We start from the raw sequence: 144,179 nt of genomic DNA, 5'->3' as shown, positions 1-144,179 counted from the left end.
TACATATATGACAATGACCGTTCAAAAAAGGTCCCTTTTTCAAATCTTCCATTGCTTTCTTACAGCAACGCTCACGAGTTACTCGGAGAACGCCGAGCACGGAGGAAAACACAGCGAGGGCTCGCGGGGCAGCCTCAAACTCTGGCAGGCGCAGAAGTCAATGGGTACAGACTCCTTTCTTTATCGGGTGGATGAAAACATGGCCGCTTCCACTTACAGCCTCAACAAAATCCCAGAGAGGAGTCTGGAGCATTCGGTCTCTCACTCCGCCCACTCCATCCCCCTCTACCTCATGCCCCGCCCCAACTCTGTGGCCGGTAAGTTTCCATTCAGAATACTATATAAATATGTCAGAATACTGTACAGTATGTCTAAGTATTATATGAAATATCAGTGTGCAGCATGCATACTGTATTTATTAACAGATTGCATTCAACTTTTAGCAGTCGAGTCAATGAGTCAAGAAAGACACTAAAATTACTCTTGATAAAGTGCCCAGTTCATTGGTCTCATTGCAAACGGAGTCATTTCAGTTGTTATTTAACCCTAGATTAACTGTGAAATGGCAGAAACCTGCATATTATGCTGAGCTAGTCAAGATTCAGTCCAGCATTCAAATCCTGTTCGTCACAAACCGTCACATTCATCTTTGACCGCGGGTGAATATTTGGAGTCAGCTCTGTGTGAAACTCATTCAGCTGAGGCTCTTTGAACGCTTCTGTTCATGAATGGTGAGCTGCGGAGACAGGAAATATCCTGCATAATCCAGACCCTAAAAGTCAACAGACACATGTTTCCAATTCCCTTAAAATGTCAAGGTCAGTAAAAGCACATAGTGACTACTGTGAGAGCTATAGAAGTGGCCCTCTTCTCGGCTTTATGGGTCATTTGAGCTCTGGAGCGGCTCCGAGCTCCTGATGCTGCTCCAGTACTACAAAGCAAGGACGTCTGTGTGAATCTCAGGTTTTATGAAGGATTTGTGATTTGTTCTGCTGGTTTTGGATCCACATGTGAGAAAATAGTAGAAACTCACCAGCTCAGTTTAAAGTACTAGTTTTTTTTTAAAGGTTTGCTAGAAGAAATTTCCAATATAAAGTAAATTAAATGTTTATAAAATGAATATTTCTATTCTACCCTCAAAGTCTGACTGAACAAAGCAAGTTTTATTAAATTAATGTGACAATCAGTTGTTTAATTATTCAGCCTACAAACTTAGATTAACAAACTATATTGCTTAATTCTTATCATTCTTTATAAATACAGTAACAACAAATTTACATAACTATTTATTTTCATTTTTTAAAATTTGGTTTCATTATTATTAATTTAAGAATTATTGTTAATATTAACAATTCATCAAATTTTTTATCTATGTATCTTTGAGCATATGATTAGGAAGTTGTTTATTTTAATAAACTGACATGTCTCTCTGAATTTTCAAAGTTTAAAATTAGCATAATTTGGCATGCAAAAAAAGTGTAAAAAGCACCATAAAAATGAGTAAATGGTGACAAAATGAAATTAAAGAAGTAAATTAAATGTGACATGTAAATGAGAAGACACTATATTCCCAATTACTCCCAGCATGCACCTTAGTGAAGTGAAGGCCGTTCACTTCCTCTCGCATATACACACATTCACCCTTCACATGTGTACATAAAAACATAGATATGTAAAAGTAGATGCCTTATTGGTGGCCGTTTAATGGGAAAATCTTTTGCCCAAATCGTGTGTATTCCTTTTTAAAATGTCTGGATTTAGTTTGTGACCATTCAAACAAAGGTAAATGTGACCGCATCTTAAAGGGTCACTCAACCCCAAGAATATATATATTTTTTCATTAATCACTTAACCCCATGTTGTTTCAAATCCGTAAAATTTTTGTTCGTCGTTGGAACACAATTTAAGATATTTGGGATTAAAACCGTGAGGTTTGTGACTGTCCCATTGACTGCCAAGTAAAATACACTGTCAAGGTCCAGAAAAGTATGAAAGCCGTCGTCAGAATAGTCCATCTGCCATCAGTGATTCAACCGTAACGCTATGAAGCGACGAGAATGACTCAGAAGAGCGTGCGCAGCTTGCGTTCAGCTCATAATCTCCAAAATGGTGCTACAGTGATGTGCAGAGAAACCGAGGAGACGAATTGTTGAATAAAGTCATTATTTTTTTGTACGAACAATATTCTCGTCGCTTCATAGCGTTACGGTTGAACCACTGATGGCAGATGGACTATTCTGAAGATGCTTTTCATACTTTTCTGGACCTTGACAGTGTAAGTGCAGTCAATGGGACAGTCACAAGCCTCACAGTTTTCATCCAAAATATCTTAAATTGTGTTCCGAAGATGAACGAAGCTTTTACGGGTTTGGAACAACTTGGGTGTCAAAATTTTCATTTTGGGGTGGAGTAACCCTTCAAGCCTTTTTTTCTTTTAAGGTGGAGATTGCCATTCTGATCACTGGTAAAGAATTCATTATTACCGTGTTTTCCGCACTTTAAGGCACACCGGATTTTAAAGTGCACCTTCAATGAATGTCCTATTTTAGAACTGTTTTCATATATAGGACGCACCAGATTATAAGGCGCATAGAGTAGAAGATAATGCAGTCAAACGTTCGACTGGGTTTGTGATATGCATCCACAAGATGGAGCTGTGCTAAAGGGAATGTCAACATTTTAACAGAGCGCCTTGATCCATATATAAGGCGCTCTGGATTAGAAGTCTAATCCGTTTTTTGAGAAAATTAAAGGCTTTTAAGTGCGCCTTATAGTGTGGAAAATAAAGGTATATGTTTAACTTCCATATAGTATTTTGTAAGGGCACGAACAGAAACCAACTTTAGAGATAAGTAGATGCGCACATGTTCAGACGTTTGGTTTAAATGCATACGTGCTTTTTGGACCAGCGCCCCACGGTGGAACTGTAAAACACCAGTTCAGTTGATGGGAGCCCAAGTCATTGTGGAGCATTTCAAGCGGTTGTAAATCCAGCAACAGTCATTCCAGCCAGACCGTCTGCAGTGCAGATGGAGGTGGTGGGGCTGGGCAGGAGAAATGCTGGAGTCGGGGATATTTTCTTACATTTTACATGATAACCATAGTTTTTTGCCAATTTACAGCTGACAATGGCTCATAAGGCCTGTTCACAAAAGAACAAAAAGAACAATAACTATATAAGCGTCCACACCAATAGACAGTAATATTCTGTTTATTTTTAGCATGGAGTGCGGTTATGTAGTCTGCTTGGTCAATTGGGTGAATTCTGATTGATCGATGTTTTTATCGTTCATCAGCTAGAAAGCAATTGCTCTGGAAGTGATTCCAACATTATCATCCCTCTTTGTGGTTATCATTTTATCACTGCGAGGTGTGGACTATTCTGATTATTAAAACTTTATAATGGTCATCTTTTGTGTGGACAGGTGATGGAGTTTTTTCATGGATTTACAGTAGTAATATTAATTGTAACCTTTTTCATATCGGAAACTATAGCTGCCGAATTTTGAGATCTTTCTCAGCTTTTGCAAACTTTGTCATTGATAGAGTGCTGCATATAAATAAGAACTGTGGTTAGCATAGCATGACGATACTTTGACGTTTTTTCAATGTTCCTCTGTAGTTACCTATTAGAAACACACGTTTTATAAAATAAATGTAACTGCTTCAAAATTTAAAAGCTATGTGTAATTCAACTTGTAGAGCAAAACGTCAAAGTACTCTGAAACGTCATAGTTTTCCAGGTTTTGACGTCACTGCTGCAGTTCTCTCTCATGTTCCCACTCAAACGTGATGTTCTCTTAGGGGAGGTTTAAATTACTAAACTGTTGTTCCCCACTTTTAACCAACAGGAAGTTGTAATTTGTACACATGTACCATGGGGCAATGGATGGTTTTCTGAAATCTGTCTTTGATTAAACAGGCTTTCCTTAGCATGTGGCACCTTGCACCTTGCTTTGATGGTGGCCACTTGTCCATAGCACCAGTCCTTACACTGCCACCAGTCCAAACTACTGCTAAGTTGTTTCAAAAGCTTTCTCCAGCTGCTTTGAGGCGAGATCAGTTCAGTGGCCACCCACTGTGTTCTTAATATTCTTGTGAATCAAGCCGCCATGAACTTTCCTCCTCATTAGCAAAGAAAAAAGGGGCTCAAAATTCATGCACGCATTTTCATGAAAGCTAATAAGAACAAGCTAAGCAAACACAAGCTCTCATAGAGTTTGTCAAAGGGTTCGTCTCATCACTAACAACCTATAGAACCATGCTATTACCATGTTTTGGTAGTACTGATAATATCACTAATAATGCCTTGTACAATAGCTTGGAGTAGCATGTTGTATCACCATTTGGAAGTCATTTTTGAGTAAAAACTTGTACCCTTATGAAAATTAACCATGGTTTTACTATAAATAAAACCAAAATAAACATGGTTAATGCAGTTAAACCACAAATTAACTGTTATTTTCCAACACTGGACCATATTTAAACCATGGTATATGTAGTAAAACTGTGGTAACCAATCCACCAAAAAACATGGTGTTTACTTCTATAATCATTTACTAACATAGTGCATGTTCAGATATAATCTTATATAATTTTTTACCATGGTAAATGGTTTATTAAACAAAAATACTATGTTATATTTGCTTCATTAATTTCAGGCGAAGTTAATTTGAAAGCACACTTATTAATGCTGTTGGAAACTTCCTCTGATTTTGGAACAACATGCTTCTCCTGGAACCTGTTTGCTTATTTTTAATAGCCTCTCTACATTAGCTTGGCTGCTGAAATGAAGAAATGAATGTTGTTTCATTGTTATTGTTGTATATTCTCCCTCTGTTGAATATGTATGTGGGTGGCATGAGTTTAAATAGAGGTTTTCGATCTCTCTCTCTCTCTCTCTCACGCTATTTTGCATTTTTTTTAATTTAAATTCAGAATTTATTTGTGATTTATTTATTCATTTGTGAAAAGTACTTAATTGGCATTAATATTTTAAATATAATATCACCCAAGCATCAATGCACATCAAAAAACAAGTAATTTTAAAGAATATAAAAAAGTTAATATTGAAAAAATGTGAAACTATATTTTAAAAATATTAAAAGTAGCCTGATTTTCTCCCCTTTCTCTCACAGCCACTAGTTCAGCTCACCTGGAGGATCTTGCGTATCTGGATGAGCAGAGACAGGCTCCACTGCGCACATCTTTGCGTATGCCACGACAAAACTCCGGTTCCAGCCGCTCTGGACAAGCTGACATGAGAGGTGTGTATATTTTGCCTAGATTAATTAAATGTCCACTCTGCGATTCTTTCACTTCGCCACCACCTTGTGTATATCGCCAGTCACAAGTGTAGACAGACCTACACAGTCTATGTCAAGTCTAAGCGTCAAGTCACATTTATTTGTATAGCAATTTATACAATACGGATTGTCAAAGCGGATTTAAATAGCAGTATTGTTTAAATGCACTTCAGTTATGAAACCCATACAATTTTAGCTGTAAAGCAGCTCTAAAAATATAATAGTGTCATTAATCAGCTCTGTTTAGTTCAATAGCAGTGTAATTGCAAAGATCATTAGTTATGAAAGTGAACTACTGTATAAAGCAGCTCTGTAAGATAAGAACAAATTATCTTAACTTATCTTAATTTTCTATTATGAAAGAAAAATAAGTTATTTTTTTAATAAATTATTTAGTGAATCCAAACAAACTTATATTTGATTTTTATTTATTTATGTATTTTTTAAATAGCCTTTCTTTGTCTAGATTCCACATTTGAGGTATTTTAAAATAGTATTGAAGCTATTCAGATGTTCCTTCTATTAAATACATGTTGGCTGCTTTTCCCTCACTTCCTGCTCCAAACATTTGATTTATTTATTAAGAAGGACAATGTCATAAATTATGTGTTTTCATAACCCCAGAAGCTAATAGATCAACAGTCTTAACATGCAAAACCTGAATTCAGTCATATCAGCTGATCATAACAGCTGTCATTTACATACAGTATAAGGTGCTGTAGAAATATAGCCAGCTTAGTCTGAGAGAGGGTAGAAATATAGTCATTAATATCTCAATTATGACTGATTTTGTTGATTAACATTATAAGTGGACTCTAGTGGAAATAAAAACCAAATTCTACAAAATAATAGAATATGTCCCTTCTAAAATGAACCTTTGCAATGTAATGACGTCTGTTTGAGTGTGTGTCTTGCCTCTCGTACATCTGCCCTCCGCTACACACAGCATGTCCCTGTAAAACCCTCAACACCCTCCACATGCTCTTCCGCAGATATCTCCGCCCGTCCTGCTGTTCTCGCTTTCCCCTTTGGACAGCCGTGCCATAATCGGTCTCCTATCCAGATCGATGTATTGACTTCCTATTAGCGTTAGCTCTGGCTCATCTGTCAGAGCTCGGCCTGCTGTCTAACGCTCACAGTCTAGGCTCCACACATCCTAAATCATGCTGGCTGGGAGCGAGCCTCGGAGGTCTGGGTATCCTCTCAGATTCGGTCAGAACTCTAATAGCTTGAGTCACAATTCACCAAGTCACCTGTATATTTCAGGATGATCGCACGGGTGACAAAACAGTGGAGGTAGACTGTTATTTATACACCCTGTTCACATTCCTGGGGTTCTCAGAAGCAGATGTCATGACAGTTGGGTAAACTTCTGTAGTGGTGAACGAAAACTACAACAAAGATCAGTAACACTTTATTTTAAGCTGTCCTTGTTAAACATAATACATCTACTTTTATAATAACAATTAATTATGCATAATTACATACAAGTAACCCTAAGCCAAACCATGATCCTAACTTCATATAGTAAGCACAATAGTTTATTATTATTTAAATGTATGAGTACACTAAAACAGACACCTTAAAATAAAGTGTAACCCAAAAAAAAAAAAATTTGTGTTCCCATTTGCTCCAAAAGCCAAAGGACAAATCCACGATAGCGTTTCTATGCAAAGGAGGAAAAAATATCAGTGCCATTGTATTAGTAACCTTCATGCAGTAGCATTAACTAGTATTATGTCATGTAATGCTATAAAGCACAAAATGTAGCGTTATCAATACACATTTTTTCAGTGAAAATATAAAACAAAACACATTCTGTTACGATGAATGTGGAAATGCATTGTCATATTTTGATTAAAATGTTCATAGCGATGTGACACTCGAACGTACATCAGGCATGATACTATAGATATGGTATATAATGGTATATAATTGCATAATTTGAGCATAGTACTCTTTCAGAAGGCATTAAAAGCATTTTCCACTAGTGATAATCGCGCTTAATAGTGGAAAACATTTGGGGATCTGAACCCGTTTTTTATATATATGTATATATTTTACTAAAAAGCAATGAGTTAACTTTTTCACTTGTATTTATGACAACCTCTCTGTCTCTAGTTCTTTATATTCGTATTACGGCTGCCCTGGTTTATATCTCTCTCCTTCTTTGTCTCTGTTTCTTGCCCTTTTATGTGCTCGTAAAGGTCCCCTCGCCCTATATTTCTCCACCCACCACTTTATGCTAATGAACAGATAATTAATTCACATGTTATCAGGCTGATTAATAGTCCACATGCAAATGGAGGGATGAATAACCTCATAACATGCTCCATCACACTTGTTGCAGCATAATCCTATACAGTCAGGAAATTCTACATAATTTATACTAATTGCGCTGAAGATTTCCTCCCAATATCTCTGTCCTGCTTTGACATGACACTTGCCTTGAATATTATCAGTAATTGGGATTAATGATAATACGTATGAAACGTATAAGAATAATGAAGACTCTACGACTGGATATGAATATTAGATGAGGATTATTTTAATGAACGTTCAGGATCTCTAGTATGATTTATTGAAAAAGAATGTGGTGGATTAATATGGTGATTTTGCTTTGTGCATGGTGGCAATAAATTCGACAGACACGTCTGTTTTTTGATGCATGGAGGCTGATCTGTTATTTCAGATGTGTTTTCTGCCGTGCATTAATGGGTCGAGCACCCTGATGCTGTTTCACACTGCAGCTCCGGTTTGCGTAAGCTGCCAGTTCCAGCCTTTTCAGTACAACGCATCTCCCTCTGCTGGTTCAAAATAATTATTGCATTGTGAAAAGGTTTTCATTTGGAAATTGAATTGTAAAACTTTCTGTTTGATTGATAACATCTCTGTAAGAAGAAGAAAAGAGGCTTTGGAAGGATACAAATATTGTAGGTATGTGCATGTTTGTGTAAAACCTGTTTCATTGACAGCATTTCCTAATGTTTCCCATGATGCAGTGCGCTTTGCTCCATACCGGCCACCGGACATCACCCTGAAGCCGCTTCTCTTCGAGGTGCCCAGTCTGACCCCTGATGCAGTGTTCACCGGTCGAGAATGGCTGTTCCAGGAAGTGGAGGCGTGTCTGCGCAGCAGCGAGGCCTCAGCCAATCAAGGCGTGGTTATTGTTGGCAACGTTGGCTTCGGCAAAACGGCCATCATCTCTCGCTTGGTGGCTCTCAGCTGCCATGGCAATCGCATGAGACAGATCACCTCTGACAGCCCACATGCCTCACCAAAACGTGAGTGGATTCATTCAGACCAATGAATGTGTTAACTGTGAACAGGATCTAATAAACTTCTAACAGAAAAAATGTATACTAGCCAATTCAAATGATTTTGTCATTATTTATTAACCATTGTGTGTGGTGACTTCAAACCTGTACATTTTTAATTCTTTGAAACACAAAACGAGTTACTTCACAGCTCTTTCCCATCACACCACATCTTTCAAACTCAGAAAGGACAAAACAAACCAAAGACACCGTAAAGGTCGTCAATATGAGTCTTGCATTACAATCTAAGAAACAGACCTGAAAACTTTAGAACTTTCTGAAAGACCTTCATCAAAGAATTTGCTAACCCTAACCCTAACCCAACCCTAACCCAAGTTTCAACTCTTCAGAAAACTTAAATTCTAGTCTGCCTCGTACATAAAACTCTCATATGGCTTTAGAAAACTAGCTAGGTGTTTTTATGCATTGAAAAAAAAAAGTGTAATAGACGTTAACTATGCAAAAAGGAAAATGTTTTTATTATGATTTAAATTTATATATTTTTTCATAATCTAGAATGTATTTAATGTTTATATGTGTGTGTGTGTGTGTGTATAATTCATTATAAATTTACATGAATGAGCAAATTATGTATATATAATAATAATAATAATAATAAAAATAATAAAGACCTTTACAACTTCTTCCATCTCACAATTTTTTATACATATTTTATTAGGAAGTAATATGAAATTCTGAATATTAAAATACACCAAAACATTTCATGAGCTACAACTGATGAGAATTTGCAACTATGGATATAGTATTTATTATGATTTTAGAATCACAAGACTCCACACATTGGTCAGAGTGAATAAAATACATATCACATCACATACTGTCAGTAACATTTTATGGCCACGGATATAGAAACTCATAAAGAAAAAGAATCACACAATATAATGACTATATATTTGAATGACTTGAGGTTGAGCAAATAATTCCTAGGTGAACTGTGCTTTATTTAGGTTTTTTTTTTTTTTTTTTTTTTTTTAGAAGGGAACAAATATCTTAAAATGTCAAAACCATTTGGTCTCAGTTTATGAGAAGGTTCACATCACATGCATGCCATGTCTTCCTTTCAGATGGCGACACATTGCCCTTGAGCCAGCCTCAGTCCGCTCACGGCACTCTGGTCGGGGGGAGCAGCTGTCCTGGAACGCCTGAGATGCGGAGACGCCAGGAGGAGGCGCTCAGAAGACTGGCTTCTCAGGTGCCAACTAATACCAACATAATCAACAGGCGGGCATATAACCAGCCTCCCGCTCTCCTCTGCTCTTCTACTGATTTATAATCTCTCTGTCTCTCCATCTCTTCCTTTGTCTCCTTCTTCATTTATTCATTTGCTCCTTGTCTCGCTCTGTCTCTGTGCATTTCTATTCTCTCTATTCTTTTAAGCACAAAGGTTTATTGCGGCTCTGTTGCCTTATCAAATATTTATATGCGCAGAGTCTCCCAGCACAGCCATTAGATATACTCAGTCTGCATTGCTAATGATGACAAGCTTATGAACACTCACACACACACACACACACACACACACACACTGACACACACGTACTGCAGGATGAAGTGAATCCAGGGAAGCAGCAGTCTTAGAATATTGGAATAAGGCCATCGATGCACTCAAACTCCATAATGTTTTATGCATTAATAAAACCCCTTCATCACATCAAAACTCCTGAGCTTTGAATCTTTCTCTAGTTTTAATATTCATTGTGTTTTTGGAGCTGAAAGCAGTGCCTGTGCTTAATTCCTGAGACTGGAAATATTTATTTGCCTTTTCGGTCCATTTGTTTTGCCTAAACCTACATTTAGAAGGAGCATCTACTGTAGATGTACTGGGCACATTTACTTTGTGAAATGTGTGTCATAAAGATGAATCTCAATAAATTTGAATGTCGTGGAAAAGTTCATTTATTTCAGTAATTCAACTCAAATTGTGAAACTTGTGTATGAAATAAATTCAATGCACACAGACTGAAGTAGTCTGAAGTAGTAAGTCTTTGGTTCTTTTAATTGTGATGATTTCAGCTCACATTTAACAAAAACCTACCAATTCACTCTCTCAACAAATTAGAATACTTCATAAGACCAATAAAAAAAACATTTTTAGTGAATTGTTGGCCTTCTGGAAAGTAAGTTCAATTTGGCGTGGCATGGAGGTGATCAGTTTGTGCCACTGCTGAGGTCGTCTGAAGCCCAAGTTTCTTTGACAGTGGTCTTCAGCTCATCCGCATTGTTTGGTCTCTTGTTTCTCATCTTCCTCTTGACAATAACCCATAGATTCTCTCTGGGGTTCAGGTCTGGTGAGTTTACTGGCCAGTCAAGCACACCAACACCATGGTCCTTTAACCAACTTTTAGTGCTTTTAGCAGTGTGGGCAGGAGCCAAATCCTGCTGGAAAATGAAATCAGCATCTTCTAAAAGCTGGTCAGCAGAAGGAAGCATGAAGTGCTCCAAAAATTTATTGGTAAACGGGTGCAGTGATTTTGGTTTTCAAAAACATAATGGACCAACAACAGCAGATGACATTGCACCCCAAATCATCACAGACTGTGGAAACTTAACACTGGACTTCAAGCAATTTGGGCTATGAGCTTCTCCACCCTTCCTCCTGACTCTAGGACCTTGGTTTCCAAATGAAATACAAAACTTGCTCTCATCTGAAAAGAGGACTTTGGACCACTGGGCAACAGCCCGGTTCTTTTTCTCCTAAGCCCAGGTAAGACGCCTCAGGAGTGGCTTAACAAAAGGAATACGACAACTGTATACAAATTCCTCTACACAAATGCCTTGACTCCAGCCTCAGTCGATTCCTTGTAAAGTTCACTCAAATTCTTGAATTGATTTTGCTTGACAATCCTCATAAGGCTGTGGTTCTCTCGGTTGGTTGTGCATCTTTTTCTTCCACATTTTTTCCTTCCACTCAACTTTCTGTTAACATGCTTGGATACAGCACTCTGTGAAAACTCAGCTTCTTTGGCAATGAATGTTTGTGGCTTACCCTCCTTGTGAAGGTTGTCGATGATTGTCTTCTGGACATCTGTCAGATCAGCAGTCTTCCCAGTGATTGTGTAGCATAGTGAACCAAACTGAGAGACCATTTTGAAAGCTCAGGAAACCTTTGCAGGTGTTTTGAGTTGATAAGCTGATTGACATGTCACCATATTCTAATTTGTTGAGATAGTGAATTGGTGGGTTTTAGTTAAATCATCACAATTTAAAGAACCAACGACTTAAACTACAGAATTTGAGTTGAATTATAGAAATAAATGAACTTTCCCACAACATTCCAGTTTACTGAAATGCACCTGTACATGCCATGAGTAGTGCATGATTCTGTAATAATGAACAACCATAATCTATAATAAAATGGTTGAAATCTGTTTTGATTAGATTGTTACATTTGCTTTTACATAACTGTTTAATAAGCAAAAAAAATTAAGTACCTTATGCTACTGTGTCAAGATGTTTTTGAAAGAAGCCTCTTATGTTCACCAAGACTGAGTTTAATTAAAAAATACAGTAAAATAGAAAGTAAATGTTTCAATTATTACAAAATATATATAATTACCTTTGATCACTTCAGTGCATCTTTTCTGAATAAAAGTATTAATTTCTTGGGAAAAAAATCTGACTCTTTCTACTGAACATTTTGAATAGCAGTTTGTATTCTGTACACAATAGTGAGTTACTGTTCTTGCTTTACAAATTAACCACATTGTGTGTCTCTGAACAACACTGTAGTCGTGTTTTGTTTTTTAAATATATCTGTTTTCCAAATCATCATTGAGTGAAAAAGCAGCACCCTTGCAACAATATTTGATGTACCAATCAAATTCAGTAATTCAGTAACTGAATGTTAATAAGCCAAAGTAAAAATCAAGTTTTTCAATCCCAGCTGTGCTGTGAATGTAAATGTTTACCAGCTTTTATCTGCTCTCTCTCATGTGTAGGTGGTGGCGTACCATTACTGTCAGGCTGACAACGCGTACACATGCCTGGTCCCTGAGTTTGTGCATAATGTGGCAGCGTTGTTGTGCAGGGCGCCTCAGATGCAGGCCTACCGAGAGCTGCTGCTCCGCCAGCCACACCTGCAGAGCACCCTCAGCCTGCGCGCCTGCGTCCAGGACCCTTTCAGCGCTTTCCGCAGGGGCCTGCTGGAACCTCTGGACATCCTGTATCGAGGTGTGCAAACGTGTGCTCGTGCACACTCTTAATCTGTGCATACATGTGCTGACATTCATGTAATACTGAACACGTGCAATGTTTACAGAGAGAAAAATCGCATGTGAGGAGAACCTCATCATCCTGATTGACGGGTTGAATGAGGCGGAGTTCCATAAACCGGATTACGGAGAAACCATTGTTTCCTTCCTGTGCAAAACCATCGAGCGTTTCCCTCCCTGGCTTAAACTGGTGGTCACTGTCAGAACGACACTGCAGGTCTGTATACCATCCATCCATCTTATCTATCTGTCCATACATCTTCCCATCCTCTTCTTTTTTTATTAACTTCCTCTCTCCGTCTCAGGATATTACTCGTCCGTTGCCATTCCACCGAATCTCTCTGGATCGACTGGAGGAAAGTGATGCGATTGACTCGGACTTGCAGGGCTACATCCTGCACCGGCTTCACTGCAGCCAGGAGATCCAGAATAACGTGGCGCTCAACGGGAAGCTGGACAATGCAGCTTTCGCCAAACTCAGCGCTCATCTGAAAAGTCTGAGCCGGGGCTCCTATCTCTACCTGAAGCTCACGCTGGACCTCATTGAGAAGGGTTACCTGGTGCTCAAGAGCTCCAGCTTCAAGGTCAGGGGTCAATCAACACAAATGCCTTCCAATAAATTAAAATTAAAATAAAAATATATGCATGTGATGTTAATTATTTGTTGTTCATTTTGGTTCTGTATTTTAAGAAAAAATGAATAGTGAACCAAACCCTTTTAGATGTTTTTGAAAGAAATGTGAAAATTTAGAAGAATTTGAAAAGAAAATGTATGTATACAGTCGCACATTAATGTGACCAGATCATTTCCATAATGACCAGCGCAATCTACCAAGAGCAGTGCAAATTACCACCTGCTTTAAGAAATGCTTTTTTTGTGTGTTAAATACCGTATTTTTTGGACTATAAGTCGCATCAGTCCACAAATACGTCATGATGAGGAAAAAAACATATATAAGTCGCACTGGACTATAAGTCGCATTCATTTAGAACCAAGAGAAAACATTACCATCTACAGCCGCGAGAGGGCGCTCTATACTGCTCTGTGTAGATGAGCAGCATAGAGCGCACTCTCGCGGCTGTAGACGGTAATGTTTTCTCTTGGTTCATGTCTTTTAGTTCATTTCACTTGGTTAATGTCAAATTAATTTTGATAAGTCGCAGCACCAGCCAAACTATGAAAAAAGTGCGACTTATAGTCCGGAAAATACGGTAATAGCGCAAATGCAAGCAATTTGACCATGCAAACATTAGTAAATCGCATTGTGTTATTCATTTGAAAACTCTCCTCCCATTAATTTTGTGTCTAAAAGGGAAACTCCTACAAATGCATATTCAATAATATCATATGCAAAAAATGTCCATGCCTTTTCAGCGCTAATTCTACACTGCGCGTTTTAGTAAATCCTGACAGTACTCTTGCACTGGCAAGAGCTGTTAGTAAACGTGGCCCTAAAAGAATTCACATGTTTTATCTTATTGGCATGTATTAATTGTTTTTAAAAGCTGTAAGCGTGATGTTTGTGTGCAGGTGGTGCCGGTGAATCTGTCGGAGATTTACCTGTTGCAGCTAAACATGCGTTTCCCAACTCAGTCGTCATTCGAGCGTGTTCTTCCACTGCTTAACGTGGCCGTGGCTTCTCTACACCCATTAACTGATGAGCAGGCCTACGGTGCCGTGAATGCCAGCATGGTGCATGGAGCGGCCATGGACTGGGAGGATTTCCAGCAGAGGTCTGAACTCCTGTCGCCCTTCCTGGTGAAAAGACGTGATGGGACGCGCATGTTCATCCACCCCTCCTTCAGAGAGTGGCTCATCTGGAGAGAGGATGGAGAGAAGGCCAAGTTCCTCTGCGACCCCAGGTGAGAAGTATGAGGGCTCAAAATCTGTACACTTCATAGTAAAAGCATTTTTTTCTCAATATCCTAAAGTACAATCAGATGTGAACATTATGTCAATGCCTGAGAAATATAGCAAAATCTCTTGCCCCATCTTGTCTCTTTTCCCATGATTCTTTAGGAGTGGCCACACACTGCTTGCTTTCTGGTTTTCACGGCAAGACAGCAAACTTAATCGACAGCAGACCCTCGAACTTGGCCACCACATTCTCAAAGCTCACATCTTTAAGGTTAGGCTAACTATAACAACTATAGATGTTTTGATGTCGCTAAATTGATAGCATAAACTTGACTACAGCAGTATATAAATGCTTTCGAAACAGATTTCTGTTACAGTTCCATTGATGTTTTTAGTGAAGCACTTTGTCTCTTGGATGCAGGGCCTGAGTAAGAAGGTTGGGGTTTCCTCGTCAGTTCTGCAGGGGCTGTGGGTGTCCTACAGTACAGAAGGACTCTCGGCAGCTTTGGCTTCACTGAGAAACCTCTACACTCCAAACATCAAGGTATACAAATCAAATCTGAATTCCCACAGTCATAAAAAAATAAAAAAAATAAAAACTTTAATTTAAAGGGATTTCCAGGTCTGGAAAAGTAGTTTTTCTAAGGAAAATCTTGGAAAAATCATTCAGATGTTATTTCTGAAGTTAATGTACAGAATACTACCATTCAAAAGTTTGGAATACATTTTTTTAATTATCATAAAAAAGAAGACTCTTAAGTTTATTAAATGTAAAAAAAAAAAAAAAATTAAGTCTCTTAAACCTCTCAGTTTAAAATTGAGATAATTAATATAATTAAAAATACATAATTAAGTAAAAAAGCATAATTACATAATAATAAAACAGTTTAGAAAAAATTTCTTCAGACACACAACATTTCAAAACTGGGTTTGTCAGCCTTTTGGGGGGGAAAAGTATCTTATTATCACCAATGTTCCATTTATTTTGGCAAAAGAACTTAAAAAAACATTTATATTGTGAAATATTCTTACAATTTAAAATAACTTGTTTTTCTTTTCTTTTTTTTTAGTTATTTAAATTTTAGATTATTTACAAATTTAAAATGAATTTGCCTGCATTTATTTGAAATAGAAATGTTTTGCACTAAGTTTTAATACTTAAGTAAAATAATTATTTACTATTTATTCACTATTTATTTATTTGGATCAATTTAATGCATCTTTGTTGAATAAAAGTATCGATTTTATCGATAAAAAAAAAAAAAAGTGTCCCTGAACTTTTGAATGGTAGTATATTTTTTCTAGTTATTTTATCTTTATATATATATATTTTGTAGTAAATTATATATCTGTAATATTTATCAGCAGGAAATTGTTTATTTTAAGTGCAGTAAACTATTATATAAAGCATGATTGGACATTTCTTTATTTCTTAAATCTTTCACATTTTTTCTTAATTCCATCTACTTTCTTTATATCCCCTTCTTCCTCTCTTCCTCCAGGTATCTCGGCTGCTGATCATGGGCGGAGCTAATGTGAACTTTCGTACAGAGGTGTTGAATAACGCCCCCATCCTATGTGTCCATGCTCACCTGGGCTACCTGGAGACTGTGGCTCTGCTGTTGGAGTTTGGGGCGGATGTGGATGGCGTTTCAGAGAGCGGACTCACTCCCCTCAGCTACGCAGCTGCCGCGGGGCACCTACCTGTCATCACTACCCTCTGTGGCAAGAAAGCCAAGGTCAGCTCTGCCATGTTACGCTAGAGATGCATAATCCTTAATAATGCAGGATGGTGGCTGTTGATTTTAAATTATCAGTCAAAGTTTTATCACTGTGTCTCTCTCCTTCTGTTTGTGTTCAGGTGGATCACCTAGATAAGAACGGTCAGTGTGCGATGGTCCACGCAGGTCTGCGGGGTCATCTAGAGGTGGTCAAGTATCTGGTGCAGTGTGAGTGGGACACAGACGAACAGCAGGCTGGATCCTTCAGCAAGAGCCATGCAGTACAGCAGGCCCTCATTGCAGCCGCCAGCATGGGCTATACAGAGGTAAGAGCCTATTTTATTTTATTTTATTTTATTTTATTTTATTTTATTTTATTTTATTTTATTTTATTTTATTTTATTTTATTTTATTTTATTTTATTTTATTTTATTTTATTTTATTTTATTTTATTTTATTTTATTTTATTTTATTTTATTTTATTTTATTTTATTTTATTTTATTTCTAGATTTTTGCCATTGTACTGTATTATGTTTAATTGTTTTGACTTTAAATTTGTATTTTTTGATCACTGTATTAAATTGCCTTTATCCCTATGGTTATAATCTTTGATTATAATTCTGATTCATTCACAGATTGTATCCTACCTGCTTGACCTACCTGAGAAAGATGAGGAAGAGGAGGAACGAGCTCAGATAAATAACTTTGACACACTGTGGGGTGAAACAGGTACCAGGCAACCTGTACTCTTTGTTTCCATGTAAATATGAGTGCACAGTTTGCTCACTAAAGAGTCTCTCGCTCTGTATCTCAGCTCTGACAGCAGCAGCGGGGCGGGGGAAGCTGGATGTGTGTCGTCTTTTACTGGAGCAGGGAGCCGCTGTGGCTCAGCCCAACCGCAGGGGCATCGTGCCACTTTTCAGCGCCGTGCGGCAGGGACACTGGCAGGTGAGCGCCTCCAACATCTCAGAAGTCATTTTTACTTTGCACATGTGGTCACATTAGTCTGAGATGTCGGTGTTGGTTGTGCAGATAGTGGACTTGTTGCTGAATCACGGCGCTGATGTGAACATGGCGGATAAACAGGGACGAACTCCTCTAATGATGGCTGCGTCTGAGGGACACCTGGGTACGGCCGAGTTCCTGCTGGCTCAAGGTACTGCTGTACTGATCTCACACTAGATTTGTTGTTATAGTTTAATAAGTATAAAAATAGTACAGTAGGCAATAGGGCTGGGCGATATATCTAACGATATGATCATGCGCATCTGGTCAGTAAATCTAATTCCGTGATTACCACTAAACCGCCATCACCTGTTTTTAAATACAGCAGCATTTAATAGACAGAGCCGTAGATAACTGACAAGCTACGCAATATTGCATACATATTGCGTATTCATAGAAGGCGATAATGAAAGGGATATTGTGTAGCTTGTCAGTGATCTACGGCTGTGTCTATTAAATGCCGCTCCATTTGAAAGCAGGTGATGGTGATTTAGTGGTAATCACGGAACCAGATTTACTGACTAGATGCGCATGATCATATCGTTAGATATATCGGCCAGCCCTAGCAGGCATTATAAAGGAATATATTAGTCATTTAAATGAAAGGAAACTCCCAGTCAATCCTTTCTTACCTGCCTTTCTAACTTATTTCACAGGAGCCTCATTGTCTTTGATGGACAAGGAGGGGTTAACCGCACTGAGCTGGGCGTGTCTTAAAGGCCACCTCCCATTGGTCCGTGCTCTGGTTGAAAGAGGTGCGGCGACGGCCCATGCAGACAAGAGCGGACGCACTCCACTGGATCTTGCTGCTTTTTATGGCGACTCAGAAGTGGTTGGTTTTGTTATAGGAAACTAATGTAAAGTGGATTTAGATTGTTTAAAGGGGTCATCGGATGCAAAATTCACCATTCACTTCAACATAAATGTGTGTTGGCAGTGTGTGTACACATCCACTCTACAATGAAACAAATCCACCCAGTGCTTTTTTTTTAATCCCCAAAAATAATACACTATTTTCCGGACTATAAGTCACACTTTTTTTCATAGTTTGGCTGGTCCTGCGACTTATAGTCAGGTGCGACTTATCAAAATTAATTTGACATGAACCAATTGAAAACATTACCATCTACAGCCACGAGAGGGCGCTCTATGCTGCTAATTTTCCTGTAGTCTACACAGAGCAGTATAGAGCACCCTCTCGCGGCTGTAGACAGTAATGTTTTCTCTTGGTTCTAAATAAATGCGTCTTATAGTCCAGAGCGACTTATATATGTTTTTTTTCCTCTTCATGACGTATTTTTGGACTGATGCGACTCATGTGCGACTTATAGTCCGAAAAATACGGTAATCGCTTTAACAGTTCAAGCCATTCATAGATCCTGGCCTGATGTATGCTTCTTCGTTCAGCGGCAAGTTTCGGGGCTTTGAAATGTCGCCACAATAACAGACCGGTGTATAAAACTCTCGAACATATTATAAAGATTTGATGCCGCAAACATTAAATATTTCACATACTTTTGAGAATCCAGCATTTAGTTGATAAGCGCTCGTCGTCACAGTTGTAATCACGATGGCTTTCTTCTTTGGCACCACAGCATCTTTTTAACGTTAAAGAACACGACACACACATCAGACTTTCAGCCAGCGGTCAATGGGCATTACGTCTGAGGCTGAGACCACACAGGCCAAGGCTCCTCCCACAAATATTGACTGACACTGGCGTTTTAGCACAGACCCGCCCTGAGTGAGCTGTCATCAGTCCACCAGTGTTTCCAAAGCAATTGAGGTGTTTTGTTGCTGGATGTAATAATAAGCATAGCAGTCGTCATTTACTCTCGACATCTGAGCCGCTGAAGACACAGTGGATTAAAAAGGGTTTTTTTTTTTGTAAGGGAATGCACCCCTGATTTACCTAAAAGTGTTTTTGTTCATGCAAATCATTTCTAATCCAGCTTCACCTGCAGAAGAAGTGAGTAAAAGTTTTTATTTTTTATTTTTTATGAATCTTTGAAAATCGCCTTTCCTAATAATGCGCTAGATAGTAATAAGGCGTTAGTAAGTATTTTAAGAGACATGCACCGATATGGGACGCTGTGTAGAGAGCTGTTTTGTCAGGGTAAAAAGGGTGTTGTTTTACACTACCATTGAGAAATTTTAACCAAAGTATGTTATAGACTTTTCTAGAAGACCCTAAAGAATCATATCAAATTGTAGAAAATGAGCATCTGATGTCCCCTTAAACAAAAACAAAAATACCTCAAAGGGTTAGTTCACCCAAACATGAAAATTCTGTCATATTTACTCACCCTCATATCGTTCCGATCCCTTATGTATCCAAGTAGCCATTGACTTCCATTCTATTGAAAAAAATACTATGAAAGTCAGTGACTAACGTCAACTGTTTGGTTATCAGTATAACACATTTTTTTATCTTTTGTGTTCAACAGAAGAAAGAAACTCAGACGGGTTTGGAAAATATGAATGGTGAATAAATAAAGACAGAATATTGATTTTCGGATGATGACTTTAAATCTCCAAAATGGGGCGAGCATGCAAATACGAATGGGTTTTAAACAGATATACAGACAATAAAGCAGAGCTCTGGTGTTGGTGTGGTTGCAGGTGCAGTATCTGGTGGATCATGGTGCGATGATTGAGCATGTGGACTACAGCGGCATGCGTCCACTGGATCGTGCGGTGGGCTGCAGGAACACATCAGTGGTGGTGGCGCTGCTCAAGAAGGGCGCCAAGATAGGTAGGCTGTTCTTACAGAATCATTTTTGCTGAACTGTGTTCTTGTACTATAAGTATTTGTGGTAAAATGAGCTACTTAAAAAAAAAAAAAAGATGTATGTTTGTGTAATAATTAACTTGAGGTTGTAATGCTGCGCTCCATTCAACCTGGAAAGTCAGAATCACCAGCTTCTTACTTGGGAGAAAACACATCTGATAAAATACCATTTCCAAAGTTGGAAACTCTTACTGAATCATTTCTGAATTATTCTGGCTGAATATTTTGCTCAGGGAAGAAAAGTAAACATGGTTCTCTTGGTCATTGTGAAATTATGGAGCCAAAGCATTTTCTTGAACACTGATGCTCCTGGACATAAATATCTGTCACTGATCGCTAGCAACTATGAAGTTCATCAGAGTGTTTTGTCTGCAAGCTTTAATCTGCAAGTCATTCATTACATTTAAGATGTAAAAAAGAGCCGCAGCAGCTTTCTCAAGACTACAACTTCAATTTTTGTTCCTATTTTTTTATTCAGTTTTGTTCAGCACATGGAAAGCAAATACTGCTTTATTTCGCAAATAGTTTTTGTGAAATTTCTTTGCGTAAATTTGCAGCTTGGATGGAAGCAGAGAAGCAAGTTGGAACGTTTTTTTTTTTTGTGTATGTGTAATTATTTTTATTATTAATATATATCATTACTATTATTATTATTACTAATTCAAATTGACTATTTTCTCTTTCTAAATGTAATTTATTCCAGTGCTGTATTTCCAAAGCTAATTTCAGCACCATTACTCCAGTCTTCAGTGTCACATGATCCTTTAGAAATCATTCTAATATGCTGAAGTAACATTTGTAATATTACCGATGTTGAAACATTCCTCAAGGTCATTCCTAAATTATATATAATATTATGTTATTATTATTTATTTTTTTATGTACTGACACCAAACTTTCGAGTGTGTCTTGCATTCAATAGGACTTTCCCACATTGACATTTGAATGGAGCGCAGTATTTATTCCAATGCTTATACCTTGAAGAAGTGCATTAGCATCATAAAAAGCAGATGCATTTGGATATATCATGAAGATGACATGTAATTAGCTTCACATGTAGATGTCTTTCTCCTTCATACCCCTCGCTGTGAGCTCAGTCATCCGAGCCTAACCCTCCTTCTCGTGTGCTCTTCACCGACCTGCAGAACTCCACTGATCTGCAGCTGATCAGGATGGGCTTGTTGCTTTTGCTAATGTTGCTGCTTGCCACGGCTTCTCACGGCTGATCTTCCTTGTTCTTCCTTTCACCTCACTCTTTCACCCCTACTGATCCCCCTTATTCTCTTCTCTTGACTCTCTATCATATTCTCCCCGTTTCCTGTTTTCATAAACCTTTGCTCCCTGTCTCATACGGATACTTCACTCTTCCCCAATAACCTGTCACCCTTTCACTCGTGACCCTTTCCACCACTTCTCTCCTCGTAACCAGGATGTCAGACACTCCCCACCCGTGCCCGAGGTAAAACACAGACCTTTGTGCGTCCCATCTGCCATTTTTGACTGTGTCCCTCCATCTCATTACCTGTTTGGTCCCTTCTCCATTGACCGGGTCTGTCAGTGTTTTGGGTGCCCCGATGTGAAAGGCATTTAATCCTCATATCATTCTTGGCTATGATGAATAGAGCAGCTATCAGCCATAAACATGGGTGGATTTTGTGTACATTTATACTGCAAAATTCTGATGGTAGATGTTGATTTTTTTTTTTTTTTTGCTTGCATGGCTGCATGTAGGAAAACCAGTGTTGCATTTTTGCATGATGCTGCAGAATGTTTCTAAATGCTGAGTGTTCTGTGGTTTTGGGGAGCGTTAACACAGAATGCATTCTTGCACTGTTTTGCAACTGTTTTCTATGTAATCATGTGACAAAGAGTCATCTTTGACCATTGCAATGTCTCTAAAGTTGCAATTTAACATTTTGTATCAAGTTAAAATAAGTTAACACCTGCATTCGGTTCTATTCTGCTTTATTACAATGGACATCTTCGATTGCTGCAACACATCTTACTGTTTTTTAGTACCTTTTGCCATAGGCTCAGACTTTTAAGATGCCGTTTGAAGTTAAATACGTGTTTATGAATACTGTCTGGTTCTCTTGTTTATTCTGCATTGTATCTAGCTGGTTTTGATTGCAAGAATGCATCCTGTGTGAACAAATCCCCTCATTTTTTTCCCACAGTTGCTGTCAGTTTGGCTATTTCAGGCTGTTGGCCAGTTTGATACCTAATTCTGTGCTTATTAGTGTGTCCTCAACTGTGCCTTGCATGAATTGCACTAAATCACTGCCTGCCTGCATACTGCAACTGGCTGCCCATGGCCAAATCTACAGCTCTAACTGTATACCACTATCAATCTCTTATTCCCACCCTCCCTCCACTGTACGTACATTCAGTCCAAACCAGTAGAAACACATGACCTCTATTCAGGCTCTCCACAGAGAGCTCAAGCATGCTGACTGCAACTTCAGTAGCTGTTGGACTTAATGTTTGTATTGCCAGTATAAACAGATGTCAATTTCAGCAAGGTATAAACAGCCAAACTGCTCGTGATTTGTTTCTCGTTATTCTGTCTGGCGTGTTGCCATGGCTTTTTGTGATTATCCAAGAGTTGTTCATAGACTTTGCCTCCTTTTAAGCAAGATATTGTGGCAGCCTGCTCGCTCCTTTGTGTTCCTCGGAGATTAGCAAGCTAGTTTGTGCTCATACGGACTGTCAATCTGTGCTGAATCTGTGCTTTGCCCCTTTTTTTTTTGCACCCAGGTCCTGCAACATGGGCAATGGCCACATCAAAACCTGATATTATGATTGTTCTGCTGAGTAAACTGATAGAGGAAGGAGATGGATTCTACAAGGTGAGTTGCATTTGGAATATTCCGCCAAACCCATGCGTGTGCATGTCTCATAAATATATATTATATTATGAACCAATTCAAAAGTAAGAATGTCTTGCTGTTCCAGAAAGGAAAGGTAAAAGAAGCCGCCCAACGCTACCAGTACGCCCTGAAGAAGTTCCCACGAGAGGGTTTCACCGAGGACCTGAAGACCTTCCGTGAGCTCAAAGTTTCTCTGCTGCTCAACCTCTCCCGCTGCCGGAGGAAAATGAATGTGAGTCCAAAGCACTGGGTTTCATAATTTCATAAAACTGGTTTTGTAATTGTGTGTGCTATTTTAAAATTTAAATATTTATAATTATAATACAGTATATCATATTATACCAAATTTTTGGTATACCCTATTTAGGGTGGGCAGCATATATCCTGAAAATCAAAAATGTTATATGAAAAACATCCATATATAAAAAAAATAAAGTGAATTAAAGGAATAGTTCACCCAAAAATGAAAATGTTATATTTATTTACTCTCATGTCATTCCCAACCCGTAAGACCTTTGTTCACTTTCAGAACACAACTTCAGAACCCTTACTGTGTTTGTGCTTTAGGACCCTTGCTGTTTATGGAGGGTCAGAAAGCTCTTGGATTTCCTCCAAAATATCTTAATTTGTGTTCTGAAGATGATGAAGATCGTACAGGTTTAGAAACAACATGAGGGAGAGTAATAAATGATATATTTTCATTTTTGGGTGAAGTATCCTTAAACTACCCTTTAAGACATTGCAAGACACTGTACACATTATTGCGTTATATTAAATTTGTTGTCTACCCTAACTAAAGTCCATGATATCAGTATTACATTGGCCACTGGCCACTCTCCACTGTAAATACTGACACTGGTTTAAAAGCCCATATCTTTTGACCACTTAATACTGTAAATCTCCATGTTTACATGCCACCATGCAAATACAAGCACCTAACCAACAAACTGCACATATTAGTTTTGCATTTGGTCTGTATTCTTAATTGCTTTTGAAAACGCTTTAAGACGAAAGCAGTTGGAGATCAAGGATCATAAAGACATTAGTGATGTATAGAGATATTTTGATCTTCACTTTTTCTTTCTCCTTTATTGCTACATTATTTCTCATTTTAATCTCGCCCAAAGAACATTTTGCATTTGGATTTTCAAACCTCCATCCTCCGGATGGAGAAATCCTCCAGAAATCTTCAAATATACTCGGCTCATGCTGTAGTTTTTCTTGCCATCATGCTCTCATCCTTGTTTCCGTTTTTGTTGGATCATTGGGTTTTTCTGACATTTGTTGGATTTGTTAACTGTTAGGCTTAGTACAGGAAGAGGTTTGAGCTGTCACATCGCATCTTCCACTGTCTATATATTTGTATGTGTGTCAGTACATTTTATAAGTATCTACAAGCATTTCCATAATTATGTCTGTTTATCGTATTTGCACTAATGGTGCTCAAAATATATATTTTTTGTGTTTATTTTTGTAATAATCAGTGTTCACATCCTCATATAAATGTGACATGTTCATGTTCAACCTGCGTGTATCTGAATAAGTGATGAGTCTTTGTGGATGTGTGCGTGTCAGTGTTTGTGTGCATGTACACATGCACATATGTGTGTGTGTCTGTGTGTGTGTCTTCCCTCTGACCTCGTGTACAGCTCAGTGTATGACTGTTGGTCCTGTTGTTGCTTGCAGGACTTTGGGATGGCGGAGGAGTTTGCCTCCAAGGCACTAGAGTTGAAACCCAAAGCCTATGAAGCCTATTACGCACGAGCCCGTGCCAAGCGCAGCAGCAGGTAACCAGGACAGCCTTTAAAACACATTCTGTCTCTAGCACAGATAAAGTGCTGACAGATCATGACCCAAACTGTCCGAATACGTTTCGAATGGTTGACGTAGTGCTATGCTAGAGCTTCAAGATAGAAGTCAGTGTAAGCCCCTTGACTTCTGCATCATTAGATGTCACAGCAGGATTAGACCTGTTCTTCATACCTCATGTTTTGTTGACCAATCAGATTATTTTTCTTTAGAATGTCCATCATTCATATTTTATTCCTTTTCCTCTCCACAGTTTTGTTTACTTTGACTCTCTGTGCCCAGAGCACTTATATCAACTTGCTTGGTTTTGAGAACCAGAAGTTTTTTTGGGTCTGTAATTTTGATCAGTTGGTCAAATATCTAACAAATGTTCCGGGTTAAATTCAATTGAGTTGACTTTGACTTTTACTGTAAGTAAAAGTGAGCTTGACTTCTACTGTAAGTGCAAGAATGATTTTTGTTTTTACTAAACGTGGAATGAATCGTAGTTATTCTGTAGGGTAATTGACAATCGACTTGCATTGAACTCTGAATATATTCCTTGAGCAATAGTCATTTCTTAGTCTTTATCAGTCAATTCATTGGTTAACAAGCACATTTCTTCCTTTCTTTTTTCCTACTCCCATATTCCACCTGCCTGCTCTCTTTCATTCTTGGTATCCCTCACTGTAGGCAATTCCACGCAGCCCTGGAGGACCTGAGTGAAGCTATGCGTCTATGTCCCAATAATCGCGAGATCCAGCGCCTGCTGCAACGTGTAGAAGAAGAGTGTCATCAAGTTGAACAACAACAGGAGCTGGATCCACCTCCTTCCCCTCCCCGCGATCAAGCCCCATCCATGGGCCCGCCTCCTCCAATGGAGCCCCACATTTCAGACATGGAGCCTGTCCAGGACTTGTTTGAGGAGGACGATGATTACCTTGAGCGGGATTTGGACGGCCTACCACTTGGTTCTCCTGCTGAGCCCCACACTATAACATCGGGACTTCCTGTCATTCAAAACATGCCTCCATCTCCGAGCCATCATGATTCACCCTACTTGGGCCAATCATATGACCTTCGCCCCAGTCCCCCTTCAATGTCCTCTCCTACCAGGCAAGGCTACCAATCCCCCTCTCCGTCACTCTCACCAACGCACCAGAGCTCTCACTTCCGGCCCAGTCCCCCTCATCAGGGTTCCTACCACTTCAGCCCACCACCATCACCGTTACGCCGTGGACCTCAGTTTCGTGCCAGCCCCACCTCTGAGGGAGTTGCCATGTACCGTCCCCAGTCTGCCTCTGCAGGACGGTACCAGCAGGACCAGCTTGCAGGGCGACCCAAGTCCCCTCTGTCCAAGATGAGCAGCCAACGTTCTTTTCAATTTTCCCAACAGACTTCCCAGCCATCACAACAGACCCAGTGGTTGCAGCCAGCCAAGGCTCAGATCGTTCGCACCAACCAACCCAGCACCGCGGTGCACTCCAGTGCCGTACTGGGTAGTAGTGCATACAGTCAGATTGCACACTCGATGAGCGCCCGCTGCCCAGGAGACATGGATGAACTTGGGGATGGAGGATACTCCTCCTCACTTCAACCTCAGGGCAGTCTGAGTGCAGGGGCCTTGTATCAGCGTGCCATCAGCATGGATCCTGGCCTTGTGGAGGACGAGCTTCCTCAGAGGCCCCCCTCTGCATACAGACCCAATCCCGGAGGAATCCGTTATGCTCAGACACCGCAGATCAGCCGCAGTCAGTCTACTGCCTACTATCCAGTCTCGCCTCATGAAATGGAGCGACAGGTGACTCTGGGTTCACCAGAGAACCTTCAAGCCCGACGTCCAGTCAGCGCGAATAGTGCGGAACCCAAACAGCACCCATCAGCTCCACGCCCCCTTATTCACTCCCACAGTACGGGTCTACGCTTCTCTCCATCCAGCAACAGTTTGGTGGCAGGTTCTGCCGCTAACCTAGGCCCAGGGTTCAGGGTGTCAGCTTCTGCGCAGCAAATGGAGATCCCTCTAAAGCTTTCCTATGAAGGCGGCTACCATGATGACCTTTCACCGGTGTCACCCCCACAAGGCGCAGACTTCCGGATGGTGGGTGGAACATATCCAGGGGAAGCACTTCGCTCCCGCGCTACACCTTTCATGGGAATTATCGACAAGACTGCAAGGACTCAGCAGTACCTTCAGCAGCAGCCTTCGCTGGCATCGTCCTCTTCGGGTTCTCGACCCTGGACGGTTACTTCTCTGGATACAGTGGTGAACAGTCCAGCCTCTTCCCCTAGCAACATGGGCTATGGGCAACAAGCAGCACCCCATATCAGCCATATCGCCTACTACAACCGCACCAACAATGCTCACAATGGCCACCTCATGGATGAAGATTTCTACTCCAACTCCTCTGGTGTGACGAGGGACCGGGCAGACGCTATGGGCCGAGTTAGCCAGGTTCCCACATACCCGGATGTGAAAGTGGCACGGACTCTGCCAGTTTCCCAGGCCTACCAGGACAGTGAGTTTAGGCAGATGTCTCGAAATGAAAGGCAAGGCCCAACCTCGCCCATTAAACCAAAGAGACCCTTTGTGGAGTCTAACGTGTAAGAATAAAGATTCGGTGTGCAAGATTTATTAAAACATTCTCGAGGAATATCTAACATGTTGACCATCTTATCTCTTCGTTTTACGTCCCATATCTGGATAATGAAAATAAAGACCTCTCAAGGTGAATTTCAATGATGTGAAGTGAATCTAGCATGTTCAAATCAAATGCATCTATATTTGCTCTGGACAAAAAAAAAAATGGAAGTATCAGGACCCATTGGACTTATAGTAGGCCTGTGTAACTGCTGTACACAAACCAATTACTTTTCTGTAACTTTCTAAGAGGGTGTCTGCTCAATGCCAGTCATGGACACATTGCTGAGCATGGCCCCTTGACCAGATGTCCTCACCAATGTCCCCCACTCAAACCAGTAATATCCCTGACAGTCTTGCTGTGTCTCGAGTTGAAAATGTACCTAAAATATTCCAGATCAATATTGCTAAAGCAAAAAAAAAATATTTAAAATTAAGTTATGTTTGTATAAATATATATACACCTAAATTTCAATGCAGTTGTGTTTTCAGTTTGCCTCGAGTTGACATGCACTCAGCAATGTGAAATATTTTTTAGACTTTTCTGGGCATTTTTATTTTCTGTCAACAGGTTATAAAGGTCAACAGGATCGCTACCTTAAAGCAATGCAAAAATCTGTAGTGTTTGGTTAATAATTTCATATCTGTTCAAGGGAAGTAGCATTCAGGTGGTCAGCCATTAATTTACTCGCTCTAAAGTAGTCAAACCACTAAAATGGAAATGGTCTTTTCCAAAGAAACTTAGGAGTAGGCGACGTTTTTTTTTTTTGCAGCCTCCAAATTCACATGCTCTCATTCATTATGCTTTGAGTTTATTTGTGCACTGAAACATGCCTTCAGAACATTTTCCCTGTTTGTTTTATACTGTGAGTACTTGCTTTCAAAAATGGGAAACCTGACTTGATGTCAAAGCCTGTGTCATTTATTGCCATTAAACTAACACTAGTGGTAGGTCAGGCACTTTTTTACAGATGTCTTGGTGGGAAGACGGTGGCAACTCAAGATTCGCTCACTGGATCTGGCTTTACTTATCAATGTTCAACTGCTGTTGAAAAAGAGCAGGTCTTTTTGCAGTGTTTTAACTATTATTATTTCCTCTTTTTAAAGTTATATGAGGTGCACTCAGAGTTGACCTGGAATACTGCTTACTGTACAACAGTGTTTGTATTTAACTATTTGTTTTCCTTTTGTATGACCAAAATGTAAATGGCTGTAAATAATGTGCTGAACTAGAATGCATGCTCTCTGCTAATACACAACCATGAGTGTGTGTATGTGTGTGGTTTTATGTATGAGGGACAAGACTGTGGCACAATATATTTCCTCGTTTCCCTTAATAGACAAAAAAAGAACTGATGAAATTTACGTTTTGTATGTATTTTGCTTTAATATTTTGATTTGTTTGGAACTGGGTTTGCAAAGGAGGATTCTCTGTAAATTGTCTGTAAATGTGAGCTGTGATGTTTTCTGGGATGGAAAATCAGAAACGTGAATGAGGACTTTTTATCCAGTTACACGATTGTAAACTGTACAATCATCTGTATGTATGAGGGAAATAATGAACTTATTTAAAAAAGAATACCACTTCAAAGAAATCAAGCTGAGATAACTTTCCATGGAGTCATATTTCTCATGAATTTATTTAGCTTAAAATCACATTGAACATATGAAGCAAGCACTAGGAACATTACTTACTGATATAATAAACATGGTAAAAATATTGCCACTAGACAATACAAACATGCCAACACAAAATTACAGTACAAGGGCACCTACAGATCATTTATACATATTATTTCAGATGGAAAGACAGAATGAGTGTGTTTACAGTATACACACACTAAACAGTGTAAAACAGTATCTGTCTTCTTTAAACTGATTGTGACGGATAATGTTTGGATCAGAAATAAGACTTTTTTTCTTTTTCATTTAAATAATATACTTTTTTTATTTCAGATCATGGATACTAGAGATTTTGGTCTTAACAATCCAACATTATTTTCAAGTACTTTTCAGTCATTTGTGCAGGCAGAGCTGTAACATATTTTCGTTTAAATACAGCATAAATACAGCATACATATACTGTGATAAGAATAAGATTAGTCTGTAATATAAAATAAATGTTGAAAATGGCAAAGATGGAGAATAAACATTCACTGATGTAGTGCTGTGCCCTCTGACTTTAAACAATAATAGTGATCATTGTAGCGGATTTCACTTTTTCATTACGGTCTGGTACAAATGAATGTTAAGGCACAAGAAAGTGCATCCTGAATCTAATACATTTAAAGACACAGTATACACAACTCTTATTTTTTCATGTTAATTTGATTTGGCACAATTAGGAGTTACTTTAAAATATGTATATATATATATAACATTTAATTATTGTCTGTTGCTGAGTAACTTTAATTGTAAGTATGAGGGAATACAAAACGAGAAGACAGCAAAAGGAGGAAGTGGCTGACAGGTTTGCTAGGACACGGGTAGAAAGGCAGGAAGTTCAGAAAGGCCGTTTTTGGAGTGTATGAGGACATTAAGGAGAACTGGGGATTTCTCCTTCCGACAGGGTCTTAAAGTGCACAGATAGAGCCTCCTCCTCAGGATTCGGTGGTCGTCTAAAATCATCTCTCGTCACCACGTAACCCACCACGACCCCAAAGGACACCAGCAGCAAGCCTAAAATGTTTGCCAGGACCCCCTCACCAGTAAACCTGGAGTAAGTTTCCCTGAGAATAAGAAATGTGCCATACAATTGTCATTGATGAATAGAAAAGCACCGTAGTGGCTTGTGAATCTTAAATAACGAGCTTCAAAACCCACTTTGACTCAAACAACATTATTTCATAAAGATTTCTAAGTTAGGTCAATGTGTGGGACGTTTCCTATTTTCTTGCCATGGTATTATGGATTTGTTTACCTGCCAAAAGTCACCCACACATGAAAAGTGTTTATGTATAAAGTAATGAAGTAATGAAGTACAGTATTCATGATTTCTGCAGTAAATGGAAGGAGTACATAAAAGGAGTATTTGATGCCAAACAGTGAGAGATGCAGAAAAGAAGCCAAATATCATTAATATTCACTGAAAAGTGACTCATTGCTTTCCTCCCATTTGACATTTTTACCTCAGCTTTTAGTGCTTTTATTATTTTTTTAAGATATATATTTCAGATGCATTCACTGGCACTCACATGATATTGAAGAGCAGTTTCTCTGTGATTCCCAGCAGACAGGATCCCACGGCCATGACCAGCAGCAACAGGCCGAAGAAGACGTGCAGTGGGAGATACCAGCTCCTCAACTGAGCAGAGGCCCATGGGAAAAGGAAAAATCCCAGTCCCAGTAACCACTGGAGGAAATGAGAGAAGAAGCAGTCGCTCCAAAGATGACTTTACAGGCCTCTTAAAAATGTTTTTCAAATCAGCTCTTCTCAAATAATGAAAAAAAGACTATACAGAAGTGAAATTTGTATTTATTTGATATAATTTTACGAGGATGTTTCAAGGCTGGTTTTCCATTGCCAATAAAAACTAATGCAAACATGAATGGCAATGTTAGCAGTGTAATGGATGTGATCATCCACACGAGGGTTTCTAAAGCAGAGCAAAGTGCTTTCAAACCACATCCGCTCATAAGGAGGAAGAAGGAAGATGTTTTAATGCAAATGCTGGTCACAGTGAAATGACTGCAAATTACCTGAATGAAAAACAGCACAAACGTGAGCATGCCACACCAGCTGTGCAGAGAATACATATGAGGGATCTTAGCTGCCGAATGGAAGTCAAATACAGCCACCAGACCTGACAAGAGAAAAGAGGAGATATTAAACAGTACATATATTATAGTGTTTGAAATATTATTTTACTTTGAAGTAGCCATTTTCTATATTAATATATTTTAAAATATAATTTATTCCAGTGACGAAAAACACTGAATTTTCAGCATCATTACTCCAGTCTTCAGTGTCACATGATCCTTCAGAAATCATTCTAATTTAAAAAACATTTATTATCAATGCTGAAAACAGTTGTATGGCTTAATAGGATTACTTAACAAATAGAAAGTAAAAACCTAAGGATTTATTTAGAAATGGAGGCTGATCTCAAACTGCTGAATGCATACTGGTGTTTACCTGTGCCTTGCGATTATTCAAATACACGTGTTTATCTGAGGGAAATGTTAGTTTTCCCCTTATTTAACGGTTCAAATGGCACATTAGACATGGGAAATGATTGTGACCGCAGCAGTTGAGAATTACAGCTCGAATCTGTCTTGCTGAACAAATGCCCAGCAAAACAATAGTGCTGCCAAATGTCATTTACTGTTTCTTCTGACCTGTTTGCAAACTCGAGCTGGACTTACCCACAATACTGATGATAAGAGCCATCATATGCAGCAGAGCGTGGAGAATTTTCACCGAGCGTTTGCTCTCGTTTCTAAAGACACGATAAACCAGAACAGCTGCGGTAGAGAAGGAACAAGAACTAATCAAGTCATGGTTTCCCACGCAAAGTTACCCAAGCATAAAATCATTACAATTAGAAAGTAACAGAAGACGTTTTAAATTCTTAAGGGTACAGGACCAAAAACGGTCTGCGTCAGGTTTGAAATTCTCCAGATGCTGTGACCTGATGAATAACACGTGTTTTCTGGCCTTTCTACAAGCAGACAGATGTCCTCTGGGCTGTTTTTACTGCTGCTTTTTGGGACAGCTAAAGCTCTAACAGGCCAATGACATTTCAGGTATAATGTCCTAATTGAATTGCCATGACAAGGGCTTTGAATCAGACGAGCACTGCTAAAGATATTAGCTCAATTAGTATCTGTCTCTGTTGAGTGTTTTAAGTGTCCAGATGGAAGAACCTTGAATTGACTGTGATTATGCTTTAATGACATCTCTCTTACTTCTGTTCCTTTGTCCTGTGCCTATAGCAGTTACTGATTAATAGAAAAAAAGCACACAATAGCGACTCTCAGCAGGGCTTGATCTCTGTTTGAAAACCAACCTCGAAGTATCCCAGCCCATATTGATTCATTTATTTCAGGGAGCAAATCCGATATTAGCTCTAATAGCATTAGCTGACCCTTACTGCTCAGTATATTGTGTGTGTTTTATTGAAAGCAAAGAGTCACATACAAACCCCCTAAAGGCTGAGAGACAGAAGACACACAGATGTCTTATTAGACCATTACACTGAAGCGCTTGGTCTCCATAAGCAGCTAATTTCTAAATTACTGACATATTGTTTAATGAAACATTACTAAGTCACTTGTTTTTTTAAGAATAACCTCAATTGATGAATCATAAACAATAATAATAATATTACAAAATTACATCTAGTATATTATGATTTCATATTGATTTATTTTTTACTTCTAAACCTTTACAACATATATATATATATATATATATATTGTATGAAATACTTTTGATGTATTGAACATTTTAACCACAATTTAAACCCAATAATGTAGATTTAACTACAGTTGGAGTGAAATAATAAATGGGTTAATCGTCAAATAATGGCAACATTTGTTCATGTTACCAACTTGGCAGAGGAAAGCTAGGTTAATCACTAATTTCAAGGAATTAAAAAATCATTAAATGGAAAAAAAAGATTAGTTTTCTAGGTTGTTTTGGAAATGCAAGTTAAACTGCTCGGCTAGAGAAAATACATCTATTTAATATTCAGGGCTGAAAAACTACATTTCCTTAACTGTAGCTCGTCTTTTATTTTCTCTTTGCAAACTTCAAGTTAATAAGGATAAAACAATATATATGGTATCTTTATACTTAATTCTTACCATCTCCGTAGAGGAAGACCAGGCCGAGGACCATACAGAGAGGGTGGACGTTAAACTCTTGTGTGGAGCCGTCCCAGGCGTAGCCTCCGCGGTAATGTCCCATCCACACGCCTGTGATCACCACACTTGCCACCCCCAGCACCTGAGAGCCCGCCACGTACCACGGCAGCGTCCGCAAGCCGCCCATGCTCACCGGCATACCCTCCATCACCTTCCAGACAGGAGAGAAAAACCGGGAATACCTTCCAGTGATGCACAATACTCCACCTCTTATGCTAATTAAATAGTTCATGAGTTATAGTGATACCAGATGTGCTTTCTTCAAGTAAAATAGACAAATTTGACCCAAACACGTTCTAAATATAGACCATATTTTCAATACGTACATAATAGTTTTTACTTTTTATTCTATATTTGCAATATTATTTAACATCTGATTTTGATAATGGCAGTGAAGAAGCTGCAGGGTTATGTAATTAGTCTTCATATTGTGGTTTGGATAGTCACGTCACGTGATGCTTTATGAAACCTTTAGTAAACACATTATGCAGATAAAGACCTTCAGTCTTGTGTGTTTAAGTATCATGTGGTCTTACGAAAGCACAACATCAGCCACTGTAAAAACAATCTGTTATATGACTGCATGATGATTAAGAAGTTTAGATCCCCACTCAGCTGGCACAAACACATCATGTTTGGAGCTCCAGAACCACTAACATCGTGATAATAACACGCTATGAGATTAAACCTGTATAAGAGAGCGTGGGGAAACTGTAGACGTCATGCAAAACATAATCCAGAGATGATGCCATTTTAAATTGCATTTGTCACTAAATTCTGGTGCATCACGCGCTGTCAATAGTATGGAGAAAGTGTCACTCACCTGCGCCACGTCTCCAGACAGCCAGAGGAAAGGGCGTGTTTTTATGATTGCGTATTTTGGAAAATAATCACAAGATCCTTATTGCTTGAGGGGTTTTGTAACCTACTTTCAAAATTGGATCTAATGTTCACTCTCTGATGTAGACGCACGACTTTACTCGACTATAGCCTGTTACTCGTGTTTTAGCGCACGGCTTGACGCTCTTGGAAGTTGACGGGCAGATTCTGACCACGCCCCCGCGCTGTCACTATTGGCTGCTGCATTATGCAGAGGATGATGCCTGAATCGCAACTTGGGTTGCCTGGGTAACCACATCTTTGAGCGATTGCTGACGATGTGATCATCTTGTCTAAATCATAGGCTAGACAGACGCTTTTAGTTCCAGTAATTTATTTAGTAATTCTTCCAATCCAGTAATTCTTTCTAAAGCATTTTGTTTTAAGTGCACTATATGCTGTTCAAAAGTCTGGGGTCGGTAAGATTTTTAATGTTTTTAATGTTTTACAAAAGTTTCTCATGTTTACCAAGGGCGCATTTATCTTATTACAAATACAGTAAAAACAATAATATTGTTATAATTTGAAATAACTATTTCTATTAAAATGTAATTTATTCCTGATGGCAAATAATAATATAAAATAAATATTATTATTATCAGTGCTAAAAACAGTATTGCTGCTTTACTTTTTAATACAAAACTTAATACATTTATTTTATGAATAGAAAAGTTCAAAGGAATAAAATGTATTTAAAAATATATATTTTGTAACATAATAAATGTCTTTGCTTATACTTTTGATCAATTTAAATAAAACAATTTCTTAAAAATTGGTAAAAAAAAATGCTAAATAAAAGTAATAATTCCTTTAAAATGTTTGTAAAAATGTATGTATTATTGTTACTCATTTCATTTATTTATTTAATTAAACATTTTATTAAACATTTATTTAATTATATAAAAACTGTGTTCCTAGAATAATCAGTTTGGAATATGGATGGAGGGAAGTAAAAGAAAAGAATAATATAAAGAAAAGAGTAAATAAAATAAATTTTAAATAAATATATTTGCTTATTTACATAGGCTGTTACAACATAAACCTTGTTGGAGGGAAATTAATAATAATAATAATAAAAACTTGTCATAAAATTAAAAATATTCAAATATAAAATAAAATACATATGTTTTATGAATACATTTGTTTATTTACATAGGCTTTTAATGGAAAATTAATTTTAAAAAGTTAAAAAAAATGTATGTATGTGTATATACGTATGTGTGTGTGTGTGTGTGTGTGTGTATTATAATTATTTTATATTAATGTTGCCATTATTTGATGAATAACATTTATTTTTTCACTCAAACTGTATTTTAATCTACAATATTGGGTTTAAGTTGTGGTTAAAATGTTCAATATATAAAAAGTATTTCAGATATATATAATATTAAGATCAAATATTTTGATCCTCTTCAAATGTTGACAAGTTCTAAACTTAAAACCTTAAACCAAAATGGTTTCTTGTTTTAGGACAACATTGATGAACTTATTTCATCCACTTCAGATGTTGACTACTGTACATATAATATCTTATAATTGTCCAGAATTATTGTGGGCAGAATTATCTACTGAGCTGATTTACATAGACTTCATCATTCTTAACAACTGCACATTGAACACGATTCTTTCGCTCATGTCGCACACTGACCACGAGAGGGATGCAATGAGCTTTTGATCTAGCTGCAGTCCATCTGCAAAAACTCCCGTCTTCATTGGTCACAACAATATTAAAGCTAATGCTGACACAATGTGTATGCGTGTGTCACACTCATACTAGTCTCCAGCGCCGTCAATAACATCATTCTATCCCTCACTTCCCCTGTCCTTTCATTTCCGGCCGTCCTTTCTTCTGGGGGGTGGGAGTGAGTGACGGAACATGACATTTCCAGGATGACTTCACAAAGCAATGATTCACAATTGATTCACTGTTTTACAAATACAGAAACTTTCTAGCTCAAGACCGACCTGGTGAGGAGGTCCGACTTTAGTTCGCGATCTCACAGCATCGTTATTGAAACGCGTCCTCTGGGAAAGTTACCCCTCTGATAGTCGTCTTGCATAAGGATGCAGGGATTTCTCGCAGACTGTATTTTTATGGATGTCTGTCCTGTTTTGACCTTGTTTGACTGCCGCAGCTATGAATACGCATAGGATTTGCGCGGTCCCGCTCACCTCACCACGTCACGCTGGGGCTGGGAGATGTGCGCGTGTTTGTTAGGAGCTTAAAGTGGATGGGTTGTTTCAATTTGCTTCCAGAGCATGCTAACCTGGTAACTAGTAACCTACCGTAGCGACGTGTCGTATCGTCATGAACTCCACAGAGACAAGGAAGACAGGAAAACAGCTCAAAATAAAGTGCAAAAGAGCACATTCTAAAATAGACACAAGTGGAGTCCAAATAATGACTTCCTTATGTGAATTCCTTTTGTAATTTGAATTACACCACAAGAGTAGTTAGTCTTATTAAGTCAATTTTGACTAATTGATGACCTCTTTCTCTGGATGCTTTTAAACCCAAGACGAAAATAAATAAATAAATAAAAATCTAACATTATAGGCTATGTAACCTATCTGTAGGAGTGGATGCATGTAAATATCTTTATGGAGTTTATGTAAGTATGCTAAAGCATGTCAAAATATGAGGGAAAGGATTTGTTTGTGTGAAATAGTGCAGTAACCTCAGTATGTTTTTATTATAGTGAGAGAGGATGCTAAACAATGGATGTCCACGTCTCAGTGAGGAATAACGTCACAGATGCTTCTGGGAGGACTGACCCACCGCCGAGGTTTTCATGCTTTTATTCAGTGCGCTAATGGTGAGTCATAACTGTTAGGACTGAGATGGTTCTCCAGAGAGACGTGAGGCTGGAGCAGCCTCCTAAAGATTTGGATTGGCAATATTTTATTTTCAAGTAATTTATAGCTATATTTTATGCTTCATCTCAATATTATTAGTAGAGGTTGATTTGGGGTTTAGGCATGTTCATTTTGCAAATCAGTAAAAAAAAATAAATAAATAAATAAAACCTACATATATATTAAAAAGACAAAATAAAATCGTAAAATAAAATAGATAATTTTGAAGTTTTCCACAGTTCCCAAGGGTGCCATGCAAACTGCTGTAAATGTAAATGTCTTTAAAATATCTTCTTTTGTATTTCACAGAAGGACTAAAGTCACAATTACCATTTTATTATTTTATATTCTATTGCCAAAGCACCCCCTTGCCTCCCAATTAATAATTTATAACTGTGGGATATAAACTTTACATTTTTACATTTTACAATTTCTATACTACAGTTCTGAGTTTATATCTCACAGTTTGGTCTTTTTATCTGAATTTTGAGATGTATTTCTTGAAAAAAGTAGTCACAATTTCTCATTTTTATTTTTGCATGGCAAAAACGGGCTTCCAAATTGAGGGTGAGTAAATGATGATGGAATTTTCATTTTTGGGTAAACTACACCTTTAAGGCTGCATGGTGAAGCCTATTGTTTTTCAGCTCTAATATGGCAGTATTGTTATTGTTACACTGGACTGCCCATTAATGCCATTACCAGGCTCCGGATCAAGAAATCCCATAGGAATTCACTTAAGATTGCTATGCTCAAACAACTCCCATTTTCCCATTAAACTCTAAAGCAAATATGCTTTTAAATGTATGCAGTAACCTCATACCTGCAACTTGTAAACATACGCATTTACCCTCCTGCAGCGTGTTGTAAGTGTTACTGCTAAACAGAAAGGGCTGGTTTCTGTGACATTTCCTCAATCTTTGTTCTACGTTCATCCTCCGCTTATCCTGTTTTCTCTCTTGTTGTACCAGGAAGAGAACAAAAATGCATGTGTTTGTCCCTGCGGCTGTGAGGTGGTGGAGGCATTTTGCTGTGGATGGTTTATTTTTAGCTGCTTTTCTTATCTGTCAACATGTGCACATCGATCTCTCCACACCACCTTCACATGAATGAGCCTTTGACGTAAAAGAGCAAACTATCTGCTGCTCGCTGGGAGGAGAAACACGGAGATCTGTTTCCCGCTTTGCCTGGAATTCCAGTCTGCTCTGATGCACTGCTTCACTCTTGACCAGTCTGAAGTCTAAGGGCAACGACTGTGTTTATGTGTGTAAGCGCAGAGTGAATGCATGTGTATGTGCAGGCGTGCATAAGCGTATGTGTTTATGTTTAAGGCATGGCTCTGTAGTGACCTGTGGACTAGAATGAGGCATGCAAGCCAGATGCATCCATGGCAACCTGGTGAGTGTGCAGAGCAGAGTAAACAACCACTCTGTGACTGTGTGCATATGAGAGAGAGAGATAGAGAGTGAGACCACCAGGATAAGACGTGATCTTAGCGATATGTAGGGTAATTGCACACTGGAGAACACAACAGCGAACCACTTGAAATAAATTGTTAAGATGAACCGCCCACGAACAAAAAGCCATAGTTCCACCTCCTGACGGTAATAACAACGAAATGTCAAAAGCATTACCAATGTAAAAACTAATTCGAGAGCATTGCAGCATTTGAATGAAGAGAATATAAGCACAATGCAGGTGGGTGTGGGGTCGAGATGTCAAACCCTAGCAGGATGCAAAACCTACGCAAAGATTCACTACTCTCTATCCAGAAAGCTTTGGTTGAGTACAGACTAGAGGGTTACTCAGTTTGAAAGGAATCTCCCATGTTCGGAAAGCTTTGCTAATAAGTTGCATTGTGGTCATTTTTAGGTACCGTATTTAAAACTATATGTATACATACATATGTACACACACACACATATATTGTATATATATATATATATATATACACACATTTTATATAATTTTGTATTTAATATATTTTAAAAATTATATCCTTAAAGGGATAGTTCACCCAAAAATTAACATTCTGTCATTAATTACTCACCCTCATGTCATTCTAAACCCGTAAGACCTCCATTTCAGAACAAATTAAGATATTTTTGATGAAATCCGAGAGCTTTCTGACCCTCCATAGACAGCAACACTACTGACACGTTCATTACCAAACTGTGGTAAGGACATTGATAAAATAGGCCATGTGACATCAGTGCTTCAACTGTTATCTTATGAAGTTAGTAGAATACAAATGTGTGCAAAGAAAACAAAGTAATGACTTTATTATATGCTTATTTCTCTTCCGTGTCAGTCTTTGCCAATTGATGCTGCTGTCATAGAGCATGCCTTGTTTACAAACAGAGGAATGCACATGCATAATTTTCAGAACACAAATTAAGATATTTTTGATGAAATCTGAGAGCTTTCAGACCCTGCATAGACAGCAAAAGCAACTGACACGTTCAAGGTCCAGTACGGTAGTAAGGACATCATTAAAATAGTTCATGTGACATCAGATGATGCAGAAAAGAAGAAATTGTTGAATAAAATCATTATTTAGTTTTCTTTGCACTCAAAATGTATTCTCTTTGCTTCATAAATTTAAGGTTGAACCACTGATTTCACATAGACTATTTTAACAATGAAATCACTTGGATTTCATCAGAAATATCTTAATTTGTGTTCGAAGACAAACAAAGGTTTTACAGGTTCGTAATGACATGAGGGTGAGTAATGACTGAATTTTAATTTTTGGGTGAACTATCCCTTTAAACTATGACTCATCAGGAGTTAGCTAGTCAAATGGTTTTATAGTTTGTTCTTTAATTTCTCAAAAATTATATAAATATTTTATTTATAAGATAATAGTGGAATATGGAAGAGTGAAGAGAGCAGCCCACTTTTTTTTATCAACCATTCAGTTTTTCTAGAGGACTGTCTTCAGCTAATGTGTGTCTGCTTTATTTGAATCATATTACTCAGAAGTGATGTGTACGAATTCAATTAGTGAAAAATATCAAAACATTGACCAACATGACTAAGTCTGGCATAAGTCTGTGAAAACGGCAAAAAAATTGCACACAGCACCTTTAAGAAAATGTTACTAGTGAAACAGGCACACGCATCCTCTCTCGCCCACCACTTTCTCCCCACGCATCACACTCCTCCACAGCCTACCGAGAGGGGCGCCCTCTTCCCTAAAACCAGTTTAGTTCCTGTTCAAAAATACATGTAGAAAAAAGAAAAAAAGAAAACTCCCGGTAAACTGCAGCCATTCTATGTAGCAACCTCAGACACTCGAAAGACATACTCATTATTAACAGCTGTCTCCAGCTCGGCATCTTTGAGACCCACGAGACCCGCTCTGTGGGTTGTAATCTGTCGTGTCGCGCGCTATTTTTAGAACCCTCAGCCGTGGTCACGTGACCTTCGAGCGCACGTCATTAATGTTGTTGTTGGTGGAGAAGCTGCAAATATGGAGGAAAGAGAGTTGAGGCAGGAAAAATTGTACTTTTCATGAACAGAGGAGGAAAATAGCTTTGCAAAAGTGATAAAGTGGCAAACAGGCGCTGAAATAAAACGGACCGTGACGACGCGTCGGAACGACAACAAGTATCAGGTAAAGTAGAAAGAAACACTGATATCGTCTGATAGTGATGGTAAATGTTCTGTCTTTCCCCTTCTGGGCTTGACACCCACCGACAGCCAGTGGTCTCACCCGCAGGGAAACACGGTAGGTTGACAGCGGAATGGTTTTGTAGCGCATTTAGACAGCTTTACACCTCTTGCACACTGGCGTTTTCGCAGCCTGGATAGACAAACATCAAGAGTTTGTCAGATTTAGTCCGAGTTCCTGGCGTTAGTGCAAAACTATCGCCATTTCTTTCCCCGTGGGAATCGCCTGACGGTATGAGTTCTATGTTTTCATGACCATCAGCCTCCCGGTATCTTATCTGAGTGTTCTGGACAGTCATTTGAAGGTTGATCGGGTTGAACTCCAGTCTAGCGCAGATGTTGTGTTTCTGGAGCTGGAAAAGAAGCGATTGGATCATATTCATTATGATCTTCTTTCATTGCGCAACTATAAATGAAAATAATCAGAATATCGCGCGAGTGAGATTGTCATTTGGTTTTACAGCCAGGCCATGGTCACTTCCAGTGCACAGAAAATAAATGAAAGATTCATTTATATTTTTGTGTGTGTCTTGGTTGCAGCATACCTTCTAGATCATGATTGTAGGTAAAATGCTAAAATCTTTCTTTGACAAACTTTAACGCAAAGTATATATATATATATATATATATATATTTTTTTTTTATCAGAGAGAACATTATGTACTTTAGTATAAAAGGGTTATTATGTACTTTGGTATAATAGGTTGTTTTATTAAAATTACTCTATCTATCTATCTATCTATCTGGATGCAGTAACGTTAGTATATTTAAGCATTTTTTCTTCTCTTGTCTAGTAGGTTGACTGAGGACTTGGAGCAATCAAATCATTTCTCCGTTTTTTTCCTCCTGATTAACTCACCACATTGAGTCATGACTTCAGCAGTCCCAGGAATAGTCTGGTGTATCACTCATGCACTGAGATTGACATTTTTCTCTCGGCTGAAGCAGGATGTGGCTCATTCGTCAAGATTTGTGTGAATAGAAGGCGATGCTATTGGAGCATTATTATGTTGTGACTGTGAGTTCAGATGGGTGTAACAAATAACACTTCATTGTAGGTTAGTATTGCCAGGTCAGGTTCAATTATGTAACAGTTATTGTGCTAGTTGAACGGCATCATCAAATACCTTTGGTGGCACTTTATTTTAGTGCGTCTATATTCAGAGGATCTCAAGTAGTGACATGCATTTAGAACATTATTGACTTAATGGGTGGTTTAGAAAAACCATTAAAGTAGCGTAAAAACCTGTGTTTGCTCTAGGATGTGAGAGGGGTCAGCTGATGGTGGAAATGGCAATGCTCAAGGATACAAGCGCAATCTGCCTTAGTCACGTTTACTAGTGAGTTGACGCCATTCGTTATTTCCAGGAAACTACACCCTCTCTTCACTGCTTCTGGATCTGTGGAGGACCACCATCTGTTGTTGACAAAAAAAAAAAGTGTTCCTTAAAAAATCTGGTTTTAGCATTGGCGACGCAATAGGTCTAGGGATTGATTGGTACACTGATGGGCCTGTTTAGATTCAGAAAATTACGAAATGGTTATATCCTCAGGATTGAGTTGTTGTGCAAATCAGCTGGATTTCATATTTGACTCTTGGAATGTGCTTCTTTAATGTGGATGTAAACCTAAGCTGTGGATATTCGAGGAATAGTTCACCCAAAAATGAAAATTCGTTTCTACATCTGACGGCATCCATTCTGAGGATTTCAGCTATACATCACTTGCTCAACAGTGGATCCTCTGCAGTGAATGGGTGCCGTCACAATGAGACTTCAAACAGCTGATAAAAACCTCACAAAAATCCACCAGCTGTATATCTGTAAAATCTGTTGCTTTTAGGCTAAAATACAATTTCTTATTGATTATAATGCTTCATCCAAAACAGATATGTTAGTGGATTTTGATGTGAGAGATGGGGATTGACTTTTTCACTGGAGGAAGAGTTATTTTGGATTGTGGACTCATATTTTGGCCAGAATCTATTTAAGGAATTTTTTTTTTTTTTTTACAAACAAGACACCTTTCACTTCTGAAGATGTTAACTGATGGACTGGAGTGGCGTGGATTGGTTGTGGATTTCTGTGAGGTTTTTATCAGCTGTTTGAACTCTCATTCTGACGGCACCCATTCACTGCAGAGGATCCACTGTCGTGCAAGTGATGTAATGCTGAATCCCTCAGAATCTCTTCAGATGTAGAAACAACCCAATCTATATCTTACATGGCCTGAGGATCAATGCATTTTAAGCAAATTTTCACTGTGAGGAGAGCAGAAATGGAGAACAGAGTGGTTTCTGAAGTAAAGAATGTCCTTGTATTGTCTTAATCACATCACCTTTGCTTTGATAGTACAGATTAAAGCTAATGTGGATCGGATTAGATAAGAAGCAACTAAAGCAGACCTAATTTCCCCAAATCTGTTTAGATGAGAACCGAACTCCTCTATATCTTGGATGGTCTGAGGGCGAGTAAAATTGCGGATCGGATTAGATAGAAGCAAGAAAATTCACAATGTCCCGACCAACTAATGTGATTAGGCAGTCGATAAATATTTGCCCTAGGTGACCCGCAGTTGCATTAAGAAGTTGCACAACTGTGATATGTTGGAAGTTTGATTCGGTTGCGTTTGCTCTCATCTTAAAGTATGCACAGTTTTGTCATATTTTGTCTGTTTGTTCTGTGGTTTGTTCTGATTGGCTCACTCTGGTCTGACAGGCACTTGGACTTTGATCCTCTCTTCCAGAGAAGCTGAGTTACACATTGCTTGAAGTAAATGTAAGGGAATTGTACTTTATTATGGCATAGATACTCACAAGTGCTTTTTGTTTTCAGAACGGCTAAATAAAAGGCAGCTGAAACATTTTAAAATGCATTTTTGCACTGGACTTCAGTAGTTCTTTCAGGTGTGTGTGTGTGTGTGTATATATGGTAAAAACTTGTTCCACATCTTTGGTTGTCTTGTTCCTCACCTACACGTCCACATTCACACCCTCATCTTTATGATGTGGTTTGTCAGAATGGAATGCAGAATGCTGGTCTGTTTGGCGTTCTACATGAAGGGCAAGGTGAGTCCTATAATGAATAGTCTCTGGGTGTAGGATGATGGAGAAAAGATCCGAAGCTCTGCACCACCCACAGCCACACCAGCTCCTTCAGCCGCTTAACTCTAACCCCTCTGGGCCAGGAGGTGAGTGTGGAAATCCGAAACATTTTGATGTGTCGATAACAGATCTTGCCGTGGTTATGCCACACGGATGACCTGTACCCTCTTTCCTGATCCTGGCCGCCTCGAGGTGTCCAACAGCTCCCTGTCAGGATTTCAGCAGGCTGTTGAGTGTTTAAACTCTTATGGTAAGGGCTAAATTTGAAGCCAGATTGAGTGGTGGGAAATCCACTCTGCCATGATTGGTGATTTTTGTAATCGCTCTGGACATTACAAGCTCAGAAACAGTTGCGAGTGCTCAATGTATAGTCTAGTGACTGAGTAATCAAGGTGTGTTTCAGATGGTGTGTGTGTTCCAGTGCCTGGAAGAGTTTGTGTAATGAGCTTGCGAGCATGGCATGGATCAAACAGACAGGAAGCAGACAGTGATGTAGCCGTGCCTCCTGCAGACTCTGCACTGAAGGAAAACCCATTGCATTTGTGTTGAAAAACAAGACAAGAACAGTCATTGTGCTTTGGATTTATAGGAGAGTTTCAGTTCTCAGGCAACTAAGCTTATATTTAATATGGACAATGTTTATTTTGTTTGATTTCATTTGATTCATTGATCTAAAATATTTAAAATATCCTTTCAAAATTTCAAATTTTTTATTTATTTAGCAAGGGCACATTTAAATGAATAAAATGTCTCTGCATTATTAAAAAACCATTCTATTTCTTGTAAATGCTGTTTTGAACTTTCTATTAAAAAATCTTGAAGTAACTGTATCATAGTTTCCACAAAAATATTAAGCTGCACAAATGTTTTCAACATTGATACACAGGCAACAAATCAGTATAGAAATTCTAGTAATGTTTCACAGTAATTATTGGGTACTTACCAGCCATTTTTCTTCTTCTTTGCATCCAGTTTCTGTAGTTTGCATCCAACCTAGACTATAGCAATATTAAGTATATTTATAAAACTCATTTAAGGTCTTAAGGATGCACTATTATGTTTAGCTTATTTTATGGACACGTTTCTTGGGGGGGGGGGGGGGGGGGGGCATTCTTGCACTTAAAAAAAAAAGTAGATAGAACAACAGAACATCTAAGGTCACAGGTTATTTAAAAAAACACAACTGAATAAGTAGGCTTGTAGATTCTGTTATGCTCTTTGACAGTGTCTTGAATTTGTTTTGGGGGTGAACTAGAGCATGCTTTCATCCTTGGTGGTTCGAAAAATGCATAATTACATAATTTACATTATTACAATACCTTTCTCCCATCCTGGCACAAACGGCTCGATTACTTCCGGGTTTGATGAAAGCCCGCTTTCCGAAAAACGAAATGTTGTGATTGGTTAGCTGTCCCAGTGCGTCGTGATTGGCGAACAGCTTAGACAGTGTTTCAGTTACTGCCCTGCCGCTTGCCAAAGCAGCGAGTTCCTCTGTCTGCTCTGGTATTGTTAAGGATGGCATCAATATTACCATTTCAATTTGAGCCGGATTAAGACCCAGAGAATATTGAACACGAGGGTTGTGCAGAACCTTTGCACGCAAAGTTAACACAAGACATATTACAGTGGTAACGTTATTGTTGTTGGTTTTTGTTTTGGCTAAATCACCTTTTAGATACTGTAGGATGTCAATAACCACTTAAAAATAACTGCATTTACTATTTACAGATAAATGCATCTGTATTATTTTTTGTTATTTAATTCTGTCGTAACATGAATTGCAGTAAAACTGTTATACAGTTGAAGTTATTTATACCATAGTCCAGTGTTTCCCAGGCGGCATTTTTAATAATATTCTAATGGGCCGATGTAGTCCAAACGAGCCATTCATTGTAGTTCTTGAATAGGGATTTTTTTTTAAAAGAAATATCTCCCTTTGGAGTGGACTTTGAGATTTTGTTTTTTATGCCCAAACAAAATTCAAAAAGTGAAACCGCATAATAGGACCCCTTTAAATTTAGAGGATGACTGAATTCTGTCATTAATTCCTCACCCTCATGTCGATCCAAACCCGTAAGACCTTTGATCATCTTCAGTAATTTGTGTATATGAACAAAGGTCTTATGGGTTTGGAACGACACGAGGGTGAGTAATTAATGACAATTTTAGTTTTTGAGTGAACTAACCCTTCAACACACATACACACACAGTTCAGCCTCCCTCCAGACCTCTGTGTATGCAGTCATATCTTTTGTGTGTATTTGTCTGTGAGTGGTGCTGTTGGATTCTCTGATGTCTGGTTTGAACTTCACAGTAATTCTTAGTAATGCTCTGGATTGTGTAGTGTTGCTCAACAGAGCTCGGTTCAAGTCTGAATATCGTTCTTTGTCAAAATGTCGTGAAGTATTGAGTGGGGAATAGTGGTCTTTTGGCAAACTGTGTCACCCAGCTTATTTTAGACATTTATACTGGTCTATATTTCAGCAGGTTATTGAAAGGAACAGACAGAATTTCCCAACAGACATCTGGCAGTTTTCTGGGTTTTTATTTGTTATGGGTCTCTTATTCAAGGTTTTTGCTTGAATTTACTGTGAGATGGCTACGGGTTATCACGAGCATTATTGCCAGTTTTGGGGGACATAAAGCCAGACTCATTTTGAGAAATCCACTCTCCTCTCCACAAGATGCATTGATGCATTTGAGTGGTGATTTTTGTGATTGCTCTGGACATTACAGGTTCAAAAATAACTGAATAAAGTGCCATGTAAGTGGTGAGTAATAGTGACTACATCAAAGGTGTGTTTCAGAGATTTTGCTTGAAATAGCTGTTAGTAGGCTATACCATGACCCTTAATGGCACAATAGTGGTAACTACATTATGATACGATACATTGCAATGAATCACAACATTAATCTCCATTATTAATCCTTTTGATCTTTTATTAAAAAAAATCACATAAATGTATCCTTTCATTGGATAATAAAAATTTAAAATGGGGGAAATATCATTATGAAATAAAGGTTTTTCTCAAATACTCGATGGACACAATTATTGGCACCCATAAAATATCTCTGAAGTATATTCCCATTCATATTCACAATTTTGAGCACTCCAGTATGATTATAAACATGACATTATCCAGCCATTGCTTCCTGTTTCTCAGAAATATAAAGTGGAGGGACAACAAAGCCCAAATGCCCTTAATCATCCATCACAATCAGAAAAACCAAAGAATATATTTCTGATGTGCAGCAAAAGATGATTGAGCTTCACAAACTGGTGAAGTGGCTTTAAGAAAAGAGCTAGAGCAGTGACAATTCCCATTTCCACCATCAGGACAATAATTAAGAATTTCCAATCAACAGAAAATGATATGAATCTGCCTGGAAGAGGTCGTGTGTCTATATCGTCCTAATGCGTGGTGAGGAGGTCAGTTTGAGTGGCTAAAGACTCTCCAAGGATCACAGCTGGAGAATTGCAGAAAATAGTTGAGTCTCTGGTTCAGAAAACCTTTAAAAAATTTGTCAAACAGCACCTACATCAACACATGTTGTTTGGGAGGGATACAAGAAAAATTATCCTAGCTCATCCAAAAACAAACTAAAGCATATTCAGTTATCAGACACGACTGGAACTTCAAATGGGACTGGCTTCTATGATCAGATGAAACTAAAAAATGAGCTTTTTAGCAGTAAACACTCAAGATGGGTTTGGTGAACACAGAGATGTGTACAATGAAATATACAGCTGTATTTTTGATGTCTTGGGCCTATATTTCTGCTGGAGGTCCTGGACATCTTGTTTAGATACATGGTATCATGGTTTCTATCAAATACCAACAGATAAAAAATCAGTAAGTGACTGACTCTGTTAGAAGTCTTATAATGGGCCATGTTTGGATCTTCCAACCGTACAATAATTCAAACACAAACCTCAAAAACAACACAGAAATGAGTCACTGAGCACAAAACCAAGCTTCTGCAATAGCCATTCCAGTCCTCTGACCTGAACCCTACAGAACATGAGAGGAGTGAACTGAAGAGGAGAAGCTGGGAATCTGAATGAAGGAATTGTCTCTGATCTCTTGTCAGGTGTTCTCTAACCTCATCAGGCATTATAGGAGAAAATTTAGACCTGTTAAACTGACAAATGGAGGTTTCAAAAAGTATTGAATAATAGGGTGCCGTTAATTGTGGCCAGTGTGCATTAGAGAAAAAAACATTTATTTCATAGTGATGTCCCCCCCCCCCCATTTAAAATTCTTTATAGGATATAGGATACATTTTTTGTGAATTTTTTTAATATAAGATCAAAAGGATTAACAATGCAGATGAATTTTCACAGCCTTTCTTGATCATATTTACCAAGGGTGCTGATATTTTTGGCCATGACTGTGCGTCTATATATATATATATATATATATATATGTATATGTATATGTATATGTTTATCTCACTTAAATTTTATTGTTGCAGTGCAAAATGGGATTGTCAAGCAGACAAACTGACCTGTCATAACTGGCTTTTTTGGTATTATTGTCTAGTCTTGTCAACCTTAATTAAATGTAAACAGGTATGGACTGCTGTTCTACTACAGGTATTTTGAACAATGCAGCTTGAACTTTGAGACCCTTCAGCAATTGGGGCATTTGAAAGTAAATTACTGTTCATTTTAAAATAAATAAAGCATAGTCATTTCAATTAAACATAACATGTATTCTTAAAGTAAACAATGTGCTACAACAAGTATACTTGGTGTTCTCTTAGAGTAGTTCCAAGCCAATTTAATCACTGTTCTATATTAATACGCTGCTTTAATTGATGCGCGCGCACACACACCACTCACACATAAACAGCGTGAGAGGCAGAGAGGTCAGAGATTGCAGATACCACTGCGTACACACAAAAATTTATTTTCAGTGCTGCCCCGCAACCTTTAATAACAATCAAATAACATTGATAATAGATCGCAACATTATCTTCCCCTTTTGAAATGGGCAGAAAGCTAGAAAATAACCATATTTTTACCCTTCTGGTTAGCCTAAATATTGCGCTGCTAACATCATATACAGCTTTAAAAGTTGTCAATGCTGCCGGATGACCATGGAATAAGCGGGTTAATCAACGGCTTGCTGTGCATTTAAAGGGCTCCACCCCAAAATTAAAATTTGATCATTAATCACTTACCACCATGTCGTTCCAAAACCGTAAGAGCTTTGTTCTTCTTCATAACATAATTTAAGATATTTTGGATGTGAACTGGGAGGCTTGAGACTGCCAAGTAAAATCCACTATCAAGGTCCAGAAAAGTATGAAAGACGAAAGACATCATCAGAATAGTCCATCTGCCATCAGTGATTCAAACGTAAGGTTATGAAGTGACAGAAATACTTTTTGTACACACACACACACACACACACACAAAAAGGCAGCAATTCGTCTCCTGTGTGTCTCTCTGCATCTCATTTTGGAGAATATCTGCTGATTGCAAACTGTGTACACTATTCTTTGTCAGCCACGACTCAAGGATACGTTTTCTACATGTATTTAAGATTTGATTTGAACGAAAATCAGAAAAAGTTAAATACACAACACAATTTGTGCATCCGTGTGGTGCGGATAACACAGAAGAGTGTAAGCTGCTTGCGGACAATATGGGGGTAAGTGATTAATGACAAAAGTTTCATTTTGGGATGGTTACCCTTTAATGCATTGCAAGCGTACCACGATACAGGACTGCACTGAATTTCACATCAGCAGAATTTAGTAAAAAAATCTGTTTATTAAACTCTAGGGCCATTGCTAACTATTGACAGATCAGGCAGAGGCAAGGGCCTCCATAACTTAGGGCCATAGGAATTTCGTAAAAATTATACATTTTTTTTCCATTTGTAATTTTTCTGGATTCTGTTTTTTTTCCATTTTTAATTTTCTTTACTCCTTTTTAATAGTTAAATAACATTTTATTAATCAAAAAGCATTTCAAATAGGGCTGCATGATATATCGCACGCAATATTTAGTGCACATCTTGTCAGTAAAGCCGATTCTGTAATCAGTGGTAAATCTCCATCACCTGTGCGATTTCACATGAAGCAGCATTAACTACACAGAGCCGTTGTTCATGGACAAGCTGCACAAAAAAGTGATCATATTTTGCACATTTTGCGCAGCTTGTCAGTGAACAATGGCTTTGTGTAAATAATGCCGCTATGTGAAATCGCACAGGTGATGGAGATTTACCGCTGATTACAAACCACCTTTACTGACAAGATGCGCATTAAATAATGCGTGCGATTTATCGTGCAGACCTAATTTCTAATTAATCACCATAAACATCATGACACTTATACATTTTCACATCAGTTTATTAAAATTTTAAAAACAATTACATGTTTTGGGCCCTATGAAATATTTTATTTCTTCTCACCATATTTTTTATTGTTTCCAAATTCTGTGTTTTGGCATGCATGAAAAATAATTTATTTTCTTAAATTTTTTTTTCTTAAAGAAGCCTTATTTTGCACTTTTATTTTGATGGTTTTTATTTGATTGTTATATGACACCAGCTTTACTCCGATCAAACGGTCAAATGCTCATGAAATGACTCTCAGTTCTGGAGATGTTGTTCATGTGTTTGCCACACAGACATTCAGCAACACCAATACAATTTAGAACTGCCCTGCAATTTTATCAATAAAGTAGCTTAATTGCTCGTGAGCTACATTGTCTTTCTCAACAAGGCGCTGGTAACATAATTGTTTCTAAAGGAATTAAAGCCAAAGCTTCACTGTTTATAGAAAAACACGGCAAAATGGTGGTAATTAATACATACACAGCCTCTCTCTCTCTCTCTCTCTCTCTCTCTCTGTGTTTCTGTTTCGTGTAAATGAACACTCTCTCTCTCATATAAATGAACACTTGATGAATCACACTTTTCTGAGAACAGAATATTGAAGTGGAGATCGCCAAACTGCAAGCTTGCCGGTATTATCAGAAAGCAAGTGCGTTTATTCACAGTAAAGAGAGAGCGCGTGCACATGGTTGCCAGGTTGATAAAGATAAGTAGCACACTTAGAAGATATTTACGTAGGCTACTGCGCAAGTGGGAAGCTCTGTTTCTGTTACATCTCTTTATATCTGGCAACCCCGGTTATGTTCCTCTGCGTACAGATTAAACCTTGTTTTAGCCTGTATATAATGCTTTATTCATTATTTTTCACTGTTCTACTCTATTTGAAACTGTGTTCTTGTATTTAAATTAAGCACAGTCCACTGCTGAACATGTGCCACAATATCGTATCAAATCTCTTTGGTGAGACATCGATGTATCAAACACAACACAACTATATATATATTTTATTTCATGAAAAAGATCTTTATTTTTTGTAATTTAATAAAAAAAAAAAAAAAAAGAAGACTTTCTTGTATTCTAGGTTCATTGCACACAAACTGAAGTATTTCAAGAGTTTTTTTTGTTTAAATTCCGATGGTTACGACTATGAAATAAAGAAAAAGATTTCTGGCTCCTCCCAAGAGGAAAAATCTTATTTCGAGAAAACAGTCTTTTTCTGCAATAAAAATAAGCACGCAAAAGTCTATATTGCATGTTTTCTTGTCACAAGTCTAAAAAAACAAAATGTTATGAAAAGCCAAATAACCCAAAATATCAAATGTGTCCAGTGCGTGAAAAAACTATGCTTTTATTTGTAGTTTCGTACCTTAATAGAACGTTAATATTCATATTTTCCAAATAATTTTTACACATTTACGTATGCACTGTATGTACAGTATTATGGGCCTTAATAGATGCAAATAGCTTTTTTTTAATGCAAAGACAATTTGTGGATGAGCCACACAGGATCCTGGAGCACAGCAGGCAGAGCCTGAAGAGGTCTGATGGAGGACACCACCACTCTCTTGGGCAGGTGCCATACCTGACATGCTGCATGCTAATGACCAATTTCAGCTTTCCGTTTGACCGCTCTGCAGCAGCAAGGACTCTGTAACCTTACCTGACTATGTGCACCTGCTACTAAAGGTGTAAATATTATAGATCTTATACAGCATGTTGTAGTATGTTAATAACATGCTCGCTGCATGATGACACATTGCTGATTGTCTGAATTTGTTTAAAAGAATGTTTACTTTGGCTCTCAGCTTTGAATCTGAAGGGCCCCCTTTAAAATCAAATCAAACATACCTCTTGATCTCATCATGGGGGAGTGACGCAAGGACTTTCATCTCTGCCGTTTCCTAGGCGAGCTCTTCCTGGGTCACCAGGCAGCGCTCACCTGATTCTCATGGAACATCTCACCCATCGCCTTGCAATTGAATGGCCCGCTTATTCCCTGCTGCGTCTGTGCATCCGTCCCAGGGGTTGGAGAGCACACTAAATCTGTTGTACTATTTTAGTCTTCACACATCGCTTTAGATAATACATCTGCAGAGCTCCAGACAGCAATTAGAAGTGGTTAAAGGTTTTAAATACTAGAATTATTTCTGTGACCGTTTTCTGCCGTAACTCCTTATGGATTTTGTGTGACTAAGAAAATGGAACATTTAACGTTTATTATAAAACGCAGGAAATTGAGGCTGTAATGGATAGATGCAGAGTCAATTTAGTAGGCTGTGTGATTTTTAAAGGGTTAGTTCACCCAAAAACTGAAAATTCTGTAATTTAATTACACACCCTCATGTCGTTCCAAACCCACGGAAAACAAATTAAGATATTTTTGATGAATTTCGAGAAATGCTCATTTTCACTCAATCAATCTCCTGTTAATCTTGAGTACCTATAGAGTAGTACTGCATCCTTCATATCTCCAAAAAGTCTTTAGTTTTATTATATTTATAAGAGAAAGATAGTCTGTACCGTTTTTTTTTTTTATTTCTTTTGTGTCATTTCGCTCTCTCGTTCTGGTCAGTGAATGTCTCTGCTCTGCTCTATGGGCGCGCGCACTTCCGGGAGAAGTGCCATTAGGACCCATATAAGGAAATTCCGCTCCATCTTCAAATATGCCATGGAGAATCACAGAAAGTGACCAAATTAGGTTTTATTGTGAACTTTTTTTTTTTTGCGAAATTCGAATACCATTTTTACCTCTCGAATAATTAGAGCAGAACGAATATTTGAATGTCCGTGCACACCCCTAGTTTGAATCAGCCTGAAACATTTTCTGAGAGAAAATTCAGAGAGAAATTTATTTTACTTTTATTTTATTTCACCTGTATTTGACTTCAATAAGCCAATTCTTAGGCCAGTGAATGTACAGCACTCTATTAAACCTCAATACCCCCAACTGCTCCACGGGTGCCGCAGCATAAATGGCTACCCACTGCTTTGGGTGTGTGTTCACTGCTGTGTGTGTGCACTTTGGATGGGTTAAATGCAGAGCACGAATTCTGAGTATGAGTCATCATACTTGGCTGTATGTCACGTCACTTTAACTTTTGAATTTCATATCATCATGTAAAGCTAAGAATTAGAATCATTATAATGTGACAATCAAATATAGGTGCAGGTGGGTGGCAGGTGGATAATTTGAAGCAGCGGACTCGAGGGAAGTTTGAGCTCATACGCGCATCTCTACACTGACCAGGGTCACCAGTAGAACTCTGCTGGACAAACGAAGTAATTACACCATTCAGAAGCATTAAATCTGTGCTATATGTTCTGTAAAAAACTGGCATATTCGCAGATACCGATATATCGGTGACATATCAGCCGATAATATCGGCTAAACTACATATTGGTCAGGCACTAATTATTTTTATATACTGTAAGATTAGTGTGAATCCTACAGAATTATAAGACGTTTGTCTTGATGCCTCTCTGTAAAATCTGTAAAATTTTCTCTTGGGGTTTGTGTCACGATTTCGTGACAGATGGAGAGAGTTAGTGGACATGGTTGGTCTGGAAACCTTCATTCAGAGAGATGCACGAGGTGCAGGAGAGTTTAACGCTTGCGAGGGCTAATCAACACATCTCCACCCCCATGGTATTCACACCCTTGTTGAGTGACTGATGCCTTCTCATATTCTCCGTCTCAAAGAAACAGAGCTTAGCACCTAGGAAAGGATGATTCTCTCAAGCGGGCTTATTGACGAGCGAGCCAGTGTTTAAATTATCCTCAAATATACCATCCTTTTTAAAAGCATTAAACACTGATCAGTGCTCTGGCACCAAGCCGGACTGCTTGCATGAGATTGGAGAGAGAGAGGAGTGACAAAGATTTGGACTAGATGAGATTTTGGTTCTTCCATTAAAAAGTTCTTCCATTAAATCTAATGCCAGAGCTTTAGAGACCATCGTCAGCCTGCTCTTTAGTCAATACAGGGCCTTCCAGGAACTGTACCAGCATGTTAGTGCCCCACAAGGCCCTGGGACATGCCAGAGCGGGCTGTGGCCAAAAGCATTAGCAAGCCTTTTAGAATGGTGTGAGAAACAATCCTTACTGTAGGTCCATAGGTTAATCTGCAATCCATGACGGTAAAAAACACCAACTTTCTGCAATCATTAATTTTTCTTGACTTGATTTCTGCCATTTCATGAGAAAATGTGACCATTTATAGGGTTTTAGGATGATCTTTATTGCATTTCTATGTGTTTGCTACTTGCCTTTTTATTAATTTTTTTTGAGTCCTATGTAGTAATTTCCCTTAATAATTAGTGAAAGATATACAAATATAATGTAACATAATCTTGATATTTAATTTTGCAAATGTTCATGTCAGTTAATCTTTAAATACACTAGTTAACAATAATACAATAAATACAATTCATTTAGCACTATTCATTGTAATCTTTGGCCAATCTCAAAATGAATATCCAATTTGAATTTGAATATCTAATTTATAAATGTATTTGTTAAAAAAAAATTAGTATTTTGTTGTGATGGATGCAATATTGGCCAATATATAATCTCTATTCAAAATTAAATCCGTTCTTTATTTTTTTGTGAATAGCCTAAATGTTATTTAATTATGAAATTATGTCATTATTTGCGTTGTTCCCATTCCTTTTTTTAGAATTAAGCTGTCTTTCAAGATTTGACTCAAATGAATGCAGATTGTGACGTTCTGTACAGTACTGTAGACCTTCATTATGTTGAGCCACATTCTTTGAGAAATTAGGGATTTGCAGTTTGAGATTAACAGTCAAAACAAGAAATCCAGCTACCATAAAGCTCTGGCCCAAATTCAAATTGTGTTACATGTGCGTCAAAGCAAAACAGCAAGGCTATTTCTGACATGTATCAGTTACTCATTACAGTTTATTGGCTGTCAGCTGATAACACATTTTGTTCATAAAGATAATGATTCATTTTAGGAGGAACTTCAAACTCACCTAGAATACTGTTGACCACTTAATAATTAAAGTAAGATTAAAAAGTGATTGATTGCGTTAACTATTCCACACCAAAGAAAATGCGGTGTTTATACAGGATCATGAGACAAATTAGACTACGGGAGGACAGACAGACTGCATTTGCATAATTTAACCAGCAGGTGAGGCTACTTGTCTCAGTGCATCCAAGGCAAGACAATTCAAAGCTTGCATCTTCTCCTCAATGCAGAGCTGCTAGTTTTACCAATAATGTAATGCAGCTTAATTAAAAAAATAATAATAATAATGTAAACTAAAGCAGTAAGTCTTTGTGTATATATATATTTTTTAACAGAATCTGTGCACGGAAAAGTTTTGGACCTATTTTCAGTCAAATTTATATTACGTTGATGTATTGATTTGCATAAAAATATGTTTGAGAATTTTTAAATCCCCAAACCCGAATGCTTTTCTGTGCATAACATTATATACTTGAATACTTAACAGACATAAGGTTCAGGAAGTGTGGGTCAGTGTTTTTAACAATCGCTAAAACTAGACCGTCCAGAGCCTCTCTCTTATTTGCTTGGGGTAGGGCTAATGGTAGAATGATAAGGCAGCATGTGTAATGTGTTACCCTGCTGTGTATCCAGCTGCAGCTAGGCAGCGTGGGTATTGTAGTGCATCTCCACTGAATTAGAGTCAGGGTGAGTCACCCATTAACATCCTATGGATCTGTTTTGGAAGTGGCAAAAATTAAACCCCCGTTACGAACACAACATTCTGACTCAGGCATTAATGACTCTTACAAGCCCCATTAATAGCTAGCTAGGGGATTTTATACTCTCTTTGAAAAACAAATGAGCTGTTTTGCTTTAGTTTATATAATTATTTAAAATGTCTTTGTTTTACAGACAAATCACTGCATCATTCAATTGTAAATTTGGGCATATATCTTGCCTGGCAATACTTTTCAGCTGCATTAACCTCAGTGTGTTTGTGTTTCTTGCAGTGAGGGTGTTCAGCTGGCCATTACAGTCCTCCTCATGAGGTCTACGGTCATGGCTGACACTGAGGACCCCCTTTAGAGCCCTGCGACTTTGCCTCTGAAACCAGACGAACCCGAGGTTGCACGCTGAGGTTTATCCAAAAAGCATCTTTTCCTGATACTTGGAGAATTTCAGAGGCAGAGAAAACACGTGGCGTCATCCATGAATTCACCAAACACACCCGGTATGAGATTTTACTCGTTCATGTCACTCTTTGCAATACTGATATTCCCTTTCGAAGATGGTTCACTTCGACAGTGCATCAGGAATCTGACTCGACAGGGACTCCCTTCCTTCCTTAACCTACCTGAAATGTTATTGTACAACCCTCTACACCTTGGCAATATTATAGCCAGTGGCTAGTAAATTTTTTAGTTTACTCGCCAGACTGATATACTATTTTATACATGTATACACAAACACACACACACCCAGACACACACACACACCCAGACACACACACACACCCAGACACACACACTCATATATATGATTCCAATCAGCTTATCTTTGTAAAATGGCACAACTTCTTAAATCTTAGCTTCTTAATCAGTCAGTCAAGCATTATATTATGGTATTAAGCACTATTTAATGATAGCACTTTAGTGATTAGAACTAAAACTTGATAACCATGCATGAATGCATATTTGGGTTTCTGTAAAAAAAAAAAAAGTATTAGATCATATTAATTATTATTTAAAGATAATACTACCATACCAACAATATACAATGCACTATGGATTGATGAGCAGCTGGGTTCATGAATATTAATCACGTTGTCTGCGTTCGGTCAAACTGATTTGCTGAGATCAAAACAGGGACGTTGTTAATAGGTGAGCGCCAGCCAATGAAATTGCCAATTGCGCATTAGCTCCGCCCACTACCGGAGAAATCTTCTGCTTGTTCAAAAAAGTTGAATAAATCTAAATTAGCTCCATTATTTTGACAGGAAAATACAACAAATAATATAGTTTACATGTAGCGCGTCGATTAATTGTGGCAAGACTTTCCCTCACTCTCTGTGCATGTGTGAGAAACAGCGCTATCAGCAAAGCGACGGCGCGTCGTGTGCCTTCACACAGAGTTTACAGTTCGGCAAAAACAAGTTCGCTGTGCGTCCATTGAGATGAATTGAAAAATACAGATCGCTTGATGGAGAGAGAACTCTGAAGCGCTCAGTCAGTGTTCAGCGAGTGCAAATGTGCTAATTTTATAATAGCCTTAAACACACACACTAGCGAGTAAAATCAATAGACATAATTTTGTCACCCAGAGCGAGTAAAAACAATAGATATAATTTAGTCACCCAGAGTAAAATTTAGTCGCATATGCGAGTGATTTACTCGCAATGTAGAGGGTTGTTGCACTTCATACTCGCCCATACCAGTCAATACGGCAGTAAGGGGCGGAGCCTCGCCGCTATATAATGTGCCATCTATGTTTACGATACCCATCCCTACTTGTTGGTGAGCTCGACCCATGCTTCCACATGCGGATTCTAGCCACTTGAAGTGATTTACCTTAGACTAAGTCATATAGTTGGAATTCGGAGGCGGGATACCACCTTACGCAGACATGCTTAAGCATTGGTGCTCGAGCTTTGTGACACATCCACCCTTTCACTGTATTACTGCTAAAGGGTTAGCGAGGCACAAGATGGCAGAATATGTGAGCGGAGTGAAGCGACAACAATTTAACCTCCTGCGCTCCAAGCATTCAAGAATCACTCCGCTCCAGCTAGGCTCTGGGTTCACCATTTCCCACTCCTTGCACCACTGATCAGAAATCCTGCTCCGCCTTCACTCCAACAGCTGAATTATTTAACTATGCTTGAATAATCAAAGTTCTGTTCAGAAATTATATTAAACGAAAAAAAAAAAGCAATAATATTGGAAGAATAGTTTTAACATGGTTTATTGGAACAATTAGCCCAAGTCCATATTAAATGTCTGCGTAACTTGCTTCGTTTACTTGTCTGTGCAACGTCTCTCTCTACTATGGTAAAGCTGGGAGTAGTTACTTCAGAAAGAATATGCTGTAACTTTTCTGTTTTTCTTCATTCCTGAATGTATGCGCACGATCTGTAATGGACACACGCCACAACGTTCTCTTTACGTTTGCCCGCGCCCTCAAATCAAAACACTGCTAACTCCTTGCAGTATGCGATTTCGGATGCAGCGCTTGTGTCTCCTTCCGCTTTGTGGGTGACGTAAACGCGTTGTGTCACATAAAAAATCATTGCGAAAGAACCTGACGTGAGATTTCAAATAAATTAAAAGAGGCTTCGAGGCAGAGGAATTTGCCTCGATCATTTTTTGTAATCGATTTACTCGAGTTACTCATGACTTTTGGTCAGATTTGCAATGTTCAGGAGGCAGCACTAGTTGCTGAAAGTCAGAGCCAGTCTGCAGAATTTGGGCAGCACGAGTATTAAACAATTTAAAAGAAAACTGTGTATAGTATAAAAGGCACAGACTTTTTTTTTTAGTTTCAGTCCAGTTTGAGGATATCAAACCCATTTGATATTTGGAGCAAGTTGAAGAAATGTGTTTTTCATGTGTCTTCTAGAAATGTGGTGCATGTTTGTTTGTGAGATTGTGGTGTTTGAAAGTCTGGTAGTGTGTGATCCTCGTTTGTCATTTTCTCTGTAACCATTTACAAAGTCAGCAAGCGTATGATGCCTAGTGTTTCAAATGTGCTCCGTTTCAGTGTTTTGCATTTGTTTAGTTTGGGTAGTGTATTCAGTCTTAATTTCATTCTGCTAAACTCTACAGCTGTAATCAGCCCAAAAGTCTCCAGATTCCATCTGGGCCCACTAAGAAGAGCTGCAGTATTTGAACATTTGCATTTTCTGATTTTGGTTGCGCTCTGCAGTGTTGTTGTTTTCCCTGGTTTGATTTGGAAAGATTAATATAAATCTGTTCAAGGCAGCAATTCAATTTGCTTGCATTTTGTTCAGCAACCTTTGTCCTTTTTTCTTACCTGAACTGTGAGGATATTTTATTTTATTTTGTTTTATTTTTTGATCGATTTGGATAGATTGATGTATTTTAGCCTCTGTTTTCAGAAGTAACATGGTTTTGATTGTGCATATTAAGCCACAAGTAATTCATTTCATGAATTAAACAAGCCGTATTGCCTAATGCAGTGGCTTAAACTCCAAATTCTGTTTTCATTTTTATGCCAGTTTACCTGGAATGAATGGATCTGTACTTTTGAACAGGTTCTCACTGTGTGAATCTCTGTGAAGCCTGTAAACCCCTTAATTAAACTAAAATTGTCAACATTGTTTGCTTCATAAAGTGTGGTGATATTTTAAAATCTGCCCTGTAATTGGTGACATGGTATGGTTTGGATATATAGCGTTGAAAACAAATGATTAGCGTGGCTTTATTTAGAGGCGTTTGTTTGTTGTTGTAGTAGTAGTAGTGCAGCGTGACTCACAGCTGTAGCAATTACAGATCACGTTTGGAAGAAGATTTTTGGTTTTATCAGCGGGCGAGTAACCCGTTGTTATGTTTGTGTGCATAATTGCATATAATTGTCTCATCTCAGGTGAAGCTTAGCCAGGGTTTCTTGACTTGTTTCTCAGACGAACATAACCTGTGGATTTTGTCCATCTTTCCTGCATCTGTTGGCGTACTTTGCCGCTTTCTTCTGTGCTCTCTCTCCTCCCCAGTGCTCCTCGATTGCCTCTCTCTGACTTTCTGCTGTTTATAATTAGAATCGGTAACAATCTCTATTAACCCTCTGTTCCCCTCATGACGTCTTTGAATGTCAGTGGATGCCGTGGCAACCTTCTACTCTGCACCCCACTCCACATCAGCGCTGCCCGAGGGCTTTTCACTGATTGGCCCGTTTGCTTGCCGTGATGCAAACTCTTTTACGTATGCTTTCTGTGTGTGTACCAGTGTGACTGACATTTTATTGAGCATACAGCTCCAGTGAAACCAGCTCAGGAAGGTGCTCTTGATATATAACAGCAGGTGGAGTGTTGTGATTCTGTGGGTAACATTGGTTATGTCATTGTTTGTCATGATAGCTATTAAGCTACAGTAGCAAGTACTGAGTCCTGTCTTTTTTTTTTTTTTTTTTATAACATTTTTCTCTAGCTGACTTGTGTATAACATTCAAGAGATTTACATTTTGTCTTTTAGAAATCCCATTGCATTTGAAAACCACTATGAACAACAGTGTTATAATGAGCCAAAATTAAGAGTTTGTATTTTGGCTCTGTTACAGCAGGTTACAATGTAGCAAGTTACAATACGATACGATACAATAAGTTGCAATCGCATCGATGCATCTGCATTAAAGTAAACAATGTGATCAATTTAAAATGTGCATTTTAAATTGGCATTTGTATCGCGATGCATCATTTCTAACATATTTGCATCGGTAAAAAGATTTTTTATTAGGACTGTGACGGCCGCCCTGACAGCCATGTCTACTGCCACCGGTGGTTTTATTTAGACTTCAAATTTTCAAAATTGCTAAGTGTCAGTACCTCATAAATAGGTTGAGGCAGTTTACTGTTGGGGATTTTTCATGTCGTGTCGTGCTGCATCCAGTGTAGCATCACGGATTGATTATTATGAGTTCTATAGTATTTTGTGAGTATTTAACTTTGTTATTTAGGCTACTTTCTTGTTTAGCTATATTATTTCTTTGATAATTAGTTTAGTTTTTTGCAGGCTGACAGACTGAAGTGCAAAAGATAGATGATTGAGCCTCGTTTATTATTAATTACAAAAAAAAAAAAAAAAGTGTGTATATATATATATATATATATATATATATATATATGTGTGTGTGTGTGTGTGTGTGTGTGTGTGTGTGTGTAATGTATATGTGCTATACTTTTATTATTTAGAAAGTTATTTTCCTTGCATCGTATTGCAAATGCATTTTGTCTTATCGAATCGGAATTGGAGTCGGATCGCACTGCATACTAGAGGTGTGGATAGCTAGCTGTAGTATGTAACATACTAACTGTTCTGTCTTTGGTTGCACAGACGAGCGCCGAACACTATTTAAGAGCCCCAGCATCAGAGGAGACGAGAGCAGTGGATTTATTGACCTATTTAATTGTCTATTGCTGCTGCCACACAGATCTAAAATGAATGTGATTTATTTCCTTAGCAGTTTACCTTCACAAACATAATCAACTGTTTTTGTAACTTTTGTGTGTTTTTAACACAATCTTGTGTGTGAATGAGAACTTACATGCTGTGACGGCTGTTTTCTGCCCATGTGCTTCGGATGTGTGCACTCAGAAAACCGTATATCAGAAGTTTAAATGCATATGGTTTAAAACTCATGATTTCAGCATGATAAACATGATAATCAGAACCAAAACAGAGGTTTTAGCAGGTCCGAGCTGTAATGACACTATTTTGGAAAAGGAGGCAGGGAGCAGCAGCTCATTTGCATTTAAAGAAACCGCTTCCACTCAAAATAGGCATTTTCAAAATGTTCTAATAAAAGTAGTATTTTGTGCTGAAACTTCATAGACACATTCTGGGGACACCAAAGTTTTGTATTACATATTGTGAAAAGGGGAATAAAATGTCTCCTTTATGATGTGTATCGCATCAGAGATGCGCATCCCTTTTAACACAAACATTTATAGATTTACAGCTTTTTATTTTCATTTTAAAATATTAATAGATTAATTGAATAAAGACCAAATATTACCTATTAGATTTATGGAAAACTAATTATATTTTGTTTAACCACTAAAGAGACATCAGAGCCAGGAGTTAATGATAGAAGAACTAGCCGAGTCGAGACTGCTCTCATGAGCACTGAGCTCCCACTGATCGCTTGGAGCTGATCGTCTCCGGAATTGGAGAAACACATTTTTATATAGGCGCTGTCTTTATAAATAAACCCCATATTTGATTTTTAAACAACTACATTCTCGCCTGAAATACTTTTAAAACTACATTTCATGACATGATAAGAGTAATATTTTGAAAATTATACGAATAAATTGAGGTTGAAATCACAATGCAAGACTCATCCAATCAGAAGCCCCTCCCATGAAGCGAATTTCACCTTTAAAAAATAGTGTGTGCAACTGTGAAAAGTTTTAGTCAATGCTAATATCTTTCAAGTAGTGCTGGAGGATTATGGCCTAAAAGCAAAACCTCGATTAATTGAACATTTTACTTCGATTACGATTAAAGAACGATTATTTTGTTTCTGTTTTGTTTTTTGCAACATTTTTGCATTCAAATGTGGAATTTTATTTATTTTTTATTTTTTTACAGCCCTAGCGCTAACATGGTAGCTCGATATAAAAATGCATATCCGATCATCTAATCACTTGGATGTCCAAACCATAAAACAAATACAACTGACAAAGTTTGGTGAAGACGCAAGGCCATCAACCGGCGTTCACCTCCGTGTTTTGCTTTTATGCCACTGACTGGACGGGGCAGAGTCATGTGGCTACACACGCGGTAGTATGCATTTAAGGTGTAAGAACAGGATTAAAAAAACGAAATAACCCGACATGGGAAAATTACTGTACGTCGGTTAGAGGTTCTGAATTTCGGTTTCGATTACTTTTCGATTAATCGTCCAGCCCTACTTTCAAGTATCTCTACAAAAACCATAAATAGTCATAAATGCACACTTGTGATGTATGTGCATGCACTATTCTTCATCCATGTTTTTTTAACCTCTGTTTCCAATTTCGACTGAACTCGCGTCATAACTAGAGCAGTTTGTTGTCTGAAAAGTGAGTGGGACACGGGTCAGTAAACACCGCTTTAAATGAGTCAACCTGTTCGAAACATTGATTTCTCTGGAATACCACAGGAGGCCTTCCTCCAACACAGAGGATCTTGTCATTATCTGTATGTGTTAATATTTGAATCGGTGGAATAAATACACCAGTGTGTATGTGAGAGTGTGTGTGTGTTTGCTAGCAGGGAGGAGCATTGCAGTTGGGGCTGTGCAGAGAATGAGTCATCGCAGCTTTCTATTTGAGGAGAAAGAATCTGTATGCGTCCCCTGTGCCGTGTGTGTGTGTGTGTGTGTGTGTGTGAAGAAATTGGGTGTAAGTGCATCAGTCTATGCCTTGATATGAGTCATCAAATGATGATTCTAAAAAAGGTTGTTTTTCTCGCTGTAAATGTATACAGGCACCATATCAGTCGTTCATGGGCAGTTTAATGATACATTTGACTGCATTTGCTCTTGTATGTGCTCAGAAGGATTTTTTAGAAGGCTTGCGCCTGTGTGTGTGTGTGTGTGTCCTTTACACCCCATTGCAGAGCAGAACTGAAAGCTAATTCTCTTTTCCTTTCTCTCACAGGAATGTCTAGCAGTCGCTCAAACTAGAACATTCAAGAAACAATTTTGCAAACGAGCTAATTTCTCCGATTCGGTTTAATTTCTTTTATTGCGTTTGTTTTTGGACTTGACAGCACTTTCAGAATGGATTTTGCAGACCTGAGAAATTCTCTTTGCTCATAATCAAGACAGGTAACAAATTGCTCATTGATCAGGCGGTTGTTGTTCAGGGGGTATCGACAGGCCCTGGGTTTGTCTGTGCCGTGTTGGATCGACTTGCTGTGAAATGATGCCACAGCACCGTCCGAGTTCGTTGAACACCCGGGCTAGATTCAGATGCAGTGACATGCCACCTTTCAAAAGTAAAATGCACATAAAAATATGTGTTAAAAAAAAGTGTGTTGTGAGAGTGTTCACTCGCTCAAAGCCAAGTTTATGTTGTATTTTGGTCCCTACTTTATACAGATGTAAGTATTTTCGGACATGGAAAATATAACTAGTGCTGTCAAATGATTAATCGCGATTACGTTTTTGTTTACACAATATATATGTGTGTGCTTTTTATATTTACAGTTAGTTTTTTTTAAATTGGTTTAGTACCATTCTTCCAATCTCCATATGAATTGTTTTTCATCTTCAGAGCACAGGTGAAGATATTTAAAAAAACAAAACTGAAAGTTTTCTGTTCCTCCATTGAAAAACCCAAAACCCTGATGCTGCAAAATGTTCATAAAGAATTATTATTTTTTTTAATTATCTATATGAATTGGGCAGTTTAATCCAAGTCTTCTGAAGAGACACAATTACTTCATATGATGAACAGGTTTCATTTAAATTTTTATTCAAATATAAACATTGATCAGCAAACTATTTTTACAGCACTCAGAAGCTCAAGCATGTAAATATTTAATAATAATAATTATTACTAAATATTTGTATTTTATTGTACAGTGCAACATATTATTGCATGTATTATTATTGATTTGTAAAAAAATTTATAAGCTAAATGATAATAGAATATATATATATATATATATATATATATATATATATATATATATATATATATATATATATATATATATATATATATAATATATCTTAAAAAATAATAATTGTATTGATATTATATAGTCAAATCGAATGGGGAGAAACTGTTTATTTTTGTCTGTTACACCTGGCTCTGCTCGGTCTTTTGGTATTTTTCACTCATTTGTTCGTCCTCCAAAGTGAATGGTTTTAGCCAGATCACTCTGAAAATATGTAGCACACCTCTTGTCTACAATCCGCATAGTTTGAGATACTATTCATGTTTATGGCACAGCAGTGTGTAAATGAATAAATGTAAAAGTTGAATATTTAGGGATTGGGGATTTAGAACAAACCGCTAACCACAGCAGTAGTGATGCTTGACTTAGCATACTTAAAATATATTTTCCTAAAATGCCAGCGGTCTCAGGACAGTCCCCAGTAAGAGAGTTGGTTATCTGTGTGAGAAACCGCTGTGTTTTTCTTGGCTTAGTTTTAATTAATCCCATCCAAACCGAGACTATTTTTGTGGGCTCGTAAGTGCGAGTTAATATAGTCCCATGTTATTCAGGGTGGGAGAGAGAGAGAGTTCACATGCTCCCGAAGCTTCAGCGCACATTTAGTCCATCTGTCCGCAGCCACAGTGAAGAACGGCCACATTTATTTACAATTCTTCTCCAGCGTCCAAGATTCCTTCAGAACCCAGTGGCAAAAGGTTACGGCTCGCTTTGGGTTGGCCTTAATTGGGTCAGGTCTGGCTAAAGGCGAGAGACTAGCTGTCAAACAAAGTCTGCTGCCAAAGTCCTTGACATTACCAACATGAGTTCATCACTCGTTAAAAAAAGGGCTTAAAAAACAAGTGGTATGCTCCCCCCACCTTCTCACGGCTAAATATAAGCCCAACTAACGTCAGAAAGCCCAAAAGGTACATCCACCTATAAATAACAGGGGCGGCTAGAGACTAAAGCCAACAGGAGAGACTGAAGTAGAAAAGACTGTGAACATCTTTGACGTCCGTGCAGCTGTGGGACAGATAGCAGTCAAGTGTGCTTGTAACTTAAAGAGCAACAAGTGCAAAGTCTAAGCCAGGGGTGCTCAATCCATGCAAAGTTCAGCTGCAACTCTAATTAAACACACCTGCCTTTAATTTTCAAGTGGTCCTGAACAACTTAATTAGTTGCTTTAGGTGTGATCACCAGGAGCAGGATTGGGCACCCTTGGTCTAAGTGGTCTTCAAGATGTGAATATTAAATCTGATTTAAATTATAATTGTTTTCTTTGTCGTGCTGCATGCTGTCAATTGCTCATGGGCAAATCATGCCTTGCAATACTTGCTTCTATTTTCAGCATTGATTCAAATTAATGGGTGCCAAAACTTGAAAGTTGAGTGTGCTTTGATTTTTGCCTGCATAAATACACACACACAACCTGTATTTGCCCTCTTAGATCACGCCCAATGGCCAGGCAGTGATAGGAGACACTGGGTACATGCACATCTGTTCCATGTTGTTCTTAAACAAGTGCTTGACAAAGCTTTTCTTTGATCGTTGCCTGATCTTGAGCCAAATCCATTTGAACTCTCCAACACACTAGTGGTCATGGTGACAGACTGCTCTAAGAAAAACACGTCAGAGGTCTAATTTAGGCGTTCTGGATAAATCTTACCCTTTAATATTGGTCTGGGGCCAATTTTCCTTGCATGAAACAAATGTTTAGCTGTCATTGTAAGAAAACTGTGAAACTGTGCGGTCTCAGATTTGAATCTTTTTCTTATTCAGTATTGACGCATCTTTCCTGGAGCTTTGCGCTTGTGCAACAGTTCAGTCCGTCTTGGATAATAAATGTGATGAGCATGCATTAGGCATTGGGTCCCTAAACTGATGCAGAACATCGATGCCTGATAACCTTTTCATGTGTCCACCCATAGTGCTTGAAATCATTTACAATGGATGCATTATGATGCCCTCACACCTAAGATGCACTAATCAGAAAGATTTAGTGCATTACTTATTTAAGCATCATTGTGGTCCTTTAAATATTGAAACATTGTAGGTCTTCATTATCAATTAAAAAAATTGCCTTTCAACAGCCCATGAGTCCCATATTACATCTAATTTAATGCATTTGTGCATTTCTGTACATTTTCATTAGATAATACGGTAATGATATACAATATTAATAAAAAAACAATTGTGAAAATGTATATTAAATTTCACTGTTCATTTTGCACACATTTGCATGATCATTTATTGTTTAAATATTTATTTTAGTTTTTATTAATTAAAGGCAGTTTATTTATTTGTTTATTTATTTAGTATAAAAATTAAAAGAAAGAAAACTTGAAAAATGTTTTTTTTAAAGCCTTGGTTCAGTTCCGCACACTACATTAGATAATTGTAGTGTCCTACATTTGTAAGTATTTAAATGTTCATTTTCAATTTGATATAAGTGCAATTTATATCATTTTATATATACTGATGTCATGTGATAAATGTTAATACATACAAACAAATTTCGTTTTTTATTATAATTATTACTTTATACTTAATCCAATAAATATATTTTATAATTTACACATTTTTGTTAAATAAGTATTTCAGTTAAATTTTTAAATAAAGTTTGAACACAGTTTGTTTATAAATTATTACCATGTTTTAATCAATACTTATTTTACCATTAATTTGTCGCAGGTCGCTTTGTGAGTTGCTGTTGTTGATTTGACTGATAAATAGTGTCCTTACAGCGCTTGGCATGTCACAGGTTTGGTAATGCTGCATTGGCCGTCCTAGTCTTTTGACCCACATGCGCTTGTGAAGCGGTGACCCTTGTGTTCTCTGTGTCGATAGTGCTGACGCAGATTCCTTGTGTAAGCATTCCTCAGTATTTAAAACGAAAGATTTAAACACTAGTGTTTCAGATGCATGAATTAGTTCCATTCATTTTAGCATGCACTGGCACAAATTTTGCAGCGCTTGTGTTGTTTTGTATCTCGTTTGCCCTCGTGCTGGCTCGTATTATTGAGTTTAACTCAGTTTGGTCTCACTCCTCCAGTCCTGTCATGGTCTTGTGTCTGATTGGCTCCTTTTTTGGCTCCTGTTATTGTTTTTGGCTCCTTTATTTACATGATGAACAATCGACCATCCCCTCTCTTCCATTTTCCTTCTCTCTCTCTCTCTCACCCTCACCCCTCCTCTCTCTCTCTCTCTCTCTCTCTCTCTCTCTCTTTCTCTGAGCGAGCTCTCAGCTCCCGACTCTATTTATAGCACAGACCCGCCCCTCCCCTGTCGCTCGGCAGCTATTTCCAGCAGCCTGAAGCAGCTCCAGTCTGTTTGTAAACTCCACGTCTCTATACCTCTACTCTCTCGTTCGCCACGCACCGCAGTTGAGGGTGCAGAGATTCGGCTTTGAACAATTACATAAAAGCAAAACAGTCGCACTAAATGGAGCGGTCGGATGGTTCACTTTAAGCCCATTCATCAGGAGAGCGACTTGTACGGAGAGGCGAGGGGAAGGAAAGAACAGAGGGGCCGGCAGGCGTTCTGTCGCTTTCATCTCGTCCTGTCGCATTTCGTCATGGGGAAGTCGCTCTTTCGTAGTCCGCTGATAACACATGCGTGACTTCAGGATCCAGCCACGCTCAGACCAGAGTCTTGGATACAAGCCACACTTGGACTTGTCGGTTTGAATTAGCAGTTTGTTTCAGACAACGACAGTTAGACAAGAAGGTGATGTGGTGTATGAATAGACTCGCTTGTGTGGCCGTAAAGCCGATAGTTTGAGTGGACGATTTAAGGATTTGTCTGCAGTGTTTCTTCTCAAGGATATCTGTTCTGATTGCATTTGTTTATTTTTATTTTTTTATTTTTTTTGGACCATGGAGTTAACAGGCAAAGCGGTTGTCAATTTTTTGCATGCATGTACCTTTCGATAAAGGTAGTGCTGCTTTTTTACCCACTTGCTTCAAATGTTTTAACTTTTTTTTTTTTTTAGATGGAGAGTGGGTTGACATCTCCTTTTTCATGTTAATTAGTTTTTGCATTAATTGATTGGCGATATTTTGAGACTGGCATGCTTTTGAAGCCAACTGTACCGGGACTGTGCGCGATGTTACAGACGATCTATGAGACAGAATCCTGCTTCTCTTCAGACAGCACGTCCAGCAGAGAGCGACCCGTGGAGCTGCTTTCTCCGTCCAGAAGCACCAGCATGCCCAGCACCGGTGAGTTGAAGAGCAGCAGATACATGTGTGTGAAGAAAGGTGTGTTGTTTTGAAAAAAAGAGAGGGAGAAACGTGCTTTGCTTGCAGTGTGTTGCTTGCAGTTGAAGATTCTTTGAAGTCAAAGGTTGTTGATGTTTGTTTGATTGAACAACATTCTTGCTGTGGCTACGTTTTGACTTTGTTTTGTCTGGGTCAAACTCTGTTTGGGTAAAACCACGGTGAAAACCTGAATTGGGCATCCCTAAACAAAGGTGCCTGCTTTTCCTTTACGCCGTACTGCGATCAACGTCACTCTTTTGCACATTTTCTCATTGCATTCTCTTAGGCTAGTTAATCTTTTAAGTTTGTTAAGTTAATACGGCCAACCATGTGGTTTTGGATGCTCTTGTAAGTGGTTAACTCGGTAGATGCAAATGCGTTGTGTCAGTTGCAAATGACTTTCAATTCAAGGACTTAAATTATTTAAAAAAATAATAATAAATTTTAAAAAAAAGTTTAAAAGGATTTTAAAAGTAAAGTTCACGTACTATTGGGCACCAGCAACCTTTTAGTTACCAACATTTTTCAAATCATCTTCTATGTTTAACATAAAAAGTGAACTCAAACAGGTTTGAAACGACAGCATGTACTTACTGTAGGGTTTTTGTATGTAATTATACATTAATTACTAAAGTACATGTAATGTGTAACAAATTAAACTGTAAAATAAAGTCTTACTGTCTTTTATGATTTAAGATGTTTAAAATTATATAATTTTGTGCTTCAGAGTTCGAGAGGCTCTCAGCCTTTTTTTTTGGCAGAGTAAACTTGTGTCTCGTCCTTGACAGAAGTGATGTCAACATTCCCGTCAGAGCTTTGCGAGGTTCGGCCATCTCTCACCTGCGCTTGAATCAACACAGAGGAATGACTATATAACAGTGTGTGGGTGTGTAGCCACTTCTTTTCCTCGCACCGGGCCTGTTTATCTGTCAACTGTTCAAATAGATAGATGCGCTGTTATTTTTTTCGAGCCATTCACCTCCTTAACTATAAAAGGGACCCCTTTGTACTGGTTTAAAATTTATTACGGCAGTTCTCTGTTGATTTAGAGCAACGGTTACACTGAATGTGCTGCATTCGTTTACAAATGGTGAATTTATAAAATGAAATTAAGAGCCACGGGCCTTTATTTTAAACTTTTTTTTTTAACAATAAAAGGGCCATATAAAATGCTCTTCTTAATTTTTCTGGTAATCAGATGTAGGCATAAAACAATTTAATTTATCCTAATCAAATGAAAATACCTTTTATTTCTGGGTTAACAAACTGCTGCACAACAGAGGTTTGTGCTTAAAATTAAAAAGAAAGAATTAAATAAAGAATTATTAATATTTATTATTAGAAGTAGCATTGTTGTTTCATTGTTGAGTCTTAAGACTGCTAAATAGTAATGTATTTTTGACCGTTTCAAAAAAAAAAAAAATTTTGGTTTATTTTGATGGGTTAGCATGAGGAACTTGCAGCTGCTGTGTATGTGATATGATGGTAGTTTTGTTGAATTAAACAATAAATTGCTAATGAAGTGACTTTCAGAGCAGCTGGGGATGAAATTTGTGTATTCATATCATCATAGTGAAACGACAGAGATTGAAAACACTGCGAGCGTCGTCTGCGCATGTGTAAACAAAACAGTGTTTTAGACCATCCTCCGTTCATTTATTCATTCATTGCAGAAATTATGGTGCCTTTACGCGCGATGTCAAATGCTACCACAGATTTGTGATATTACTATAGAATTTGACCTGAGGATTACAAATCACGCTTTGTTCTTGGTTCTTGTCAACAGTATCTCCGCCAAGATAAGCACTGAATGAGTGACAGGCTTTCTGTTGTGACATCGTGCAAGGTAAATAAGAGAATGAAATCTAGTGGAGAAGACTATTGAAAAGATTTACATTAATCAAATCTTCTTTTAAATGTTTTTTTTTTTTGCCCAGCCCTAGTGGAGACGATATGTTATTGTGTATTTATTTTAAATGGTGTTTTCCTTGTCTTTGACATATCAAAACATACTCTTTTTATACTGAATGCTTAACTTATCTTTTACAAACCCCTCTTGTGAAAATAGGCTGTTGTTCACAACTTTTTTCACGGCATGTACCAGGATCATGTAGTCAGTACCCTGAGAGCATAATCTCACAAAATCCTAAAGGAATGTTAACATGATTCTCATTGGAATTTCCAGTTCTATTTGGAATCAATCCTGAAGGATCAAATAAAAATCCTCTTTAAGGTTCCTGTAAGATCCTACTGAATTAACAGATTTTTTGTTTTTGTATTGGAATAATATCTTGATAATGTCAGTTAAAGGCAAGGAATAGGAATTTTAAAATCCTGAACTGTTTTATTCCACTGATAGTGGGTATTTTTGTAACACTTATATTTTTTTACACCAGTTAATGCATTAGGTATTATGAACTAACAATGAATAACTAACAATGAATACTTCTACAGCAATTATTAATTAGTTCATGTTAATTTCTACACGTGCCCTACTGTTCAAATGCTTGGAGTCAGTAGGGTTTTTTATTTATTTATTTATTTATTTATTTAAGTCAGATTTTCACCTAGGCTGAATCATTTGATCAAAAATTAAATTGAAACCATAATATAGTAAAATATTATAAAAAAAATGTTGTGCACTATACAGCCCTAACCAAACCAGTTCCAGATTGTAGAAGGAACTCCTTGTTTAGCGATAAACTCATGTCCGCCTTCCACATTGTCGCTCTGCACTGTCGTGCACCGAAATATGCCGGCAAACTAAACTTTATTGTAATTATTGCGGGAAGACTAATTCTTATCGTGGGTAAAATTTTTACTGGTTTATTGCAAATAAGATATCGACCACCCCTACTTCGTTCCAAAGTATGATGAGGATTAGAATCCAATAAAATTCCTTAATGATGTTTTATACTAGGACTAAACAAAAAACATCCAAGAAGTAGAACCTTCTCCTTTAACAAAACATACTAGGCGTTTTAGCATGTGTCATTGTTATTTGCTCTTCAGCACTAGTGTACAGTGGAGTGCTGACATGTTTAATTGTCCCAAAGGAAACATGACACTCATCCACATCTGCTGTAACACATCATGTACAGCATGCGTCCTGATTATGCAACACAGTATATAGGTAGTGTTGGGGTTTGCACAATAATTGTTCGTCTAGACATATGTCTAGCAGCTGTAGGACATTCTTACATGTGTTGGTGATTTTGTTCAAGCAGACACTTTTGGATTTGCAAACTCTACAAACAAATATTTTGATATTAGTAAAAAATATAGATATATAGTGTGTGCCTTTTTATGATCGATGTCAAATGACTTCGGGACATTTCTTTGCAGATTCTGCAAGTTAGGACGAATTTACTGGATAAGCTGAGCTGATCTTCTAAACTTGCTGAACTGGGATTGAATCATTATAAGTCGATAGTCCCTGAGGAGGTTTTTAATTAATTATACCTGCGTTATGTAATGGAAAAAGCCTAGCAACATCATGCTGAATCATTATGGATTAGGTGGATTGCAGATTTGATGACTGACCGTGGTCAGAGCTTTATTCTGACTGAAAATATGTGACTGTAAAACGGCTCTAGAGAACAAAAGAACACTTTAGAATGTCACATTAAACAGTTGAATTCAAAACGAAGAAAACCCCTGCTAAGATTAAACGGCTGTGATTGGAAAGAAATTCAAACAATTGAACCTCCTTTGTTCTGTGGTCTGTTCTTAAACTGCGTTGCAGAAATGGAGACTTTAATAGCAGGTTGTTTTGTGTCAGTCACTTCAAACAAAAGCAAAGAACAGTATCTTTCAAATAAGTGACAGAAACTTGTAACACTGGAGACGAAACATTGCATAAATGCATTGAATCGGGTGCGGATTTAGAAATCAATGGCATGGCTTTGACATAAAGATGACACATCCTGATCCTGGTGGTCCCCCGGCTCACCAACACTCATTAGATGCTTTAGATATTATGTCATTTATTTATGTTACTCTCATAAAGCACATGCTAATATCTCTGGCAATTTTCCTAAATGTCAATGCGGCAATGTCAATATTTTTGGGTGAGAAATGGGGACATGCAAACAGAGCTACATCAATGATACTGGGTGGCGTGTTGGGCATGCACGTGGCAGCTGAATTATATGCCAAAACTAACTAATGGATTTAGCCAAACAGTCTGGAATTGTGATGCATGGCCATGCTGCCATTTGGCACTGGAAAATGTTGCCAATCGATGGTCATGTAAAAAAAGCCCTGACTCACTTTTAGAGTCTATGTGAAACACACAATACAATGGTACGACAAGTTGCACTTGATATTAAACATTTATGCAGCGATGCAGCTATAATGTAGCCACATGAATAAAACACTCTATTACTGGAAAACATGTTGGTATGTAGTTTTTAACACATTCTTACTAATGCTTTCATTTATGCTTCAGAATGGTTGGAGTGGAGGAGCTAAAAAGGAAGATAGGTTGACCACAAGGAAAATAGTTTCAGACTTACTGTTTTTTTTTTTTAAACAAATAATTGCAGAAATAATACACAGGGAGAATTCTGACTTTGTAAGTATAAGTGTATGGTAAAGTTAAGGGCTTTTTATTCTTGAACGATAATTTACATGCCAAATTTGCCTACTTCTTATAGTCACTGAAATTAAGAGCTCCTCTAAATTTAGCCGTATCGTTCCCACCACAGCTAGTCAACTATGTCTCCCCAGTGATGCCCCGTGCTATAATAAGCACCAGGCATGTCGTGGCTGTTTACAGGCCTATGGTTTCACCCCCATGTCTTGAATGGCATCTGGAGCTTTTATAGGGCACTATAGGGAATGCATCAGCCCCACCCACTTTATGGCCTTTCAACGCCTACTTTGAGGTCTATTCTCAAACTGCAGTGTACTTGATGTCGTGGTTGACAGACGATCTAAATGAAACAAACATGAGTAAGTCAATCAATGATTCAGACACTGATTCAGTGTATGATTCAAATGATCAGTTGTTTATCTGGTGCTCTTTCTTGTCTTGCAGTTATCGATGTTGCATTCGTGTAGGCGTTCATTTGACGGTTAACAAAAGTGCCTCATCGACAACAATGGGAGGATGACACAAAAATGAGAAAAATATGCTCAACATGGAAAACAATGAATATTAAAATGGACTGCAGCAGTAGTTTGTTATCAGGAGATCATAGTGGACATTTGAGACATTCAGTTTAGACAGAGAACATTGTGCAGCCTAGTGGAAATAGAAGATGTGTATACACCAAGCTGTTCTGTTTCTACACTACACACATACTAATAATATCTCACTGGTCTCATTTTACTATCATCTATTATTGGGTTTTAGTATAGGATATTCCTATTATGGTGCTCAGGGATATTTTTGGAGGCAAGATATTATTGTAGACAACGTTATGTATAAATTTGGTGAGTGGTGAGCTCTCTTTACAGCAAGTCTGTTCTTGATATCATTGTTGGGAGAGTGTTTGAGATGTTTGCTAGTGCATCACTAGGTGGTTTCTGGGTGATTCCTTACGGCCTACTGTCAGTCAAAAGTGCCACATCGGTGTAATTCCATTGTAATTTATTTGCCCATTTAATAATCATTTAGTATTACTTTTACTTTTAATAGGGAGAGAACAAACTGGAGAATGAAAGACAGCTGATGAAATTTTAATTATTCAATTAAGATGCTGTGCAAACAGAACAATTAGAAAGTTCAATGTTTATAATTGATTTTATTATTAATTTAATTGTATGTGGCTTAGGCTTTAATTGTTTCTTCATTTTTTTTTTAAAAGGAGACCTACTTTGCCCCTTTTACAAAATGTAATATAAGTGTCCCAAGAATGTGTCACTGTAGTTTCAGCTCAAAATAGCCCACAGATCATTTATGTTATTTTGAAAATGGCGGTGTGGAGTGGAAGCAGAAACAGGCTACTTTAATGCCTGTCTCTTTAAATGCAAATGAGCTGCTCCTCCCACCCCCTTTCGCAGAATAGGGCTGTGTCTTTACAGCTCGAAAGTCAGATGCTCTGATAAAAAAACATCTGTTTGGTTTTGATTATCATGTCTATTGCACTGAAATGCATTTTGAACCAGATTAGTTTAAACTTCTGATAGCCTATAGGGTTTTCTTTTTTTTTTTTTTTAAGAAAATGGCTGCCACATGGCATATAAATACTAAACAAAGTTCTCTTTCATGTCTTCTAGAGCTTAAACTGTCAAAAACCCACGAGTTACAAAAACAGTTGGTTATGTCTGTGAAGTTAAACAACTTGGAAAGAAATGACTTGTTTATATTAGATCTGTATGGCAGCAGCAATATACAGTAAATAAATCAATAAATCCACTTCTCTCTTGTCTCCTCTGAGGCTGGGACTCGTCTGTGCAGCCAAAGACAGAACAGTTAGCATGCTTTGCTCAAACTTTCGCTATGCCATTAGAACTGGTACAACGTTGTCGCTTGCGAAAACACTATGGTGATGCCGTAGGTGGAAACGTGTGGATTAAGGCGCAGTGATATTTTAAGAAGATCCCATTTCTACGTCACAGGGGGAGCGAAATCTAAACAGCTCATATTTTCCTCAAGTTTGCAGAGAAAGGCTTATCAAAAAAACTTTTTAGGGTAAATCTTTTTCACGTTTTCTGGGTTAGTAGGTGCATTTAATGTAAAATTATGTTAGTGATGTGAAAAAAGTTGTGTGGCCTCCAAACTTCTACCTTGGCGCCATCGATGGACAGTCAAAAATGGCAGCGATGTGCCCACATTCACATAAAACAATGGTTTAGAATTTTTGGCTGCTGTATGTGTCGGACTGCCACATCCAGTATTTCTACATCTAATGTGTTTTGATTCTCAGTTTCAGTCATTTGTACTGTAAGATTTTGCAGGAAAGGTGCTCTGTATTATTTAACCTGTCTGTGGATATGCTTTTCATCTTTGTTGAATGATGCCAGGGCTCTAGTGGCAGGCGCCGCCAACTTTTTATTTCATGCGCCAGCCATGGTTTATTTGATATTCTGCTAGTGAATAATGACTTTGCCACTTTTTCATTTAGGCCTACCTCCAGCAGAAAGCATGGTCCAGACTGTTCAAAGATACATGCAGTTCATTTTGTTGTTCTTGCTTTTTGCCAAATGACCCATGACTTTAAATTCCTGATATCTTTTAATATCCTTAACTGGAAATAGTTTCATAAGAAAAGGAATAACCTTTCTACGACACATGCCATCAAACCCCTCAGGAGCTGTGTAGAGTAGAGGCTCCTATTCAGAGTTATATCTAGTTCCTGCACTGGCTTTCCCAACTGTCAGTCTCTGAAATGCTAGTGTTGTGAAAGGGTTTATAAGAAGATCTGAAAGTGCTGTGGGAAATCGGGCTGTTGTGGGTGAATTTTTGCACCCACCAGAAGTAGTTCATTTCAGAAGTCACTGAAACTGGTTATTTTCGGTGGCATTATCTCAGGAATGGTCCTTTTGTGAGCCACCTGTTTCTCTGGTGTTGAGACTAAACTGGAATAATGTAAATGGTCAATTAAATGATAATTTCTGAAGGTTCTGGTTCTGGAGGAGTTTTCCCCCCCATCAACCACAAAATGCTCTCAAAATAGCGTAGTTAAAGTCCTGCTACCAGTGTTTGAAAATACATCAATATTAATATTAATAAAAAAATCATTTCTCCATTTCTCCTTAATATATATTTCACTTCTTTTTTGAAGAAAAAATCCCTCTCTTTCTGATGGAATACACCCTGCGACCTCCTTTTTGCTTCTTTCTAAAAAGTGGTGTGAAATGAATTCCGCACCACACATTGAAGTTTACCCAGAAAACAACATTCCTCTCATGCAAGCGTTTGACGTCAATGCTGGTGCATTTATAGAACCTGTAAACAGTGGCCGGCACTCAGCCTGCTACTTAGCGATGACATTTCATCGTCTGAATGTTTATGCTTTGCATGCGGCTTCTTCTTCTTCTCTGCTTTTTTTCCCCTGCTCATGAAAGGTTGTCCCATTTGAACTAGAGCCCTAAGGAATGGTGGTTGGGCATACGCAGCTTACGGTATGATTGGTAGAGGTTTCGCTGTTGAATGGGACACTGTTTTGAGGCTAATGGGGAAGGGGGGTGATGGGAAATTGAGTTGGTTGGCCAAGCTTAGTGCCATGTGATGCCTACAAAGAACAATGGAGTCAGATGACGTTTTAGTTCATACGTTTGGGGTTGCACCAATTTGTCCACTAGTTCTGCCACTACTGATAACAATGACCAGGTAAATGGCAGTAGTTTTGCTGAATAGATTTTAGGGCTGCACAATTAATTGGAATTAAATCGCAAAGGCAATAAATTGCAATTAGGCAGAAGCTGCAATTGTCATGTGTATCTTTCAGTGTAGCGCAGTTCTGTGATCAGTAGTAAATCTCTATCCAAAGGCCAGAGGGCGCTGTTGAAGAAATCCAGTAAATGCTTTTCGCTGCAGCTGAATAAACAGAAGATTTAACTGCTTTCATTGATTCTACGTGACTAATAAACACACGACTACGGCAATATATGGTTTGTCAGTTCTTCTTATTATAATTTTCATCATAATAAAGTATATCAATAATGAAATGTTTATCGACAGTCTTTATCACTGCTTAAAATACAATGGAATATTGTGTGCCTTAATTATTTTCTGTTTAGGAAGCCACATCATCTCACAGAAGGATTTATTTCAAACACTTGCCTGACGTTATGAAGTGAATTTGGAGTAAAAACGTTATTAAATGTGGTATTTACGGGGGAAGTCATGGCCTTTACGGGGGAAGTCATGGCCTAGTGGTTAGAGAGTTTGACTTCTAACCCTAGGGTTGTGGGTTTGAATCTCGGGCTGGCAATACCACGACTTAGGTGCCCTTTAGCAAGGCATTGAACCACTAGCTGCTCCCCGGGTGCCGCAGCATAAAAATGGCTCCCCACTGCTCCGGGTGTGTGCACTTTGGATGGGTTAAATGCAGAGCACGAATTCTGAGTATGGCTGAATGTCATTTCACGTCATTTTCACATGCTGTCAGATGGAGCAGCATTTACTACACAGAGCTGTAGTTCACTGAGGAGATACGCAAACAGCTGTCTTTATCTTGAATGATTTCGTAGATTTCATAATCCTAAAATTATCGTCTGCGATTATGAACGCGATTTTGCGTAGCTTGTCAGAGAACTACAGCTCTGTGTAGTAAATGCTGCTCCATCTGAAAGCAAGTGATGGAGATTTACTACTAATCACAGAACCAGCTTTACTGACTAAATGCGATTTATTGCTTTCGATTAATCGTGCAGCCCTAATAGATTTGCTGAAGATTACATTTAATAGTGTTATTTAAAATAATAGTCTTTTAAAATATTTTTATGAATTCATAATATTAGGTGACTGTTAGATAGCAAAGGTAATTTACATGTAAAAATGCATGCATAATTACAATTTCAATATTGACTGATTCATAGCCAGCATTGGATATTGAATTGTCCATTCTCATTTCGTTTCACTTATTTTTAACTTCGTTCATAAAGTTTTTAACTCTGCTAATTTAATTTTGTAACACTAAATTATTAACAAATTTAGTTTTATTTTTTAAAGACATTAATACTTTTAGCACACATGCATTAAAATGATCCACAGTGACTGTGAATATATTCTATTCTATTTCCAATGAATGCTCTTCATCATAGAATCCTGAAAAATATATATCACAGCTTCCTTAATTATTTTCGTTACATTTAGATGTTCTTTGTCATGATTTAATATGCAAGGTAAATTTATAACTATATTAACTTAATAATTTAATAACACCGTTAAACGTAATATCCTTTTTTTAGATATCCCAAATATCCGCTTATGAAGCTAAAATTATTGCTAATATCATTTTTTTATTAACATTTATTTATTGGTATCTATCAGCCATAGCAGCTTTAACTAGTCTACTAGTAAAACTAGCCACTATGCAAGTAGGAATAAAAATTAAATCTAACAATCAGTCCATGTGCTCAAATTGGAGTGATATCCCAATACCGTTAGCCCCTCTTTCCCATAATTTCTTCTCTTCTCTCAACTGTTTCATAAATAAGTAAAAGGCCAACAATAAAAATAAAAAGCTCTGTTCTCTTTGCTCCAATAGAGAACAGCACCATTCAGTGTGCATGACGTGAACGAATCGACATGCATTAGCCGATAAACGCTGTTGACTTCCAACAGTGTCCTCATCCACTTTAATTGACGTCATCATGCGCATGTCTTATAGATCAAGAGTGGTTATGAATGAACATCATGCGATACACAAGCCCTCTCTTTCCCTATTTACATCTGTCTTTTTTTTCTTTCTTTTTTTTTTCTCTTTTGGGCTTCCACCAAAGAACTGCTGGTTTCTTGTTTTCCCTGAGCGAGGGGATCTACCCCTCCTTTAGGCCTGCCAAGGCATCGGAGGTTCCTGGGGCACATAAATCACACTGGCTATTTGTAACTCTCTCTTACCAGCTTGAAACCCTAAGTTTAAGCTGCCAAGAAGCTCTTCCAAAGGATGTAAATATCACCCAGCTTTCCTGCACATCTTTTTTGTTCTCCCTTTCGGTGGTAATGTCGCCAAACCATTGGCTGGATCTGACCGACTCCATTTGATTGTCTCTCTCTCTGCGAGTTCCCTCGCGCTCGTTCATCTTTGTGCCGTTAACAAGGAGAGGATGCAGAACCAATTTGACAGGGCAGCCTACCGCACGTCGCTGTGCGCTATTTCTGGAAAGCAATATTCATGCTTTTTTCTCTCTCTCTCTGCCTTTCCATCTCTCCCGCTTGTTTCTCTGAAGCGTAGCTGGTGTACCGTTGCTAAAGAAAATAACCATGACGTAAGCTGGGCTCTCTGCGAAATAGACTTTAAAAATGGGGGGTTGGTAGAAAGTGCCTGTAGAGCTCAAATAATAAATGGTTCCTCCAGGGAGGCTGCGGATGCAGGAGCTCATTTCAGTAAAAAAGAAAAGCTGTAAAATCAATATGAAACCGCAAACTATTTATAAAAATGAAGCACATTTAAGGGAAAAGCAATCAGTCCTGTTGGTTCGGAAAACGTCACCCTTGCACTAAAGCCTTAATTGATTGATTGCAACTTTTTCTTACAGCGATTATTTGCTCATTGCCGTGTGGTTTCCACTGACAGCTTTTATTTGAAGGCAAACCACCATGGACTCCTAATACATTTAGCTTTTTTTCCCATTCTGTCCTGAAGATTGTTGGTTTATAGTACAAATTTATCTCGTTCTTGCCGCAGGTCTTTGTGTGTGTTTGTACGGTCTCTGTTTTAATATATCACAGGTCTGCACCTTCTCAGCCTCTAGTTTGTTTCTGTGCTGGGGAAACACGTCCCATGATTCACTGCTGTGTCCCAAAGCTTACCAACAGAGACTCTGAGGCACATTTATTAATGACTGTCCTTGAGGTCCTACCTCAGTGTCCTACGTACTTCTCCTGCTCACTTTTTCTCCTTATATGTACGTATATAGAATTATTATTAGAATATATTTCAACATTTAAAAACATGTCAAATTTAAATAATTTACACATTTAAAAACATTTCCATACCTTAAAAAAAAAATATTTTTTTTAAATTGTGTTTTTATTTAGCAAGGATGCAATAAATTGATCCTTGCAGTTTGCGACAGTAACCAAACTTGTAATGTTACAAAAAATGCCTATTTGGAAAAAATCCTCTTCTTCAGATAATCCTTATTTATTTTGTGATTAATTAGATTAATTAATTAACACACCATCAAATTAATTAGAATAAAAATATAAATTTTAGTGCTGTAAGTCGATACTTTTTTTCCTGACATTAATCACTATTAATCGCCACATATCTCACCTAACATTAAAGTTTTTAATTATACTTTTATATTGTAATCATTTCACATTCAGTCTTCAAATTGATATTGAAACAAGATAAAGTATATTTGTTAACACCGTTAAACTAGAAAAATGTACCGCCTGCATTAACGCTCATCTTGACAGCATTAATTTACAAACACACACACACATGCATTGGAGCATCCCTTCTCGTTTTCTTTTTCTGTGCATCTATTCCTCTTTGTCATCGTCTTTCTTTGTCTCTGTACAACAGGGCTTTGGACTAACTGCTAAAATAAAGCTCCCCTGGCTGGAATGAAAGCAGGAAATAGTGTCAGCAAATTGTCAGCTGTAAGTTTCTCTTTCAACTGAGCTCTGAAAACAAAAGGACAGCCCTTTGGGAAAGAGGAGAGGAGAGCGTTAGGTTATTGCTTCCAAGAGGGACGACGTCCCTGAGGATATAGCGGTTAGATGTCAGCTTAAACACTTTTAAACACACGCTACGTTTTTCACTGGAAAGTTATCCTTAGAAAAATGTTTCAGTGTTTCAGCTTCATTGTAAGAATATTATCTAGTTTGGATCACAGCACATCAGTTAACATCTATGGATTGTCCATTCTTGCACTCCCGGGGCGGAGACTTTATCAGATTATTGATAGGATGTCATCAGGATTTTCATGAGAGTCTGCAGGTCAAAGGCCATCTTTGTAAAGAAACTGTACACTGCGATTATTACCAATGTCTATAGCGAGGTGGGAAAGAGCGAGCAGTGTGCGAGAGAAAGAAGCACAGAGAGCCGCCTGGAAATGTAGCATCCTAAAATAGATCCGCACACTTTTAAAAGCGCAGCGTGCCCCCCATCCCCCACCTCCCCTCTCCGCTCCCCCAGAGCATTATTAATCCAGGGCTATTTATAACTGCGCTTTTCGCAGGCAGACTGTGTTCTGTCGCTGCTTGTGTTTAATCTCTTCTGGGAGTGAAGGGGAGGACGTGGGCCGGGGAGGATGAGGAGGAGGCGAAGGTGTAGAGGAAAGCGAGGAAGACAGGGGGGAGGTGTTTGAAGCCAGGAAAGACCCCCTGCTACGGTGGAAATGGGGCAGCTATTTCAATACATAGCCTGAAAAAGACAAGGGAAAAGGCAGTATGATTTCTTCTTCGGATTTCTTTGTTTTGACCAAAATGTTAAAAGAGAATTCCTTAGTGTTATAAACAACTTCCCATAAGCTGACTCTCCAGATTGTGGAAGCAGGTGTAGGAAAGTGTTTAGAGGAAATAGGCATCTTGAACCTCAGAACGAGAATGGACAGATTTACAGATCGCTTTTGTCTGCAGAATTTTTCACCTGTATAGAAGACCTTCAATGATAGAAACAAAGCACAGATCCTCCATCACATGAAAAATACCCAACAAGTAAAGAATCAATTATTATGATTATTTTTAAAGATTTATTAAATGTATTATATATATATATATATATATATATATATATATATATATATATATATATATATATATATATATATATATATATATATATATAGTAATTGTATTACTTTATTAAAGTAATGTTAATGCTATAATAATGCTAATAATAATATAATATTATAATAATAACGTTTATTTATTTGTTTGTTTTCTTGTGCCTGGAAGTGGGCCAGAGTCATTCCAGCTAAAATAGATCAGATAGCTTAATTATAGTAATACTCATGATAATAATTATAATAAGTATTGTTGTTGTTGTTGTTGTTGTTAATAATAATAAATAAATAATTATTATTTATTATTGGAGGTTTTATTTTATTTACTATGTTTATTAACATGAAATCAGCAATTGTTCATGGTAGAAATGGCACTGATAATGAGGTGTAAAATAACTAAAATATTTTATTTTATTTTTTTTGAAAAGGGGGAAAAACAATTGATAATTGCCTCATTCAGGGGGCTGCGTCCACCAGGGGTGGCATTTGTCGGCCACATACCTCATCGAGACTCATCTAAGATTGTTATTCCTCATGAGATGTAAAATGCTGTAATTTCTTTCTTTAAAATCAAATCACTATTTATTTAATTTTTAAAAAAAATGAGATGTGTCGATGGAGTATGCGGCTAACAGATGCGGCCTCCAAAACGAGACAGAAAATGTGAGACAATGAATCTGAAGATGCTAGTAGCACATTTGTTTTAATTTTGTAAGTACTTGCCATTTCGATGCAAAGCACCGCCCACTTCCATTGTAGTTCCATTCCCTGATTATAACGGAAACATTTTACTTTTGACACGTTGCGCATATGCACTCTCGATCTAGACAGGGTGGTGCGATTCCAAACTGTACTGTGTGCTCTAGTCTTACTGTCAGATTCAGACATAACTGATCTGGGAATCGTGATTTACAACTGCTTATAAACAAACTTCAGCTAACTGCTGCATAAGGAGATGGAGTGTAGATAAACACACATATACAGTACTAGTGTTAATTTCGTCTCAAGACTAAGACTAAGACTAAATCAAAAATGCCTGCCACAATGAACACTGTACAGTACACCCACACTGGCACCTTGCTCTTAATGTCAGTGACGTGGAGTGAGAGGAAGCTATTTCTAGTCCTTCCAGCAGGCGATTAGCATAATCCAGGGAGTACAATATAATCTGATGAAAGGTAAATCTGGCTACTCAAGCATTCTCTGGCCCTCTTCCAGACACTCCATTGATTAGTCCTGCCTGGCTTTTTGTCCAAATAACATCACCCAGTTTTACTCTGTCTGTCCTCTCTCGTTCCTGTCCTCCTCTCTCTCTCTCGCTCACCCAACCTCACCCATAGCTTATGCAACACCTTCTTTTATTTTTAATGAGGAGGTGCCTCTCTCTGTCTCACTCTTCTATTTTCATCCTGTCAGGTTACAATGCTCTTACCTCGTTTTTAATACATGGTAAGTGGCACTGCAGAAATGTTTTTTGCTTTTTTTATGCCATTCCCTTGGGACAAGATCACCACTGTCCTCATTTATGCATCACCTGTGGAAAAAATAAAGATAAAAACCTGATACACTGTAATACAACATGGAAAGATGTGTATATGTATTTGTGCACAAATCATTTGAAAAATGTTTTCAGGCAATCTATTTATCTATTGAGTATTTAATTGTGCATGCTCGTTGTACATTTAGATGATCTTTTCTGTCATCTAACACTCGAATGTCATCTCAGAAGCATTAATAATTCAATTAAAATGAAATATTTAGCAAATCTCTAAAGGATGATTATACATTTTTCATACTGTACGTTATTATTTGTGATGCATTGCATACATTTACTTGTAGAAGAACTGGTTTAGTATTTTTATCTATCTATCTATCTATCTATCTATCTATCTATCTATCTATCTATCTATCTATCTATCTATCTATCTATCTATCTATCTATCTATCTATATTTAGACAAAAAAAAAAAACTCATATCCCATTAAAAAAAAATTCACCACGTAGATAGTTTTGCATCTCAAGTAACTTTTATAAAACCCACTTTGACCAGAAAACAAGACCGAAATACTGATTATATGATACTTTACAGTGCACATCACTCTGTTTATATCAGTCTGCAAGTTTGTGTATGTGCACTGTGTGTGGGCGCTACAGTAATCAGTCGAGTCTCCACTCTGGTAAGAGCTCTCCGAGGGAAATTGCCTGGAAACCCCCTCAGTCTGCCCAACCTCCACACTGAGGACTTCCTTGAAGACTCCAGTCCCAGAGTACCTCCCCCTTTTCTTTTTTTGTCCTTCATGTGTTTTTCATCTCCTCAACTTAAAAACAGGTCCTTGATGAGTAACTACCAATTTGGAGGCGGGTGATATTTAAAATGGACTAGAAGTTTGAAAAAGAATAGACATTAGCTGTGACGGAATTGCTGTTTTCTTTTGTTGGACAGGAAGGAGTTGATAGGAAGGTTGTCTTTAATAGTCCTTATGCTTGCTAATTATCACCTCAAAGGAGTTTTTCCGTAGGGATGTGGGAGTCTGTCACATAGATGTTGTGTTTGGACTGATTACTGATCTGTGGTGCTGCTGTGTACACGCTAGACTGTGAACAAACATGTTAACAAAACATTTAATAGCTTTTACCAAGTTTCAGTATTATTAGAGCTATTGAGTAAGAGTCTAAGGAATGTTTCACAGTAATAGGTACATATGTTCATTCACCAGAATTTTTTGTTTATTGATTTATTTACCTAGTGTTTTAAAACCATCAATTGCTTCAATATACTCTGGAACTACTCCACTCACTCTATATTCATTAAATATTAATTTATTTATTATTCTGTTTTGTTGTTTTTACAAAATAGCATATGGACAGACATGAAATTTTGCAACAAGGACACCTTCAAATTAGTTTGACTGATTCAGATCAGTTTGAGTGATTTATTTAAAGAACTGGCTCATAAATAGGGATGTGTTCAATACATAATTCCATTAAGTTAAAATTTTGTAACGGACTGTGTTAACAATAAATGTACCTTTTCTTAAAGGTATAGTTCACACAAAAATAAAATTCTGTCATTAATTAGCTAATTACCCTCATGTCTTTCCAAACCCTTAAGACCTTTGTTCATCTTCGGAATGGAAAGTCATTATTTTTGTTTTCTTTGCACACAAAAAGTATCCTCATAGCTTCATAACGTTATAGTTGAAGCACTGATGTCAAATGGACTATTAACATCTTTACTACCTTTCTGGACCTTGAACGTGTCAGTAGTGTTGCTGTCTATGCAGGGTCAGAAAGCTCTCAGATTTCATCAAAAATATCTTAATTTGTGTTCTGAAGATGAACTAAAGTCTTATGGGTTTAGAACAACATGAGGGTGAGTAATTTTTGGCTGAACTTTCCCTTTAATCTGTGAATGAAACAATCAAATCCCATTCTGAATTCAAACTCAAGTACAAACTTAATAGCCTGTTATAAACAGAATTCCTCAAATAATAGCTAACCCAAGTCAGCACATGTCAAGTTATTGTTGTGCATCTGGGTTTGAACGCAATTCATGTATGAAAATTACCTGTATTACTGGTACAACAATATTGCAAGAAAATCTTGAAAGCAACTATACGTTATTGTAGGGTCTTCATTAAAATGTTGATAAAACATCTGTTGTCATCTGTTGAGCAATTCTGTGCAGGATTGTGGCTAGGGCTGGGACAAAAAATACGTCGACGCAAAATATGCGCATCGATTCATCGACCTGTTTTTATTTCTCTAAAAAACGTTTGCAAAACGTTTACCTTATGTGCGCTGAATATACGCGATGGCCGGATTAACATTCTGTCCAACGTTATATAACCAATCCAGGGGTTTTTCTGCATTGATCTTTTTTTTTTTGGCGGCTGTCAATGCCTTATTTGATCGCTGTGCCTGACAGGGCGCGTACGAGAGAGAGCCCCGGCTGCCCGCGCGCACTCACAGTCTTCAAACAACACGAGCGCTTCTTGCTCTCTCTCTCCCTTGTGCATATTAATCAAAATCATTAAACACGATATAAAAAGGGCGAAACACCAAAGTTTCATGCGCTCTCGCGCATTCACAGTCTTCAAACTACAGGAGCGCTGTCTTGCTTGCTCTCTCTCTCTCTCTCTCTCTCTCCCTCATGCATATTAACCAAAATCATTAGCCCTAATTGTGGCATATTTTGAATATTCAGTGATATTACTATGGTGAATGACGTCAAGTTGACCGTTGCAATATGGCGGACAGCTTACCTATAGTGGTCCATAGAAACAGTATCTAATGAGGCATCTACGTGTGTATATATATCAATGGTAGTAACAATATCGTTAAGTCTTCTAGTTTCGCATTGTGACTAGTGACTACAGTGTGCCCGCAGCTTGTTTATTTTTGCATGCAGCCCCTGAAGCCCATATTACCTTAGTATTTCACAATACCCATCTTTAAAATCATCTTTGTATCTTGTAGATTCTGCATTTTATGTGGATACACCCATAATCTCACTATTTTAGCACTTGGGCTTCATTAGCTAAAGTTTTGAGATATTTGTTGCAGACACCGTTGAACTTCATATATGGGAAGCACCCTGTTCTTCTCCTGGAAGACTACAAGGTGTCTAGGGAAATCTATGCTAAGCTCATCTGGTCAGTAACAGGAGCGGTAGCCCTGGCGACCTCGACCGGCCAAGCTCTGACGTCAAAGGCTTGACACAGTCGTTCAGCCTGAGGGTGCGAGGAAGGTTATATTTAGCCTTGACTGATAAAGAGGGAGTAATCTGATTTTCATGTAAGCCAGACGCTTCCGCCAGGCATCCAGCAAAGAAACCGGATCATTAGCATGTTGGTAAACTTTAGCCGATGTTGGGAGGGAGAGCCGGGTGACGGTAAAGTCTGAGTGACATGTGGGTTAATGTTTTCTCAGTGGTGAGGGACCCTCGCAAAGTGCTATTCTACCTCACACTTGAGCTCCCTGCAGACTCAAGGTCACCCTGATGTCTCTTTGGCATGTAAAGAGACAAAGTATAGCTTTGTGCTATCTTAAATGTGGTTCCAATATTAAGCATTAAAGTAAAAATTACATAAGTGTACATTAAGAATTTAAAGTACTTCACCGCCATTTAAAAAATTAAATGTTTGGCTGTCAAATTCACAGAGTATCTTGTCATAAATAGTATGCAAGACTTAAATTAGCCCATCTCAAATCGTTTATGATGTAATGGCCAGGTAATGTTGTTTTTATAGTGTGACAAAGTCTGTTTTTTGCATAAGTATTGGCCCAAATTGGTTATTTTTCTTTTATCAATATATATGCATGGTAATAATGAAGTAGGGCTGTGCAAAAACAAATCGAATGCTATTTTCAAAACAAAACCTGCTCAATTTTTTCTCAAAACTAGCCCAAATTTCTGTATGTGCTCCAAATATAGATTTATTTTACAGAGGCCACAAAAAAGTGCAAAAGTGCAGTGAAAGTGCAAAATGTTTTGGGTTCAACAACTCTTTTATGTTTATAGGTTAAGTTATACTGTATGTTCAAGTACATTATTTAAATTATTATCTGTTACCTTACATATTTATCATAAAACAATCCTATATGTGACCCTGGACCACAAAACTTAATTGAAATATATACCTCATCCATCCTCATCAATAAATAAGCTTTCCATTGATGTATGGTTTGTGAGGATATGACAATATTTGGTCGAGATACAACTATTTTAATTTCTGGAATCTGAGTGAGCAAAAAATCTAAATATTAGGAAAATTGTCTTTAAAGTTTTCCATATGAAGTTCTTACCAATACATATTACTAAAGAGAAATTAAGTTTTGATATGTTTACAGTAGGAAATTTGCAAAGTATCTTCAGGGAACATGAGTTGTACTTAATAAGCTAATTATTTTCGGCATAAGAGAAAAATCTATCATTTTGCCCCATACAATGTATTTTTAGCTATTGCTACAAATAAAACCATGCAACTTATGACGCATGTAATCTTTTGAAATAACTGATAGCATTTTTAGCAATGTCATCATAGTTTGCAATTATAGGTATAAATTATAGGTATAAATCATGCAAGTCAATGCAAAAAGTATCACAAAAATACATAATTTCTAGTAATTTCTAACACCATTACTTAATTTATAAGTCCAAAAAAGATATTTTACAGAAAGCAATTCATAGATAATTCCATAAATTACTCAATATTGTTGATATATGTAACTTGAATGTGTACTATAGTTTGTGAATTGAGATGCAGCCCATGTAATCTCGTAATGCAAATCCATAAAGTGCCAAGCAGATCTTCAAAACTGGTCTTGAAGAAAGAGGCAAACCCTATTTGTTCCCTAGCACCTTTAAGATGCACTACTTTGATTCGCTCTAAGGTTCGGAAACTGTTTTGACCTGGTCGTCATTAATGGGAGCGCTCTGTTTCCCTGACTGAATGTCTTTAGAGAGAGCTTAAACTAACTTGTGCAAGAGGCAGAAAATACATCACTACCCCCATGACAGCTCATTAATGCCACCTTGAATGCAGTGAAACTAAAAAGACTATGTGAAGAGAGAAAAACAAGTAACACCAACAAAATCAGAAATGATGGGTTTGTAGGGCCTTTTTTAGTAAATCACCTGTGCCAAAAACATTTGCTGAGAAGCTTTGGGAAGCTCAGGTTTTAGGTTAGTGGTGCTATTGGAAATATCAGAGATGGAGAACAAGTCATTGGTTGGACTGCTTTTTAGAACAAGCCTCAGGACATCACCTTGGTTTCCCCACTAGTTTATGTAACGCCATGCCCTCATCACCAGTACAGAGCCCTACCATAATGCTGGCCTTGGCTGTTACTTTTTCCTCATGACTGTTGCCCTTTTACACTGATTTTACACCAACTTTGGTATTTTTCTATGATTTGCTTCCTGGGTGAAGCTGGTTTGGCTCAGTTGGATGAATTCCCAACTGGCTCGTGATGCAGAAGACGGCAGCATCCACTAGCCTGTCAACATTTAAGCCCACACACTTGGTTACGGTAACATGGGCAGACAAAGACAAATGTCAGCCCAACATTTACAGATGCATCGTACGTGAACTATATAGTACTGTCTCAATTGCAAATGCACCCATGGCCTTTCCTTATGTAACTGTGTGCTCTAAACTGATTGTAAGTTTATGTGTCAACATGCTATTTTAAGTAGTACTAACAGAGAGGTTGAGGAAACATGATTGAAAACCATGCAGAGGTATATATACATACACACAGTTTAGCAAATGTTTTGGGTTTGCTCCGGTATTCACTGTCGCATGATCCTTCAGAAATCTTTCTAATATGCTGATTTGCTGCTCAAGAAACATATCTCCGTATTATCAGTGTAAAAAAAAAAAGTTATGCTGCTACTTATTTTTTGTGAAAACCGTGATACATTTAGGCTATTTTAGGATTCCTTTGATGACTAGATTTCAAAAGAACAGCATTTATTTAAAATAGTAAAGGCATTTACAGTTTTGCAAAAGATTTATCATAAAGTAATAATACAAATTTTTATTTCATTGAACAAAATATTTCTGACCCAATGTTGAATTTTAAAGATATTTTGTTTCATTTTGGTTCTCAATAAGGTCCTGAAGCAGTCTATGATATAATTGTCACGTACATTGTATATGTATTTAAGGAGAAGATATTCATTGTTACCTTAAATAAACTAGTATTGATTTTTTTTTTTCAAAATTACATTTTTTTTTTTTTCAATTTTATTTTTGTTCTAATGGTTAAAAAAAGCATGTGTAACTGAAATCACGAAACACACATTTTAACCAAATTATGTTTCTTCCATTAATTTTCTGGATTAAATGTTAATGTTTTCATTAAATTTTAATGATCAGAAGCAACTCTAATTAATTTAATGTTTTTAGTTTTTTTTTTTCAGATATACTGTGTTGTCTATTTACATTTTTCTGCTAAATAAATTCTGGTAAATAATTCTCTAGTAAATATTCCTTAAAAAAATAAAGTTTTAATAATTTTATTAGTAGTAGTACTATCATTACATTTAAATAATATATTTGTCACAGTTTCTTCAAGTTAAACCAAACTTTAATTTTTATGAGATGCTGTAAATACCTTTTACGTTTTTTCAACCTTTTTTTTTTTTTTTATTAAATTGTAAAATGCTCCTAAAGTGACTCTCAGAGCAGCTCTGGAAATTATGTTTTTGTATTCCTGTACAGATATGTTGAGCCTGAAAACACTGCAAGCATCACAAGTGCGCTGCAGTATGTGTGTAGTAAACAAAACCGCACGTCTGCGCCATTAATTCACATGGAGACACGCATAACATGCAGGATTCATGTTTGAATGGCATTTTTGTGTCTTAATATTCACAGACACTAGTCCATATAACATTTTAATTTAAGTTTACTGACCTAGCCAGTTTTGATTTATTCTCCAGCAGTGGATGTGAAGACCTTGCTCCCCTCTGGGATGCAGAGTCCGGTGGGAGGTGGAGGAGATCAGGGTGGAGGCAGCGGCGGGCCGGTGGACCTGCGTACGGACCCGCGTCTGAGTGCGCTAAGCACGGTGGACCCGGCGCTGAGGGAAAAACAGCTACAGCACGAGCTGCTCTTGCTCAAACAACAACAAGAGCTGCAGAAACAGCTGCTGTTCGCCGAGTTCCAGAAGCAGCACGAGGTTTTGACCCGCCAACATGAAGTGCAGCTACAGGAACATCTGAAGGTAGTGCCCTTTCTGTCCTCTCTGTACACATCTTCTCCTTGAACTTTGATGCTTGACTTGTGAACTCTTTCTGAACAGCAACAGCAGGAGATCCTTGCCGCAAAGCGTCAGCAGGAGCTGGAGCAGAAGAGGAAGTTGGAACAGCAACGTCACGAAGAGATGGAGAAGCAGAGACTGGAGCAACAGCTCCTCATGCTGCGGAACAAAGAGAAGGGCAAAGAGAGTGCGTATTGCTCCATTAATCCATCCATTATATGCACTACAACAGATCTACAGTGAACTCGTTTCACCGCACAGTCGCCGCTCATCATTTGCTGTTGTTTATTCTGATGCTGATTTCCAAAATGTGAATAGTTTAAGTACACTGTTCACCTTTTGGTTGAATGAGTAATCACCTTGCTGAGCAGTACATAGTTGATGTTTATTGTTGTTTGCTGCTATAATTACACACTGTCATGAATCCCTTGAAGTACTTTAGGCACAGTAGGAACAAATTGCTCTATTATTCCTTGTCTTTGGCTGTTTACACTTAAAAACGACACAGTGCCGAACTAGGCATTATTGCATCACAAAATTAACATATTAGATCATTTTCAAAACCTTGTAACCTGCCTACATAGTATACTGTAGTAACCTCATAAGTGCACACATAGGCAGCTATTATGTGCAGCATTCACATGACTCGGTAGAGTTAAAAAAATATATATATATATATAAAGATACGTATTTTTTGTTATTAATAATTAAAATAACTATTTTTTTACTATTTGTTTTTGGTATTGGATCAGTTATACAGTACAGTTAAATAATTTGGTAAGTTTTTATTTATTTATTGAAAGTACTTTATGCTTTTATTTAGCTCGTACACAGTGAATTGATCAAAAGTGACAGTAAAGACATTTATAATGTTACATAATATTTCTTCTTCAAATAAAGGCTGTTCCTTTGAACTTTTTAATCATGTCCTGTTTATTCATATTACGGTTTACACAAAAATATTAAGCAGCGCAGAAAACCATCTTCAACATTGATAATGATGTCATGTAATGGCTGCAGAAAATGTAGCATTGATATCAAAGGAGTAAAATGCATTTTAAAATGTGATTTCAAATAGAAAACTTGTTTTAAATTATTATACTACTGTATTTCAAAATATGACTGTTTTTACTCTATTTTTGATCACAATTCATCTTTGATTTCAAAGAACTAAAAACTATTTAGAAATCTTCAAATACACACAGATAAAGACACCGATGCATATTTGTGTTTCTGATGTCCTTTGACTCTGTTCTCAGGTGCTATCGCCAGTACTGAGGTCAAACTGAAGCTGCAGGAGTTCCTGTTGAGCAAGAAGGAACCCGGTCCCGGTGGACTCAACCATTCCTTCCCCCAGAAGTGCTGGTGAGAGAAAGTCCATATCGCTCAGCCTTCTTCTGTTAGTTAATATATCAAAGACAGGTTCAATGTGCACTATTTCCCTGCAGCATGATGTAAAACGAATTCGTTCATAGCATGATCAAACTGATACTACATCATGCCACATTATGGTGAAAGGATATGGGTCTCATTTGAGTTGTGATGGATGGGTCTTTGTAATGGACTGTGTTTTTTTGTTTTTTAAGGGGGGCTCACCACGCATCCCTGGAGCAGGGCTCCCCTCCACAGAGCAACACACCGGGCACGCCGCCCTCCTACAAACTCCCCTCATTGTTAGGGTCCTATGAAGGCAAGGATGACTTCCCTCTCCGTAAGACCGGTGAGTAGGCTTCTTGTTTATATGAAATAAACTGTTGCTTAACTGTGTAAATGTTACACTGCAATTCAGTAGGATTTGTTTTTTGTAATGAAATGAATACTTTTACTTAGCAGGGATGCATTACATTTATCAAAGGGGACATTAAAGATAATTATAATGTTATGCAAAATTTGTATTTCAAACACATGCTCTTTTGAACTTTCTTGCTATTAACTGATAAGTTTCTATTATTAATTTACCAGTAATCGCTGTCCTTTTACTGTTTTTCAAGCGCTTGTTTTTTCTCAAAGAAAATGACAATTTTTGTTATCTTAATGAATTCATATAATAGCTATTGACATTGACGCTGCATTATAAACATCAGTGGATTGAATAAGCCAATGCATCAGTGTTTGCGTGTATACTTTAGATGATTATTTTCCTTCTCTACATGAATGATGCTGTTCTGGAGTCACCAGCGGTTTTGTGTGAAGAAGTTTGAGCTGTTTAGCACTGCAGAGGTCTCACAGAAGATGCAAGGGTGTGTGTGTGTGTGTGTGTGTGTGTGGGGATGAAGCGAGGAGTCTGCAGGTGTGAGTCATAATGAGTCATCAGAACAGCGGACCTACACACAAACACACCTCAGAGCACTGTTACTTTAATACCCTTGAGATACTATTATAGTTTTTGTTAATAATCAAATAATTTCTTTGTTTTCACTATAATCTTAGTTAAAAATTGTGTAATTTTTTGTTTACATATTTGTGTGTGTGTTGTTTTATATTTTGGTTCTAGTTAACTATAATAGCACCGCATATTAATATTAGCAAGAAAACCGTTTTCATACAACAAAATGATATTTATCATTGCCTACCTTGCAATCTACCCCTCACACAACCTGCTGTCATCATCAGATTTAAAGCAAAAGCACAGTTTAGCCTGTTTATGAGAGATTCAAATACAGAGAGCCACCTCAAACGTCGTCTCACATCATTTCTGACATGTTTTCGACTATATTTGTGAGGGTTTTTTCAAAGTACTGCTGGTCATCTGCTGTTCACTCTTACAGCCGCCAGCCATACTCCAATACTCCCACACAGATTCAGTGAGTTTGTTCCCCACCCCACACACACACACATCTGCTATCTGCCTTTTACACACTGCTATCTTTTAAACTGTCACACCCACACTGCTTTATAAAGCTCTCTATAATAAAACTGACACACATATACCATCCGGAGGATAGGAAGACACACACACACACACACACACACACACACATACATGCCCTCTAGCTTGGACTTCAGCGCACTTATAAAGTAATGGCAGACGGGTCTGTTACCGTGGGCCAAGCGCTTACTCTTTATTACCACTGTTATGGCTACACACCAGCAATCTCCTTACATAACGTGCCCTCAGTTAGTGTGTGTCTTTCCATCCCGTCCCCTCCCCCTCGTCTCACACTTTTATTTTAAATCTAATTAAATCCATACTAAAGTCACTGATAGCATTAGAGGCTAAAGTCCTTTTGGCTCTATATGCCCAGTGAGGCTGTGACGCACAAAGGGGCCCAGAAAAACACACAGGGCTCGGTCAAGCCGCTTTACACACGGCCTGTTTGGATGATTGCCCCAATTTCTTCTCTTTCAAATCCCTTTTTACTTCAATTAGTTTAATTTGGCTCGGCGTCTCCGGAATCAACAAGAGATAAAATCGGCACGCTGTAAATATAACGTTTATCTATAGTGTATGAGAGAAAGAGATATGGGCATGGACGGGCGGTTGCTGTCCATGGTCCTGATGCACAAGAGTGACAGATGCAAACCCTCATTAGTGGTGGTTATTAAGTGAATTATGACTATTGTAATTGTTTATACTTAGGGTGAAGCCCCTATATAATGAACCTTGCTTTGCAACTCACTCCCCTTAAATGATATCTCAAATCATGCTGGGTTTGCTGTTACATTTCTAAGTGATTGAATCTTTTTCTTTCTCTCTTCTGTTCAGCCTCTGAGCCCAATCTGAAGGTACGTTCGCGATTAAAACAGAAGGTGGCTGAAAGGAGGAGCAGCCCACTTCTGAGACGGAAAGATGGTACTGTGATCAGCACCTTCAAGAAAAGGGCGATTGAGATCTCAGGTAAACCATGTGTGCGAATTCAGAACTGTTTGCATAACCTCATGAGTGTTAAAACAGGTATTTAAACAGGTTTGAACTGAGAACTACTTTTTCTGGTTTTATGCTAAAAACTGTCCAAATAAAATGATCTTTCTTTGACAGATCCCCTGTTTTAAATTGTAAAGGCATCTAAATATATTTAAATAAAACATATATATTTTTAAAAAGTATTTACATTATATTTATGAAAAGTGTGCATCGGATGCAAGTTGGCATGTGTATCATAATGCATAATTTCTAACATATTTACATCGGTAAAAAACTGTTTATTTATATATAATTATTAGTAGATGCTCCATATTTTTATTATTTAGAAATAATAATTTGTGACTAATGTTTTGTATGTAGACTGTTTTCTTCTCTCTAAACTGTTTCTCAAGTGCGTTCTCTTATCACCGCTATGGATGTGCATCAAGATGCGTATCACATTGGCCATATTTATAGAGATGCTAAAATACAATATATATGTGTATTTATAAGTGTATATATGTGTGTGTGTATGTGTGTGTGTAGGTGTATGTGTGTGTGTGTGTGTGTGTATTTTGTGATGTGGCCCATAAATATCTTTAAAATATTATACAGAAAATATTTGCAATGCAATATTTCTCCACAATTCTCTAAATTTGACTGTGTAAATTTGAACTTATTTACCTTTGTTTCATTATTTTTATTGATTTATTTTTCTCGCACCATTTAGTTAGACTCAAAGAAAACGTTATTATTCAAATAATAATATAAATTAAATAAACATTAGTTGTGTATTAAGCATGTAAACAATGTGAAAGCGATGTAAACCTTCATATATCAGCACCTGAGTTGTGTTCAAATAAGCCTGTTAAAAAAACAAACTGCCATCAGATGTGTGAAGATTTGCGAACAGAAGTAATAAACACATAGGTATTGTGTGACTCCTGTGCTGTTTGGAGGAAGGGAACAGTTTAACATCCTGCTGGTACATAAAAAATGGTTTAATCAATCACAGAATATTGTGAAATCATCAGCTATGTTTTTTAACGATGCAGCTAAAATGAGATTGTTGAAATCTGTGTGTGTGTGTGTGTTTCAGTGTCCTCTATGTGCAGCAGTGCTCCTGGCTCGGGTCCCAGTTCTCCGAACAGCTCTAACTGTGCCATTGCCGAGAATGGCTCCAGCGGGTCCGTCCCAAACATCCACGCTGAGGTGAGAGACTTAACCCCCTACACGTTTAGCTCTCTTCTGCTCTCGCACTCCCCTCGCTTCTCAATAGGTTAGGGATGAAAAAAGACAATAAATTGGCTTCACCTAGATAATGACACTGTTTCTATGGAAACAATCTATCGCGCAGAGCCTTGTGATGGCCTGGGATAACACTGGTATGCAAATCCTGAAGAAAAAAACCCACACACACACACATGTTCTGAGAGTCAGCCTTGCGGTGACTTATATCTGTAGGCTCAAGAATGGCCAAAGCTGCTCTGGATGGACAGCAGGAATCTGCCTGGGGTCAACCCTGCATGCTAAGCAGCTAGCCTTGAGGATCACCTTAACCTTGAGAGCAAGAGAGAATGAAAGTGGATGTGCTCATGCAACAAAGGGCTTGAAGCTGTGTGAACGCTGAATTTGAATGAGCCAGATTGTGTTTCATTTCGGATGACCGGCATATTAAATGCAAAACAAACAGCACTTCGGTTTAAAGACAAATTCTTACTATTATCTAGTTGTAACTTGCTTATTAGAATGCCTATTATTAACACATTGGATGTTTGTCAGTACTTATAAAGCACATATTCTCTATAACCATACATCCCTAATCCTACCTAATACCTACTTAGCAATTTAACAGCTTCCTTACTGTATATTAATAAGAAGTAAATTAGCGTTTATAGCAAATTAAAAGTTAATGGTTTGTTAATAGATAGAGTTGGAAATAGAATAAAAACAAACAAATAATGTCATTTACAGTGTTTACATGTAGTTTATGACTTTGGATTAAACTATTTTTTCATTATGTTTGTCAAACTATTTTTATTGAAATAACTAATGTTTTTCATTATTTTTGTCAATGAATGTTGTGATTATGTATTTTTATTATAAATACAATTGTTTGCTTTTGGTTATGCCATCCTTATCGCAGTCCATGTTTACATTTTGGGGAATTTGGAATGCTTGCTGAAGAGGTTTGATGAACCTCATCACATAATGTGTTGAGTCTTGACTAAGTGCTCTGTTGTCTTAAAAGGGTAGAAAACATTTGATTTTAGCATCCCTTTGTATAGATTTTTTAACACGTTAGGTTATTGCCAGTGGATGTGATGAGGATGAAGTGTGCTGGAGTTTGTCTCATCAACCAGAGGGGAAAAAAATCCCTTCAAATGGGCGCCAGTGGAGATGACTTAAGAATCACTTCATTAGCTCTGTCCGGCATGCAACGGCTGCATACCACTCTCCAAAAATAGTCTTAGATCGCCATTCCAGAGCCTCTGTAGCCTAGCAGTACAGCTTGGAGAGAAGTGATGGATACATTTGAAGGAGAATAGAATGCTGACATCATCTCTGCTGCAGGTAGGGCGCTCTGCCACGGAATGTCCGCTTTGTCTTTTTCTTCCTCGTCTTTTCGTAGTGTTACATTTGAGTCAGAGTGAGAATGACGTACATTGTATGAACAACTTATAATGGAAGGCTTAAATTGGGTCTTCTGGGATGAATAACCGTTGCCTTGTAAAGTAGATCCATTAGTTTTTGTTCTTTGGCTTTGAAAATGGCTGCGCTCCAAGTATAGGGTCAGATGATGGGATTACCAGTATTAACAAACACCTCCACGTTTCTCACATCGCTTTATTTTGGGACATTTTTTTTTTCAGTTTTTAGAAATAAGAAAAAAACAAACATTTTAATTATTCTTATGACTGCTTAGCTCATTTCTTTAACGTGGCAACTGGAACTGTTGTCGTCTTCAAGTGGCGCTCATCCAGTCCCAAATACAGACAATCCATTCCCACATGCTGCTTTGCTCGACACAACTCAGTAAGGATTTCCAAAGAAGAATGCTTTCAAGTGATCAAGTCAAGCCGAAACTCCTCGTCTGGGATGCCTTCCTGAGATAAAACGTGCTCTTTGTGCTGTTTGAAGTGTACATCTTGAAATATAGGTCTGCTGTTTGTCCTGTGGGACTCAACGTCTTTCTCTCCCTTTCTGTTTCGACAGCAGTTGCGTTCTCTGCATCAGTCTTTGACTGGAGATGGGACACCGAGTCCCCTTAGCCTCTACACCTCTCCATCTCTGCCCAACATCTCTCTTGGACTGCCTGCCAACGCGCACATCACGGTGAGTGTCCTCAGCTAAAGCCTGCTGGCTTCGTGGTGATGATTCAGAGTTAGCAAGTGGTGTAGGCTGAACCCTGGTGGGCTTGCCAGATCATTAGGAAGCTTTTACCCTAGAGCTTTTGATCTGGACTCAAGAGTTTGATTGATGTGAAAGTGCTTTTCAGAAGAAACACACCACTGATCCAAACCCTAGTCTATTCTCGGGGTACGGTTCATGTGAACTACACTACAGTTGGTTTGAATGCTATTTGTCCTAAATTGTAACTTTTAAAGATGCCTAGTTTGCATCTTTGCACACTCTTGGTCACAATTATAGTATTAAGCATTGGTGTACAGTCCTCTGAAAAGGCCACTGTCCTGCAGAGTTTACCTTTAATCCTAATTACAAAATACACACCTGAACCAGCTAATCAAGGTCTTTAGGGTTACTTGAAATTTCCAGGCAGGTGTGTTGGGACATGTTGGAGCTACACTCTGCAGGATATTGGCCCTTCAGAAGCTGATTGGACACCTCTGGTATAAAACAAGCTCTCACAGTGGTGACCCAAAAGTACAATGTGAAAGGGGATGGAATCATACTGGTTCTGGTTTGGACCAAGCAATCAAATCCAGTGAGAAAACAGCCTTTTAGGCTTTTGGCTTTAAGCAGCTTACTGTTCCCATGCCTGCAGAGTAAATTCTGGTTCTCTTCTCCTCCACTCTAGGCTCCTCAGAAACTCAGTGGCCAGCAGGAGGCAGAGCGGCAGACAATCCAGAGTTTGCGTCAAGGTGGGGCACTGACAGGGAAGTTCATCAGCACATCGTCCCTGCCGACGTGCCTTCCCACCGGGGCACCCCTTGACCCCGAGCCCCCATCCGCTTCTAATAGCCACAGTAGCCATTCCTCGCTGCTCCAGCACGTCCTACTGCTGGAGCAGGCTCGTCAACAGAGCGCGATTCTCGCAGGTACTCACAAGTCAAGTCACCTTTATTTATAGAGCCCTTTTAACAATACAGATTGCGACAAAGCAACTGAACAGCAATTAATTAGGAAAATAGTATGTCAATAATGCAAAAAGGCATCATCCAGCTCAGTTCGGTTTAAATAGTATCTGTTCAGTCAAGTCGAAGATATCGCTGAAAATTAAGTGTCCCCAACTAAACAAGCCAGAGGCGACAGTGGCAAGGAACTGAAACTCCATCGGTGACAGAATGACATAAATTCACACTATACAGTCAGGTTACCCTCAATGCACTGCAAAAAGCTATAAATGCATAAATGTGAATGTGTTGTATGTAAATGTACATTTGTCAGTGCCTTAAGGCAAGAAACATACTTTACATAAGTATGCAGATTAGGGGTTGGAGATATACTGGTAGACACAATTAACCTGCAGAAATATATAAATCGGTCAACTATCGTCTCTATCGCATTTACACATTTACTACATGGTCATAAAAATGTATTGTTTATATGCAATTTTAAGCATTGCTGTACAAAAACAAGTGACTTTAAGCAGTTGAAATGCAATTAGCAGCGAAAGAGAAATAATTTTGCTATACGTGTGCACTGTCTGAGAGACTGTTTGTGAGTGCTGTCAGAGAGGCACATACGTGAAGACGGTGCTCATAGAGCGCCAGAGTGTTTTTGGCTCTTTATAAGCCTTGAACAGTTAAATACACTTATGTGTTAAAATGCCTGTGTAAACACCATGTAAACAAAGTAATTTACAGTAGGTTTTAAGTGAAATCAAACAGCTGACAGAAAAATGTGTAACAGTATATTCTGTTATATTCAGCTCTTAAAGTGACAGCAGTCTAATAATGCATCAATCATGTTAAATTAAACAACAAAAAAGAGAAAATCTCTCACGGCTCTAGTCTAAATCACTTTTGTGTTTTAGAAATATATATTTAATTTACACAGTGGAGAATATGCATTGCTTTTATACATTTGATTAGTTTAACTGATTTGGTCTGCAATGTTCTCTTCAAACTGTTGCCTCACCATAAGTTGAAAACTAAGACATTTTATGCAAATTTTTGCCGTGGGAAAAAACTATGTGCAAAATTAAACTTGTATGGCTAGACAGTCTACATTCAAGTAATTGTCCTTTTAGGTCTTACAGTTCAGGTCTGCAGTGTGCTAACAATGAATGTCCAAAGTCACGGTACCACGATACCAAGTTGACAAGAAAAGCAATGTTAAAAATAGTTTGATGTGTAAGTGTAACAGCTTACACTTTTCATCTTGATCTTTATCCCGCAGTTCCTATGTATGGGCAATCTCCGCTGGTAACGGGTGAGCGGATGTCCAACAACATGCGCACAGTGAATAAGTTGCCTAGGCACCGGCCGCTGAGTCGTACCCAATCAGCACCCCTGCCTCAAACACCACAGGCCCTGCAGCACCTCGTAATGCAACAGCAGCACCAGCACTTCCTCGAGAAACAGAAACACTACCAGCTAAATAAGGTATATGGATCAGATATTTGATGCTGTTCGAGCTATTTAGCAGCAAAATGCTAATAAGCTCCACCTCCTTTCAGATCCTCTCCAAAGGGGCGGAGCTTCCAAGGCAGCCTCCCACGCACCCCGAGGAGACGGAGGAGGAGCTTACAGAAACCGCAGAAATGCAGGACGAGCAGGGGGAGGGCCTTGATCCTGTAAGGGAGGGGTTACAGAAAGAGAGCTCTGGCGAGACCACACCCCCTTCAGAACGTCTGGTTCCGTTGAAGGGAGAAAGCACAGAAAGTGACTTGGAGGAAGAAGATGATGAAGATGAAGCCATTGAACTGAGGGAATGTGATGAAGATGGCACCCCCTATGGCCAGGTGAGAAATTATAGCTTTTTTATATTGAAAGTATAAAAAAACAAAAAACAGAATTGACCCTTTTGTAAAAACCTGAAAAAATTTTCATCAATAAATATCTTCAATTATTTTTTAGGGTCTTTAATGTGTCGTGACAGATTATTGTGTTCCCTCAGTTCAAGTGCCAAGTGAACCAATCGCCTTTTCATATTTACTTAAAACATGAAATAAACATGAATGAACATCAGAAAATATTTTATCACAACCGTGGCTAGACATCAATGCACAACATTTTTCAAGTTTAAGTCCACCAAAGTTAATCTACTCTCCTGACTGATTTGCTAGTTGGGCAAGATGGCGGATACGGCATTCTGATTGGTCAGATCGCCTGTCAATCAAACTCTTTGCAGATGGTCAATTGCAACAAATAATAATGACTATTTTTAACCAGGTTTCCTGAACTTGTCTAACAAACTGCTAGCCCCACACCAAGGTTGCACCACTGCTATTTCAGATAGAAAGAAATGACACACTTCACCTCTAAAGTAATTCACAGAGCTGCCAACATGCCTTTTGCATAGTATTTTTAGTTTCTCGGGCTTCTAAGGATCACTGCCCTTCTGAAATTGCAATTACCTTTTGTTTACTATTTGTTTATCACGTTAAGACGGCTTTCTATATTTACCCCTTTCTCCTTTATCATCTTTTTTCCCCATCCCCGTTCTATTTTGCATAACATGCAAAGCTCTCAACACATTCAGAAACATTCTTCATCTTTAGTGTTGAGTGAATTTCAGTTATGGAAGAGCAGGGTAGTCACTGCATGAGTCACCGTGCAGAACCTGTGCACGTAACACAGCTTACCCTCATTTGTTACGAAACAAGATGGATCTTAAATGAATTATTTTGTATTTATCGAACTAGAAGCCACTGTGTGGCTTTTGTGTTGTCGTTAGACTTTTAAGATGCATCTAATGTCTTTCCGATGACTCTGTCACTGCACTTTTCGAGAGCTGAAGTGCGTAGGCAAGTTCTTGATGAGTGTTGGGACGCACATGCGGGGGCTTGGTGACTGGAGATCGAGGGTATCCCTCTCAACCAGAGCGGTTGCAGCTTTTTCGCCCCCTGAAAAGGAGGGATTAAAGAGGAAGATTGCTCTCTTCTCTTCGTCCCACCAGTGACTCACTACTGGAGGCAGGAGGGGAGCGGGTGAGAAGAGGAGAAGAGAGACAGATAAATAATTGCTAGATAGGAAGACGCAGTGAAATTGACTTGGGAACGATGGTGGGGGTTCCTCCGAGAGCTAAAGTTTGTCGAGTAAGTGCTGCTTGCTTAGGCGTTTAGCCTTGAGGTTTTACTATTGCTCATCCGTAGTTGGGGATTTATCTCAAATGATGAAACTTTAATATGAATCTCTAGCACATGGGAAGCAGAGGTAAGCTTTTGTGACTTGAGCCAGCGAGCAGCCACGTAGCACAGCTCTAAAAACTCTTCTTAGCTTCACGGTGCCAATAGTGGCAAGCACCACTCACATTTTGTTCAGGAAGTGTAAAATCAATATTTGCCAAAGAGCTGGACTTGAGCAGATTTATCTTGCAAAAAAGTACCATGGTTTTACCATCTGATACAAGCACTGTACTATAGCGCTTTTTAAAACTTTACAGAATAGGTTCATTCTTATCTTGTAAAAAAAAGTTATATTGTATTACATTGGATTTTGGATTTGGCACAATGGTTATTCTTTTTTGTTATTGTTGTTGCTGTTTTTACATAACTATCATAGTAATGCCATGGCATTTTTTATTTTTTTTACTGTTTAAATACCATAGTATCAGTATTATATTTTTATATATTATTTATGCTTTAATTTGATTTATATGCTATTATGGTTTTTAGTAATATTTTGAATTGATTTTTATATTACATTTATTATATATACAATTATTATATATATATATTTAGTACATTTTATCATTTCAGTCTTCATTTTAAGTTTGTTTAATTATTAGTAATGTCGTAATATGCTATATTTTCTAATGTTTAATTTTCATCTATTTGCAGTATTTCAGTTTTATTTCAATCAACAAAATGTTTTCGTTTAAGTTAATAATAACTCTGTATCTTAAGAGTACCATGGTATTACCATGTTTTTACCATTAAAGCGATGTCTTAATATTTTACGAAGTACTTATTTTCACTATACTGACAAAATTTATTATACATAAGGATTTTTTGTGCCTCATGTGCATGTAATTTTGTGATATGTAATTAATCGATTGAGAAATGTGCATTATTTTGATCTATCAATTCTTATTCGTCATTTTGTTATATATGTGTGTGTGTGTGTGTGTGTGTATGTGTGTGTGTGTGTGTGTGTGTGTGTGTGTGTGTAGCGCCACTGCGGCGATTCATGCTGTTATGTATTCCAGCCCATACATTTGCATGACATCCAGGCAGATTTGATCCTGGAAAAGAGCTCAATTTGATCTTAACACAGACCCCACAAACATGCACTTGTGTTGTGAGAGGGAGGAAGGAAAAACAAATGAATGAGTGAAAGTGAATGAGCAGGAGAGAGAGTTATTGAAAAAAGAGCTACACCCTCCTCCTCGCTCGCGCTCACTCTGCCTGCAATCATTGAGAAAAAAATTCAAAAGAGCACAGCATTAGAATTCAGACTGCATCCTCCTCGCGCAGCGGCAGACTCACACACACACACACACACACACACACACATCTACACATATACTCCCCCGTGAATGGACCGTCTCTGACTCATCTCTCCTTGGTGATTCATCTCCTCCTCCAGACCCCGCCCGCCTTCACTGCCCTGCACTTCACACCCAATCACAGCCCACCAGGGTGACGTGCCACACCGCAGTGTGTGTGTGTGTTTGTGTGTGTCTGTTGTGTGGTGACATGCAGTCACCATTGAGGCAGCGATACACGAAACACTCCTTGTCACTTCGGTCAGTCACAGACCCTAGCTGGCCTTTCCTTCTCATTAAAACACCCCCACCTATGTCCTTGTGTGTGTGTGTGTGTGTGAGTGCCTCTGCTTGTCTGCCTGAGTGTCTTGAATACAAATTGAGCCCCCGTCACCTGCCATAGTGAGTGAGACAGATGCTGCATGGCTTTAGCGTCTCGAATAAAGAGGGAGTTGGTACGAAAAAGGGAATTGTGAAAATTTTTGTGTGCTGGCATACATTCAATCTCAAGGTCTCGTACAGGAAAAAACAACAACAACTAGTATGAATCCCATCATCTCGCATGTGCTTCCATCGCACGTTGTCCTGCATCAGCGGCTGCTGTCTCAGTGCTCCCACACACACACACACACACACACACACACACGTTCATTCTACTCATCTGATATAAAGCAGACTCTGAGGCTGTTTACTGCAGGAGATTTTTGGCAAATGTTTGCTGACTTTCTTTAGTGAGACAGTCCAGACCGTGTGCTTGGACTGATGTTTAGTCTGCTATGATCTTTACTTACTCTTTATTTATATACAATTACACAGTTTATTTGTATTTTGAATTAGCTTCTCTTTTTCATGTTTAGGTTTTCATTTTCATTTAAGCAATTATATTTGTTTTTAATTCGTTTTTTATATATTACTATTTTAACTATTTTAAGTTTTTCGTTTTATAGTTTTAATTACTTCCACTTAAACCTATTTCAGCTAATTACAAAGGCAATATTGTTGTGTAAGTTTTGTAAGTTAGTTTTTTTATATGTATCTTATGTGAAAAATCTAATAAAATAAAATTAGAATTTCATTTTATTTTGTTTTAGTAGTTTTAATTACTTTCAGCTAATTGCCACAGCAATATTATGTAAGTTTTGTAAGTTTAACATCTTTATCTTATATAAAAAATTTAATAAAATAAAATTTATCCAAGATCCTAATTTTATTAAATCTATTTTAGGGGTGCATCTCGTCAGTTGAATCAGTTATGTTCATTTTTGAAAACGTTTTTTTTTTTAAGTTACTAGATAAGAACGTTTGGGCTGTGAGTGTGTGCAGTTTACATTGTAGAACAAAACGTAAACATATCGTCAAGTTATGTTTACCACAGGCTTTATTTTACTCGTAAATTGAAAAAAAAAAACATTATAAAACCCCATAGGAAAATCTCACAGGAACCGATCTGAATAGAACTTAAAAACTTGAATGAAACTGCACTGAAACGAACTGATTTAAATTTTACATAACAAAACTAATTTAAACCGAATTAAACCGTACTGAACAGAACCGATTTAAGGTGTACTGAACTAAACTGAATTGAAATGAGCGGCACTGAATTCATAATGTTTGTGTGCTCTTTCCGCAGTATTTGGACCAGCAGCATGTGCAGCAACTGAATGTGTTCCAGGCCTCTCTGTCCATCACTGGAATGCCCCACAGACCCCTGGGAAGGGCACAGTCGTCCCCCGTCACTTCTAGTCTTAAAGGAGCGCCCCTGAACGAGGTTCCCATTAAGCATCTCTTCACGACAGGTACACTGCTCTGCGGTCTATCAGTCACATAGTTGAGAATTGATCTGAAAGACAATATGCATAATAGATTAATCTCAGTTCATGTTTCATATTTGTACTGGCTAGACTTTTATTTGTAATAATCTCCTCCCTCTCTCTGCAGGACTGGTGTACGACACCTTCATGCTAAAGCACCAGTGCATATGTGGGAACACCAACATCCATCCCGAACACGCCGGTCGCATTCAGAGCGTTTGGTCCAGGCTCCAGGAAACAGGGCTGCTTGGTCGCTGTGAGGTGAGTGCGCCACCTGCTGGAAGGGTCAGCCAAACAAGTTTCCAACTGTTTTCAACATTGATAATGATAAGAAAAGTTTCTTGAGCACCAAATCAGCATATTAGAATGATTTCTGAAGTATCATGTGAGTAATGACGCTGAAAATTTGGCTTTGCGTCACCGGAATAATATATAATAATAATATACATATATTAAAATAGGAGTTATTTATTTGAAGTTCTAATAGTGCTTCACAATATTACTGTTTACATAAATGCAGCCTTGCTGAGCATAAGAGACTTATTTAAAAACCTTAAAAAAAATCTATCTGATCCCAAACGTTTGAATGGTAGTGTACGCTATTGTTTAATATTTTTGAGCAGCATGTTTTATAATATAATTTAACATCAATAAACATGAAAATATCATTAGATCTGAAACATAATTTATGACTCTGAACCAAAGTGATTTTAAAAATCTTTAATTAAACGCGCACACACACAAAAAATATATAATCTCATAAACTCATTCATGTTTTGGTGAGTCATAGACGTTACCTCAACGTGCTTCTGTGTTTGTTTGTGTGCAGAGGATCAGGGGAAGGAAGGCCACACTAGATGAAATCCAAACTGTGCATTCAGAGTACCACACGCTGCTCTACGGCACCAGTCCACTGAACCGACAGAAGCTGGACAGCAAGAAACTTTTAGGTGTGTTTTAGAAGCTCTCTGTTGTGATGCGTCTTGATTTTAGGACACTAAAACAGGATTCTCCTCCTAGTACACTATCCACAAAAAGCTTCCCTTGCTTGCTTCCAATCTGATGGCTTGCTCAAGCAAATCTCCTTTGACAGACGCCTAGGCTTTTTTTAGGTTCTAGACATTTGCCCACCCCCGCTTCTGAGTCACCAGTGAAGTGTGTGTGTGTGTGTGTGTGAGAAGGTTCAGCTGCGGACAGAGTTGCCATCACTCCACCTCCTCCACTTTTATGTGAAGTAGTGCAGGCTGTTTCGACCTTGAGTGCTCTTTGTAGAACAGCGAGACAGATGATGGTTGCCTCAGCGTCATCCAATGAGCATCCTCCAGACTGAATTAGCATAGCCAATTATGCCATTAGCTGAATAGATAATGTGTGAACAACAGATGTGGGCCTAAACATAACACTCCTTCAGATCAGCTTCTGATTTGCCTTTTTTGATTTTCTAGGTCCAATAAGTCAGAAAATGTACGCAGTCCTACCATGTGGAGGCATTGGGGTAAGCTTTGTCTGGTCATCCGTTTAGTCATCACACTTCTTTCATAAAGAATGAAATGGCATTCACAATATATGTAACTGTAAATTATAGAGGCATTTACCAACAAAACAGAATATTCTGGCAAATAATGCAGGCAGGAATATGTCAGTTAGGATTTGTTTGGGTTATGAAAAGTAGGCCATTATATTATTAGTTAATATTGTTTTGTTTTATTTTAATTTCTTGTGCAACCTTACTTACATTTGGTACTTGGTATTATTAGTAGTAGTAATAAGTAGTGTCTAGAAGTTTTATCTTTTTGAATAATGTAACATTTTTATTATTACATTAGATTATAGATTATTATAAATATTTAGATTATTATTATAATAAAACCTCAAAATTATTATCGTTGTTGTTGTTGTTATGAAAGTATACATTAAATATTTAAAAACATAATAATTCTAATTAAATGTTTCATCTTAATTTAAATAAATTAGTATTATTATTGTTAGATTAGATGGGAATATATACATGATATATTATCATTAAATTAAACATCTAAATAAAAATAATAATTATTAAAGCATAATATTAAACTAAAACAAGCTTTAAATTATAATAAGTGTTTTATAATATATTAATTTTATAAATATATTATTATTGTTATTATTATTATTATTATTAAATCATTTTTTAATTGCATTATTATTGTTAGATTAGATTGGAATGTATACATTATATATTATAATAAATATACAGATACTATGATAAAATAAAACATCTAAATAATAATCATTATTATTAAAGTGTACTATTAAAAAAATACAACTTTTCAATAATAAAAATGATAACATTTTATAATATATTAATTATATAAAAAAAAAATTATTATCATTTATTATTATTATTATTACTACTTGAGGTTTTGCACTGATGAATTGTCCTGCATTTATATTAAAGTGCCCCATTATGTTATTTTCACGGTTCCTAATATTGTTTTTTGGAGTCTCCCACAATAGGATTACATGCATCCAGGGTAAAAAAAAAACACTTTTGTTTTCTCAAAATATGCATTTAATATCACCTCATTTTCCAGCTATTTTCAAACGATTCATTCAAAGCAGTTCAAAGATTAATTCTCTCTAAACCCCTCCTTTCCGTGAACTTGCTCTGCTCTGATTGGTCAGATGGCCCAGTCTGTTGTGATTGGTCTACGGCGTACAGCGAGTGTCGGAAAACGATACACCTATTTTAATAGTTCTGTATTTTGAACGTTCTATAGAAAATAGCTATTATTTATCATACTTGCAGGTTGCGATTCAGTGGAGCAGCTGGTCCAAATAAACAGGATACTGATCCATCTTTCAACCGCAAGCGTTTTGTGAATCCCGCAGATTAGAGAAGCAGTCGTCAGTAGAATGACGTGTTTGTGAACGGAGTCAAGTTGTTCGCGGCTGGCCAGTGTAGAACCCGGCGTGCATTATGCAAATGTATTACCCTGTGTCGTGTAGCTGTCACAGAAGTGGGATTCGAATTAATAATCTACAGGCTCTACAGAGTCATTTCTTTATTTTGGGAGATAATGACTTTATTTATCGTGCACTTCCAGCTTTACAACTTTGCAGATCATTTACATTCACATACAGCTACATTACACACTGCATGAAATGGCATAATAGGGGCACTTTAAAGAAGTAAATAGGATCAGTTCTGAGTTCACCCATTTGTGGCAGTATTTAACAAGAATGAATGGCCTTCAGGTGGACAGTGACACAGTGTGGAACGAGATGCACTCGTCAGGAGCCGTCCGGATGGCGGTGGGCTGCGTCATTGAGCTGGCATTCAAAGTGGCTGCTGGAGAACTGAAGGTCCAGAGTTACTTCTCTTACCACAGCTTCATGTTTAATTGATGTTCTGGCATGAATATTCAGTGCTTATATTATATCACATCTCTTACGTGGTCCTCATCTCCCTTCTCTTCTGTGTTTGTTTGATGGACAGAACGGGTTTGCAGTGGTCCGTCCTCCTGGTCATCACGCGGAGGAATCAACCGCCATGTAAGTAGTCTGTGTAAAATAGTTCATTAAAAAAAACAATATTTTCAGTGCATCATTGAAATTTGTGTACGTCAAATTATTTACTCCAAATATGCATTTTAATGATTGATGCATGGACTTCGGTGTCTTGGAGTGAGTTTTGTGTTATCTAGATGGATAAATGGTGTATGTGTGTTCACATGAATAACGTCCACTGCTCTGTGTGTGTCTTGGCAGGGGTTTCTGTTTCTTCAACTCAGTGGCCATCACTGCCAAACTCCTGCAGCAGAAACTGGGGGTGGGCAAGATCCTGATCATAGACTGGGTGAGATTTTAGGGAGGGGCTTTGGATGCTACAGTTACGAGAATTTGTTCGTTAATAGTACAGCAGAGAACAAAATCAGACTCAACTCAGTGTTACAAAACCACTCATTTCTTAGGATATTCACCATGGAAATGGGACCCAGCAGGCCTTCTATAATGACCCCAATGTGTTGTACATTTCCCTGCACCGTTATGACGATGGCAACTTTTTCCCAGGCAGCGGAGCTCCCGAGGAGGTAACAACATTTTAGTCACTGTGGGAATAGTTGCTTCCTTTAGTCACATGACCAGACTGGTCTTTTCTTTGTAACTGACCGTCTCTCCTCTCTAGGTGGGTGTAGGTCCAGGAGAGGGCTTTAATGTCAACATTGCCTGGACAGGTGGAGTGGAGCCACCTATGGGTGATGTGGAGTATCTAACTGCCTTCAGGTGAGATCCGCACTTCCTGTCTGTCAGAGAGAAATAGAGAAAATGGAAGAAACCTTATACAAAATATAGCCCCACTTTCAGTATAAAAAATATGCTTTTTTTGAGGCAGGACATCAAAGCGATTGCTCTTTTAAAAATGTATTAAATTAGTTTCTGGATTACACTGGTATAAAGCTGCAGATTTGTTTGTAAATCAGAGTCTTGCTGTCCGTGTGCTTGCAGGACGGTGGTGATGCCCATAGCCAACGAGTTCTCCCCGGATGTGGTGCTAGTGTCAGCTGGATTTGACGCTGTGGAGGGCCATCAGTCCCCCCTGGGTGGATATAATGTCACCGCCAAATGTGAGTTTGCTGTTTTTATGTTTCCAGTATCAAAGGTCAGATGACACAAATGCTGTTTGTGCCCCTTGATTGCATAGATGCGTTGCATTATACACAAAAAAAATCTATTTATGTGAACTTGGACTACCTCGGTTGTTCTGGGACATTGCTTTGGGGGAGCAGTAAATATTGGTGTCACACTGGTAGTACATTAGACCAATAGTATGGAAGGCTTTTTCACTGTTAACCTATATTTCTGTTCAAATTGGGCGTTAAGGTTTGCTGAAGGCTTTAGAGTTTATTTATAAAGCATGAATTACCCAGCATGCTCCTCGCTCTCTGCGTAGGTTTTGGCCATCTCACTAAGCAGTTGATGAAGTTGGCTGGTGGCCGTGTGGTTTTGGCGCTGGAAGGAGGTCACGACCTCACCGCCATCTGTGACGCATCAGAGTCCTGCGTGGCTGCATTGCTTGGAGACGAGGTGCCCATCATTCATTCAAACACATCTGAACAGTACATGATCTTATTATATTTGAGCTGCATAACTCAACAGCGTTTCCGTTTTAACCCCTCATGTTCTGTTTTGGGGTCTCTGTGATAAAACAAAATGTTAATACTTGCCAGATTGGTTTCAATTAGATCAGAGGACCATATCTGAACAATTCAAAGGATAAATAAGTTAATCAAATTTTCTTAAATATTTTTACACATACATTATTAAGGTCTCTGGAACCCTAACATAAAAACAGCAAGGTGAATATTAGCAGAGCATGAGTTTTAATAAACATAAATGAGTTGATTTATTGTATTTGTCATGTTTTTTGTGTGTTGCAGTTGGATCCTCTACCACTGACCGTGCTTCAGCAGAAACCATGTCCAAAAGCCACATCCTCTTTAGAGAGGGTCATTGAGATTCAGAGTAAGTGAAACAGAAGAAAACTTGGCTAAGATCGTATTGTTTACATTTACATTTAGTGCAGACGCTTTTATCTAAATTTCGATTATATATTATTTTTAAAGATCTTATATAATATATTTATTGGCGTTTTATGCCTATTATTTAGATAGCACAGTATGTTGACAGGAAGTGAAGTGAGTGAGAGAGAGGTGGGGTGGGATCTGGAAAGGTCTGCGAGCCGGTATTCGAACTCGGGACGTCCAAAGTGCCATCCATGCCAAATGCCATCTTATATAACAATTTGACACTTTCTATAAAGCTTATTGGTTCATTGTGCTGCCATGGCATTTATATTTTCCATTTTCACTTTAAATGTAAAGTTTTAGTCATGTTGTTGTGTGTTGTAGCCATTTTTTGAATTGACTATTTTAGAATTTTCTAACTAAAATTTGAAATGGTGCCTTGGCAACTAGCTGAAATAAAGTGTTATATTTTATTTCAGTTATGTTTTATATATATATATATATATATATATATATATATATATATATATATATATATATATATATATATATATATATATATATATATATATATATAGTTTTGATTAACTGTAATAAGATCTTGATGAAGTAACGATCTAGATCATTATTTTTCTTCTCTTGATCTGTAGGTAAACACTGGATGTCTCTGCAGAGATTGGCTCCTACAGTGGGTCAATCTCTACTGGACGCTCAGAGACGGGAGAAGGATGAGGCAGACACTTTGACCGCCATGGCATCTCTCACTGTGGACAACGATCAGCAAAAGACCTCCACAGAAACCAGCAGGTACTGCAACTCCACAGCCTGTTGTCCGCTGTTTTGTAGACCATTTTAATACATAATTTAGCCCTGCATTAACCGCTAACCAATCGCTCCATCCTCAGATCAGCAGAGGAGCCGATGGAGGAGGAGCCTGTGTTGTAGAAGAGCGAGTACAGTGCATCACTGCTCCAACCTTCTTGTCCACGCGTGCTTGGCACTGGTCACCCTGACGTCACGCCTCATGATCCTCCTCCCAGCTCTTTGATTGGTTCCCTCGGTCCTTCACTCATTTCCAGGTGCTTGACTGACACATTCACAGCCCACCCACTTTCGCTTTTCTGAGGTTAAAGCATAGCAAACTGTTGCCAAAGGGGATGGCAAGGCATGATGGGTAATTACAGGACCACTCCAGTAAGGGTTGAGCAGCTGGACCGGCCGGACAATTGGGTGCTCTTCAGAGAGAGGCCTTTGATTTCATTTTCTCATTGTATTGGACTGAGGACGTAAAGAAGAAAATGCAAAAAAAATCGAAAGAAGAAGAGGAGGAAGGGAAAACAACATGACAGCGCAGGGATGTTGTCACTCAGAGGACTGCGAAAAGCTTTGTTTTCTGTACAAAGTATATGTACAAAGTTCTAAAAAAAAAAAGCCGACAAGCAGCAAAAATACTTGAGCACATACTCTCATTCACAAGCAACACTGTTCCCAAAAGAGGAACCTGCTGTGTCGAAACACCTTTTGCAGACAAGTATACTCGTTTACACTGTACCGTGTCGATTACTTGGTATACTTGTTCACCTGTATAATAGCCTCTTATGAAAAGCACACAAACATACCAGAACTAAGTATATAATATATATGAATATACATATACGTATATATGTAAGCATATATATGTAGGTTTGTGTGTACCGTATACACATTTGAATTTACAAAAAAAATATATAAGTACTTTATATCCCCTATGGAACATTTTCTTATCAGCTTTGGATGTACATACAGTAAAAAAGACTGCAGAATTTTATCCAGAAGTTGAAGAACGGATGTTAGCCTTTGTTCCCAGAAGCATTTCTTTTCTCTCAGAAAAAAACAGTACTTTTTTGGTATATATGGCTTTGCTATTATATACTCGCACATAAACTTAAATAATGGCAACCCATCCGTTTTACGACAAAGGTGTAAAATACGAAGAGAGGATTTTTAAAGCGTCCATCTCAACCTTCGGTGGAGAACAAGGATCGGCGCATTGTGGTAATGTCTCAAGAAAGACTTTTTCCAAGAACTTGGTGCCTTTTATACTAAGGAAAACATTTGACAACACCGATACTTAAAGAATCGAGAATCCTCAGACTTAACTTTCATTGATTTCTTTGTTTTTCAAATTGCCTTAATTTTTTCAACGAAGACGAATTTTAGCCATGAACGACGGAGAGCACAAAATGATCCTCCTCCTCCTGCCCCACTTTCTTTCCATTTCTTTCTTTTTTTTTTCTTTTTTTGGAGGGGGGGGGGTGTAAATGTTGTGTTCTTGGTAAAAGGTTTTGATACTTTTATTTTACTGTTAACAAAAGAACGAACGAAAGAAATTCAGCGATTGTTTTATTTATCAGTCCTGTGCCATAGATGAGCACATGACGTGATTGTTTGGAAACACTGACGATGTTGTGACCAACTTGTTTAGCCTCACCTTCCTTTGTACAGTTATTTGTTTGGCTCCCTTACGTTCTTTTATTTGAAACTTGTTTTATTTGACTTTATTTCCATTGGCGAGAGAGTGTGTTTTTTTAATGTCATTTCCTCTCTTTTTTTTACAAAAATGTCAAAGAAAACAAAAAAAGTCTGTATCAGTGTTAATTTGGTCATTTGATTTGAAGTATTCTCTGATGAGGAATGTACAGCGTGGTACAGATATTATCAATGATGTTGATTTATGTCACTGTGCAGTGCATTTGGCATTGTCCTTTTTCAGGATTTAACAATATTTTTTTCCGGCAATAAGAGTGACTACCACTTTTTTATTATTTAACACTAAAATACTCTGCAAACTTTTGGTTACATTTTCGTCATTTTTTTGATATAGCTTTTATGCTATGTTTACGGTTAGTTTTCACCAGACTAATTAGTATTGTTCATAACTGTTGACAGTCGTCTAATAGCTGTATGCTGGTTAATCACTTGTGGATGAAATGCAATGGCTTGTTTATGACCCTGATATAATGATCCTTCATTACATTATTCACTATGTGGCAACATCTTTTGGGGGGCCAAATTCGATTTAATCCACTGCATCTTTATTTAACATCATCCTCTTCCTTTAGCAGTGTCACAGCAGCAGCATTACTCAGTCTGGGAAGTGACGACTTGTCTAATGTATAGTACTATTTTTCTTTAACGAGACTGAACCGGGCCTCGAGCATCTTGCACTAATAACAACACTGTAGGTCCGAACCTAATCGCGTTTTTATACTTTCGGCTCTCAGACACAAATTAAGAGGCATTAAAAGCAGCGTGAATAATCTCATGTGAACTCCCGTCAGCGTTTTTCGTTTTGTACGTTCATCGATTCGCCGATGAACTGTTGATGTTGAAACGTCGTAAATTCCGCTGCGCATTTCTCGACTCTACTCACTTTTGATTTATTTATTTGGAGTCAGAAATGAATAGTTGCATTGCTTACGGATCGATGTTTGTCTCGTTGTAAATCGATGAAAAGTTACGTCTTCGACGGCCTCATAAGCCTTTGGGCAATAACTCACTTTTTTTAAAAGATGTATTACAATAGCTAAAAGTGAACGGCCAGTTTTTTTCACAACAACAACACTCATCTGTTTGTTTCGTCACCATATGATAAAGTATTTGTACGTTCTGTTTTTTTTTTTCAACACTAACATCACCTTCAGCTGTTCATTCAGTATCTAACCGTCTGTCAATTTTCAGTCGTTATTATTGTCAAGCGAATTGACTTAATTGCTTTTTGCGCAAAATGCGGTTAAAAATAAACAGGAAACACTTTGTGAAAAATCAGGCTGACACTAGCCTCTGTATTTAGATACTGTAATATACACTAAGAGAATTTCCCTCTTCTGTGTGGCTATGGGATGTGCTGTCTGAATCAGGAACTACTGTGATCAGGTTTCGTAACGTTTGGATGTAAATCACCAACCATTTGTGCAGAGTTTTGTATTTTCACCTTAAATGGCGTCAAACAGTTTATTAACCGTGCAGTTGGTGGTGAACGCTTTTACTTCTTTTCTTTTCCGTTCCTTTTATACTTTTCTGGATGAATCGGCTGACCCTGAGAAGTCCCTTTTTGAGACCTAAACCTTCTCTTTGGGGGCGAGGGGTTGAGCAATACATAGAGAGGGGAAATGAGGCACTGAGGGAGATGGTTCATTTTCGATGGACGTTTTCCAAAGCGCTCTCAAAGAAAACAATGTCGACAGCGTAAACAGGGCCTTACGATGGACACTGGGAAACCTCTGTATGTGTAAAAGACATCGACATTCGCCGTGGAAGATAGCTTTACTGTCTCTGCCACATATTTTGCTATTGGGTAAATATGTATATTTATTGATAACTCATATGTTGTGTATATGTAGTGACCTATGATCGTCGAGGTTCAGAGTGCTTGTATATTTTTGGACTTTTTTTTGATAGAGCGGTTGTGTCTCCTTCACTGTCTCTTCATTGCTTTGCTGTTCTTCATCACTTGTTGTGATTGGGTGTTTCAATTCGTGAGATCTTTTGACCTTGGATTTTTAAGATCTTTTTTCTCTCTCTCGCTCTCGACTCTCTCCTCTCTTTCTTGTCTATCTTCTGGTCATATTGATATGCAGAAGTTATCTGAAATTATCAAAAGCACATTCCCTGATTTATTGTGTTCTTTCAGTGCTTTCATGTTGCGACAATACAAAGGTGTGTATACTAACTGCTACACACGTGTATATAGGGTGCATATATGTGTACACATGTGCAATACACGCTATTTGAGCAATCTATTACTGTGACTATTAATCATTAAAAATTGCTGTCCCTTTGAATCCTGCTGGTTGTTTGTTTGTTTGTGTTTTTCCTCATTTGTATAAATAAAATTCAACATATACAGGGAAACATTGGAGCCAGTGGCGTAACAGATACAAGACATTTTATTTTCATTTTATCTTCCTGCAGTATGTGCAAGTCATTGTATGCCCTGCATATCATCTTAAATTGATGAAAAAAAAAATTATGTACTGAATAAAATGTAATTAGGTTCATTTTTTAATTCATCAAAATTGTTGTATTTGATGTAGGGCTGTCAAAAATAGCGCGTTACGACGTTAATTAGTTGTTTGTCGTTAATTACGTCAAATTTTTTTACGCATTTCACGCATGCGCAGTGTGACAAATTATCTAGGTCAGGAAAGTCTCGTCGATCTCTGAATTCTCAAGATAGTAAAAAACAGCGGCGAGCGCCGCGACGAAAACACAGAAGAAGCTTAAGGTTTTACCTACTCTCAAAATAAATTCATGCCAAGCTCGCTAAACAGAGACGACTCTGGTAGTTGATACGCTGGAGCTTCTTCCTGTTATAGCGTCCTGTGTTTCACACTGCGCGTGCGCAGAACGCATACATGCAATGCAGCGAAAATTACAGCTGTTTGAAAAAGCATATGCATTTTTACTTGGTTTTACTGGCACTTGAAGCCTTCAGAACGTGAAAATATCGATCCTAAAGAATTGTGGCAGGGCAAATGAACACCTCCTAAAAACAAGAGTGCCCAGAGTGCAGAGGGCGCATGTTTGTGTTTCTGAGTTCATTCTTTCGAGTTTCTCTATGCATAATTTCATAGATATGTGGCTATGTTTAACCACTGGTTCACCTAAAACTCTTACACTATCTGTAGTTAAATGGCATGGTTTGATATAGTGCTCAGGTAAATTTGATTAAGTAAATTTTAAACTTTTGAAATTCAGAAAAAAAAAGAACCACAAATTGATGAATCAATACATGAAAATTATGTATCTGTGTCCTGTTATTTATCTTTTGGTACGCATTTCAGAAAAAAAAAAATGGTTAGGATTCAGGTGTATTTGCAAATAGTGATTAATCCTGATTAATCCACTGAAAATTCTGATTAATTTGATTAAAAGTTTTAATCATTTGACAGCCCTAATTTGATGTAATATTTTGGTTATTTTTTTTTTTAATAAATAACTTAATTTTAATAAAATATTACTCTTTTTATATGTATAATTTATATAAAATATATAATTATTTTGATAATTATTTTAATTACAATTTTAAAAATGTTTTTAAACACAATTTTGTTCATATTTTTGTTTATATTATATAATGAATAGACAAAATCACACCGCAGATATATATATAAATTGGTACCTTTTTTTTTACAATAGACAAAATAAACAACAAATGTACATATTGTGAGTGTGAGGTGCATGTTTAATCTATAAATTATGTGATTTATTTATTTTATTGTATTTGTTATTTATTCTATTTTTTTCTCTTTCGTCATTTAGGTCAGGGGGGGTTAAATTATGAAATCACAGTGAAAACAATTACGTAAAAACTACAGTATTTGACATTATTACAGTTTCTTCTTTCTAGTTATAAGTATAGTAGTAATAGTAATTAATAAATAATGATAACCATGTTACTCTACAGTCAACATTTTATGTTTCTACCTATGCATCTAAAAGTAGCCTACTTTTATGGTGAGTAGAAAAAAAGAGTTTGATGTAATAAAATACCATTTTTGTTTGTAATTTTTTAAAATAAAAATATATAGGCTAACTGACTTTAAGGAGGTCCTTTTCAAGTGTGACCTTCATATTTGGGTGTCTGGAGCAACAAAAACTTTTTTAAAAGGCCTGATTAAGGTCACAGAAGTTAAAAACAGGCTGCCCTATGTTATCATGCAGCCTTGTGCATGAATCAGGAAGATGAGCAAGTCAGAGGTGGATGAATGAGGGCGTGTGTGGTGCACTGTAGTAAGATATTCCTGATCTACTACTCCGTAGTAAAGTGGGCGTGGCTTGGTTCGCAGCGTCACTTCATTCATTCGCGCGGAACGCCTCCGTCCCGTGCTGACGCGGCTGCGCGTGTTTACGTGAGGCGACGGCTCCCGTGTCCTGGCGGAGAAGATGGCGGCTCCTGGTCCAGGGGAGTATTTCAGCGTCGGGAGCCATGTCTCCTGTATCACCTGCCTGGGGCAGCGCCTGCAAGGAGAGGTCGTCGCTTTTGACTACCCTTCCAAGATGCTGACTTTGAGTATCCTTTTGTCGTCTCAGCTTGTCATTGAGTCCTCGGGATCCACAACTGCAGAAGAGGCCTGGTCTGGGCTAAAGCCGAAGACATTTCCTGCACGGCGAAGACCGTCCACTCGCCCTTTGGTTCCGGGTTTAGCGCGTGCTGAGTCAGGTGCTGCGGATTTGAACCTCCGATTGGTTACGGCGCTTTAATCGCGCGCTCTGTAGTTCTCACACAGCCTCTCGTGGACAAAAAGGCTTTTGACCCGCACAACATGAAATTGTGCGGAGTTGATTTAAGTAAGTTATTGTAGTGTTTCCGATTATAGTAACGACTGTTACTACTCGGTCCTCGTGTTCACATAGAACACCTGGAAGGGGATTTTTAATATGCGAGAATTTCTGTACTGAATATAAATATATTGTCTAACGTTAGTTATTGGTAGATTTGGCTCACTTGTGTAGAGCTTGTGGAGCATTAAATTAATGCAAAGCCGTGGTCAAATTTACATTATTTTTGTTGTGGAGATTTTGTTTCATCCCAGTGAGTCGAATCATTTGAATCGATTCGTATATATATATATATATATATATATATATATATATATATATATATATATATATATTAATAGCGTATGGTCACCTGTCGTGCTTAGTAGAATCATAATTGTGTGCCCCCTTAAATCTCAAATGATCTGTGGTTCTAAAGAAATGGAGATTTCCGAGAAAGAAAATCGAGTCGTGCATAGAGGTTAGCCAGAATGATTCATTCGCTTAAAAGATTTGTCATTGGCAGTAATCTCACAAGACTGGGAAAAAAAAATAGACAAGTCTTGCAAATCCAACTTTGAAAACCTGCATGCTTCTGTCTTAAACGAAGGGCTTTAGCGTGGTTATTTGCGTTTATTTTATGTATTTTTAACTGCAGTTAACAAGCCATGTTGGAAGTGAATGGGAGTGGACAGGCTGTCAAATACAGCATTGATGCTCTGTCGTGCAGGGATGTGCGCGTGCGTGCTTAGGGGGCGTCAGCTAGCCTGAACGCTAACATCTCAGTTTCTCTGACTCTGTCTGACACAAAATGCGCATCCTGATGTGCAATAACTGTTCTAAATGAGGCATTTCAGTGCGTTTTTACATATAACGTTTTATTTCTCCCATGCATCATGCCCTATTTTCTTAATTTCTGTCGTTCTGTCGTGACATTGTGCTTCTTATGTGTGATTTATTTGTTACTCAAGATAGGTTTGGGAGAGGAAAAATGTCTTTGATCATTTTTGACCCTACAATACTCATCTAAGGTGGCTTCCATCTCTCATGCATTGCATTAATAAATATGGATTTGCCAAACAACTTCCTTGACTCGTGGCATCAGAATGTGCACCGTCCAGCGGTAAACCCAATCTCAGCGATGTGGTGCTTGTTAACTTGGCCTACGTGTCGGATGTGGACATTATCAGTGACCGCACTGAAACTCCTTCCCCTTTAGCATCTCTCAATTTTAGCAAGGTAAGGTCAAATGATAACCTATTCCATGTGCGTGTTGTTTATTTGTTATATCTTTTTATCTCTTCATCCCTGTGCAGCTTGTAAATAGAGCACGGGCGGAAAAGGAAGACAAGTTGTCACAAGCTTATGCAGTTAGTGCTGGTGTATCTGTAGAGGGCCAACAGCTGTTCCAGACCATTCATAAAACGTAAGTGATGGGAGTATTGTAATGCTGATCTTTGGGTGCTATTATTAACAATCTTCTGTTTTAATGCTGAAATATTCAACGTGATTATATCAAACAGAATAAAAAGTTCTCAGAATAAAAAGTCCTAATCTTCACCCGCAGCATCAAAGACTGCAGGTGGCAGGAGAAAAACATCATGGTGATGGATGATGTTGTCATCAGTCCGCCATACCAAGTGGACAACTGTAAAGGCAAAGAGGGCAGCGCTTTAAGCCATGTGCGGAAAATAGTAAGTCGTCTCAACCTTTTTTTATTCAGCAAGGGTGCATGCAACTAATTCTTATGGAAACATGTTTCCGCCACTGAATAAAAAATATAAAAAGGTTATAGTGACTTTTTCTCACACAATTCTGCCTTTTTTTCTCAGAATTGTGAGATTTGAACTCACAACTGCAAGTTTAGTCCAGTTTTGAGGGGAAAAAAGACTGTTCTCAGAATTGTGACTTTATATCTCATAATTCTGACTTTTTATTATCTAGCAATTGTCAGTTTATTTCTCAGAATTGAGTTTTCATCATGCAGTTCTGACTTTATAATTCGCAATTGTGTGTTTATATCACACAATTCTGACTTATCTAGCAATTGGGAGTTTATTTCTCAGAATTGCGAGTTTACGTCACACAATTCTGACTTTATTTTTCGCAACTGTTTATTTCTCTGAATTGCAAGTTTACATCATGCAATTCTGACTTTATAATTCGCAATTGTAAGTTTATATCACGCAATTCTGACTTATCTATCAACTGAGAGTTTATTTCTCAGAACTGCAAGTTTACATCACAGAATTCTGACTTTATAATTCACAACTATTTATTTCTCAGACTTTGTAATTCACAATTGTGAGTTTATATTTCACGATTCTGACTTTATAATTTGCAATTATGAGTTTGTATCAGAATTGTGAGAGAAAAAGTCGCAGTAACCTTTTTTATTTTTTATTCAGTGGTGGAAATGGGCTTCCATAATTTATATTCCATCAAAGAATCCTTACGGAAAAAACGTATCACTAAATTTTAAGCAGCTTTTTTAAACCGTGGTAAAATAAATGTTACTTGAGCTCTAAATCAACATATTAGAATGATTTTTGCCAGTACAGGAATATATTACTTTATAAAATGCAATTTAATAATACTTCAATATTAGTTATACTGTGTTTTTAATTTGATCAAATAAATCTGGCCTTTGAGAGTGCAAGAGAAGACTTTCAACAATTAAAAAAAAAAAACTTACCTGGCCAAAATTTTTTAACATTTGCTTACAAAAATTAAAAAAAAAAAATCATTGTGTAAAATAATTTTTAGTGAGCTTTAACTTTTATTTTAGAAATACCTTGGCACAGGACGACAACTCCATTGATCAGGTTTTTATTGGAATCCTGAATGTTGGTGAAGTTAAATAAAAAGTGTACCAGTATTATTTGCCTCAGGATTTTGTAATATAGACACACAACCTACAAGCTTTAATTCCAATTCCATGCAAATGACCGATGGCCAAAACATTTACTAATAATATGAATTGATTTGTTGTTGTTGTTGTTGTTTTGCTGTGCTAACCTTTGTGCTCTCTGTCCACAGGTGGAGAAACACTTTCGAGATATGGAGAGCCAAAAATCTGTGCAGCATTCACAGCAAGCTCCACAAACACAGAAAGACTCTGCTTTATCATCATGAGCACAGGTTCAGAACGGGAACGTTATGCTGACAAAGGAAGTGTTGTTTGTTTTAAATTAATTTTTTTTTTTTTTATAACCAATAGCTGATACTCAGCGTTATGACCAGGGATGACGGTCCTACACATCTGAAGAGAAAAACTGCTTCCACTGACAAAAGAGATGGGAATAAAATAGTGCCGTTTTAGAATATTATGTCATGTAGAAAACATTGAACATCCCTTCCAACGTCACCCCCCCCCCCCCCAATCCCATTCTGTTTGATTTCCTTGTTTTTTTCCCCTCCTGTCATCAAATAACCCATTCGTCCAATTCATCTTGCTTGGATAGCCAACAAACAAATCACATTTTCTCGTCTAATCCATAATCTTCCATTCTACCACTACTGAATGTGGCACTAAGTGTGTGAAGGTAGAACAAAAACTTTCAGACTGGATAAATACAGTTTGATTTCCTTAGCACACATGCTGGGTTTATTCTTGGTTTTTAGTTTTAGATTGACTAAGAGCTGAAGGTGGAGTAAGGGGAAATTGTACTGCACTTAGCATCTACCCAACAACTCATTTTTCCAAACATATATATATATTTTTTTTTTATAAAACTCCCTTGTTTTACTTTTAAATGTCACTTTTTAAGTGATAGACGAAGGGGTAACACTCTTGAGTACTGTAAACATCCTTTCAGTTTACAACTAATATATTATGTTGTAATTTTCTTCCATATTTGGTCCTTGCCATTTTGAATACCTCTTCCATATTGGGACCATTTTCTATGATGCAATGTTTGTATTATTGTTATTATTTCCGAACACATCCAAACTGAAAGGGTACATTCAGTGGCCGATGAGAGACTCGCATTTCTTCGTTGTTGCAGTTTCGGTATGTGTGTCGGTGTTAGACGGCTCATCTCTCACAACAGGACTGCTCTCTTTTCTGAACGGGAATATTTGTAATCACCTTTTTGGGAAAAGGAAATGTTAAAGCGATATCTTGCCATGTTAAGATACTAGGACGGGGGGATTAGGGGGGTGGTCAGCACCGGCTCAGAGCCGAAATCCTCCCGGTCCCAGCCTCGTACCCTGTAGCCTGATGGAGGCTCTAGCAGTGGCACCAAGCTGTGACGGGCTTCCGCGTTGCATAGCAGTTTATATCGCTGTGTTAACGGGGTTGCTGTTTGCCTATAGGTTTCTTTCGCAGTATTTTATTTTTTATTTTTTAAATAGTAATGAAGAAATAAAAAAGGGAAAAAGCTCACTTGTGCGAGTGTTAATCATTTGTATTTTAGAATATTTGGTAATGAAATGTTTAGCTATATATACAGTGTGTGTGTGTGTGGGGGGGGGGGTACAGCACATAAAAGTTTACTAAATAATCTCATAAAAATTTTATGAATGAATACATTCTCCAATATATAGCTATATATACTATGTGTGTGGGGGGACAACAAAACCAGTCATAAGGGTCAAGTTTTTCTAAAATTGGGATTTATACATCACATAAAAGCTGAATAAATAAGCTCTCCATTGACGCATGGTTTGTTAGGATGGAAAAAATATTTGGCCGAGACAACTGTTTGAAAATCTGGAATCTGAGGGTGCAAAAAAAAAAATACTGTAGGAAATTTACAAAATATCTTCCTGGAACATGATCTTTACTTAACATCCTAATGATTTTTGGCATAAAAGACAAATTGTTATCAGCTGTTTGTACTCTTATTTTGACGGCACCCATTCACTGAAGATGATCCATTGCTGAGCAACTGATGTAAAGCAAAATGTATCCAAATCTGTTCCAATGAAGAAACAAACTAATCTAAATTTTAAATAACCTCAGGATGACTAGGCCTGGATGACTAGGATTATTTTGTATAATAATTAGTAAAACAGTAGTTATTTTTTGGGTGAACTATACCTTTAAAATCATAAACACTTTATAACAGACAAAGTTGTTGGCACTGGACACTGCAGAACGTTATATCTCCAGGATTATGACTGGACAACCCTGATTTATTCAATTCACAAAGCTTAGTTTTGTCAATTGGAGGTTGCACTGTGAAATCTAGTTGATGATATATGGATCAGTGATGCGCGGGTTGATCCAAAATGAAGCGCGCGTGACGCTCGCGGTGATTTCAGTCTCGCGTCTCATGTCTCACTAAATAAGAATGTGAACGCATGAACAACATCTACAGAACTGCTCTTAACAAAAACTTTAGTTTGCTTAATTTTCAATAATTAAAAGATAAATTAATGTGCATCTCAGAAAATTATTTATTTAAAACCCCACCTGAATGGCACTTAAATGCACTTAATTCATCTGTCAACTTTATTGTCATTGTTCAAAGTACAAGTAGAACAGTCAGAGAAACAATTATTAATAATTAAATGTTTTTTTTTAATGTATGCATTGCATTCTATGCATTTAAAAAATAAAAAAAAATCTAAAAAAGGAAACTTAGTTGTTCATTTAAGGCACCCCTGAGCTGGTAATAGTGACCTCTTTCAATATGCTAACAGTGAAATGGTAAAACGTACTTCACAGGTAATTTCAGATTTTTGTTTCAATTATTTTCCCAGCTACACCATAAACTTCATCCTCAACATCAACAGATGCATCACTTCTCAGTGCTGATTTTTCCTCTATAAAGCACAAGGTACCACAAGCTGTATAATTATAGCTGATATTCTGCACAGCCCAGAGTTTAAACTAAGTATGTGCTGTCATATTATTAGAAGAAGAAAAAAACCAGTGCAAATCACTATTGAATTCCCACCAAACTATTTTTTCAAGCAGTATTTGCACTGTAAACTTTTTTTTTATTTATATAAAGTACGGTGAACTTAAACCGTATGGCTATGCTGTGGTTCCTGTAGGCTTTGCGTGTGTGTGTGTGTGGGGGGGGGGCCTCTATGTCCATTTTGCTTGGGGCCCCCAAATTCCTTCAAACGGCCCTGCCTGCGTGAGCTGCGTCTGGACCACAATGCACTGGTGCAGTTGAAACCTCCAGGTCTTGGGTGAGCAGAAGAGACTTGGTTCAAAAACTATTAGAAAAAGCATTTGCATATATATTTTTTTAAATTACTTTATGGTTTTTCATATTTTATTTTAATAGTTTCCCTTTCCATCAGTTTTTTGTTTTTGTATTCTAATTTTTTTTCTTTTATATAACAATAACAAATGCTTTTCCTTTTAAGTTATGATCTGGATGGTTTATATAGTTTCAAAAGAAAATGAATGCATGTCAATATTTATGTTCCTTAGTACAATAAAAACAACATATTTCCTACCCTTTCTGTCAACAAAGCTCTCTCATGTGTCCTAAAGTGCACAAAACAGCCTGTTAAATTCATTTTCTTGTGGTTGGCTGTAAAGCCTCAAAGCCCAAATCTATGAATCTGCTATCAAAGGATAACACATCAATTAATATCCATGGTTCCTCCAGCCCCCTGTCTGAACTTTAATATCTTATAGATTTAGAGTTGCAGCATTTGGTGAACTCCTCTAGGACATTATATTGATCTGTATTAAAACAAAATAAGACTTGTATCTGCAGTCGCTTTGCTGTGGCAGGCTAGGCTTTAAACATCTGGAGTTTAAGCAGATTTGTGTGGAGAAATGGAGAAAGTGAAGACATCCTCCAAACTGAGGACTGGCATATCTCTTTCTTCAGGGAAATGCCAGCTTTCAAGTTAAATTTACATGGCCTAAGACTCATTTTCCTCCTTTCCATTTGACAACATATGAATGGATATGCTCTAATGTTTAAAAACTGGACAGCTGCAAAAAACAAACAAAAAAACAATCTTATGTTGTTGAACATTTGTCAATATTTGCTTCTTACAACAAACAGCCAATACAGATTATCAAATAATTTACATTTAGATTATGGTCAGATTATGGCACAGTTACACACACACACACACACACACACACACACACACACATACACATACACACACACACACATATATATACATAGCATGTACAGTTCTCTCTCCACCCTCAATACCACGACTGAGGTGCCCTTGAGCAAGGCATCGAACCCCCAACTGCTCCCCGGGCGCCGCAGCATAAATGGCTGCCCACTGCTCCGGGTGTGTGTTCACAGTGTGTGTGTGTGTGTGTGTTCACTGCTCTGTGTGTGTGCACTTCGGATGGGTTAAATGCAGAGCACAAATTCTGAGTATGGGTCACCATACTTGGCTGAATGTCACTTCACTCTCACTTTACTTTCATATATAATTTCATTCACAAACAGAAATTCTGAAATAGTTCCCCATCCTATTCCCATTTTACCTTGATCACTTGATCTTATAATGAATTAAAAAGATTCTTGAAATATTAGAGGAGTAGCCTATTTAAAGAAAATCCATGAATTTCTTTCCTTGTGTGATTATTTGAATCTTTTTGAAATGTCTCTGTCATTCACAATCTGTTAAGAGTCTTTATAATTTTTTTTATAATTTTCTTTTATTTATTATGTGTTTGAATTTGTCTTTGATATTTATTTTTCATGTATAACTGGTCATTATGTGTGCGATACTTTGCCAATGTTTTATTATTATTATTATTAAGCAACAAAAAGCAAAAATAATTAAATACATGATAAAATAAAATAATCATATAAGAATTTATAAATATGCATGTCTGCTCCGCCCACTGAAACTAAACATTGTAGAAACCAAAAATCTCGTAAACACCTGTTTGGATGCCGCTACACCGCAGACTGCACCCAGACGCTCCTCTGTCTTTCTCTCTCTCTCTCTCTCGCTCATCGGCTCTGCTCATGGCCGTGGTCAATAGTGGTTCGTCCGGTTGCAGGACCGTGGTCATGGCTGGTCATTTTTGGGCGAGACGGCCAGCCCTGAGGCAGCAGAGGAGTTTAGCCTCGGTGAACCAGCGCATGAGGGCATCCAGCGCCGCGGGCCACGGGGGCAAAAACTCGGCGTGGAGCCAGCAGGAGCCTCCCAACTATCTCTGGTCCAACCGTACGCTGATCTACAGAGATGTCAAGGCTTTTCTCAAAGAAATTGGCGGAGATCCACGGGAGGCTCGCTACTGGTTAACACACTTCCAGCGGGCCGGTTCATTTCCAGCCTTCGCGGTTCTGGAGGTGCGTGTCCTGCGACCAGATTGACGCTCATGATACACGGGGCAACTTTTTGAGCAATGTTGACAGGCAACTTTGGTTAATCTTGATGTCAACGGGCAACCAGTTGAGACACCGAGCCCACTACTGATCTAAAGTATCCAGATAGAAATGTGTTACCCATTCTCAGTAAATTGCCCAAGCACAATTGCTCAAAAAAGTTGCCCAGTGTATAACTGACTAAATAGCCTACATGTCTTTATTTGAATAATGTATTAATTTATATTACACTTAAATAATGTCAGTGATGTTAATATTTTTGTATAAAATGTACTGTTTTTATAACACACTCACACACACACACACACACACACACACACACACACACACACACATATATATATATATGATACATTTATGTTTACATTTCTATTTTAGATGTTGAAATGTAAGATAGATATTTTAATATTAGTTATACTTATGTCCATCCTGATATATTCAACCTACTTTGTTAATTAATAGCTTATAAAATAACATTTTAATGTTTATAATACTATCTCATGTGTTATTATAACTTTATATACTATACATGTACTTTTTTATTAATATTAATTCATGTGTAATACATATTCATACAACTATATCAGTATTAAGTCTAATTGTTTTAAAGTGGCACATTTGTATACATTGTAACCAGGATTAATCAGAAGCTGAATTTGAACATTGTATGTGAAGGCTCTGCTGACGGTTCATCCAGACCGCTGGCCAAATTGTGCATGAGTGTACAGATCCTTTCTGTCATCTGTTTTTGGTTTGTTGACTCTGTAGACAATTGAGCTTTTTTCTGTTTCAGGATCACTGGTCAAACTAAATTAACTAATTAGGTAGGCTACGCTGCAGATATGACCTCTTAATAGTTGTAATCTAAATGAACAGTTTCTTGGAATCATGACATTTCAAATATTAAAATGCATTTACACTGAAAAAAACAAGTTTGATGCAGAAAATATAATATTTAATTTTAAGCAGAAAAATTGAGATAGTATTTTTTTTTAAAAAACATTACTTCAATAAACTCAAAAAATGCATTTCTACCATGTATATATCGTAGACGTTTATTTATATTGAAAGTACATTATATTTCTGTAGAGTCAGAAGCTGATTTTTGCTTTGTCTGCAGGTTGACACTTCGGTGTTTGATAGCCATGAGATGGTTCAGAGTCTGGCCTTTGGGCTCTCGTTCTTGCAGCGGATGGACATGAAGCTTGTGGTGGTGATGGGCTTGCCTCCTGATTTGGAGGAAGAGGACGGCGCCAAAACCGAGACTAAATCCTCCCTCGCCAGGACTACGATGGTGAAACACTGTCAGGCTTTAACAGAAGCCCTTCAGCACAACTCAGCCAATGTGATGCCCTTCTTTAGCTCAGAGGCCCTCTTACAACTGCAGCACACTCAGGATGAGAGCAGGTCGAGCAGCCACTTTAACCAAGTGATAATGGGCCGATAGTGGCGTCCCCATCTCTCTCACTGTGTCTGTGTGTTGTCTGTCTGCGTTTATCAGCAGTGGGCTCTCCGTTGTCGTGAACTCTGCTCTTCTGCAGTGGACTCTGGACTGCAGAGTGATTCCTCTGGTCTGTCCGGTGGGCCGCGATGCATCGGGCCGCTCTTCTGTGCTCAGACCCATCCAGGTCACAGCAGCCATCTCGCAGTCACTGCAGCCTCTGAAAGTCATATTCCTGAACAGCTCAGGGGGCATCCGCAACCAAAACCACAAGGTAGGGCGAAGATGTGAATATGACTAACAGAAAGTATTGTACTCTTACATTTTATTTAATGTGTGTGTGTGCATGCCACCTTGATCATGACCATGTTTTATTTAGGAGTTTTTAAGTGTGAGCACAGTGATTTCCCTGTAACCTCTTGGACATGGAAGGTCTCATTACTCCAGACACCATGTCTCATGAAATATGGCAATGTTTAGCTATGTCTCTTTTATATTACTAAGTAAGTCTTGGTCTGCAGTCTTGTTCTCAAAAGTTCTAGATGATTTCTACAACCATTCCACAGTGCAGTCTAACGTCTTGTATGGCACTGATTGTACAACTTTACAGCAGTTGGTAAAAAAAAAAAAAAAAAAACGTCCTAAATTGCTCTCTTCCTCTCTGACAGCGGTGTTTAATTACTCTTGAGCTTATTGTGCTCACAAAGGCTCGAAGAGTTTGATAAAGAAGGGTTAAAAATAGAGACCAGTTTATCAATCATTCTAATCTCCTCTGCTGTGGGTAAAACACACACCACACAACTGAATCTGCCTTCAGAGTCTTAAGCAGGCTAGTACATGACATACCTCGAAGGCTTTCAGTCATCTTAAAAAATGTTTACGACTTAGATTTCTATCGAACTGTCAGACCAACCAGTCAAGCTTGTTATTTAAGTTAAGTACAGTATGCACCTATATAGTATTAAATGCACTAAAGAAACTGGAAAAATATTTGTGTATTTTCCCAACAAAAAAAAGGTTTTAAGCCAGTTATGTCTATGAGTCATTCCACAAAATTGGTGCCTTTTCCACTTGGAAAAAAGAAATATATAAAATGTTTAATCAACATTAAATATACATGAAATGAAGACACCGTAAAATGACAAGAAATTACATTATATATCTCAGGGTGTGTAATTAATTATTTTATGACTGTACTTCATGTTTTGGTATTTATGTCAACCCTGTTCCCTTTCAGTCGGTCACTCTCGACGTCACATCGGATGACCAACGAATTGGGATATCACTTCGATATACCAATCTACTGTGTAAACTAAACAAGCAAATGCACACTGGCATGCAATTACTGCATCCAGTACAATGCGTACCAGCTTTTTGCTTCAGAGCCGAGCGACAACATCGTTCTGCTCCATCCAAGAGTCTACAGTGAGCTACGAGTTCCAAGCTTTTGGTGTTTGTGGTACTGTGCTTCAGCAGTGGTCGTTCCTGTGTCAAGTGGGTCGCGCGCTTCAGGTTGCACTACCCCCTGTTGTGCTGCAAGCGGCCATTCCCCTGTGCGCCTCAGCACATAAAAGAGCATTTCCCTAGAAGAAGGAAAGTAAAGACGACGGATTGTCTTTTTAAAGATTTTAATCCAGGTTTATGTCTTCTCAATGACGATTCCAACTGCTGTTTAAGTTCAGTAAAAGTGACTTGACATACAACCAAGTATGGTGACCCATACTCCGAATTCGTGCTCTGCATTTATCCCATCCAAAGTGCACACACACAGCAGTGGACACACACACCGTGAACACACACCCGGAGCAGTGGGCAGCCATTTATGCTGCCAGGGGGAAAAAAGGGGGAATGTTGTTAGCTGTTTTTACAGCTGCAAAGAAGACAATAATTCAAAACTTTACTCTGAATATGTGTGCAAAAATATTTTGGATTCTTAGCCTACTTGGGATAGTGACCTGTGAATGTACAATGGCATGAATTAATGGAGCTAATGGGTCTTGCTAGCTTCTGCGGACCATGAGCCTTGGCTATGCGATTCTGTTTGCCCGGTGTCCCCCCTAGTTTCAGTAGCATCTACTTCACTACAGTGAAGGCAGCTGATGCTCCTGTCTTGCGTGTGGAAATCACAGTCCTACTGGCAAAGGGTGCGATAGAGCCGGTCCCTCCATCTGATATGTGTGTCTGTCCCAGAGATTGGTTTGCAGCGATTGACCTGAAGGACACGCACTTTCATGTGTCTATCCTTCCACACTACAGACACAAAGCTTTAGGACCTCAGACCAGCTCTTGTCTGTTACGGAGGCAGGCAGAAGGGGAACGCTGTCTCTGAGTAGAGGATGGCCCACTGGATTGTGGAGGCCATCCTCTGATGTGTTAAGGGTATTGTAATTAGACATTAATTGACAGTTCTGTGTCATCTCACTGATCTGGTTCAATTATTAGGCAGTAAGATGATCAGATCTTTCTGTGATCATCTGAAACCGGACCTTGCTTATACCCTGCAAGACTGGGTTGAAGGTCTGTAGTCACCTTGCTGTTCTTATTTATTATTAAATTTACATGGATGCATTATTGGCAATGAATTATAATAATGAAAAATATTTTTATTGAGACTGATCATCCTATCCTGGCCATTAACAAAAGTAATAGTAATTATACCACTAATACAGACTAAAATATTACTTGTGCTCATATGCCACTGAATGATATAGGCATTAGCTCAAAATTACACCCAGGGTGACCTTTAAATATGTTTGCATTTTACACAGACAGTCTTTAAAAATAGGGTGACACCTAATTTATGTCATCCCTGTTACCCCAATGTCAAAACCTGTTACCCTGAAAAGTAACGGGGTTGACAGTAACAGTAACAGACGATTTCAAACTAATTTGCTATTGCTAGCTAATAGTCAAGTTCACAAAAGCACGTCGTAAACTTTGAACTGATTTTACTTATAGATATTGATTATATTAAATGTATGAAATAATTGTTAAAATTTCCATAAAACATTTTTTTTAAGTATTGACATTGCATGATGCCATTGTGAAATTGCATGATTTTGCCCTAATCTTGCATATTAAATCTCCTGCTGAAAAAGAAAAATTGTAGTGAGGGTCAGGCCAAAAACCTTACCCTTATCAGCATAAATGCTATTTAAATTATTTAAAATAATATTTAATTGACATTTTTATGTAATATTGATGAAATAATACATAATATTATGTAAATTGCTAATTTATTCATTGTTATATTACATGTATGTTTGATCATTTCTTAGGGATGAAAAAGGCACTGATTTCATGGATGATCTTTTGCTTTAGTGTGTCAGTAGGAAAATATAAATTTACATTTCCAAAACATTCCTTTTGCCATTAATTGTAATAATCAAGTGAGATTTTTGTATGCACGTGGAGTCTGACCAACAGCCAGTGCTCAACACAGAGATCTGATCTTAGGATCATCCAGTCCGTCTGTGATTATTGTCATATATTTGAAAATAATAAGCCTATTCAGTCATAGTAACCAATTATAACTAAACAGAGACATGCATTTTTAAATTGTCATGTTACAATACGTGTAACAATACTTACCAAATGAATTTCCTAAATAAAAATGTGCTTCAGCATAAGAGTGTAGAAATAGAATGACTGTTAACAGTTGATTCAGTAGCTTGAGATGTACACAAGGTGGTAGTATTGCAAAAAAAAAAAATATTGCTACAAAGTATATTAGAGACCATGAATAACATTTCTGTATGATATGCATAAGCTTCAAAAGAACAGTCGGTGCCAACAAAAGAACAGAAGACCTACTTGCGTTTCCAAGTAGGCTACCTTTAAGTTTGCATGAATTAATAAACATATGATAAACTTGAAAAATCATGGGCTTTTGAAATGGTTCCTTATTAAATGCATGCTTCATTTGTTCAGGTGTTGGGTTTGGTGTCATTGCCGGGAGATCTGTCAGGTCTGAAGGACGTGGAGCACAGACGCGTCAGTGCCATAGCTCAGCTGCTCAACCTGCTTCCGGCGGAGAGCTCGGCTGTCCTCACCTCGGCCGACACGCTTCTCACTGAGCTCTTCAGCCACAAGGGTGGGAGGCGAGATTACTACGTTTTTCCTTATTTTTATTTCTTAAGCCTATAATGTGTCTTTTTAAATTCGTGTTTCAGGCTCAGGCACCCTTTTCAAAAATGGAGATCCAATTCACAGGTATGATATGTGATTGATGCATTCAGTGTTTCCTTTTTAGATGTTGCCCAGTCAGAAAAGAGGCAGAACTTAACCCTTCCATCCACCACAGGGAACCTTTCACATGTTTAAATGTACATAACCACTTTTTGTTTATAGGGGTCATTAAATGATCAAGAATGAACAAGCAGTTTTCATCACAACAGGTTTTGTTTTGTTCCCTGCGTAAGTAAATACAATTATCTGTCATTATTTACTCACACTCGTGTCATCTGAAATCAGTCCTGTCAAACCTATATAGTTTAGCAGTGAACAAAAATTTAAGTTCTGGTCTCTTCTTTGTGTGAAGATATTGTAATACTTTATACTGTATGGCCACGGTTGCAAAAATAAACACTGTGTGGAAAAGACCTGAATAAATAATCTTCAAATTGTCTGCTGTTGAGTGGTAAAAACATATCAGCCTTTGGGACTGGACTGACATGTGAATGAGTAAATTCTGATTTGCTCACTCAATCATTCTTTTATTATAGTATCTCTCATGTGCGGATCTTCTTTCTTGACAGATACAGTAGCCTGGATGACATTGATACTGACCGTCTCTTGGCACTGATCAACAAGTCTTTTGAGAAGAACCTGAGAGAGGATTATATAGCTTCTCTCAAGGGTAGACTGCATTCCATTTACCTTTCTCAGGGGTAAGAGCGTTGTTTCTGGATCTTAATTATCCAGTATAGCCTCAGAAAAACCACCTGACCTGACACAACTTGCTCCATGTAACTAGAATGCAGCGTCACTGGAAATGAGATTAAATAAATATCAAAATGTATATTTTCATTGAATTAATATTTGAATATTTAAACATGGTTAAATTATTGGTAATTGTATTTCCTGCTTATGATAACATTATCACAAGTTATCATTAAACTATTTGGCTGAAGATTATCTATGACGTCTGAAATTAATCATTTTAAATAATAAACTACTAATGTTTTTAGTTCTGAATGGAAAAAAAAAGTTCATAATTTTCTCATGTACAATCACATGCAGCTTATTAATGTCGCATACCAGGTTAAATACAACCCCCTTGACATGGCATACCAAACACAATCTGTTACAGTAGTGTTGTTTGTGAATGGTATCTCAAACATCATTTTAAAGCATTATTCTTCTGGAATATGAGTTTATTAAATCTGCTCTTGTGTTTTGTTGCAGGTACAGCGCAGCTGCTATAATCACCACAGAGCCTGTGAACAGCGGCACTCCGTACCTGGACAAATTTGTGGTCAGCAGCAGTAAACAAGGCCAAGGAACCGGTCAGATCTTGTGGGAGTGTATTCGTCAGGACCTGGGCAAGCTCTTCTGGAGATCCCGCGCTAACAACCGCATCAATCCCTGGTGTGTCTTCTCTTCCACGTTGCCCTGTTGTGAGTCTTTGCCCATCTCATTCGCTTTTAAAATCCTCAGGTATTTCAAGCACTGTGATGGCAGTTTCGTAAATGGTCACTGGATTGTGTTCTGGCTCGGCCTTTCGGACATCCGTGAGTCTTACGAGCTGGTGGAGTACACCAAGTGCCTTCCTGACTCCTTCTGCTCTCACATCGCAACAGGAGCAACACCACTTCAGCAACCTCAAGGCTCATGAAAACAACACTCGCCTCACACACTGCATTCACTGGACACGGGCTTCATATCGTAACTGTGTCTTTAAGTACTAGTAACAATGTCAATTTCATTCCAAACCTATCAAACCTATAAGACTAGGGTGGAACACACACACTGTGAGAAAGGTGTTTTGAGGTTTTGAGTCATTGGCCATGATGGACCTCATCTGTATTTACAGTATGAGTGGGAAAAAGAGATTAAACAAAATGAAAAAACATTAAACTAAATATCTTCTTTTTTGTGTTACACTATTTGACTATTTGTTTTTAGTTGTATCTCCTCTGGGATTGCAGTAAATTGGCCAAAAACGCCTAAACTGGCATATTTGCAGAAATGTCTAATAAGGTTCACAGTCCCTGTAGCTCTGAATGGAAAAAGAAGTGGAGAAGGGACCCGTAACCTTGGAAACCAACAGGAATGTCATATTTGGCTGCTTTTTTTTTTTTTTACAGACGTATGCCATTGTGTATCATTACATTTCTCAAGTTTAGTAAACTGTCATTAGCTGCATTTTTAATGTGCATATATTTATTTTTACTTTATTATCTAGCCTGTTAGTTTGCTTAGCAGCAAATGGTAAACTGTCAAACTAGTTATTGCCTATAAACTCATCAAAAACTCCTGTACCATATTTAAGGTCTTATTTCTTTTGAAATATAAATATATATATTATTGTTTTATTTAATTTGTTCAGTGTGGACACATGAAATTGATTCAAATTGACAAAATGTTTTTCAAAACAAATTCTGATTTCAAAGTATGCTTTGAAAAGTATTATGGTTTCCGCATAAATAAATAAATATATACAAAATTAAGCAGCATGAACAAGAGCAGCAAAATCAACATGTTGTAATGATTTCTGAAGGATCATGTGATACCTGAGATTGGAGGAATGGCTACTAAAAATGTAGCTTTACATCCCAGGAGTTATTAAACACTTACTTAAAATGTTTATTTTAATTTATTTTTTCTGTCGACTAATGCTGTTTTTCTGGTTATGAATGAAAGGTAAAACACGTTTGAAGTTTGTGATGTACACTAAATCCAAAAGATGCCAGATTCTCTTTCCAAATGGTCAGTTTTATCACACCACTATGCCAGTGTTCTCATATCAACTCATGTTTATATCTTCCTCTAATATGTTCTGTCCGCTTTAATGCCATTTTACTGGAATAAGAGGAGTGGGTGGGAGACTGGAGGAGGAAAGAATGCAAACCTTTGTCTACAGACAATGATGGTGGAAGAGAAAGAAAGCAGCTTGTCTTTCTGTCTGTCTCTCTCTCTGTATTGTTGTGTCTGGAAGACGTCAGCAGAGGAGAGGAATCTGAAGAGCGGGACACATGGAAAAAGAGAAGGATGAAGAAAGAGATGTCTTTGTTTCATCCCATAAATGTGTCCTGGTGAAAGGGCAGTGAGAGGAGTAACAGGGTCAGGAGGAGACTTTCTCTCTTTCACTGTCATACTCACTCTCTTGCCCCGTCTTTCTTTTCTCCTTGATGTGATATTGTTATCATCATGCATTAATATAGTTTGTTTGTTGTTAAAGGGATAGTTGTTAAAAGGTTTGTTCATTCCTGTAACCCAAACAGTAGAGCGTAGCGCAATTAACGCCAAGGTCATGGGCTCAATTACTAGGAATACATGAACTGAAAGATGAATATCTTTAATGCTGTGTATGTCGCTTTAGATGGCATGGCTGCTGAATGCGTAAATATCAGTGGAAAAATTAAAAAATATATAATGATTCATTCACTGTTATGTCATTCCAAACTTGTATGACTTTCATTCTCATGTGGAAAAAGAAGATATTTCGAGAAATGTTTTATGACCATAAAACGGAAGTAAGGGGTAAATAATGACAGCAACACTTTATTGAACCTTTAGATTATTTATATTAGGACTTCTGTAGTATAAAGAAAATGCCTCAGTTTTATTCAGAAAAGTATTTTCATACACCACCACACCAATGACACAACGACACACCAATGTTTAAGTTTTTTTCAAGTTTGTATGTGTCAAGGTACAGAAACCAAATAATTAAATGTAAAATAGCACTGGATAGTCTTCAATGTAGAAATGAAATATACATTCAAACCTACATTTATTCAGACACCTTCAACATTTCTCACATTATTACAGTTTTGCTATATATATCAAAAATTATATCTGGTGTCTGAATAATTTTTGGTTTGACTATTAAAACTACAAAGTAATGCAGTCAAGAGCAGTGAGTGATTTTCTGTCAATTTCTTGGATTAACATTACAGCAGCCAGTAGCTAAATTAGGCGCGGTCACTTTAAGAGACCATGAACGCATCCAATATAATACACATCCCATTTTTTTCCTCAACTGTTTACTTTCACTTAAGAAATAACTGACTGTTTTTTCGAGCATAATTTCCAAGGTGGATATTTTGACATATTTTGTATGTATTTGTCGGCACAAGAGCAAAAATAAGCAAATTCGATGTTCAAGTGTTTTGAGACGACTTTCTCTTTGCAGAAGAGAGCTCGGTTCAGTGTCGCTGGCCGTGATACGCGGCTCTCTCTCTCTCTCTCTCTCTCTCTCTCTCTCTTTCTCTCTCATGCACACTGAACACCAGTAACCAGCTACTCCGTTCAGCTTTCCCCCGTCTTGTGTTTGAATGCTTTAATGTTTAAATCGACAAGCGGTAAGGCGTAACAACATGTGAAAAAGATAAGCTTTCGTGACAACGCGCAGCAGTGGCCCGTCAACTGTCCTGAGCATCTTTTTAGGCTGGCCTCAGCCAGTCGGTTATATAAAATATCATATTTGTAGTTATTTTTGTTGCGTTAGAACTACCATTCAGATTGGCAACCAAACTGAGCCAAAACAGTAATGAAAACGTCAATTGGCTATTCAAAAGTGTCTGGGAAATACTAAACCTGCTAGTCTATTTCACCAGTGTGAGTACTGAGCAGCCACATGTTTCCCAGTGGATTAAATGAGTTCAATATCAGCATTATGTTCAATGACTACCAATTACATTGTTCGTCAATATTTTATTAACAAATATATCATAAAGTCAAGCTAATTTTCTGGTAGTTTCCGGTTGACACGTCACACTGGACTTTGAAATACTGGATTTATGGTGTGGAAAATGTCAGTGGTTTGTGTAGTTAGCGGCTGTGTTGTAGGATTTTATTTTATTTTTATATAACTGACTGGATGTTTCAGGAGGCACTTCCATAGTAGCACAATCTACTATGAATCTACTAGAACATCAGACTTGTGTATGTACAGGAGAGAAACTTGGACTCTTAAATGGATAGTTCACCCCAAAATGAAAATTCTGTCAGTAATTACTCACTTATAATGTTGATAATGGTGGACGCCTGTCCAAGAATAGAAGAAATTGTTGAATAAAGTCAAGAATATTTCATGATCTAAAGAAATGTTTTACAATAGAAAGAACCTTTTGTGCATCGAAAAGGATCAATTTATACAATAAACTATATACAATACAGGTAAAGTTTCGATTTAATGACAATAAAAATTCCAGTGTTCATGTTTCACAATTAATCAATTATGTTATTATATTTCACTAGTGAGTCCTTGTGAGTACTAGAGAGTTTCAGATGTAGTTTGGCTTGCAAGACAAGTGCAATAATAAAAAAAAAACCTTCAGTTTTACAATTCATTTTAGTTTTTACATTCATTAAAAAAATTACTACACAAATATAAGCTATACTGTTTTTAATATATTATTTTCAGAGCAGACCTGAAGCCTGTCACACATTTTACGAACACTTATGAGAGACAGCGAAGGAACACATACATGTTTCCCATTCCATCACTCTCTATAATAAAATGATTTAGTAAATCATCAAAAAACTAATTTTCAGTTGATTGGAACCAAATAAATAAAATAATATCTGAAAGCATTACCTTCACAGTGACAGGAAATCAGTGGGAACCTATCACAGAACCAATATCGACTGAAAATTTGAAGACAGCTTTTTCACAAGCCACATGGGGGAGTTAGTTGGGAAGGTTTACAACACCTTACAACAATTCCTGCCTCTTGGAGCTAATTTGCAAATAATGTGCTGTTCTCTCTCTGCTTCTCTCCGAAGAGGATACTGGAACACTGGTGGATGTACAGGCCCTGAAACATTCAAAAGATCAAGTCTGCAAAGACCAACATCAAGTTTAGAAATTGACCACAAATTTGTACATTTCTCAGAAAAATACCACATTATCTAGGAATCAGTGGACTCTTCTCTGCTCTGCGTAACAGTACCAACACTTAATTTAGGAATCATATTCTTATTGAATGCAGGTATGGTACCTGGTAAAGAGGAACTAATCAATTGACTTTTTGCCAATAAAATATTTGCTTAAATTTTACCCAATATGTCCATTCCCACTTCTGTGCTGACCTGGCTATCTCCAACCCAGAATTGCACCCAAAATGGCTTTACAAGTGGATGTATTGTCAAGGGAATCAATTGAGACTGTGTGAAAACACTGCGACCAGATATACCTTGAAGATGCATTTGTTTGTTTGTTAAAGGTAAATGAATGTCAGATACTGACACGGAAGCCCCCATGTCTTATCCTGTAGCTATCCTGGCCTCCAAGGTTAGCATATAAAAATGGGTGAGGGTCTTCTTGTTCACTTTCAACAGAGGCCAGTACCCGTCAATCTGTGCCCTCAAGGGCTCTTGTCAGCTTTTCAACTTGTTGAGCTGCTTCATCTTTGTCTTCATTTCAGTGCCACAAATTGAATACAGATCTTTTACTGCTATGTAACGATCCTAAAAATCAGAATTGGTACAGTTAGATTTCTTGAGCGGTAGAGTATTTACAAATACTAGTCAAATCTCAAGCACCCATAGCTCGATACACCCTGACTTGGCCAGCAGCAGCCGATGCCTGATGTCCTGGCATAGCCGGTCCAAGCAGAAGAATGACTATTGGTGCCACTGGGGCAGTGGGTTCAAATTTATTTTTGTTGTCAATCTCACTATAATGTGGCAATTTTGGATACAGCTTCACATACTCGCTCCGTTAAAAATATTAGGTACTGTTTTACTTGCATCCACCGCTAGGTGTCAATGCAACCTACAAATGAGAGACCGTTTACTTTGCTTTCTTTGGTTGTCACTTTTGTGAAAAAAAATCCTGTTTGATTTGAGTGACAAGTGTTCATTGAATCGATCCTAAAATTGATTTTGCATGTCTAGATGCATTTTATACAGCAAATAACACCAAATATAGGTAAATCCACGGACAACAGGCAAGACGAATGTAAAGATTAAATATATTGGTAAAGACCAATATTTCTGATGATTTATTGGCGTGAAGTTTCGTGCACAATGACAAACAGGAGTGGAACATTCTCGAAAAACAATAAGAGTGGAATGCCATAATGCAAAAGATTTACTGCAGGCTTCAACATGACTGTGTTTACGATTAGAAATGTCAACAACAACAAATCGCATAGGCGATTCTAGCCCGAATCTGTATGTGTATGCATGAGTCTGAATACTGGCATAATTCACATACCTGTTGTAAAAAGCAAAACACTGTGCATAAGTATTATCTGCTGTTATGCATGTGTGTCCGAAGCTGCAATTGCCATGCTCCAAAAAAAATAAAAAAAAATAAAAAAAAAAAACTGGACGCGTTCCAAGAGAAGGTTGTTAAAATCAATTTCCTATTTTCGTTTTGGAAACTTGTGTTTACGGAAGTTCTAAGCGGACATGCATTATAATTTGTTTTCCTTTTTGTTTTCTCATTATAACGACTTAATTTTCTCGTTATCTCGACATAACGAAGTTTGTTTTCTCGTTATAACGACTTATTTTTCTCGTTATCTCAACATAACGAAAGTTTGTTTTCTCGTTATAAAGACATGACAGCTGTACTGTTGCTATAGTAACGAACTCAACTTTGACAGGCATCTGATGGACAACCATGCAGGCGCTCTTACTGTAGCCTATATTTCAGCAAATTTAGCTTTGCCTAGGTAATAACGTCTACAGTACTGTATATAAATAAAGGCTGATCAATCACTGTAGATTTTTCCAGAGTACAACAAACGTTTTGTTTTTGTAATTAACATGTTTAAATGGCAACACCGCGAAATTAGAGCTGCTTGGATTAAACTCACTTTTCATTTTCCCTTTATTTGAAATAAAATTATATATAATTTGTAATTTGTAGTAGTCATTATATGATGTGGCAGATATCATGTGTGTTACAAGCTTCTGTTTGAAAAGAGCGTCCATGTGTACGTGTAGTGTGTGTGTGTGCCTGTGTGTGTGTGTAGAAAAAAAGATTACAACATTATAGAACAAAACTGAATTAAATTAGCCTATGGATTTTACATATACATCACATTTCTCATCAATATGGTTAACAATAAAGATTAGTAATAAGGAAAAGAAGCACATCAGCCTACATCGTTAAATCCCGTCCTACTGTAGATAAACAGAATACAGTGATGTCAACCTTGGTTTTGATAAGCAGTTATTTTATGACACAGAATGCGTTGGTGAAACTCATGCATCTAGCAGGAACTTAATACACAAATATTCATATTGATTCAAGCATTTAACATTTATGAATTAATTAAATGTCAGTAATGAAGACTGCACAAATTATAGCGATCACGAGGAAGGTCCGCGTAAGTCGTTATAATGAGAAATTGAACTTCGTTATGTCGAGAAAACGAGAAAATTAAGTTGTTATAACGAGAAAACAAGAAGAAAAAATATTATAATGCATGGCCGCTTAGAACTTCCGTATGTGTTGGTTGATTCGTGCAATACATTTTCGAACATAAAGTGACAGTCGACACGGTCATGTTTTTAGACTAGATGGGAGAAGGGATGGGAAAAGATCTGGGCACAGTTTTTCCAGAACTTCGTGCCAAGTTAAACCAGTGTCGAGCTGTTTTAATGAATGTTTTAGATGTATTATGGTGCCCGAAACCGTATGACTTTGAACAGTGACCCCGAACAATTTTGTTTACTGCAGCCGCAGTCATCATTACAAGCGTGAACCATTGACTCTGACAGTGAATGAGAGGAGACAAAGTGAACGCACAGGCCATAGTGTGACATCCGTGTAAACATAGATGACGTCACAGGGTTTTTTAAAGGGGGGGGTGAAATGCTATTTCATGCATACTGAGTTTTTTACACTGTTAAAGAGTTGGATTCCCATGCTAAACATGGACAAAGTTTCAAAAATTAATTTGTACGTTTGAAGGAGTATTTTTGTTCCCAAAATACTCCTTCCGGTTTGTCACAAGTTTCGGAAAGTTTTTTTCGAGTATGGCTCTGTGAGACGTTAGATGGAGCGGAATTTCCTTATATGGGCCCTAAGGGCACGTCTGCCGGAAGAGCGCGCGCTCCCGTATAGCAGAGCACTGAGAGCACAACAGACTTCACTGATCAGAGCGAGAGCGTCGCGAAATGTCACAAAAGTGTGTTTTTGGTTGCCAGGGCAAGACAACCCTTCACAGATTACCAAAAAAAAAAAAAAACAGCATTAAGGGACCAGTGGATGGAGTTTATTTTTATAGAGCATCAACGGAGTTGTGCAAGTGTTTTTGTTTGGTCCCTGCAATTCGAAGATGCTTGTTTTACAAACAAGGCCCAGTTTGACGCCGGGTTTGCACATCGTTTATTTCTTAAGGATAATGCAGTCCCAACGGAAAAGGGTCACGATCGTGTGTTGGAACCGCAGGCGGAGAGTAAAACTGCTTCTAATATCTCTGTGTTGTTAACTTAGCTATCGGCGCGTAAGCACATCAAGTAAACAACATGCAATGTTGTCATCAAACTGCACTTTCCACATGTACAGCTTAAAAAAAAAAAAAAAAGACGACATAAAGTGGACTTAGTCATTTTCCAAAACCGTTAAGCAAATATATACAGTTTTAGTACATACCACATAGAGAGTTTGCTGATGCTGCTCTTGTTAAATTTCAGCCTCTGGATCTGTGTCACAGCTTCATGCTTTCAACGCAAAAGCTTACTTGCGCTCGTGATTCTTTAGCTCCGCCCACACGTCACGCCTCTAGGTGCTCGTGTTTTTCCGGGAAAAATCGGTACAGACTATCTTACTCTTATGAATATAATAAAACTAAAGACTTTTTGGAGTTATGAAGGATGCAGTACTACTCTATAGGTACTCAAGATTAACAGGATATTGAGTGAAAACGAGCATTTCACCCCCCCATTTAAAGAAAGAACGTAGCCTTCGTTTGAATGTAGGCCTAGGGAATATATATATTTACAATACTTTCTAAAACATAATTTATATTATTTTATTGCTTGTGTATTAATTGTTTGAAGAGTAAAAAAAAAAAATTGTTCGGTCTTAACGCAAATGTACAACCAGCAAGTCGGTCGGACTAAAAGCAAAAAAATAAAAAATTAGGTCCTAAATTGACAGGGTCGGCTGAGGTTACTGCAAACAAGAATATTTTTAAGGATGGCCTAATCTCGGTTCCCTGAGATAGTGTTCCTGTGGCTCAAGTGGTAGAGCATTGGGCTAATAGTGCAAGGTTGTGGGTTAAATTCCCAGGAACACATATTAGGTAAAAAAAACTATGTTAGCCTGAATGCATTGTGAGTCACTTTGGATAAAAGTGTCTACTAAATGTTTAAGTTTATAAAGGAACAAGTGCTGCGTTGCTTGCCGTCCTATGTAGCTGCACGACTCAATCATCGCTTCAGTCAAAGTAACCTATCAATCCTGTGGCGAACACCCGCTTATATAGACAGAGCGCTCAGCACCTCTCACTTATCAATTTCGTCAAACCAAAGCAGCAGCAGTACAAGTGGCTTTATGTGGTCAAATTAGTGCTTTGTTTGTTTGTTTTAATAAAAGGCTTCAATGTTTCACTTGTTATTGTCTCTCTCTAAGTGTGCATGTGTTTCACAGACTTGGACCAATTCTCAATAAACATCGTTCATCGTGTTTCAGTAATGGTACATATATAACACACACACACACACACACACACACACACCGAGTGGCAACCTCCCGCTCTCTCTCTTGTGAAGCCAACAAGGAAGTGACTAAAACTGTAATTCATTGACTGGCTGCTTGAGGCTGGCTGCAAAAGGAAGTCAGTCCCATAGACACCCCATGTTAAAATGCCCAACTTTACAGCAGAAAAAAGCACTTTTACAGCCTTGTGCAAAAAAAATATTTTGGTCAGTATAGCTAATTTGCCCTTCATGACAACTGTGAGGGGGATTAATTTTTTTTATAACTCATCTTGTTTAAATTATATGAAGCCTTAAAGTTCTGCATAATTAAGGGTGTGGTCACTTGAGTGACAGGTGAATTGCTGCTGCTGTCACCGCTGTCAAGCTAGGTGGTTGTGGCTTCAGCCACTAGCTCCCGCTTTTTTGCCCATTTTCAATTGTCCAGGAGAGTCACATGGTGACATGCTGCCAAGATGGTGACGGCTCGCTCTGCACACTTTGAGTTTCAGAAATGCTCTTCAGGAGTGATGTGACGGACACTGCGTCCATGTTTTTATACAGTCTAAGATATATACATATCTTGTCAAACAGGATTTATTATTATTATTACCACAACATTGTTTTCATACCATACCACAGTGTTATTCCTGCTTCCTGCTGGCCTTGCTGCTGTTTTGTGATCGTAGTTCCGTGTAGCTTTGTTTTTTCTGTAGAATCTTTATCTTACTATCACTCTCTGTTGTTTATAGTGATAAAATATAACTTAATTCCCACCATTCTAATCTGCAGTGCCGGCCTGAGCCTCTTGGGGGCCCTAAGCAGATTTGATTTGGGGGCCCCCCTCCTACCACGCGGAGTCACCTCTGCTTAAAGATTATTGACACAAATGTCACGCTATAATGTTACATTATAAATGAATATAGTGAGGTTATGTATTAATACAAAATAAATAAATAAAAAATAGATACTTAAAATTCTTTACTCTTAAACTTCTGAATACAAACTGTCACAAAAAATGAAATAAATAATTTGCAAATGTGCAAATGCAAATGTGCATTAAAATGTGCAATCTTTTAAATTAAAATGAAATAGACAAACATAAATATGATCAAAAATAGAATGTTACAAAAAATAGATACTTAAATAATGAAAGCATACCTTTATCTTTTAAATTTTTTCTCCTTCTCTGTCCTTTTCTTGTTTCTCTTTTCAGCAACAGAGGGATACATCCTTTTTTGTGAGATGGCTTATCATTTATTACAGTGACGCGCACTTGCGCGCCAGCACAAATTGTCAATGCCTGCGAGGTGTCTGTGCGCAATTG

At 37.8% G+C, this 144,179-nt stretch overlaps 5 protein-coding genes across 13 annotated transcripts in view; 4 read left to right on the top strand and 1 right to left on the bottom strand.

Moving 5' to 3' along the window:
* Positions 1-29,141, top strand: part of LOC127952693 (protein TANC2) — a 127,509-nt gene extending 98,368 nt beyond the window's left edge. For 2 of the 3 annotated variants that reach the window (XM_052551361.1, XM_052551362.1), the window contains 21 exons: positions 66-317; positions 5,139-5,267; positions 8,309-8,590; positions 9,709-9,836; positions 12,583-12,814; positions 12,903-13,072; positions 13,161-13,439; positions 14,387-14,718; positions 14,876-14,984; positions 15,135-15,257; positions 16,216-16,452; positions 16,575-16,760; positions 17,071-17,164; positions 17,250-17,383; positions 17,468-17,591; positions 18,097-18,272; positions 20,063-20,195; positions 22,989-23,080; positions 23,187-23,333; positions 24,788-24,888; positions 25,583-29,141. In XM_052551361.1, the coding sequence (XP_052407321.1) occupies positions 66-317; positions 5,139-5,267; positions 8,309-8,590; positions 9,709-9,836; positions 12,583-12,814; positions 12,903-13,072; positions 13,161-13,439; positions 14,387-14,718; positions 14,876-14,984; positions 15,135-15,257; positions 16,216-16,452; positions 16,575-16,760; positions 17,071-17,164; positions 17,250-17,383; positions 17,468-17,591; positions 18,097-18,272; positions 20,063-20,195; positions 22,989-23,080; positions 23,187-23,333; positions 24,788-24,888; positions 25,583-27,494 (5,372 nt within the window). In that variant the 3' untranslated portion in view covers positions 27,495-29,141. The remainder of the gene's footprint in view (positions 1-65; positions 318-5,138; positions 5,268-8,308; positions 8,591-9,708; positions 9,837-12,582; positions 12,815-12,902; positions 13,073-13,160; positions 13,440-14,386; positions 14,719-14,875; positions 14,985-15,134; positions 15,258-16,215; positions 16,453-16,574; positions 16,761-17,070; positions 17,165-17,249; positions 17,384-17,467; positions 17,592-18,096; positions 18,273-20,062; positions 20,196-22,988; positions 23,081-23,186; positions 23,334-24,787; positions 24,889-25,582) is intronic. The other variant, XM_052551363.1, reaches the window with a different exon arrangement.
* A 2-nt stretch (positions 29,142-29,143) lies between these two features.
* On the bottom strand, positions 29,144-34,438 carry LOC127952694 (transmembrane ascorbate-dependent reductase CYB561). Its single transcript, XM_052551364.1, has 6 exons — positions 34,219-34,438; positions 33,336-33,546; positions 31,893-31,991; positions 31,227-31,330; positions 30,722-30,879; positions 29,144-30,256 (listed from the first exon to the last, which is right to left on the bottom strand). Exons 2-6 carry the CDS (start codon positions 33,541-33,543, stop codon positions 30,064-30,066), a joined length of 762 nt encoding a protein of 253 aa, XP_052407324.1. The 5' UTR covers positions 33,544-33,546; positions 34,219-34,438; the 3' UTR covers positions 29,144-30,063.
* Positions 34,439-40,449: 6,011 nt separating this feature from the next.
* LOC127952374 (histone deacetylase 5) lies at positions 40,450-115,821 on the top strand. Of its 6 annotated transcripts, XM_052550772.1 has the most exons (27): positions 40,450-40,749; positions 56,248-56,468; positions 68,766-68,837; positions 90,682-90,965; positions 91,044-91,188; positions 92,261-92,366; positions 92,588-92,721; positions 94,708-94,839; positions 95,945-96,057; positions 98,062-98,181; positions 98,885-99,125; positions 100,429-100,634; positions 100,709-100,993; positions 105,311-105,476; positions 105,619-105,752; positions 106,321-106,441; positions 106,937-106,986; positions 108,729-108,836; positions 108,970-109,025; positions 109,242-109,329; positions 109,445-109,564; positions 109,660-109,757; positions 109,980-110,098; positions 110,425-110,558; positions 110,912-110,996; positions 111,649-111,805; positions 111,904-115,821. In XM_052550772.1, exons 2-27 carry the CDS (start codon positions 56,447-56,449, stop codon positions 111,941-111,943), a joined length of 3,336 nt encoding a protein of 1,111 aa, XP_052406732.1. In that variant the 5' UTR covers positions 40,450-40,749; positions 56,248-56,446; the 3' UTR covers positions 111,944-115,821. The 6 variants fall into 6 exon arrangements, with proteins under 6 accessions (XP_052406732.1, XP_052406735.1, XP_052406734.1 ...); XM_052550775.1 differs by lacking the exon at positions 68,766-68,837 and having other exon boundaries at positions 40,451-40,749; positions 98,065-98,181; XM_052550774.1 differs by lacking the exon at positions 68,766-68,837 and having other exon boundaries at positions 40,452-40,749.
* A 2,044-nt stretch (positions 115,822-117,865) lies between these two features.
* Positions 117,866-122,687, top strand: LOC127953940 (protein LSM12 homolog B). Of its 2 annotated transcripts, XM_052553312.1 has the most exons (6): positions 117,866-118,052; positions 119,406-119,539; positions 119,617-119,726; positions 119,868-119,994; positions 121,340-121,441; positions 121,521-122,687. In XM_052553312.1, exons 1-5 carry the CDS (start codon positions 117,926-117,928, stop codon positions 121,433-121,435), a joined length of 594 nt encoding a protein of 197 aa, XP_052409272.1. In that variant the 5' UTR covers positions 117,866-117,925; the 3' UTR covers positions 121,436-121,441; positions 121,521-122,687. The 2 variants fall into 2 exon arrangements, with proteins under 2 accessions (XP_052409272.1, XP_052409271.1); XM_052553311.1 differs by having other exon boundaries at positions 121,340-122,687.
* A 3,498-nt stretch (positions 122,688-126,185) lies between these two features.
* On the top strand, positions 126,186-135,441 carry nags (N-acetylglutamate synthase). The gene is made up of 8 exons (XM_052552985.1): positions 126,186-126,546; positions 127,703-127,989; positions 128,084-128,297; positions 131,954-132,116; positions 132,196-132,235; positions 132,781-132,912; positions 133,430-133,612; positions 133,682-135,441. Exons 1-8 carry the CDS (start codon positions 126,220-126,222, stop codon positions 133,857-133,859), a joined length of 1,524 nt encoding a protein of 507 aa, XP_052408945.1. The 5' UTR covers positions 126,186-126,219; the 3' UTR covers positions 133,860-135,441.
* Positions 135,442-144,179: the final 8,738 nt, after the last annotated feature.

The sequence above is a fragment of the Carassius gibelio genome, chromosome B3 (genome assembly GCF_023724105.1).
Source record: "Carassius gibelio isolate Cgi1373 ecotype wild population from Czech Republic chromosome B3, carGib1.2-hapl.c, whole genome shotgun sequence".
Taxonomy (NCBI): domain Eukaryota; kingdom Metazoa; phylum Chordata; class Actinopteri; order Cypriniformes; family Cyprinidae; genus Carassius; species Carassius gibelio.
Note: the sequence above shows the minus strand (reverse complement) of the source record. Positions and strands in the feature narration are given on the sequence as shown.

What these genes read in the sequence shown, in the direction of transcription:
- LOC127952694 (XM_052551364.1), bottom strand. Translation starts at nt 33,543, where the DNA reads ATGGAGGGTATGCCGGTGAGCATGGGCGGCTTGCGGACGCTGCCGTGG. An exon ending in TCTTATCATCAGTATTGTGG is followed by an intron (nt 31,331 to 31,892) that starts GTAAGTCCAGCT and finishes TTCTCTTGTCAG; the next exon opens with GTCTGGTGGCTGTATTTGAC. An exon ending in AAACTGCTCTTCAATATCAT is followed by an intron (nt 30,257 to 30,721) that starts GTGAGTGCCAGT and finishes TCTTATTCTCAG; the next exon opens with GGAAACTTACTCCAGGTTTA.
- LOC127952374 (XM_052550770.1), top strand. Translation starts at nt 68,687, where the DNA reads ATGCTTTTGAAGCCAACTGTACCGGGACTGTGCGCGATGTTACAGACG. An exon ending in ATGGCACCCCCTATGGCCAG is followed by an intron (nt 100,994 to 105,310) that starts GTGAGAAATTAT and finishes CTCTTTCCGCAG; the next exon opens with TATTTGGACCAGCAGCATGT. An exon ending in TGGCTGCTGGAGAACTGAAG is followed by an intron (nt 108,837 to 108,969) that starts GTCCAGAGTTAC and finishes TTTGATGGACAG; the next exon opens with AACGGGTTTGCAGTGGTCCG.
- LOC127953940 (XM_052553312.1), top strand. Translation starts at nt 117,926, where the DNA reads ATGGCGGCTCCTGGTCCAGGGGAGTATTTCAGCGTCGGGAGCCATGTC. An exon ending in TTCCAAGATGCTGACTTTGA is followed by an intron (nt 118,053 to 119,405) that starts GTATCCTTTTGT and finishes TCGTGGCATCAG; the next exon opens with AATGTGCACCGTCCAGCGGT. An exon ending in CATCTCTCAATTTTAGCAAG is followed by an intron (nt 119,540 to 119,616) that starts GTAAGGTCAAAT and finishes ATCCCTGTGCAG; the next exon opens with CTTGTAAATAGAGCACGGGC.
- nags (XM_052552985.1), top strand. Translation starts at nt 126,220, where the DNA reads ATGGCCGTGGTCAATAGTGGTTCGTCCGGTTGCAGGACCGTGGTCATG. An exon ending in CACACTCAGGATGAGAGCAG is followed by an intron (nt 127,990 to 128,083) that starts GTCGAGCAGCCA and finishes TGCGTTTATCAG; the next exon opens with CAGTGGGCTCTCCGTTGTCG. An exon ending in AATGGAGATCCAATTCACAG is followed by an intron (nt 132,236 to 132,780) that starts GTATGATATGTG and finishes CTTTCTTGACAG; the next exon opens with ATACAGTAGCCTGGATGACA.